Source organism: Cotesia glomerata, linkage group LG2, assembly GCF_020080835.1.
Source record: "Cotesia glomerata isolate CgM1 linkage group LG2, MPM_Cglom_v2.3, whole genome shotgun sequence".
Classification (NCBI taxonomy): Eukaryota; Metazoa; Arthropoda; class Insecta; order Hymenoptera; family Braconidae; genus Cotesia; species Cotesia glomerata.
This window is the reverse complement of record NC_058159.1, coordinates 9,417,238-9,543,828: the sequence shown is the minus strand read 5'-3', so window position 1 is coordinate 9,543,828 and position 126,591 is coordinate 9,417,238. Positions and strand designations below refer to the sequence as shown.

The window sequence follows — 126,591 nt, the reverse complement described above, 5'->3', positions numbered from 1 at the left end:
TCATTGTACTTCGGTTTCATCGTGAAACGCTTTCGCGTTTTCGTGCGCTTCAGTGATATGAACAGCAAGTTCACAAAAAGATGTGATTATCCAATGAATGATGTTTAATAAAACCAGATCATAAAAATCCAAGTAAAACTATGTACTGATTAAATATAAACGTTTCTTTTTTTTTTTGTTATGTGAATCAAAAATCAATATTGATAATTGAAGCGAATAACACACATTTTCACAATAAAACTATTTTTCAACAAAGTTTCAACGATTACAGTAAAAAGTGATATTAATACTCAATAAAATAAAATGAAAAGCACGAGAAAAATAACAGAGGAAAAATAGAATATATTACTGTCTAAAAAGAAAGACGAGTAGTCACGAACGTGAAAAATAGTTGGGGATAAAAAACGAAGTTGTTACACGACACAAAAGAAAGCGAGTATCGTACACTCAACGAAATACCGCACGGGGTTCAGCGGCCGACTGAAAGAACGCAGTTGCCGTTCGTCCGCCATAAGCCATAAGACTCTCGTGTACTCTCGCGGTCATGCCGCCATAGCCTCCATTGCCCCCTCGTGGGTTCCACTCGCACACTCAGAAGCTCCCACCAACCGCCCATCCAGACAAAGCCATTGCGCGCGCAATCCCGCATTTTTTTTCTTCTTGACAACGCTCCACAACTAAACCTACTCTGTAACTTATACACTTACAAACAACTAAATATAAATATATTAATATAACTTCACTTTTTACTTCATATTTTGCTTTGTCGTACATAAATACTTCATGATCGCTTCTTTTCAACGAAAGCGTAATCCTTTTTCCACTTCACTTAGCTTCGTTACATTAAAATTTATTCTTGGATTTTACACTGCCTTTTATTTTATTTGCATCTCCTTTCCCTTTTCTTTTTATTATATGTTATGATATGATGAAATGCACTTTTATATATATCCACGACAGACTCTTTTATTTCCAATCGCGAAGACTACACTCTAATTTCAGTCATTCAAAGTTTTACTTTTATTTAATACTATTCGAGAGAATAAATAAACAAATCGTAAACTAAATATTCAACATTGCATAAAAGAAAATATCGTAAAAACTTACACACATCAATTTTGTTTGTTTTTTTGCAACATAATTTTAAATAAAATAATAACCATCACATTACTTGAGATAATAATGTTGTAGTCAATTACTTAATTATCCAAAGTTTTTCACTTCAAACTATTTAATTGGACATAATATGTCTCAATATTTTTTACTATTACAAAAAATCAACAATAAAACCTTGATTTTACTTAAAAATAAAATAATGCCAAGAAAATATTTTATAATAATTACTCATATAGTTTTTTTTTCTAATTCTACTTGTAAAATTTTCAAAATTTTTTAACTTATTTGTTTAAAAAACCCTTAATTGTCAGATGTCTGTTAAATGAAGTATCATCGTTGAATTATTTCGAGCTCAAAAATGTAATTTATGTGTTATTTTGAGCTCAAAGACCCGACTAGAAATTGTAGTGAGGAATGCCGAAGAATTAGTGAGGGGCAAGTTTGGCTTGCCTAACTTAGGCAAGCCTAATTTGCGCCTTATTAAATCCACGTTAGGCAAAACGAAGATTGGCATGCCAAATTTGCATGTAATTTGAGACATCTATGGCAAGCCGAACTTCAGCGAACCTTTGGAATGCCTGACTAGCTGGAAGTAACGATAACCAAAGATTTGCCGAAGTTTGGCTTGCCATAAATGTCCCTAATTACCTTTAAGTTTGGTAAACCGAACTTTCGTAAGCCTTTGGATTTTATAATTTCCTGCAAGTTAGGTATTCCAAACATTCGCCAAACTTCGTCTTACCATAGATGGCCCCAATTACTTTTAAGTTTGGCAAACCGAACTTCCGTAGACCTTTGGATTTTATAATTTCCTGCAAGTTAGGCATTCCAAACGTTTGATGAACTTCGGCTTTTCTTGCCAAAGTACTCTAAAACGGAGTGGGAGAAGATATTTGGCTTCAAGTCTTTCCAAGGTTAAGCCTTTTAGTTCTATACATATAAAAGTGTGTATTTATGAGAGTATTTGTGTATTGTACATATAAACATGGTGTCTCACGTACCCAACTAGAAATTTCAGTGAGGCATATGCCGAAGAACCAATTCGGGGCAAGTTTGGCTTGCCTAACTTAAGCTTGCCTAGGTTGTACCTCATAAAAACCAAGGTAGACAGAACGAAATGTTTGGCTTGCCATATTTGGACGTAACTAGGAAAGTTTCATGGATTCCTTAATTCTGATATATCATGGGAACGCCGAACTGGTTTCAAGTAACGATAACCTGAGTTTTGCTAGTTTGGAGCGAACTTGGCTTTCCGAACTTAGGCTAGCCCAATTCGAATCTTATTTGTTTTAAATTAGGCAAGCCGAACATTGGTTGTGCTTATAAGTATCTTGAAGTAAGAGGTCGCTCATCATCGGCGTAGCGTCGCGGTATGGTATAGGGCCCTCGTGCGTCGGGTACCGTGTTCGAGTCTCGCGTTCGACATGTACGATTTTTAATAATTAATAATTACTAATTATAATTACTATTAAGTCGAGTGTGAAGTAAAGTTAAATGTTATGTGTGATTAGTGTATCTAACTCCTCCATCATCTCCTTCCCCCTTGACTTATCAAATCTACCAATCAAAAAAACCTCTTCACATTAAAAAACGCTCCAAAAAACACAAAAAAATTACCGAAAAACAAAGTTAAATAATAAAAGATATTATTAAATAAAAGCAACAAAGATTTTTTTTTTTTATTCACGAAATATTTGAAAAATTTAGTCCTAAATTTAATATTTATACTTAAAATAGTAAAAGAAGATAAAAAAATAAACATTTGTTATTATTAATTGTCGCTTGATAATAAAAAAGCTAAAAATCAAGAAAGAATTAGATTTGGATTCTTCGTTGCGAATTTGGTTTCCAAACTGCAACCTAATCAGGAAGCCAAGTTAGGCTGAGCCTCGCAACTGCGTTACATCCCAAACTTCGGCCTAGTTTGGATGCCTCACTTACTGCAAGTTTAGAATTCGGCATGCCTTACTTGCGCCAAATCACTGCCTCACTGAAATTTCTAGTCGGGCGATTTAGCTATTCTATGCTTTTGAGTTCTTCGAGCTCAAGGAATGTCAAAGTTTGGTCCCGATCGGTCGAGTCATTCAGAAGTTATGAGAGGTTTACACACATATACACACAGCCGCACGAACACCACCGTAAAAATAGTCAGAAAAGATTTCTAGAACTTCAAAACGTCGAGACCTGCGGGAAACTCGATTTCCGCAAAACAGGGTAAAACCAATAACTTCCCAAATTAAAGAAAATTTTCAATTTTTCTTAGTGGGAAGTTAAAAAGGCAATCAATATTTTTAATTAAAGTTTTTCATGCCTACTGGTCAAGTGACTAGTGAACCTTATTCAAGCCAAGCGATGGACATTCCATCTGCACTATTGGTCGAGAAACATTCTCTTTTTGCATTAGTTCTATGGGGTCCATCGAAATTGAATACTAGTAAAGCTGGAAGTTTTGTGGTATCTGTTCGAGTTGTAAAGATGTTAAACAAATGAAAGAATATGAAAGAAACTACATGAGAGCAAAGATTAATATTTATTTTTTATAATATATTTATTAATATTTCAAGAATACAAAGAAAAAATGAAAAAATTCAAATTTCAAAAAGTTAGCTGCAGCTCATGAAGTGAGGGGTTTCAAAAAATTGGCACGCTACCACACCCACAATTTCAACCCTCCTATAAATCTATGAAAAAAAAAAGATTATTAATTTAGAGTAATGCCGCTACCGCTGTAACTAAAAAAAAAGTTGAAAAAAAAAATTTTTCATAAAATAGCAACTGCCTGAAAAAACAATTAGTTTTTGTACTACTTTTCTTGAGTTTTCTGATTTTTTAAAAAATAGCAAACATTGAAATTTGGGGATGAGGATAGCTTATGCGATAGAGAAGTTTATGAAGAAGACTTACACCAAATTTCAAGTAATTCGATTCAGTAGAATTTGAGAAATCGTGGGTATCGTTTTAAGAATCTCAAGAAAAACGCGTTTAAAGTTTCGCGTAAAGTTTCTCGCCGAGCCGGTTTGAATGCCGCGTCAGCAAAACAGCCATATCTCCGAACATGATTTGAATTTTCTAAAATTTTCCTGAAGATGTATTCTTAAAGGATTGAGGTTTGAAAATATGAAAAGAAAAAAATCAATTTTTCCAAATTTCTAGACCAGAATACCCCCTTAAAACTTCTAATTTTTACTATTTTAAGTTTACTTAACTTTGACTAAACTTGCTCTTTGATAATTCGATTGATTTTACTATAATCTTTCATATAAAAGTTATGACGTTTTATCAACGCAATATGTGTATACTCTTGCTATATTTTGTTAAAGATGAAAGAAAAACCGACAATGTATGTCGATTCTTGACCCCGAATAACATTTAAAAAGTAAATTTATCGAAAAATTCTTAAGGAAATATTTTGTAGAGCTTTCAACTCCCTACAAAAATATGAATTGTACTTGCTGGTAAATTGTCTGTATGAGAATATATAAAATGCTAAAGTTTAAAAAAAATTTTTTCCCATTTTATTTAAGTGAAAAATGGAAAATTTTGATTCACCGCCTCTTAATATCAATCTTATAAGAGCTCTAATGTTGACAAGGTCTTTATTTTGGCATTTTCTGACGAGGTTTTATGTTCATTTTAAAAATCAAAATTTGTCGGTATTTTTTTACACCCTCATATTTATATGTAAAGCAGTTACTTTGCAATATAACTCAAGCAAATCCCTAGATATTTATGAAGGTTTTTATATCTTTCTCGCCTCTATCTTCCAAGGATACAAATTTGGTTGTTATTTATAGAAAAACATTAAAATTTTATTCGCTGTTCTTGTTATTTTTTAATGTTTTTTTCAAATTACTATTTATTGCGACTTGAGACTATATACTCAGTTAACTTACCTTTGGTTTATTGAACAAAATTTGAAAGTTTACTAATTACAAATCGTTAAATAATAATGTGTATGTTATTTCGTCATCGTTATTGTAACAGAGCCACACAATATAAAATATAATGTGTCGTTAAAAAAGGTATTATCCTTGAAACTATCGACAAATTTTATTGCCTTCAGCTCGTTTAAAAGATTGTATGTTCAACTTCATAGCTGCAAACGGTAAATAAGATAGCCGATAATTTATCTTATTTAAAAACGGAGCGATAGTCAAAATAATAATAATAGCAATTATATAACACTCGCCAATGCAACATAATATTTCTGGTATGACAATTCTGCACTTGAATATGCGTGTATAAATATAAGCTCCGAAAATTAAATCAATAAATAAATATGACAAGTTTTGTAAATGGCTATATCAGGTTCTTTTATGTGCTTGATATAATTTACTCCTTAACAGCCGAGACCAGTGATTGCAGTTTCAATCGGCTTAGCGAAACGAATGGAAATTTTGGAAAAACGTTTTTAGAAATAATAGATAATTTAATAAACTATTTCACCACAAAGCGTTTTTTTCAAAAATTTCATTCGTTTCGTAAAACCAATCGAAACTGCAATTGCTTTGCTGTTGGGAGTGCGACAGAAATAGTTCCGTTGAACTCCGTGAGAGCAAAGCGAGAAAAAGATGGTCTCGCCTGTTAAAATAAAACCTGAAGGAGGTTCCCTTGTGCAATGAATTTAAGAAGTCGAATTTTTTTTGCATAAATTGCATAAGTAAACCATGAATCATGAAAGTTTTTTTTTTAGGATGTCTGTCAATAATGCAATTCTCAATATTATCAAATGATTCTGGGTTACTCGATGCATTTAAGCTTACAGATTAAAACACCTTCTTTTTATGAACTTTCCGATAGGTCAATCAGCCAAAATCCTGGAGGAATTGAGCGTCCTTCTTCTTGAATCGGATTCGGATGTGTCTTCAAAACAGAAAAAGGTTTGTTCTAATCAAGATTTTCACTTGAAATTTTACATACTCTCAAAATATAGTAATTAATAAGTGATAACAAAACTCAAAGTTTTATGATCGTTAAAAAAATTATCAAAAAACAGAATTCTTCTATCGTAAAGCACTCTCTAATGCTTCGCATTGAAAGTCGTACAACATTTAATAAACAGACCGTCACACCAGTAAACCTCTATTAAACCGCCATAGATATCTTCTTTTTTAAATTTATTTTTTTGGCACATATATATTTGCTAAAACGTTAGCTAAAACATCTTGACTACAAATGAACTCTAGTTCATTTAAATTTTTAACTATAGCTTTATACTTATGACAATTTGATTATGATAACTTTTATTAAAAAATAAATTAGTTTATTTATTAAGGAAGTACGAGCACCAAGACAACTTTTGATAAAAGGCTTGATTTTTTTTTAATATGAAGTTTAAATATGTCTTAACAAATTCTGAAAATTTGAAGGAGATTGCCCGATTATTTAAATAAATAATTAACTTTAAAGTTGAGCAATTTAACATTGGTCTTATGGGGTAACCTCCAAACATTGATACATTTCTGTATTTTTCTCGTAAAACTGTCGGTGAATATTTTTAAAAAACTTATGGATGAAAGTAAATATATTAGTGATAAATTTAATTCAAAAAAATTAACACTTGCCCGACTAATTAAAGTGTATTAATTAAAAGAAAAATAAATCCCGCCATTAGCCAATGTTAAATGTATATCTATATATTGAGAAAAATCATATGGTTACTGCTTTCCCCTTACCGCGCTAGAGTGGATACCTATCCCCACCCCGCCTAGCGCTCGTACTTCCTTAAGTAGCGACAAAGAGAGCCACGCAGCACGCGCCTGACTCTGACAATCACCCAAGCTAAGCAGCATTTACTGCAGTTAGTACTTGGATGGGTGACCGCTTAGTCAGCTGGCTAGCTCGTAAAAATCTCTGTGCGCTAGGTGAGAAGACTAACATTTTGGTAATCGATAAAAAAGAGTTTTTTCTCGATTACCGTGAGCTTAGCCCTGCTCCAATTGTATTGGCATGGGTTTTTTCTGTAGTTTTTCCATGCCATTGTCCTAAAAGCCTGGGAAGAGATAAAGAAACAGAGAAAATGCGGTACAGAAAGCACAATCCGGTCCACAGCCGCAACAAAAAAGGCAGTAACTAAGCAAAATGAAAAGGCTTAAGGTGTTAAAGGGCTTGAATCGCCTGTACACTAGAAACTCATGATACCACAAATTTATTTATTAAAAAAATATTCTATATGTGTATGATTAATACAGGAATATAACGGGTAAAGTTATTTAGGGTGCATGAATTAATTAAAAAATGAATTTTAATCAAAAACGAACATAGAACAGATGAAAGATTTTTTAAAAAAATAATTGGAAACTAAACATGACAAAAATGGAAAAATTAGTGTGATTGTAAATGTATATTTTTTATTTTCTAGATTAAATTAAATTAAAAATGTGTTGAAATCATTTAAACAAAAAACTTTGTTTTATTGATAATCATAACTTATCTCTCATAAGATAGAAAAAATTTGAAAAGTACTATTTTAGAAAGTACTACTGGATGGCTTTGAATTAAAGAAATATTTCTTCACTGCTATATCAATAAAAAAAAAGAAAACGATGAGATATTAATAAGCATATCAAAAACATAATTGTTAATAAGTTAGAGTGACGTATCTTGACGTTATAATTATTACCAGGTTATTTACAATAAGGTATTGATAAATTCTGAAGACTTATGCCGGCTTACAGAACAATCGAGAACTTACACAGTACATTTTACCTATTTCATACCAAATGTGTACGATTTTCAAGTATTTAACTATTATATTTTTTTTAATCAAAACCAATGATACTTTAGCTCAAGGTAAGTAAATATTATTTTTGTTCATTCATATTAATTAAATTTTTTCTCAATTCGATAAATTTTTGTTTAACAAGAAGCTGATGATGAAACTCCTGATATAATAGCTACTTTCCGAGGACCTTTCGAGGATTCATTGCAATATTCGAAGGATGGTGCAGGAATATGCTCAGCTACTATATCCTGTGATTTACTACAAAGTCCAATAAAAATGTTTAAATTAGCTTACAAAGAATTTAAGGCTATTTACAAGAACCAATGCTCACATCTAAATTCAACGCAACCAGGTATTATTGATAATTAGTTACTTTTGTTTGTTGGATTTATTATAATTCAATATGCTTAACTAACTAACTAAACGGAGTAATAATTATAATAGAAAATGAAACCTAATAATAAATTAACAAAAAATTATCAAGTTTTTCTTCAAACAGAAAGATTACAAGAAATCGAACAGCACAAAGACAGCATTACCATATTGTCTGAGAACTATACAAACATCGAAAAACCACCAGAATCAGATGGAGCAAACGAATTGGATAACAACAACGTCCGGAGAGTATTGGTTATACATTTAAATTAATAATTAAATAATTCAATTTAACGTATTTTTTTAAAAATCACATTATTTTTTAGAATGATATTTGTTACAGGCCAGTTTCTCGAAACGACCTTGCCTCCACCGATCCCCCAACAACAATTGAAATAACGTCAACTATCGAAGAAATAACATCAACAATAGAAACAACGGTAGAAACAACGATAGAAACCACCATAGAAACAACTTTAGAAATAACAACATCGACATCGACAACTACAACTACAACAACTACAACTACGACAACTACAACTACAATAACAACTACAACTACAACTATAACTACAACTATAACTACAACTACAGTTACTACTACAACACCTGCAACAACTATTACATGGGATGTACCTCATATTGAAGAAAAAACACCGCCTCCACCACCGCCACCACCACCACAACCCCCAATGTTGGGACCATTAGGAGGGCCATTTAACTTTATATTCAAACCTTTTTTTAACATAAATTATTCTAGACCTAATATATTCAGCCCTGAAACAAATATTAATTATGCTAACGACATAAATAATACTAAAGTAATTAAAATTGATCAAAAATATAAGGTTGAAAACAAAGAGAAAAAAAAGGAATCTAAAAAGAAGAAAACTAAAAAACCTAAAAAAACTAAAAAACCTAAAAAAACTAAAAAACCTAAAAAAACTAAAAAAATAACCCCCGCCCCACCAGCTCGAACGCAACCACCCCAGCACCATCATCATAAACCTCATCATCATCATCATCATCGAGGTCCTTTCAGACTTTTAAAGTTTTTACTCAGAAAAAAAATGTTTTTACTTAGAAAAAAGAAGAGATTTTTCAGAAGACTTTTCTGGTGGGGCAGACGACGTTTTTTCCGCAGGAAAAATAATTTCTATAACCTATATGTATTTCAAAAAAGAAGATAATGATTTATGGAAATAAGCAGTAGTTGATTGTAAAATACAATGTTTTTTTTATTGTTTATAAAATATATATTTATTCTTAATAAATTCAAAATAATAATGTGCTAAATTAAATCATACAATTGAAAAAAAAAATTTTCATTTTTGTTTTTATTTCCAAACTTATTTTTCTACTAAATATTATTTATTTTTGGTCATTGTAAAAAAAAAGTTGAAAATATTATTTTAGGCTGGATTAATTTATATTTTGACTCATACAATTTGAGATAAGAAAAAAATTATGCGTGCTTTATTTTAGACAAAAAATTCTGATTTAATTTTCCTTTTTTTATTAATTTTCTGTTTATGTGATGTAATAATGTAAAATAATATCTTGTATTTATTTTTTAAATTAATTAATTGCCTAATTATCAAAACTGTTAGTTAAATTGTTAAATGTTACTCCAATAGTTGGTTAATTATTTATCTATTATATTCATTTATGTAACAAATAGTGCGGTTGTTGGTTCAATTTTATGATCTTATTTATGTTCACAATTTATGACCTCTTGGAAATGTTTAACTAAAATGTCTACGTAACTATGAAAACCTTTGAAGGGCATTTAACTTATGTCTTTCCTCTATTAGCTTTCACAAGGGTTTGTTAGTTATCGAGTAACACGTGCGCAAGCTTATTCACGTACTTTTTTGTAGTTCTAAGAATGAGTATTGACAAAGTTAGTTGTTTATTTTATTGCTTGTTTTAAAAGAACTATACCTATACTTAAATTTATGTGTTACAACGATTTTTGAGCTCAAAAGCTGTAAGATGGACAGCGGTGTTCTCGGCCTTATCTTACCTTACGTCTCCCCAGTGCTCTGTAAGCACGTCTGGGGGTATTGTAGGAGTATTTAGTACACGGAGAAAAAAATTTTGCTATAGGAACTCTGTAGTAGTTAGTTAGTTGTAAAAAGTTCCAGTAGGTTAACGTATTCTTATAGTAACAATACCGTTTGGCTCCTGCAACTCTACATCGTTGAGCTCTGAGAGCTAAAAACGTTATTTACCTCTCACAACTCTACAGGATCGTTCTGAGACTATAACAAATTTTTGGAAGTCTGCTTAATAATTTTTTTTTACGATTTAGCATTGATAATTTAATAAATACATTCAGCAGAATGAATTTATATTGCCAACAATAATTGTATATGACAAATAAGAATAGTATTATAATAGAAATAAAATAATAATAGAGCTTATATTACAAATAAAAATTATTTGTAAAATAAAAATATGATCGTCACAAAATTATCTTATTTTCTTAATTAAATCAATAAATATTGGACATAAAATCATTACCGTATATGCACGAGAAAAGATAAATAAACGAAAACAAATTTTATTTTTTGTTAACAGCCGAGACCAGTGATTGCAGTTTCAATCGGCTTAGCGAAACGAATGGAAATTTTGAAAAAACTTTTTTAGAGATAATAGATAATTTAATAAACTATTTCACCACAAAGCGTTTTTTTCAAAAATTTCATTCGTTTCGTGAAACCAATCGAAACTGCAATTGCTTTGCTGTTGGGAGTGCGACAGAAATAGTTCCGTTGAACTCCGTGAGAGCAAAGCGAGAAAAAGATGGTCTCGCCTTTTAAATTGGGTCTTTTAATGTATTCCGATAACTTATCACTTATCACAATATATTCAACTAATAAATTAAATTAATAGTCACTGCAAATGAACCTTGAAAAATCATAAATACGAAACTGTTCTCACGAAATTCAATTTGACAAAAAAAAACCTATTTCCTTAAATAAATAAATTGGGAACTTAATTGTCCTCATATATTTTTAATAATATAGATTAGTAACAAAATAATTATGTTTGGAATTTTAGAAGGTTATGAAATCTGTCAGCGCGCTCCACTACTGCGCAACGTAGTGCGCTTTCAACTATACCATTTGGCTCTGAGAACAATCCCGTAGAGCTCTGAGAGCTCAACAACATTGAGTTATAAGAACTAAATAACATTGTGTTACTGTAACTCTACAACGAATAGTAAACTGTGTATAGTTGTGGTAACTCTACAGTTATGTTACCAGAACGAAATTTTTTTTTCCGTGTAGCATAACATTAAAAATTTTATATTTGCCATTAATTTGTGGTGTTTATCACAAATTTGAGTTATATATATACATTAGAAATAAACTTTATTTGTTGCTGTAAGATGGACAGCGGTGTTCTCTGCCTTATCTTACCTTACTTCTCCCCAGTGCTCTGTAAGGCCTAGGCCTAAGGGCCAGTTTTTCAACCCCGGATTTAAGTATTTTATCATTGTGAATATATCTATATATCTATATTATATATAGATATATTCACAATGAAAAAATACTTAAACCCAGGGTTGAAAAACTGGCCCTAAATAACAAAATTCATTATTTATAATTTATTATTAATATAATTTAATAATTCGAATTATAGTTCATTGCCGCGTAAAGTGTCAACAGCGACAGCTATAATTTCGTCGGACATAACAGGATATAGATTTGGTCAGATTTCTAATTTTCTAGTTTATTCTATATCCTAATTACTTAGTAACATTTGTGGATATTTTTAAAACTTTTTTTTGTTATTTCTTTAATTGTGATATCATATCACGGTTTAGCTGAATCGCGACTGGCGCCGCTTCGCGAGCACTGACGATACCCCTTTGATAGCGCTAAATTTATCATTAGATCTATTTATATTTATAAGAAAATTTTGGGAAAACCCCACAACCTAAGTCTAGAGTTTTAGCCATTAGTAAAAAAGGTTATTGTTAAAATGTATTTTTACTCTCTGAAAATTTATCACAATAGACTAGGAATAATAAGATAGTAAAGAGGATTAAGCCATAAATATATAAATTTACTACCTAATTGCTCTCGACCTAAGTAATTATAGAAATTAGAAAATATATTTTAATTTCTTAAGAAATATAAAATGTTGTATAAAAAAATGCGAGAAAATAGTCTGAGCCGACTAGTGACCCTCATTTATGACGAGTCTAGCTCAACCACTCAGTCCGGTAAATTCCCAGAGATGATGAAACTTCGGACAACTCTGCTAGCGAGCCCAGGTAGTTCAACAACGGTCGGAAAGGACGAGTACCTGAGTAGGAGTACAGCTAGGACCCAGTAGGAAGGAGAGGGACCAATCAACGTTGCCAAAAGGCCAGTACAGCGGAATACTCGGATGGTAGGGAGAGTCGCCCCCGCCACTTCTAGTGCTAGGAGTCGGACTTAGACATATTTGAGAAATATCAGAATATTATTCGAGCTCAGACCTATCACCTCGTTTCTAATTTTGTGTAAAGTCTTTTGAATACATATTTCAATTTAGTTAACTTAATTCCGTTCAAAAATTTATTTAATTTATATTCACATATTATCATCTTCCTCATCCTATAAATTCCCGTTGATAAAGTTGAGTATTTCAATATTCCCGGGCGAATCAAAGACCACGTCGGTAACTTTAAATTTAAATCAAGATTTCCATCGTTGTCCACCAGGAGAAGGACATAACATAATACTTATTTTGTTAAGAACATTAATTCTAAATGATGTTGACAGCATTTGTACTTATTTAGATGAATGTTCAGTTCTAGTAGATAGTTGTCGCAAAATTTGGAGAAAAGGCTAATTTCCACGAGGTAAATCTAAATATTTCCTCTTTTATTTATTTAATGTAAAACGTCAATAAACAAACATCTGATTAATTAACCAAAAGTGATTAAAATATAAATATTATATTTGTGTTAATTTTATATTTGTAAGGTTAATCGTTGATAATTGTTAAAAAAAAAAAATTTTTATTTTAACAAAAAATTATAGATTACCTATTAATTTCATTATTTTATTTTTTCTTAAATAATGATATCAACTACAATTGCTAATATTCTATGACACTGAAGTTGACAGTCATTAGAAATTTTTTTATAATTTTATAGCAATTAAATTATTATAAAAAAAAATGTAATTGAAAAATTCCATATGTGAAAATTAATAAAAATTACAAGTGAAAATTTTTAGAAGAATTTTTTTATTGTAATTGATTTGTTAAAAAAATTTTTAAAACTAACAGCTGACGGCTAACTTCAGTATTATTAAATTTTGTGATTTAAAAAAATTCATAAATATTTTATCTAAGTATGATCATTTTTGTCATTTTATACTTGAGTTAATTATATTTCGTTAAATTTTATGATACTGATTTTAGTGGACATCTGACAATTCTTTGAATTTTTAAAACCAATCAATTATTATTATTAAAAAAAAAAGTTTTTTTTTAATTTTTACTTATAATATTTTAAAATTTCTACTTAACTATCACCTATTTATTTCTATTAATATACTTAACTTTTTTTATTTTCAATAAAAAACATCGGTTTCTAAAATTTTTACTAATTAACTGTATTCATTTTTTGTTTCAGGCAAAATATGAGCAATATCCATCGTAATAAACAGAGCTTGAATTAATGATATAAAAAATTTCAATGAGTTAATTATTTATAAAATTACACATTTTATTACTAGTACATAAATAATGAATTACGGAATTGATTGGGAAGCTGAGCAACGTCAAACGTTGCTCGGAACCCGTGCAACTCTTGATAGAGCAGCTCAATCAGTGGCACGTTCTCAAACAGTTGCTGCTGAAACAGAGCAAATTGGTCAAGAAGTAATTGCTGAACTAGGTGTACAAAGAGAGACGTTAATACGTACAAGAAGGAGATTATCTGAAACAGATCAGGAATTAGCTGCTTCAAGAAAAATAATGCGATTAATTGGTCGAAGAGTTTTAACTAATAAAATTGTATTAATTTTGATAATAATATCAGAGGCTGCTATACTTGGCCTAACTATTTATCTAAAATTTTTTAGTAAAAAATAATATAACTCTTTATTCATTAAGGCGCATTTATCTGTAAAATACGAAATAATTTTGAAATTGTTGTACGAAAATTTATAACAATTATAAATGATTAATATATTTTATAATAATACTGTTAAGAGATTAATCAAATAAACATTATAAAAATCGTTTATTACATAATTGGTGAATTTTATTATTTACAAAACAATTATAATTTTTATTCATTAGTATAAAATGCTAATATCCTTTTGAAAACTTCTCGATTATAACCTTCTAATACAGGTCTTCCTTTAACATACATAGCCGTATCAAAAAGATTTATTTCTGGCATAGACCACCAGAAATTTTTTGGACCTTCAGTACCATTTATATTTAAAGTGTTTAATTGAAACACCGAAAAATGAAATGCTTGACTGTTTGATTGTATGCATTGAATCGTTATTGGTTCCGGTAATTCTTTAACATCGGCTCCATATTTTTGATAAGCACAAGAAGCCGCTGTTGTAAACGATTTTACAAGAGATCTCGCTATAAGTTGATTTTTTTTTACTGGTAATTCTGTTATGTTCTTTACATTCTCTTCATCGTGATACACAAATATCGTATGAGGATTGATCCATGGAGACGATTCAGTCACAGCTAAATAAAGAAAATATTTTTAGTTTTTATTGTGTAATTATAAAAGTAAGAGATAAAACGAAATTTTGTACTCACGATATAAATGAACTGGCTCATAAAAATGTTCTTCAGGGAAATAAATAATAGGACTAAGCGGATAAATTTCTGGTATAGTTTTATCTTTAAGGTCTTCCGTAATTTCTATAGGAGTCAAACCCTTTGTGGCTGTTACCATGAAGTCAACTGTCATATTGAACATTAATAAATCTCCGTCTTTTTCTGAAATTAACAATAATTGAGATAATATACTATGTACATATTTGAAAAAATAATAATTAAATAATTTTAAGTTACCAAGTGGTACTTGAACTTCTCCATTATGTACTAATTGTCGTTTCCCAACAATTGAAGGCCCACATAATAATTCACAGAGGTGAATCATACTTTGTGCTAGGTTTCGTCTATAAAAAATAAACGCATTATTTATTTTTTTTTTTTTTTTTTTTTTTTCAATATTAATTATCAATCCGAGAAAACTAAATTAATCTCATTTTCAAAAATATTATAAAGATGTTTATTATAAAATTAATATCAATTAATAAAATTGATATCAATTGATTATTAATTAATAAGATTACTAGTACTTTTATTGTTAGATTAACAGTAAATATTTTTTAAAAAAATTTCAGATCGTAAATTTTTTTATCAAAATAATGGAACATCAATATTTTAAATTTAAATTAATACAAGTAAATAATTAAATATATAAAAATAATCTATTTACGATTTTCTAATATCAGTAAGTCCATAATCTCTTGGAAAATTCCAAGCTGGTCTCGCAGGATCTTTTTTTACAGGTAACTTTTCCTGATGTGCATCAAAAATATTTGACGTTTGAATAATTCTTTTGACAATATTGTCCACTTCTTTCGAATTATCTTTTATAAGACCTTCAATTTGATCAGGTAATCCTTCTTTTACGAGTAATGTTTTAGTTAGTACTTGAGCTTGATCTGTACCCATTACTAGGAGATCATTAGTGTTTAGTTTAAAACATGGTCTTTCTTTCCAATCTGGATGATTCTCGTCTTTTATTTCTCGATATCCGGTAATTGAGTGCTCGAAAAATGGTTTTGCGCTAAAAAATGAATCAAATTATTATTAATTATAATAATAAAATAATCACTAGAATTAATAATTATTCAATAATAAATATTCAATACTGTATGCGAGGTTTTGGTGGATTTAGAAGTTCTTCTGGATCAATAACCGATATATTCAACTCCTTAAGTTTATGATCAGCTCCTGTTTCACCTAATGTTTGCCGTGAATGAAAAAACCAATTGTATTTAAACATCCTTCCTAAATGTTGCCTAAGTAATACTTGCGTGATTTTCATTTTTAATTAATCTGAAAAATAAATAAATAAATAGTTGTGGTAAACTTAAATCATAAATTAGAGGTTATAAACAACAAGTACTTAATAGCCAATACAATTTTTCAAAAATAACATAAATTTGTTATTTATATTAACTTTTAGCAGCAATTGTTTATAGTTGATAATAAATATTAATTTTTATTAAAAAACTCCAAAAGAAACTTGTTTTTATTGGAGTAAAAAAAAAACCACTAAAGCGCCATCAAAATCTTTATACATGTAAAGCATTTCATTGTGTGCAAGTTTTTATATATATAAATATACCTACATATAATATATATAAGTTATATCAATAATGAACATTCGCCTTTACTCTGTCGGTTTTTTTTTTAATAACGATATTATTTATATAATTAAATAAAAAATGTTAACAAACTTTAACTAACGTGACAGTAGGTAACAAAATTATATTTTTCATCAATAAAAGAAACGAAACATTTTTTTAATAACCGGTTCAATTAATAATTAAATTATGAGGTTGTTTTTAAAACATCAATTTATCCAGAAATATTTGTTGTGTCAACAAATAAGTCGAAATTTAAAAACATGGAAAAAACCAGATGGGTTTCCTACTGAAATTGTTGTTTATAATCCAATAAACAAACAAAAAGTTCCGTTAATACTAAAAAATAATAAAATCGCTACATGGTACATGTGTGGACCGACAGTTTATGATACTGCACACATCGGTCATGCTTGGTAAAACATTTTTAATATTATTATTAAAATAATTGGAGAAATTATAATATCTATTGTTTCAGTTGTTACATGAGATTCGATATTATAAGACGAGTACTGGAAAATTTTTTTGATATTAAAGTTATTGCAGTCATGGGTATTACTGACATCGATGATAAAATAATAAACCGATCAAAAGGATCATCGCAATTTTTAGATTGGAAAGAACTAGCTAAATTTTATGAGCAAGAATTTTATCAACAAATGTTATTATTAAATATAAAACCACCGTATTTATATTGTAGAGTATCGGATTATATTTCACAAATTATTCAATTTGTTGATAAAATTATGTCTATAGATTTAGCTTACATCGCTAAAGATGGTATGATAATTTTTATATATTCAATTATTAATCATATACACAATTAAATTAAATTAAAATTTTTTTTTAATTTAAGGATCAGTGTATTTTGACTTACAAAAATATGATAATCATGGAAAATTCGGACGTCAATTCGAACACGAATCACACCCGATTAAAAAATCAAGCCTTGATTTTGCTCTATGGAAATCAGTAAAACCTGGTGAGCCTTCTTGGGAAAGTCCTTGGGGACCAGGTAGGCCAGGTTGGCATATTGAATGCAGTACGATGGGCAGGTTTAATTAATTACCGATGATTTTTTTTTTTTTTTTTTTTTAAATAATTATTCTACCACTATAAAATTATTAGTAATATTTTTTTCTTTCTATCAGCACAACTTTGGGAAGTAATATTGATATCCACAGTGGTGGCCACGATTTAATATTTCCTCACCATGAGAATGAAGAAACACAGTCTTGTTGTCATCATGGAACAGACCAGTGGGTCAATTATTGGCTACACAGTGGTCTTCTACAGTTTAAAAATGAAAAAATGTCAAAAAGTTTAAAGAATACAAAAAGCATCAACGAGTTACTTGAAGAATATACGGCGAATCAGTTTAGATTATTATGTCTGATAACCCACTATCGATCGGGTAATTGTTGTTAATTTGTAGTTTATGATTTTCTCTATTCATTACAATCTTATCTTTAATTTTTAAAAATAATTTTAGCGATAGAATTCTCTGATCTTACCATGCAGAAGGCAGTCGCTCTGTTAAAAAAATTTGAATTCTTCCTTAATGATTGTCGGAATTATACAGCTGGGAAAATAACTAGTAAAAAAAATATTGATGAGTCTCTCGTTTATAGTGTAAGTATATTATTTTTTAATGTTATTTTTATGACGATAGAAATCATTAAATTTTTTTCTTGTTTTAGACATTAAATACAGCTAGGAAAAATGCTCAGGAATATTTAGCCAATGATTTTTCTACTTCGCCGGTTATCGCTGAATTGTCAGATTTAGTTGATCTTGTAAATAAAATGTTGAATCCTATTCAGGTAAGTTAAAAATTTATTGACAATAATTATGTTTTACCAAATTCTATTCATAGAAAAAATTTTTGATGTCATTTATGTATTGAAATATAGAAAATTTTTAATTTTTTAAATTCAACAGATAGTTGAAAATAATATAAAAATCAAAAACTCTCCATGTATTGCCGCAGTATCTGTATATGTCGTTGAGGCTTTATCAAACTTAGGGATTTCTGCATCAGTTGAAAATGATGCTGATCATAATAAAATTAGTGATATAGTTGAGACATTAGTTAAATTTAGGACTGATGTACGAAATAAATCGCTCAACCAGAGCCCCAAAGATATAGAGTTATTAAATGTATGCGATGAAGTGAGAAAAGACATTGCTGCTCATGGTGTCAAAATAAAGGTAATTTCTTTTTTTTTAAAAGAAAATTCTACTTAAATACTAATTACTATACTTGATTTTAAATGTTTCAGGATTTTAAACAAACTTCTACTTGGACTTTTGTGAAAGATCAATGTAACAAAATGTAATATACAAAACTTTTTCATTAAGAAATCGAAATACATAATAAATTTTTTACAATAATATCTATCAATTGTTATTATCGTCATTTGTAAGCTTTGCTTTTTTATTTTTGCCATCGGACCCTTCGGTGATCTTTCGTTTTTTCAGACCTTTCATTTTTCTAGTTTGTATTTTGTCGATGTGTTGAACTCCCAAATGAATCCTTCCAAACTTGGTACCGAAATTATCAGAACTAATGTTTTTCTTGGCTTTGATTTTAAATTCTTTAGGCTTTTTGCACGATTGTTTAAACAAGTCATCAGACGGTAATTTTGATCTTCTAACTACTAAATCCATACTGGGTCCTATTTCCACCAATTCTATTCTGGGAACTCTTGTGCTGGATTTTTTCAATAAAACTCTAAAATTAAAAAAAAAAAAAAAAACAACAAATTAATTATATTTTAATAACTATTTACAAAAATTAATTAATAATAATACTCAAACTTACTTATAATTTCTTAGATGAATTTTACCATCTACAGCCGTGAAACTGAGGACTTGCTCTAATCCTTGGAGCCTAATATTATCAACGACTTCACGTTGAAACATATCAATAAAAAGATTTTTAATTTTACTATATAAATCGTTATTTTCAAATAAATCTCCGTTAAAGACGAGCATCGGTTTAAGTCCAGAAGATATTTTATCCGTTTTAAATTCATTTAAACCTTTGTAATTTTCAACTCCAAACTCTACCATGTCCAGAAGACTGTGTTCAAATGTTCTTCCCATTATAAGATTGTGGGGACGTTTTTTGTTATTCGATACAAACATAAACAAAGCTGCATTATATTTTTTACAAAACTTTTCAATTGGCGTTATATTTTCAAAAGGAAGTATATCATTCTTCTTCTGCATGATTAATCCACCAGGTGATTTTAATTTGTACTAAAAAAATAATTTTGATGTCATTATAATTTGTCAAAGTAAATTTTAAAATAATTTACTTACCAAGTCTTTCATAGCATCGAAAGCGTACTTCGAAGCAGTCTGGCCTTTAAGGAATATAGCTTCTTTAGCATCTTCAATTAATTTCGGTTCTTTTTTCAAAATAGCTCTTTTACTCTTGACAGACTTGGGTTTCCTAAATATTGACAAATAAATATAAATAAATGAAAAGTAAAAATAATAAAAACAATTTTTTTCAGTAATTAATTAAATATAAATACTTACACTACTCTCGGTGTTATTGACATTTTTGTAATTTTTCAATTGAATCTTAATTATTATTTATTAGTTGCAAATAAACTAAAACACGTGGTCTAACCTTAAACTATTTACTTGCACAACTTTATTACTGCTCATTATAGCACAGGAGTAACAGGGGTTTGACACTACTAACTATAGCAAAAAATGTGGCAACATTGGAAACTTAAATAATTATTTTTGCTATAATCTATTCCTTTTTATTAATTAATTTTTCCTTCATTCATTCACTCGTGAATATATAAAATAAATCAAAATTAATAGATAGTAAAAAAAATTAAATTATTTGGTCGTGATAAATGTTTTTAAATATATTCTAAAATATTATTTAGTACAGAATAAGCTTGTAAAAAAACGAGGCTTGTTTATCTCTCTCACTCTAACACATTCGAAAATGTTCGCGGCAAAAGAGTGAGAAAGATGGATTTGTTTCGACCAATAAAATGGCATTGTATATCGATCTACGCCTGCGTATGACCACCAATTTCGTAATATGCATGTGTATATACACATTTAAATAAGTTGTATGAACGCATATGTGTGAGTGTATTGCATTTGCCCACAAACAAGTAAAAGTAACTCAGGGTTATGGCGTCGGATAAATTCTGTGTCACATCAATTGGATAAAAATTTGTTTATAAACCAAGTTCTTTTATATATTTTTGATGTCTGTTATTAATGTTAAAATTGTTATAAGATTCTTATGATATAGGTAAGATATAAGTCGTAATATAATTGGTATTTATTGAATTTATTTGCTATTTGCTATCTATTGGTGCAAGAATGTAAGCGCGTCATGGCGGCAAATTTTTCTTACGAATTAACGTAACTTGTATTACATGACCCTATGGATATTAAATGCAAATAATAAATAATTTTCACTCGTCAGTAATTATTTTTATTAATATTTTTTGTCAAGTTATTTTGATGAATAAATATAATGTGTCGTCGAGTTACAATTAATTTTTGTGGTTACAGTTTTTTTGGTACAGTCAAGACTGTAATTTTAATATTATTAAACATTTTTGTTTTTATTATAAATTTTATTGTTATACAATTTATATGTTATATAACTGTACTTTAATTTGAATATTTATTTTTTTCTAGTTGATTTGCAATGCATAAACGACGCAGAACATCGTCCGTAGCTAGTAGAGGTACTGAGGATGATCCGGAGGAGGTGATACCCGAGCCAACTAAGCGAAGAAAAAAATTAGATCCTGTAAGTTATTATTTTTATGATAAATTTATTTTAATAGCATAAGTTGAATAATTAATAATGAAATTATTTATTATTGAACAGAGTGACTTGTGCCAACAATTGTATGATATTATAAGAAATCAAAAGAAAGAAGATGGGACTCTTTTATGTGATGCTTTTATCAGAGTACCAAAAAGACGACAAGAGCCAAGATACTATGAAGTTGTTACAAATCCCATAGATTTGTTGAAAGTCCAACAAAAATTAAAAACCGATGAATATCGCGATATGGAAGATTTAGCTGCTGATGTTCATCTGATGATCACTAATGCTAAAGCTTTTTATAGTCGTACTTCACCAGAGTTCAGAGATGCTACAGATTTATGGGAGTTGTGTGTAAATACGAAGAATCGTATAATGGACGAGTACGAAGAGACAGAACCTAAAGGTAAAATAATATTAAAAGTGGGTAGATTATCAAGAAAAACAAATGTAAAACAACCAGATGACGCGGAAGATACTTCTGAAAGTTCAACAAATCCTGATGAAGAATCAATGCAACCTTATGAAGATCTTTTTACAACTGTAATGACAGCAACAGATCCTACTGATAATAATAGAGTATTGCACACAGTGTTTCAATTAAAACCATCTAAAAAACTCTATCCAGAGTATTATGACGTCATTGAAAATCCCATTGATTTAAAAACAATTGCCAGAAGAATTCAAGAAGGTACTTACAGTTATTTAAGTGAAATGGAACGTGATTTAATGCTTATGTGTCGCAATGCATGTCAATTTAATGAACCAGGTTCTCAAATCTATAAAGATGCTAAAATCTTGAAAAAAATAATAACAGCAGCTGCTAAAAAACAAGACAGTGGTTCGAGTAGTGTGTTTTCAAATAAATTAGCAACACCCTCAACTCGTAGCAGCAAACGAGGTAATCGTAGCTTTGCTCAATCATTAATTGCGCAAACAGCAACATTACTCGATGAAGACGAAGAAAGTGACGATGAAGATGATGAAACCGCTGAAATTGAAGAAGCTGACAATGCACAATGGCAACTGTTTCAAACAATTAGAACTGCTCCAACCAATCAAGGAGTTAGAATGAGTGAATTTTTTTGGAAATTACCGTCCAGACGAATGTACCCTGATTATTACAAAATGATTAAAAATCCAATTTCCCTGTTACAAATAAGATCTAAAATAAAAAAAGGAGAATATGGTACGGTCAGTGAGGTTGCCGGTGATATGAATATTATGTTTGAAAATGCTAAAAAATACAACGTTCATACCTCACGTTTATACAAGGTAATTACATAATTATTAAACATGATTTTGTTTTGATTTTCTCGTTGATGATTTAATATTTTTTTCTTTGCTGTTTAGTGTGCTGTGAAACTACAAAAAATAATGCAAGAGAAAGTTCAGGAGCTTTTAGAATTTGATCAAGATTCAGATTCAGATTGTGGATCAGAGTCAAATTCTCAAACAAAATTAATAAAACGTGCCTCAAATGTTTTGACTCGGGGAAAATACAAAGATAATATACCATTAAAAAAGCGTTTATATGCATTAGTTAAGTGTGTCATAGAATACGTGGTAAGTAAATCCAATTATAAATATTGTATTCATTTATTTAATATTAATTATTTTTTTTTATTTTGTATTGTTATAGTGTGAAGATGGTCGGCAGCCAATGTTGATGTTTATGGAAAAACCATCGAAGAAAATATACCCCGATTATTATCAAGTGATAAGTGAGCCAATCGATATGCTTGCAATTGAGGCAAACATTAAAGCTGAAAAGTATCAAAATGAAAATGAATTGATACAAGATTTTAAATTAATGTTTAATAATTGCCGGCAGTACAATGAAGAAGGATCGTTAATTTATGAAGACGCAAATACATTAGAAAAAGTTTTAATGGACAAAGTTAGAGAGTTGGGACCTTTACCGGATTCAAAATCTTCTGGACCTATTAAATCAACAACATCAACACCCACACGTAATGTAGGAAGACCAAAGAAAGTAGTACCACTTCATTTACAAAAATTACGTACGATGTATGACACTATTAAAGATTACCACGATTCAAAAGGCCGACAATTGTCATTAATATTCATGAAACTACCGAATAAAAATGAATACCCAGATTATTATGAAGTTATTAAACAGCCCATTAACATGGAAAAAATAGCATCAACATTGAAAACAAACGGTTACGAAAGTTTAGAAGAGTTAGTGTCAGATTTTATATTGATGTTTGATAATGCCTGCAAGTACAATGAACCAGATTCACAAATATATAAAGATGCCTTAATTCTACAACGACTGGTATTACAAACTAAGCTCCAACTGAGTGAAGATGATGAAAATGTTCCAGATGTGCCTGCAGCAATACAAGAAATTTTAGCAACTATTTTTACTGCTCTGTATAACCATCAGGATGAAGAAGGTCGATGTTATTCTGATTCAATGTCAGAATTACCAGAGCATGATATTATTGACGGCAAAAAAATTCGAGGGCTTTCTTTAGATTTAATAAAACGTCGATTAGATCGTGGTGTTTACAAACGTTTGGATAGATTTCAAGAAGACGTATTTACGTGCTTGGAAAGAGCAAGAAAATTATCACGAAGTGATTCTCAACCGTTTGAGGATAGTGTTGAACTTCAGGCATTTTTTCTTCGTACTCGTGATGAAGTAACACGTAATGGTGATCTATTACATTCACCGGCATTAAATTACACTTTAATGGATCTATCAACTCAAGTTGCTGAACTAAAACGCTTAAAACATCAACAAGAATCAAATTTATCTCCCGAAGAAGAAAGCTGCGATGGAAATGAAACCAAAGAGTCTGGATCAAGTCCTGTAGCTAGTGGTAATGGTAGTGAAAATGGTGGGGCTATGAGTTTTAATCAAGAAATTTATCGTAATGGAGATTTTGCCTATATTGAACCAGTTGAACGTGGTATGGAGCCCAGTGTTGTGCTTATTGAAAAACTTTGGACTAATTCAGAAGGCATACAAATGCTCTATGGTAACTTATTTTACAGACCTAGTGAAACTTATCACGTAGCGTCGCGTAAATTTATTGATAAAGAGTTATTCAAAAGTGACGCTCATATTGCTGTGCCTTTATCTAAAGTCGCTGGCAGATGTTGTGTGTTGAGCGTTAAAGATTTTTTTAGAATGCAACCAGAAGGTTTTCTTGAAAAGGATGTTTATGTTTGTGAATCAAGATATTCTACGCGTGCACGAGCATTTAAAAAGATAAAATTATGGAATTTTGATCCAGATCATTTAAAACTAGTCTCACGAGAAAAAACATTAGAACCTAAACGCAATATATCCGTTTATAAAGAACGATTAGAAAAACATAAAGAAGAAATAGCTGAATTAGAAGAAGGGGAAAAACTTACAGAAAAAGAAAAGCCAAATGTTATATTATTTAATGCCGATGATTCAGATAATACTTATTATGAACAATATAATACGTGTACAGGTATAGTTAAAACTGGAGACTTTGTTTACGTTGCGACTGACGGTGGAAGACAACAAATAGCCCAAGTTGATTCAATATGGTCAACAAAAGACGGTAAATGTTATTTTAGAGGTCCATGGCTACTTACACCTTCTGAAATTCCTCATGCGCCAACTAAATTATTTTATAAACAAGAACTTTTTCTTTCTGTAACCGATGCAACTCATCCATTTGTTGCCATTATGGGAAGATGTGCTGTTTTAGAATACGGAGAATACGTTTGTTGTAAGTTTATTCAAGTAGTAATGGTAATAATTTAATTTTTGTTGTATATTAATATTTAATTTTTATAATTTCATTATTTATAGGCCGACCAACAGAAATACCAGAAGATGATGTTTTCATATGTGAATCTATTTATGACGAAACTAAAAATTTCATTAAGAAATTACCACAAGATGGATTAAAAAAATATACACATACGTCAGTTGTAACACAAGATGAAATTTACTTCTTCCGAAGGCCTATTAATCCTGCTAAAGTAAGTAAAATATTTTATTAATATCAATAGAATTTACTTTAACATCGTTGCTATTCTAAATTGGCATTTACTAAATAATGTACTATCATTTATTTGTTTAATTATTTTTTATTTTTATTAGTGCAGATAGCTAATAGTCCACTGACTTTACTCTTACCCGTTGTAGAAACTAATTAAATAGTGGAATTTTATTGTTCTATTTAATGTAAAAAATCCGTAGATTACAAAAATCATAATAAAAAAGCTCAACTTCCCCGCTTTTTTTAAATAAATAGTAAAATTATACTAGGGTCGCTGAGACACCGTGTATTTTCATCAAATAACATATATATTACTGTAAAGCTCTATTAAAATTGGTATTGTATTAAAGGGCGAAAAATTCTGAATTAGAAACCACAAAAATAAATCCTTTGCAGTTTATTATATTCGTAAAAAAAATTAATGAAAAAAAAAAAAAAAATTATTTGTTTACGTTTAATCACGCGGTCGGTAACAAAGCAACAGTAACTGAGGTTGGTGGCGCGCGCGAGCCCGGGCACAGTGGTTTTCATTCACTGCAATTTGAAATGTTGTCAATATTCTTTGACATAGAAATTTAATGAATTAATAATAAGAAAAAATTACATACAAGTATTATAATATTTTTAAAATAATATAAAATTGAAAAAAAAAAATTTCTACTTACGGTTTTATTGTCTTCTTATTAAAAATTATCTTAGTATTTAATAACTAGCTAAATCTTTCATAGTTCAATGGAACTTAAAATTAATTATTGGAAAAAGCGAATAAAAATACCAATTAAAAATAAAAAAATTTACTAAACTAAAATTTAAATTTTTACAGATGTTATTTTCAAACTCTAAATTTATTAATTATTTAATTATCTGTGCTATTAAATAGCATCAACTATGAATGTTGTAAACATTAATTTGTTGATTTATAATTAAAAGTAAATGATAATTAATCAATAAATTTAAAGTTTGAAAATAACACCTGTAAAAATTTAAATTTCAGGTCAGTGCATTTTTTTATTTTTAATTGGTATTTTTATTCGCTTTTTCCAATAATTTTAATTATCCCTTCGTCACTCGCGTCTTTTTAGTTTCTCGCTCGCACTATAGTGAGTCTCTATAGGTTGAATAGTTGTTAGGCGGCGATCTGCTCATGACGCGAGTGACGAAGGGTTAAATTTCATTGAACTATGAAAGATTTAGCTAGTTATTAAATACTAAGATAATTTTTAATAAGAAGACAATAAAACCGTAAGTAGAAATTTTTTTTTTTTCAATTTTATATTATTTTAAAAATATTATAATACTTGTATGTAATTTTTTCTTATTATTAATTCATTAAATTTCTATGTCAAAGAATATTGACAACATTTCAAATTGCAGTGAATGAAAACCACTGTGCCCGGGCTCGCGCGCGCCACCAACCTCAGTTACTGTTGCTTTGTTACCGACCGCGTGATTAAACGTAAACAAATAATTTTTTTTTTTTTTTTCATTAATTTTTTTCACGAATATAATAAACTGCAAAGGATTTATTTTTGTGGTTTCTAATTCAGAATTTTTCGCCCTTTAATACAATACCAATTTTAATAGGGCTTTACAGTAATATATATAAATTATTTGATGAAAATACACGGTGTCTCAGCGACCCTAGTATAATTTTACTATTTATTTAAAAAACGCGGGGGAGTTGAGCTTTTTTATTATGATTTTTGTAATCTACGGATTTTTTACATTAAATAGAACAATAAAATTCCACTATTTAATTAGTTTCTACAACGGGTAAGAGTAAAGTCAGTGGACTATAACAGATTATTGCAATAATGCTTGGCATGTGTGTGTTGTAGGTTTCAAGCGATGTGGCACAGACACATTTGTCAATCAAGTCTGTCACGTCCAGTACAGCTCATTTTGAAATGGTAATTGTACATCTGTACTATGCTCTTGCAATATTAATCAACATTAATGAAAAAATATTATTTTTTAAAAAATCAGTTTGCATGTTTCTATTATTTCATCATGCACAAGCTAATACAGCCATCGAATAATAAATTTTATTGCTTTAAATTAATGCTAGTAGATATAAGTTATAAAAAATTTTTTTTGATATATAATCAATATAATTAACAAAAATTATTTAACTGTGTTAGCTTGTGCTTTTGCATGTTTCTTTATGCCGGCATATTTATATTTCTGTTTTATTTTATTTTTTTTATTTAAAAAGAAAAAAAATCCCTCTATCAAACATGTGAAACAAATTCATCGGTAATTACCGACGTATCAAAACAATGAGCACCTGTTGGGTTTATCTTTGATGGGTACTTTATCTTGAATAAACGAAAAAGTTATGATTAAATAACTCATAGATATGAGATATCAAAATTTAGTTTTAAAACAAAAGTTAGTTTAGACTAACTAGTATTTAAGTAGATGTGATTATTGAATTGGCTTAAAAAAAAATAAATAAAAATAAAGGTAAAAACGTACGTAACATTAAAAAATAAATCGTGTAGGATGCGTCACCACTGTTACCGAAACTGGAACCTGAAGTACTAGGCATCGGAGTAGGTGAAGACAGCATGGACGCAAGTGGACCACTGTCCGTGGGATCCACTGAAGCTCAACCGGTGCTCGCCAATGCTCAAACGCCTGTATCAACTAAAAAGGTAGGCCCCACGTGTTAACGATGCTCATTTTTTTATTATATTTTTCTTTCATTTTTTTATTTATTTCCATGTTATTTTAATTTTAATTAATTTTTTAAATTACTATCTCCTGCATTGAGTTGAGTTTTTTATTTTATTTGCAGAAATATGCCAGCATATTTATCATTTTTGACTTCGTTCCGATATAATATGTATATAATCATTTGTTAATTTTAATCACATTTGTTATTCAATTAATCCTCATTATACAAAATTGAACAATCGAATTATTCATCATTAATAATAATAGAACAAAAATTAATATTTATAACAATAATGATAATATTAATGTTAATATAATTTTCTTTTTTCTTATCATTCGCAAAGTGATATGAGTTTGTAATTTGTGTTTTCTTCTGTTTAGAAAACAACGGGTAAGAAATTAGTAACGGGGTATATTTTATATTCGAGTAAAATGCGAACGCAGATTACTCAAAACAATCCTGATTCGACCTTTGGAGAGATTAGCAGAATTGTTGGTAACGAGGTATTTATTTATTTATATTTATTTTTTTGTTCTTTATTTTATTTATTTAATTTGTTCCTCCAGTTATTTTATTTAATTCCCTATTTATTTTATATTATTTAATACTCTAAAGTCGTATAAAAAAGTCGACATTAAAATAATCTAGCTACAAGAGAGTGAGTATTTGAAATAAAAAATATATTTCATTTACAGTGGAGAAAATTACCAGCAGGTGAAAAACAAGTATGGGAGGAAAGAGCTTCGAAGTTGAATGAAGGTGCTGAAGGTCGAGCTTTGGCATTATCTATTGGTGCACCGGTTGACCAAGTTTTTGAATGTTGCTGGGATAATTGTGATTGGCAATTTGAAGATATGACAGATTGCATAGATCACTGTATTGCTGAGCAAAATGGACATGTGCAATCTTCGTTTATTAACGCTCCCGCTGGTAATTATTATTTTCAATTAAATATTGTAGATATTTTTATTTATTAGTCTATAATAAATTTTCTTTTTATATATAACTAGATGTGGAGTTTCAATGTCAATGGAGAGGATGTGGTCGAACAAAAAAAAATGTGCCTCCTTTTCCAAGTGTACAGAGATTAGCGAGGCATGTTAAAGAAGTGCATATACTCAAAGGAAATGGCCGAATTATACCACCTAGTGAAAGAAGCAAGTAAGTAAACAAATCTATATTTATTTATGTGTATTAATAAAAAATGAAATGAAAATTCATTGAAATTTTTTAGAAACTATATGGCATCCAAAGGACCAACGATATTACCTCCAATGGACAATGGTAAGTTGAATAGATTAACAAATTTATTTTTTTTTTAATAATTGATTAAGAAATATTGAAAAATATTAATCTACTAGAAATTTTAGCTACTGCTACACAAACTACAACAGCTGCACCAGTATCTAAACAGCCAGACCCTATTTTCATCGCTGTTCCACCACGGCCAAGTAGAGTTTTACATTCGGATGCGTACTTAAGGTAATAAAAGAATATAAAACAAGGAAAATTATATAATTTTTTTTTTATTCATAAATTAATTCTATAAATATTTTGCAGATATATTGAAGGATTGAATGTAGAGAATCGTTACATATCTAATTGGGACAAGCAGATGAATGCGACTCCTGAGAACACGCAAATTCCGGATGTTACAAAATTGCCTGCTGAATGGCTTGGTAACGGAGTTGGTAATCATGGAAATGTCGTAAATGCCTTGTGGACACTCAGAAATATGATGATGCGGGACGTGTTAGCCATCAATAAAACTTTATAGCTTATAAAACGTTAAAACATCTATATTCGTTTATATATTTTATGCTCTCCTTGATTTAAAAAAAAAAAAAAAAAATTAATAAATTAACAATTCATGGCGGCCTCACTTATATTCTAGATTACGACAAAAGACTGACAATTTAAATTACAACGTCTCGGGTAAAGTACTTTTTGTCTTATCGATGATGATTCCTTTTTTAAATACCTCGCGTTTATTTCATAAAAATATCATGTTAATTAAGTCTTTGTTGATAATTTTGTCGAAGAATTTTTTATTCATTTATTTTCTTTTTCTACTATGAAAAAATTGTCTACTCAAAAATTTGTTATCAATATTATCGATTTGTTGTATTGACAAATCAAATTAAAAAAATTTTGTACAAATAATTGGTAAATTACTAACACCAAGTTTTCGTTTGTAAACAAAGTAAATATTTATTATAAAATTAATTTAACTAATAAATAATTAGGTAATTTTTTATTTAATCAAAATTTATTTTGATAGTCAAGATAAAATATAACAAAAACAAAAAAAAAATTAATACGCTTCTATTCAATGTTTTAAAAAGTACATACAAATAGTTTATCTAAATGACATTGATGGAGCTTAGATATTAATTGTAAAATATTTGAGAGAAGAAAATAACAAAGAAAATAAAATTAAATAATACCAGTATCATGTTATGTAACAATTAAGAACAAAAAATTTGGTATTATTTTTCAGATTAAAAAGAAAAAAATTAATTTATGCTGTTCAATTTTTTTTTACAACTTAGAGAACAATTTGCATAACATAGATAAATTTAAGAATAAATTTCTGATTTTAATTTAGAATACTTCTAAATCAGAAATCACTAACTCGTCCACCATGCTGCCAGTCTCCCCACTTGATGGGCTCTTTCTCGCTGTCTGAAATGAATTCACCGCTCTTTGGATCAATATCAACCAAATAGTCCTCGAGAATTTTTCATATCTACATCAAAGCAAAGCGGAAAAATCACTTGAAATTATTATCTAAAACTATAAAGATAATTTAATGACTAAATTTACTTGGACATTGAGCTTTCAATTTTCTATCACACTCCTTGATCCATAGAGATGCTTCTGGAGCATTTTTTTCATTCATTACATTTATTGATCGAGTTGTGACGTCTATAGGAAAATAATTTTTTCAATGATTAATCTACTTTTAACTTTTAATATATTTTACCTTTTGAAATTTTAAAATTCCTCATTAGTAAGAAAACTATTGATTTTTTAGTAAACATTGTCCATAAAAATATCCCGGTTGTGAAAAATTAAACGGTTGAAAAAAAATTACCAACTATTCATTTATTTTATTAATAAATTACAGATTATAAACTTTTTATATTATGGAATATGATTCTAAATAATTATTGAGAAAAAAAAATGAGTAAGATATCCTTAAAAATCAGAAACTCTGCCTTTTCGTTCCCAATCACCATACCGAGTCGGCTCTGGACCTCGAGGACCGCCAATTTCTCCAGTTTCTGGGTTTGTATTATTCGGATGTGGTTTTAAAGGCTCCTTCTCTTGATAAGGATGCTTTCCTTCTTCAAATTCTTCCAGTTTTTCTGTAAATTATTAATATTTATTAATAAATATTTATTTCATTATAAATTAAAATTATCCTCTTTCTAACCTATTGGAGTTGTTTCGCGTAATTTTTTTCTAAATTCTTCGAGTCGTGAACTTTTTTTTTCGTCGTCATTTTTTGTTGCCAATAATCTCATGGGTCCTGAAATAAAAAAGAAATTATTTTTATTAGTTTTATGGCTATGACAGGACAATAATAATAATAATAATAATAATTGTATATTGCTGTTATTGTTATTATTATAAAATATTTCAATAGGTTAAGTTGCCAATTCGATTAAACAATTACCATTATGAAATTTTTTTATTGCTGGATGTATTTTTATAAATCTTGTGATACTCAACATGTTGATAAGTACTTAAAGGATCCAAATCTTGAAATTTTATAATGTTTTCTTGTTAAAAACTATTCATATTTTAGTATGTACACAATATAATAATGCTTGGGAAACAATTTGACAGTGAACACTAAGTATTAAAGCAAGGAATGACAGAAATCATTATTGTATATAAATCACGAATACAATTATAAAATGGATTTTTAAGCTGTGATAAAGATATAAATACAATCAAAATTTATTTGTACATCAGGTAAATCATTGTTATTATATATTTTTAATTTATTATATAATTCATATTTTAATTTTTAGATAAAATTATGCACTTAACCTTTAATGCTTCTCGAAAAATTTTATAATTTTTGTTTATTTATTTATATTGCTGTTATTGTCAAATTATTTAATAAGATTTCAGATTATTTTAAAATTGTTACTGTTATCATAAATGTCAATCGTTATAATTTATTTTAGTTTGAAAAAAGTACATAAGTTAATTTTTAAAAAATGAAAATTGTACTATGTAAATAATTAATAACTTTTATAATAATGTTGGAATATTGTATAAGTGTCTTCTCTGTTGTTGAGGTTTTGACATGAACTGTCAACCGCTCTGGTTAATGTTGGAGTACCACAACTGAATACTCCAATTTTATTAACCTGTAACACCAAAGCCAATTAATTGACAATACCATAAATCATGAAAGTCGTGTTGCTAGTGAATAACAATCATTTATAATACATACATCTTTGTGTATTTTTTGAATAGCCAAAAAAAATTGAACAAAATTCGGACGTCCAAAATGAGTAACTGCTGTCAGTCCAGTGAATAAAGATTTATTAGAAACTTTCTGAAAGTGCCGTTCGCAAATATACTGAAATGAATAATTTATTTAGTCAAAAGTGATAAAATAAGCAAGGAAAAATTAATTTTATTATAATATGTCGATAGTCTTACCAGTAATATTGTTCTGAGATCAAACTTCTGATAAAATTGTGTGACGAAAAGATGTGCTGAAATAAAATTATTAACATCATCTTTCTCTACATCGCGTAAAATGTCAATCATCCATTCGAATTGTTTTTGACTCCGAGTAACCCAAATGAAATAGACCTACCAATGAATTTTACTGTTTTAAATATGTAATTAGATTATGTTTTTTTATTTTTTTTTTTTTTTTTTTTTTATTATATTATAATCTAAAAAAATTTGAATGATTTTACAAACAGTCAAACCTTTTTGCATCCCAAGTTAAGCTTTTGATTTGATTTAAAAACAATATCTTTCAGGATTGATGCAAACGGAGTAACTCCAATGCCACCTGCGACCATTATGGAGATGTCATATTTATCCCAATTCTGGTGCGATTCTCCATAAGGTCCATCTACATGTATCTAATCAAAATAACAAGTGAGTATAATATATTCTAATTGAAATAAAATACTGACATACCTTTGGTAAAGTTTTAAATTCCTTGTTATTTGGATCTAATTTATTTCTAATATTGTGGGTCCATGGGCCCACTGATCTAATGTGAACTGATAAAGTTGATTCATGGGGTGCTGATGAAAGCGTAAATGGATGATATTCATTAGCACTTAATGCTGGACAGGAAATTCGTACCCACTGTCCAGATTTATATTGAAAATGTTGAGGCTTTTGAAATATCAAGCATGTAACGTTTGACGGTAATAAAGTGACTTTCAATAGTGGTATTTCCACAGTTTTGCGAGTTGCACTGAATATTTTATCTATAGTAAAAATAAAAACTGGACACAGGAAAAAATAATGAAAGAAAGGCTCTTGAATTAATCGGCCACTGCCGTGTAAGAACATGAGAATATAAAATAATGGATACAATGTATGCCCAAGAGCAAAATATTTATATAATTTTTGCCTTATCATGGGATTGGAACATAAAAATATTATGCCAGTAATAATGGTTAATACTATCGATGTTACGCCGGTCATCGTTGACCACACCCAATAGTGAAATTTAGGTATTTCATGAGTTCTATAAAAATATTTGTCTTAAAAAATTTTTAATTTACTTATCCGTAGTTTTAATAAATTATTATTGAAAAATACTAACGCATGGAAATTATTCCTAAATAAACAGGTCAAATCATCTGAGGTTTGGGTTGCAATATGATAAAAATTGAATCCATGACCCACAATGTGAATAGCTGATAAAAACAAATAAAAAATTATTAATAATGATCTAAAATTTTTGAAAATTAATCAATACTTAACTAAAAATATAATTTTACCTGTAAAAAATAAAGCCCAACAAGCAATGTATTTATGCATTTCAAAAGCAAAATCAAACGGAATATAAAATTGTAAAGCGGTATCTCGAAGAATTGTAATTGTATTTTGACACATAGTTAATAACATAGACGAATACGTAAACATCATCGCTGAAGCTGCACCTCTTGTTATTGATACACCATGTCCTGTTATTCTTCTTAATCCTCGATGTTCTCTCAATGTCGAATAATCTAATAATAATCGAATAATTTTTATTAAAAGTTTACATACTTAAAGTTTAAATTTCAGATGAAATACTTGAAAATAAATTACTTACAATAAACTCGTTCAGAAAAAATACCTAGCAGAATCATTGTATATAAAAATACCCAAAATATTTGCAGTTGTTTATTAGCTACAAATTTTGTAATTGGATTCCAATATTGATCCCACTCAGTGTAGACTACTTTAGGTTGAATTATTTTTTCATTATTGTCAATATTATTTGCTGCGTCGTTATTTAAACTGCAATAAGTCTTTCCTTCAACTCGTGATTTAAGATCATTTGGATCCGCATACAAGCTTTCCATAGTTTGTTTTACTTCTCCAATAAATGTTGATCTTATAGTTGATTTTCCGGCATGTAATTTTTTACTAGTACCATTAGAGTTGACATTGAATTCTAACTCTGCGTAACTAAATTTATCGTTAAATTCACCAAGAATGTTTTTAAAATCTTCTAAATCAATAGTTTCTTTATTTGCTATTTGAGCTCGATCCATCATTGAATGAACTATTGATTCTAACTCGTCATCTGAAATATCAGCATTGACTGTCTCCATGAATGATCTCAACATATTTGCAAAATCTTCTCTTTTTAATTGCCCAGTCCTATTTATATCATACATATCAAACATTAATTTTAATTTTTCCTCTGCTGTTCCTTTGAGAAATAAAACCAGCATATCAATAAATTCACGAAATGATATAAAGCCATTTTTATCCATATCTACTAAATTAAAAATCTAGAATATATAATGATAGATTGTTATTCGATTAATATATTAGTTGCTGCAAAAAAAAATTATTTCAATAATCTAAACCTTTTTGACAAATTCCGAATCTGGTTGCATATTCAAAGCCTCTGCAAATTCGATTATTGTTAACTCTGTATAAATAACTTCTTTCGCAACTTTAGAATCTATTTGAAGAAGTTCATCTTCGGAATGTGCTATATTGAACGCTTGAGAAAAAACAACCCGAAAAAATTGTTCAACTTTTTTTTGCCGTCCACTTTTAGTTATCGCTTGCTTCAAAACTGCTTTTGCTGTAATACGCGATACTATTTCTCGTTCAATATTCAGTTCCATAAGAAAATTGTCTAATGATTTAACAAAGAAACTTCTTAAAAATATCGAATCAAATTTAAGGACCAAGTCGTAATTGTGATCGACGCGTATCAAAACATACTGACTGTGATGCCCCACAAACATCTGTGATATTTAACATTAAGATTATTTTTATTTGTTTATAAATTATTTTTATTAGAAGTAATTAAATACCATAATTTTTTTAACATGTAGGTCCACAACTCGCGACATATGACCCAATTGATTTTTAACTTGGATCTGACGTGTACTTTTGTGCAGTGTAATAATCACTGGACGACATTGTACAGAAGGACCAATCCATTCAGATGCTAAACAAATCATTTCAACGATCAAATTTTTATAAAATCTTATTGTATCAAATTAACTTTACCTGTATACATATTTCCGGCGACTCCGATGTCTGAACATGACTTTGTAAGATCAACATGTTTATTTAAAAATTTCCTCTGTGTTTCATGTAATTTCCAGTAAAGAAAACCCCAAAAACCTAATTATATAAACTTCATAGTTTTATTTCATAAGAAAAAATTTTTACTTTAATTATAAATTATAATATAAATACTAACATCCAAATATAGAAATTATAACTCCAAAGGTTAAAACAAACGATATTTCGCTGTTACTAAAATAATCATACGTTCCGGGATCAGAACAATCATCCACTTTACTAGATGTGACTGGGTCTGCGTGAAAGCAAGGTATTGAATTTCCAGAAAAATCACTACATTCTCCTTTTTTAACAATTTTTTCGCGAGTGCAATTTGTATTTATATCATTTTCTGTATCATGAGAAATAATTATTATAACTATCAGAATATAATTTAAATATATTGAAGCATTACCTGAAACTGGAACTTTGAATACATTGGCCGGCAAATCTTTTTCTCCTACGTCACTAACACTGAGTAAAATTTGATAAAAATTCAAATTTTTAATCCTTATAATATCTTCTGTTGTAAATAACCTAGAAAAAAATTTTTTATTATTCATTAGAAACATAATAAATAAAAAAAAATAATATATTGTACCCATTATTTTCATTTTCAAACCAAAATCGATCTCCATTTCTTATTCTTTCAAATTGATCTGCGATAATGGTTCTAAATAACTCACCGGGGCCATCTTCTGTTTCTAAAATTCCACCTACCCAAATGTCAACATCATCGAAAGATTCGTATAATTCTAAGAACTTGTTCTTTATCTAACAAAAAAAAATCTAATCAATCAATAATTAGATTTTTTTAGAATTGAAATATACTATTTATATAGCTAAGGATTAAAGATTATATTTTACCTCAAGAGAAACTTTTTTAAAATGATCAACGCTAGTAACTTTTTGTAAATTATATGCTTTCCTAGCCGTATTATAATCAGGCAATCCATGATCGCGAGCGCGTTGGATATTCAATGCCATCAAATCACGTCTTGAAAATTCTAATGGCCCAAAAACATTTCCCCTGAGATCTTCAACAATTTTATGATCTTCTTCTTCGGCCAGTTGTACAGCCATGCCCATAAGCAACCTCTCTACATCAATCGTTCCTTCTAATCTAGTAAATTTATCAAAAAGGCCATTCTAAAATCAATATACATTTTCATAATTAAAATATTATTAATACAATTGTAGTATGATAAATTGATAGCTTGTTATTTATATACTTCAGACATCCAGAAATTGTTACAAGTACGAATAGCACGGCCTCCTAATTTTAATTGACATCCAAGCTCTCCGTAATTTCGCAAGTAAACTCCTGCTGGTACTAGAGTATGTCCAAAACGGAAAGCAGCAGATTGAAAAAACTGATCTATTTGAGGATCAACAGTTGGATCATAATCTACAAATACAATGATTGTATTTTCTGTCAAAATTATACATTTATCAACATACTCATATAAAATTATGAATACTTTTGTATTTCGGGAGCTCCATACCCAACCATTGGGGTAACCATTCATAAAACACTATTTGTTGTTGTGAAGCAATCACCCATTTACGTGCTTCATTATAAATTTTTTCTCCTGACCAGCTGGGATTTTGTTTCTTCAACTCTTTTGCCACCACATTGTGCCATCGAAACCAAACTATTCCAAATGTTAGTAAAAATGGATTCTCATTTCCTCGAGGATTTCCTAGTTCTTTAAAAATTAATTGTGTTAATAATCATTTAATCAAAAAATAAATAAAAAATATACATTACTTACTAAAAAATCTTTCAACTTCTTCTGTATAATGACGATTAGTATATAAGCTATGGCGAGCTGGAGGAGGAGGATTAGCCATTGGTAATCGAATAGTGTTATATTCTGGAAATTTTCCTCCATGAGAAAAAGCCAACAGACCATTTTGATCTACTTTTCCATTGGAATACATTCTCAGATAGTTAGACCAGGCTTTTGTTGTTCCGTAAATTAAGCCGCCGTCCAAAAAAGGAGTAATTTCATTGAGCTAAAAGTTGAATTTTGTATTATTATAAATTGCCATTTCAAAATTAAAATTTCAGTAAATAAAGATTTTTATGTTAAATTGCAATTACTTGTTGCCGTGGATTATTGGGTGAGTGGCCAGTTCGTTCATCATATCTCGTTCTCAGAACTGGCATTTGTGTATGCCCTGTTTTTTTTCTATAACGATGTCCTTCAGGAATTTGTATGTTAATATATTCTGGCGGGCATGCTGGTCTTTGAGCATCTAAAATTTCTTCAACGACATGTTGTCCTATCAGTTATAAAATAATTATTAATCTCAAAATGACTACTATTGCTTTAACGTATTATTCTTATTGCTTTAACGTATTATATTATTGTTAGAGTAATACCAAAGAAAACCATTAGTGCGTTTTTTCCAGTACGTGATTTAGTTCCAATGTCTCCTTTCAGTAAACTTTCACTTAATACTAAAGGTTGAGGGCGTTTGGATCCTGAAAGTTTATAAACTCCATCGTCATAAGCTGCCGGCCACCTACGCAACAAAGGGGTGTCGATAGCTCCTAGCTCTGGTTTTCCGATATTATTATACCATCCGTCATATCCTGGATACTCGACGGATTTATTTTGAAATTTATTTGAATTTTCAGTCCCGAGAAGTTGTCGAATATATTTTCTTCTATCGATATCTTTTCGATAAGTTATTTTTGGTATTGGACTTTCCGTCGTTAGTTTCTTTATTGTAATAAAATAAAATATAATTTAGTTTATTTTTGAGTATTAATTACTTTTATTTTTAAAAATTAAAATTTTTTTCATTAAGTTAACTTCAATATCAAAGTAACAAGTTAAATATTTTTCTTTTACAATTGTATCATCTAAAACATGTTAATAATATAAAATAAAAAAATTATTTACCGGAACAATGTTTCCTGTTGTAAATTGAGCGTTAACGAAATTACTTGTTATAAATAACAATATTAACAGCAACATTTCTAATAATAAACTTTCAAAACCATTAATTATTATCTTTTAATTTTAGGACCATGTATCAACAATAAGCAGCTTGAAACTGACTATTTGGAGCAGCAAGGAAACTGTTATTGGCCATGATATTACAACCTTCCTGCCAACATGCGATAAGTATTCACAGAAAACGGTCAAAAAAGATATCGCATAAACGTGACTAATCTTAAAAGTTAAAATATATATTATTTTATGTATTATTATTATTTTTCTATCAGTTATTTGATCTTTAGTTAATTTAATTTAGTTATTTACATGATGTATGACCCTAGAAAAAAAGTATTGTGGTTTTCAATAGTAAGTCGTTTAGTGTTAATATTATTACAATTAATATTTAATTTGTTGTGCCCTGATCATAATGCAGATGCATTTACTAGTCCGATAAATCCAAATGATAGTGTAACAATATATGATAAATTAATAACGATACTATTTGGTGGCTTAACTAGATGGGATGCGCAATATTTTATACATATCGCTAGATATGGTTACACGTACGAAAATACACTTGCATTTTTTCCATTATATCCAATTTCAGTTAGATATGTAGCTAGATTATTGAAGAAAATTTTATTTGTATTTAATGATAATAGTGTTATACTGATAGCTGCAGTGATTATTAATTTATTTTGTTTCATTAAGTCGTCAATTATTTTCTATGATCTCAGTAAAAAAGTACTTGGTAATACAATAATAGCTTACAAAGCGTCAATATTGTACTGCATTAATCCAGCGAGTATTTTTTTTACATCAACATACTCAGAATCAATGTTTGCATATTTGACATTTTACAGTATGATTGCCGCTATTAATAACAATAGATTTGTATGTTTACCTATTGGTCTTTCTGGTATTGTTAGATCTAATGGTATAGTTAATATTGGATATCCACTGTATTATTGGATACAAGATTTATTTCATACAAGTTTACCAAAAGTTATTTCAGAATATCGTAAGCCGTCAATGCAATCTGGATTGCTTATTGAATTATTGAATTTTTTTTCAAGCTTACTTTGGATATTTAATACAATATTATTGTCATTAGTGCCATTTGTGTTACTACAAATTTACAATTATATTGTTTTTTGCACTGAACGAGTTAATGCAACACAAGTAGTACCTGCTCATGTTATTAATTATGGTATGATAAATAATTTGATAATGCCAGGTAAAAATAAGTCACCATGGTGTACAAAAATGATACCAATAGCTTACACGTATGTACAAGAAAAATATTGGAGTGTCGGTTTGTTTAAGTACTATGAAATCAAACAAATACCTAATTTTTGTTTAGCGATACCTATTTTATACATCATGTTACGATGCATTATTGAATATTTTCGTGAAAATAAGCAACAATTGTATAAATTAAAATTTTTGGATAGTAATAATTATGAAAGTATTACGCGTAAAAAACGTTATCCGCTACAAATGTTTCCATTTATTATTCATGGACTATTTTTAACAATATTCTGCATTTTGTTTGTTCATATTCAAGTTAGTACTAGATTATTGGGTTCAGCTAGTCCACTATTGTACTGGTTTTGTGCAAATTTAATGTCACATAGGATTAGGAATAGTGATAAAGATTTTTATGAAAATTCCACTAATGCATTTTCACGTTGGAAAATATTTTTTATGTCACAAAAAAGATATTCAAAACGTGATAAATTGATATTAATTTACTTTTTAGGATACACAACGATAGGAACTTTTATGTATTCAAATTTTTTACCATGGACTTGAAAAAAATCTTTATATATTTGTAATAAATGAATTATTATAAATTACGAACTTTCTTATTTATTTTATTTATAGTTATGTTAATATCGATATAATTTAAATTCTGGATAAAATTATTTTCTTCTCACCATCAGAACTCTACCAAGATATTTTTAACATTTTGACGGCTATTTTATTACTTTAATTATTTTCCTTGAGACATCAAATATAGTTATAATTATAGACGAAATAATATCTTTTAGTGCAATACAAAATAAAAAAAATTTTCTGCATAAGAAGAATTTCTACTTTATTGCATGTAAAACTTTTAAAATTTTCCAGTAATAATAAATTTAAATTTTGCCACTGTAAAAACCTTTTTTCCTTTTTTTAAATTAGAAATTTAAAGATGGCTCTATCTCCACTGGAATTTCCGCATTTGGGCCGGAAATGCCCAAACAAAGCTCCTGTTAAAAATTCTATGAAAATCAAATAAATTGTCTCAACTCAAAATATTTCAGGAAATGCCCAAACACAGCTTCTGTTAAAAGCGGAACTCCAATTTTAGAAGGTTCTTCACGGAAATTGAATTTAGGAACACACTAATATATATATATATATATATATATATATATATATATATATATATATATATTACAAGCATGGAATGTTCCTTAATCCTAAAACAACTGGTACTACAAACTAAGCTCCAACCGAGTGAAGATGATGAAAGTATTCCGGATATGCCTGCAGCGATACAAGAAATTTTAGCAGCTATTTTTAGTGCTCTGTACAATCATCAGGATGAAGAAGAGCAATGTTATTATGATTCAATGACATAATTACCAGAGTATGATGTTATTGACGGAAAATTAGTTAAAGGATTCTCTTTAGATTTAATTAAAAAAACGTCGATTAGGTCGTGGTTTTTATAAACGTTAGGATAGACTTCAAGAAGGCGTATGCCCGTGCTTAGAAAGAGCAAGAAAATTATCACGAAGTGATTCTCAACCGTTTGAGGATAGTATTAAACTTTAGGCATTTTTCCTTTGTACTCGTGATGAAGTAAGAAAAATCATCAAAAATAAAATTTATCTCTCGAATAAAGCTGCGATGGAAATGAAACCAAAGAATCTGGGTCAACTAGCTAGTGGTAATGGCAGTGAAAATGGTGAGGGTATGGGTTTTAATCAAGAAATTTATCGTAATATAGATTTTGCTTATATTGAAACAGTTTAATGGGGTATAGAGTTCAGTGTTGTGTTTTTAAAAGAACTCTAGACTAATTTAGAAGGCATACAAACGCTACATTGTAACTTATTTTACTGGCCTAACGATAAACTTATCATGTAAATTTATTGATAAAGTTATTAAAAAGTGACTCTAATTTTGCTGTAATATTATCTATTGTTGCTGGCAGATTTTGTACATTGAGTGTTGAAGAATTTTTTATAATTTAATCAAGTTTTCTATTGTAAAATATTCATATTCGTATATTTTTGAATTCAAAAATTTAACGCATGGATAATTAATAACAAAACAAATAACTATTTTTTTTTTATGTATTATAATAGATTCGATAAGAAATTTTCTAGAATAAATTAATTACCATAAAATATAAACTATCATTTAAAAATATACAAATTAGCCATTCCACCCATTATTTTATTGTACAGTAACATGTTTTTTTTTATGTTTTAATATTTCTACGGGTGTAAGATGAAAAGTTTTTTCACACACAGAACATTCGTAAGTTTTACAGTTGGATTTTTTAACCACAGGTGTTCTTGTATCAGTAATTTTTTCACTTTTGTTTGATTGTTTACATATTTTTTGATGTTGTAATTTTTCAATGCTAGAAAAAATAATTTCAATCTCACAATGAGGACACTTCCAAGGCATGTCTAGCATCTCGACAGCTAATTTATCACTCCATTCATTTTCCATCAGACAATTATAGGTAATATTATTTGTAAGTTTAACTCCGCCTTTAGATGGATTCAAAACACAGGGGAAATCATCTTGGAATGGATTAGGCTCAACTATTTTATCATTTTCACCTCTACCAACATAAAGCGTCTTTAAATCGGCAGCTAATAATCTTTTAACCGTGTAAGGCACAGTCGTGTGCATAAATTCAATTATTTCACGTGATAATTCTATTTCTATTTGACGCGTATCTTCTTCTGTATCTTCATCGTCATTCTTCTTCACAGTTATAGACGATTTTTCCAATCGTTTTGTCAAGAGATAATCCCACTTTTGTCTGATTTTCGTGGCTCTTATTAGTAAATTTTGTCCACTGTCTGGTATTGGAAATTCAAATAGTAGCCAACAATCACAAATAATTAAGGAAAATATAGAATTCGTATCAATTTCTTGAGCGAAAAGTAGTAAAGTTTGAGCGGCTGGCATCCTCAAGGTATTCACAAGGTAAGGTTTTGTTGTTTCTAAAAGTGATACGTAAGTAAGTAATTGGTGTTTTGGACTTAACGGTGTCTTAGATTTGAAACCAGGTATATTAACAATATCTGGCTCTTCTAATTGCAATAATTGTGGATGATTTCCAAAAAAACTCATCGGATGAAGTGCTACGAATGGTTTAGCTTTCGTGTGAAATAATTGTTCATTCATAGATTTACAGTAATTGAATTCATCACCAACAGCGAATTGCGGATACAACCCACTGCATAAAATTATTTTCAACATTGTCAAATCTTTATAACTGCAAGCTGAACTAGCGTTGAGTAAATTTTGTACTTGTGAGTAATCATTTTTCATACGAAATTCAACATCTTTAATATCAATTCCATCGTCGTCCTCATTATTATCCTCCAATTGTAAATTAAATTGATCAACTTTAAGTTGTTTGCGTTTTCTGGGCGCCGTTTCTTTATAAGTCTTTTTTAATGACTTCAAAATCTTTATTTCTCTATGTCGCATCGTTCTTTCTGTACTCGACATCGACGAAATTATTTCCGGAAATTTTTTAAGTAAATTACAGTCATTTAACAAATCTTTAAACTGAGAGCGTAATTTAATCATTTCATAAAATCTTTGCTCCTCGAGTCCTCGTCTTTTGCACCACTTACGACTATTATTTCCACCACCTCTAGACTCATGACTACTTTCCTGTTTTATTTCCAACCATTCACGAAATGCGTTGAGCAGCGTAATTGGATCACCATGATCAGATTCGATCTTCTTTCTTGATGCTTCACATTCAGTGTCTTTGTAAGCACGATTAGTAAACGGATTTTGGGTACTCAAAGCTGCAGCAAGTGATAATACAGGTTCGACTTGATCAAAAATAGACCCCATTATCAACATTTTTCCCATGGTAATGTCAACAGGAAGTTTGGACAGTGTTTTACCAACACATGTAAGTTTTTCTTTCTCCATAAGAGCGCCGTGTTCTTTTAACGACAAAATTGAATTTTCAATACTTTGTGACGGTGGTGGTTCAATGAACGGAAATTTCCTTGCATCTGGCAAACCCATTGCTATCATCTGTAATAATAAAGAATCAAGCGGAACTCTTTGAATTTCAGGTACTGAGTACTTTTCTAACGCCGTGTACTCTTCTTCAGAATAAACTCTATAACAAACTCCTGGGCCAGTTCTACCAGCACGACCTTTCCGTTGCTCAGCGCTTGCTTTGCTTATCCAAAACTCTTTGAGCCGCTGCATTTTACAGGTAGGATCGTAACTCATTTCTTTTACCTTTCCACTGTCAGCGACAAATCTAATACCATCAATTGTTATCGACGTCTCAGCAATGTTTGTAGAAATTATACATTTACGTACACCGTCTGGAGGATAATCAAATACCTTATCTTGTTCGGCGAGCGATAGACTACTGTGCAGAGGTAAAATGATCCAATTATTTTTCTTTTGACTGTATTCTTTAGCAGCCTCGACTACCGTTGTTATTTCACTCATACCACTGAGAAAAATTAATAAATCACCTTTTTCTGTACCTGAAAAATATTATTTCATTATTAATTTACTGTTCTATTACGTACTTAAGGGGTTAGATGGGTTTCCTCCGGAAAAAATGGCCTATTTTCAACATTTTTTTTTTTAATATAAAAAATGAAATATTCTATTCAAACTTTTTACTGTCTTAAAGATACATGTTTAATGAGAGATTACTGAAATTTTAAAAAAAAAATATTAAAAATTCTGCCATTGTGATGTCATTTCCAGCGAACCCTCGGAAAAAAAATGCGTCCGCGTGAACAGCAGAACTTTTAGCAGGATTATTTAAGGGGGGTAGCCACTGTGAAATTTCAAAAAAAATAATTTTTTTTTTTTTTTTATTAAATCAAAGTTTATATATTCAAAAATATGTATCTAGAGTTTTGTATAAAAATTCATAATATTTTCCGAGTTATAGTCATTTTTGTAACAGCACGTCATATGACTTTACACGCGCGGCACTCCGACGAAAACGCGTTTTTCTCGAAACTACTTTTTTTAAACTGATGAGAACTGTAATTTGCATAAATATCAACCGATTTGCAACTTTTTTTTTCCCCGTATTCGTCTACTCAGTAGCTATCGTTACATATAGGGGATTTTGGAAATTTTTATTTTTAAGATTTTTTAGGGCTGTTTAAATCCAAAAAAATGAGGAAAAAAAACGAAAAAATTTTTAATATGTCGCCGTTTTTTTTTAAATCCAAATTTTCAAAATCTCTTACGTGCAACGATAACCACATGCATGCAGATTACAATGCTGTTTCGTTTTTTTGTTTTAGATAATCCGTTTTTGAGTTAGAGATCGCACCGTGGAGGCGGAAATTTTTTTGGTGCTCCACAAAAATGCTAATAACTTTATAACAACATGATGTTTTTTAATAAAAATTTAGGAGAATAATCTTTAATGTATACTTTATAAAACAAAAAAAAAAAACCCGATCCCCAAATTCCTTTATTATTCCAGTCAAAAAAATTCCCGAAAATCACCTATTTTTTCGATCGTCAAAGTGGCTATCCCCCTTAAAGTGAAAAAAAAATATGTGCTTTAGTTAAGAATTGAAAATAAGTGTTGAACGAAGGAAAAAAAAATGAAAATTGGATTTTTGGTATAGGTTGTTACAAAAAAATAAAAAATTTGGCTAAAATTTCGCGGCATTTTTTTTTTTAATAGTTGTAATTGAAAAAAAAAAATCCTTCGTTCAAGACCTTGTAAATTATATCTCGAAGACTTATCTAAAATTTCATCAAGATCGGTTGAGTAGTTCTCGAAAAATCTTGATCACCATCTTTGAAAACATAGTTTTGAGAAAAACGCGTTTAAAGTTTTGAGTGATAATACAACAGCGCTTTGAGCGCGAAACTTTTTAAAACTGTATCTTCGAAGCTATTATTAAATAAATTATTTATTAACTATTATTAATAAAACATCAAAAAATCGATTTTTTGAAACCGTGAAACCCATTTAACCCCTTAAATAAAATATCGACGATAAAAACTTACTTGGATATTTTTGATCAATCATCTGCATGATTTGCACGTAAGGACTAGGATTGAATCGTTCACGTTTAGATTTAACATCCTCAATACCAATGGGCCGGTACAATAATTGAATGGAATAAAGTCTGCCTGGTACTTGAATAACTTTAACATCTTCATTAGCAAAATAATTACTAAATAATTGTATATTAATAGTCGCAGACATCAGAACTAATTTCAAGTCCGGGCGTTGATGTATTAGACATTTCATAATTCCTAACAAAAAATCTCCATGCAAATGCCGCTCATGAACTTCATCAAGAACCACTACGTCGTACTGCGTAAGACCAGTTTCTTCGGAAACCTGCCTCAATAATAATCCTTCAGTGATAAATAAAATTTTAGTATGCTGGTTTTTTTGTTTTTCGAAACGTATCTGATACCCGACTTCATTGGAATTCTCAGTCAATGCTTCGAAGGCAACACGTTTTGCGAGTGATATACATGCAATTCGTCGAGGTTCCGTACATGCAATGTTATTAAAACCCGCTGAATATAAATATTGTGGTACTTGAGTTGATTTACCACATCCTGTGTCACCAGCAATTATTACAACTTTTTCTTCCTTGACAGCGGTTACTATTTCATCTCTATAGTTGGCTACTGGTAAGTTTTTTTGAGTCTCTCGTAACTTTTTTAACTTATTAAATTTTTCTTTTTGTTTAAAATTCAGATACAGTAAAATAATATCTTTAAACTTAAGTAATCGATTATTATTCAGCTCTTTGATTTGAGGCACTCGTACAAATAGTTCTCCGAATTTAATATTTATTCTGATATTAATGCAGTGATTTTTATGATAGTGTGCAGGTACACCAAACGAATTTAATTCTATTTTTGGTGGATCGCTGCTATTTTTATTTCCTAGTTTTGTTTCAATTGCTTCGTATTTTTTAACGAAACTCCAAAAATCTTCAGTATCTTGTACCAACTTATTATGAGCAGTAAATACTTTATTTAATTCATATTTATAATTACAAAATGAAAAACTATCATTATCTTCATTACTTGACTGTAATTTTATATAGTCTTCCTCATTTTTTAATTTTTCAGATTTATTGCTGTCATAATCATTTTTGTGACGTTTACTTTCTGAATGGCTAGACAGCTGATCACTAGAGTAACGTTTTTTTGAATCCCGAGATTTATTATGATCACGATATTTTGAACTACTCATTTTTAATTGTTTATTTTTTTTTTGCTGGTAAGTGCTTCAAATAAACCTAAAAATGAAATGTTAGATTGATTTTTAAATTCGCTTATAACCTCACACAACCTCACTGTTGATTTATATTTACAAATACAGAATGTAAACATTTATCATGTAAAGAAGAAATTGTTTTTATTGACTGTGCTAACTCGTTTGCAATATTTTGAAAATATCAATTACTTTTATTGTCTATTTTTACAAGTATTGTTATTTAAATTTTGAAAATAACAATAGTGAAAATCATATTTTTTTATTATAATAAAATAAGCAGGTATTTGAAAACTTTTTAATTTTTTTTCATTGATTAAATTATAATTAAAAGAATATTTTTTAAATATTGCACTGGTAGTCTTTTGAATTTTCGAGATGTGGAATTTTTATTTTAGTTTTTTTTTTGTAATAATTTTATCAATAAAAAAAATTCTAACAATTGTGAGATGTCAGCTAATTTTTTTTTTTATTTTGGATATTTCTTTCTATACCAAAAATAAAGATTAAAAAAAAATCATATACATAGTTTGAATTGTAATTAAAATAAATGATCTAATTTTTACTGAAATCAATAGACATCAAAATCTTTTCATAACAATATAACTTATAAAGTAAATGAAATTGATTTAATTTAATTTAATTTAAATTTAATTCTTTTGAAATATATTAATACTTTTTTTTACTTTTTTTTTTATTTTCTTTTTTCACCTATAACTAAATTTAATTGATGTAAATCTAATGTATAAAGCCGATTGGCGTTTGAATAAATAAATGAATAAATAAATAAATTTAGTTATTATAAAAATTTATTTTAAAATTAAAAAAATTCTGATTTATTACATTGTATTATTAAATAATCGATATGTGTAAATGTAAAGTCGATATCAGTCTTGCGATTTTCTTTCAACCTTAGAATAGTCGATTGTTTTTTTCGAATGTTATAACTTAGATTTAAACCAATCTATGTGACAACGTTTTGTGTGTATGTAAGTGTTGTGGAAAACAAATCATAATTATAATTAAATTTGATGGTTATGCCAAGCTGAGTTCAGTAGACTTTGTGTATTTGTTTTATACTTAAATTTGTATTTAAATAATATTTGTAGTTCATAATATTTAAATTTTATACACCTATAAATTGAAAATAATGGCGTCGTCTACAGGATATTGGTGTGTCATTGAAAGCGATCCGGGTGTTTTTACAGAACTAATCCGAGAATTTGGTAATTAGAAATTTTAACTAGATAGTAAATTAATAATTTTTTTCATCTATTATACTATTTAATTATTAATTGGTTTATTGGTACTATATCAAAAATACAGTTAGAATAATTCAAATATAACCTAAAAAATGTATCTACTATTTTTAAATTTTCCTTTGTCACGGTTCAATATAAAAATATTAATTTGTGTATTTTTAGGAGCAAAAGGAACTCAAGTCGAAGAACTATGGAGTTTGGATGAAGATCAATTCGAGCCGCTCAAGTAATATTTTTACTGAAAATATTTTTTTATCAGTAATGATTGAAAAAATCATAAAATGCTTAACTAATGATAAATAATTTATTTTTTTCATAATCTAGACCTGTTCATGGCTTGATATTTTTATTCAAATGGGTTCAAGGTGAAGAACCAGCAGGACCTATTGTCAAAGATAACAGATTAGATAAAATATTTTTTGCTAAACAGGTAAATCAATAGATAAAATATTATGAACAATCGAATTATATATCTAATAATTTTTTATTTTTTACAAGGTGATAGGCAATGTTTGTGCTACGCAAGCTATTCTAAGTATATTATTAAACTGCAAACATCCTGATGTATCAATTGGACAGAATTTAGAAGAATTCAAAAACTTCTGTCAAAGTTTTGATCCTACAATTCGAGGACTTACTTTGAGCAATTCTGATGTAATCAGAGATGCTCATAATATGTTTGCAAGGTATCATAATGTCATATTTTTATTTTTCATAGTATCTTTAATATATTAGCTGTTTTAAGTAAATTAAAAAAAAAAAGTAGAGCAAAATGTTTATCGAATCGCTCAATTTTATTACAAAAATAAATGTAAATATTTCAACTTTAATCTAAACTTTGCATGTACCAGTAACATTGTAAATTATGAGATTTTGTTTCTTATTCATAAAAAATTTATCTGCTAAATTTCTATATTTATTTAAATTCCAGGCAAACATTTTTCGAATACGACCAAAAGCAAGAGAATAATGACTACGATGTTTTTCATTATGTGAGCTATGTTCCTATTGACGGAAGATTATATGAATTAGATGGTCTCAAAGAAGGTCCTATAGATTTAGGTCCTTGTCCTACCGGAGATGAATGGGTTCAAGCTGCTAAACCTATCATTCAAAAAAGAATCAATAAGTAAGTTAACATTTTTTAATAGTTCAAAAGCAATCACCAATCCAACATATTTATATTAATAATTTAAAATATATTTTAATTTTCAGATACAATGAAGGAGAAATTCGCTTTAATTTGATGGCGATTGTTTCTGATCGAAAAATGCTTTATGAGAGACAAAAAATGAACACTTGTGATCCAGCAGAAGTTGCACGACTAGAATCGCTGATTGAAGATGAAGTCAACAAGTCTAAAAGATATAAGATTGAAAATGCGCGACGTAAACATAATTATCTTCCTTTAATTGTCGAATTGTTAAAAGTACTTGCAAAAGAAGGTAAACTTGTACCTCTTTATCAGAAAGCTAAAGAACGAGCAATTGAAAAACGATCAAAGAAGAGTAATGTTTGATTTCATAAGTGACTCAAAATTTAACAAGCATTTAATTATTATGTAATAAACAAATTAAATTATCCAAGCTCCAATTTTATAGTATCAATCTTTTATTTAAAATATATTATCAATAAATTTTTCTTATTTACATTAAAATAAAGCTGTAAAAATCAATCTGATGAGAGTTCTGAGTCATTTCCATTACAATAATCATCGATAATTTCTAATTTTCCATCTTTATAAGCTAATCGTGGCAAGTGATAGTCGTATTTAGCTTCTGTTATTTCAGGAATTTTGTTTTCATACATCCACTCAATACATTCTGTAACAAAAAAAAAAGATAATTCATAATTATTTATGATGATAATGACATAAAATTAATTTATTTGATTTAATTATTATTAATCTGAAAGTTTACCTAGTAAATTTTTTTCTTTATCTTTGATCGGTACTCTACTAAGTAATATAGTAAATATTTTTCTTAGACATTCCGATGTTACATAATTATCAAAATGTTCGGCAGCAACTGACCAATCAATCTGATCTCTACTAGAAATACCTTTGACATATAAATACTCAATCAACATAATCTTTAAATCACTAGAAAAAATAGGCTTGGAATTGAATAGTTGCAAATGAAGCTGATGAAACCAAAATTTCTTTAACTTGAGTTTGGGAAGCTTTAGTCTTTTTTCCATTTCGACCCATATACAATGTGGAATTCTGGCGTATCTTAGCTCCTCAACGTCTTCAGTTAAAGATAAATCCATAAACTCTTTTATAAACTTATCGGCTCTTAATATGTCCCATTCATTATATTTCTTTCTTTCCCCAGTAAATGTATTTTGTCCATTTTTTAGTGTATTGTAACGCTCTAATATTATTGACTCCGGTCGTTTCAACAATTTTGACAGTTTATTTAATTTTTTTTCAACATCTGGTTCATCTTCATCATTCATATAATTCATAATCATTCTATCTTCTTTAATCAAAAACTGATGGATATTTGGCTTCCTATAACAAATAAAAATAATGATGTTGATAATTTCATACTAGTATTAGATATTCAAAAGTTAAACTTACTGTTTTATTTTTTTTCTTTCTGCGTATAAATATCTAAAACGTCTGTAGACTTTATTCAAGAGTCTATTTGGTAGATCTCTAGCCAAAAATTGCAAGAGTTTAGTTCTATCTTTCATGTAACCGATTAATGATTTAATAGGATTATATTTTTGTAACAGTAGTGTTACACAACTTGGATCTAACTTATGAACCTAATAAAAATGAAAATTTTATTAGTGCTGAAAAACAAAATTTAAATTAGTGATTTAATTATTTTTTACCTCACAAAAACGATCCCAATTTCTTTGCAGAATTTTATTTTCTTCTGCTGTAAATTGTCCTGTTTGCAGTTCTGCATATTTACGAAATTCAGCCTTAAGTTTTGGAGTAATTGGATCCGCCGTATTTCTTTCAAGTTGATGTTGTTTTGGAACCTTGTGTTCAAGTTTTACTTTTAAAAACATTAGTTTCTGAAAATAAAAAAAAAAGGTATTAATATAAAAAATCATAAAAAATGAAATCTTTGACATAAAGACCAATTTATTCAACATACTTTCATTAATTTTTTTTTGCTTCCATCAATCTCATCCGGGTTCGTAGATTCTGAATCGTTTGATTTTTCACTCATTCGGCAAAATGATGGATCAGAAGAATCAGAGTCATGATTATCATTAGCGTCAGATATTTCAAACTCAGATTCTATTAATTTATTGTCATTACTCGATGTTGGGACATTTGAACTCTTTGAGTTATTATGCACTTTTAGTTTACTAGGTGATTTTTCAGTACAGCATTTCTCTGTCGACGAACTTACTAAATTTCCATCAATGTCCGATTGATACGTATCGTTAAGATATTCTTTCATTCTTTCACTTATTTTAATTTTTTTTCCTACAAAGCTCGTATCTTGCAATCTACATTCCGTCGTTTCTTCAGCAGGCTGGTCGACTTCCATATTTTCTTGAATTTCATTACAAGGTTGTTTCCCAAACTCAACACTTAGTTCTTTTTCACAAGGACTAGATTCATGTAAAAGTCCCCGTGAAATAGGGCTGAATACTTCTTCCTTCTCGAATTCCAAATTTGTTTTTGTTAAACTATTTAAATTAGTTATATTTTCCTCATTATTCTCTCTATTCTTGTCATTCGATTTCCCATCTAATGACTCTGTTTTTGTATTAACTACGTCATTAGTTATTAATTTTTCAGATAAATGATCATCTATATTCATTATTGACAAATTAGTCAATTGATTATAACTTCTTTGATTTTCCTCATCACTGAAAAATTTTGTGGTAACACTTTCATTCACCTCTGCTATCATGTCATTTGAATTCAAACTTTGATTATCTTTGAAAGAGCTTTGATCATTTTCATTAAATGAACCGTCAAAATTCATCGCCCAAACATAATTTTCAGGATTTTTTTCAGATATCCCTCCGTTCTCTTGATTATTAGAATCTTGAGGTTTTAAGCTGTTTATGCGTCGTAATCTAATAACTGGAAGTTTCTTATCTTTATTTATACTATTTACATTATTTACACAGTCTCCTTTGCCATCTTGACTATTTTCTTTATTAGTAGATTTTTTTAAAAGCCTGGAACTTCTTCTTCCTTCAATATTGCTGTATGATTTTTTAGTACGTTTTACCTTAGGTTTATTCACTTTCTTTCGTAAATTATCATCTAAACTATCTCCCGTATCTTCATTATAGTTGATTGATCCATTACTTCTCAACCGTTTTCTTCTAGTCCTATACCTAGTTTCTTTAGTGCATTTGTCTTCATTTTCAACTACTGAATTGCTACTTTGTGCACTATGAGATTTATTTTGTATTTTAAAAAATTTCTTTCGCTCAGCATTTTTCTTGATCACTTTTTTAATATGTCTACTTTTAACTTCAATACCCAAATCACTTTCATCCGACATATCACTCAAAGAACCACCCGAAGTTGAACGATCAATCAATGGATCTACTGTTATCATATAATCTTGATTTTTTCTACTACGAGAATTAGTTTCCGGCGGTCTCAGTAAATCAGCTAACTTATCGTTAATTGATTGATCAATATCATTGAAATTTAATAGATCACTTGTTTCATAATTGAATTTTGCTTCTTCCATACTATTATTTGGTATCACTTCACACATGCGTTCATATTCACTGTCAGAACGAATTGATCTTTGCTGGAAATTATGAGAAGGATTAAGAAATTTTTCATTGCACAATTTGTCATATTCGTCATCAGAATTAAGTCCTTCTAGACTTAAAGGTGTTAAATCACCGATTGAATTCTTATTTAATCTTTTTACAGGAGTAATGAAGACATGATCACTCTTTTCAGAACCACCGTGATTACTTTTTTCTGGTGTAATTGGTATTGCAAAAAGATTTTCACTTGATACTTCATCAATAAATTTATTTAAATCTTTTTCTGTGTCTAAACAATCAGTATTATCAAGAACAGTTATAGAATTATTATCCATGAAGTTAAGTAGCGCTGGCAGAATATCTTCGTTTTGTAAATCATCAGACTTGTTAATAAAAGATTCTTGTTCTGAATTATAAGCATTGTCAACAGCTGCTGGTATTGAAACACTATTCTCACTTTGAACATTATCGATGAAATCGTTTATAACAATTTCTTCTTCAATAATAATTTCTTGATCTGAACTGCCAACATCATTACCAGGTGTCATTTCATGATTTTCTTCTGGGGTCATTGATGTTGAAACCTTATGTTCATACTGTAAATCACAAAAAATAGGCCTTTCTTCTATAGTAAATTCTTCTTCAATAATAAATTCTTGATCTGAATTATCAAAATCTTCAACAGCAGTTTCTTCTACATTGTTCTCCTGAGCTATTGGTATTGAAATTGTGCTATCAACAGCAGTTTCACAAGTTTTTTCTAAAATTATTGATGCAGGAACCACCATTTCATCGTTTGTAGTACTCATGGGTTTACTATTATTTATAACTAATTGTTGATTATTAACATTCTCTTGATCTGAATTATCATCATTGTCACCAGTAGTCTCATAATTTTCTTCTATAGTCATTGATTTAGAGACCATATTATTCTTCTTTCTATCACAAATGGGATCATTATCGATGGTAAATTCTTCTTCAATAACAGTTTCTTGATCTGAATTATCGAAATTAGTTTCTTCTACATTTTTCTCGTGAACCGTTGACATTGAAATTGTGCTATCAATAGCAGTTTTAAAGTTTTTCTCTAGAATCATTGATGCAGTCACTACATTTTCATCTTTTAAATCACTTATGGGTTTATTATTATTTGTAACCAATTGTTTTTCAGTAACAGTCTCCTGGTCTGAATTATCAACATTTTTCTCTACAGTCATTGGTATAGAGGCCATATTATTCTTCTTTAAATCACAAATGGGTTCATTATTATTTATAGTCAATTTTTTTTCAATATCAGTTTGTAGATCTGAATTATCAACATTGTTAATATTGCTGTCGCCGGCAGTTTTATAATTTTCTTCTACAGTCATTGGTATAGGGATTATATTATTCGTCTTTTTATCACAAATAGGATTATTATCGATGGTAAATTCTTCTTCGATGACAGTCTCACCATCCGAGTTATCAAAATCTTCAACAGCAGTTTCTTCTAAATTTGTCTTTTGAGTCAGTGGAATTGAAAATGTGTTATCAACAGTAGTTTTATCATTTTCCTCTAAATCCATTTGTGCAAGGACCATACTTTCTTCCTTTAAATCATTCATGGGTTTATTATTATTTATAATCAATTTTTTTTTAATATCAGTCTTTTGTTCTGAACGATTAATATTTTTACCAGCAGTTTCATAATTTTCCTTTACAGCCATTGGTATAGATACTATATTGTTCCCCTTTGAATCACAATTGGGCTTATTATCAATTATAAATTTTTCTTTAATATTAGTCTTGTGATCTAAAGTATGAGCAGTATCATTGTCTCTGAGCAGTATGTTTGTCTCTTTTAAATTACAAATGGGTTTATTATTATTTATAGTAAATTTTTCTTTGATAACAGTTTCTTTATCCAAACTACCAGGACTATCAACAACCATTGGTTCATTATTCTCCTCTGAATTAATCGATGTTAGAATCATATTTTCATTTCTTACATCACACACGGGCTGATCATCAATAAAAAATTCTTCTTCAATAATAAATTCTTGATCTGAGTTGTTAAAATTCTCCACAGTAGTTGTTTCGTTAATTTTCTCTTGAACTGGCGTTGAAATTTTATTCTTATCTCGTGTTTGTTCAATATACCTTTGAATATCTTCAATATTTTCAGAATGATTGCTAGTATTTAAAATTGATTCATCACAAGTTTCATGAATCATTGATGTTGATAAAATGTTTCCATTTTGCATTTTATTACAATCTTTATCAATATCAATTTCTTTTTCGACATTATTACTAGACTTTTTTAAACTTATACTATCATTTAAATTATAAAGACTATCATCAACAATCCTTTGATTATCTTTTTCTAGAATCATTTGTTCAGAAAAAATATTTTCATTTTCAACGTTACTAATCAACTTACCTACGGTTTTTATTTCTTTACTTTCATTGTCAAAATTACTTGCAACAACTGTATGATGATTAACATCAGCACCTTGTTTCAGAGATTCATTGGTTGTCAAGTTTCGTTTGTTAATATTTCTACTCCTACGTTTTTTAGAATAACCAAGCCTCCTTGGATTTGTCTTACCGTTGACATTTTTAAAATTTTTTGTAGCTGATATTTTTGTCGGCGACGATTTAAAGCATGACGATACGTTAAAGTCAACTGGCTTCAACTCTGTACACGTTAATCTCTCATTATTAACATCCTGTGCTGGTAAATTTCCAACATTATCCAACGTCTTTAAGTTATTATAACAATTGACATTAAATAATTCACTTGAATCACTATTTATTTCAAGCTCTTCTCTGATTAAATTAGTCAAAGTATCAGAAAGATTAAACTCTTGAGTCAAGTTATAATAAGTTGACTTGTTTTTCAATATTTTTTCTGCATTCATTCTGAACAATTTTATCAACAACAACTGTTCACTTTAAATTTACAAAATATTTAACAGTTTTAAAAAATTTTTTTCAACGTAAATAATTATTACTTTGAAATTGACATTGATAATAATAATTTATTAATAAATGTGGGTATGTAATAAATTTTTAAAAAATATTACACATAAAATTCTAAAACTTAAGTAATAGACAATAAACACACGTGCTTTCCTCTTACTTATAAACAAATCTAGTTGGTTATGTCAAAGTTGCGCAAGCGCGTAAACTTGAAAACTGGCGGTAATTTTATTTTATTTAAATTTAGATTTTTGGTAGATATTTTTTAAAATATTGTTATTCATAAATCTTTAACACTTAAAAAAAATTATTATTTATAATTTTACGGTTTAATTTAATTTAAAAAATATCTTTGATTTTCAGATTTTAAATTCAACGTATTTATTGTCTTTTTTCAATATTTTGAAAAATTCTGGCAAGACTTGGAAGGTATAGAAATTTTCGAGAAATCCAAGAGAATTTTAAAAAATTGTAACGTTTCTGGAATATTACAGAACGTTTTTTAATGATTATGAAATTAACAGATACAAATGACCATTTTTATGACTTTTTTTTTTGTTTCAAATAATAACTACTATATATTAAATTTTTTAAAAATTCCCAGGAGAAATTAAAAAAAAAAAAAACCGTGAATGCAATTCTTAAAATAATTTTTTAATACTAATTTATTTTTTATATGAAATCAAAAAGTGGACAAGTGTCAGCTAATTTCAGTATCATATTTTTTAATATTAATTTATATTAAACTAGCTGTTACCCACCCGCTCCGCTGGGTACTTTATAGAATTGTATTTTTTGAGATCTAGACTTGAAATTCAATTGGAGTATTGTTCTGACTTGCACAGATTCAAAATTCTATCGGATTGGCCTGTACCTTTTATCCATGTCATAATTCTAGCGAATATCCATTGTAACTTTCAATGTGCAATTACTATAACATTCCCGTGGCTTTCTCCAAAAAAGAATAATCATTTTTGGATTTACGATTTTAATTTTTGATTTTACGAAATCTCTTAAAATGAATAGCCAAATTTCTTTTCCACATCTCAAGTGTTTAGAAAATGTTTTCATTTTAATCTGTTACATTCCCGCGATCCCGTAATAAGAACAATTCATTGGTTATGTGATCAGCAAAAATAAAATGTATGCAAAATACTTAGTCCGTTGACTATATAGCTACATGTAAAGTTAAATTTTAGAAACCTTACAATGACTTTTTCGCCGCTGCCAAAGAGACGATTGTGGTAAAAAAATATAATTATTAAAAAAGGAAAATATTTTAATCCGTTGACCTTGGAGGCCATCCCTGTAATTACCTGTTTCTCTTAAGATTCTATCAAATTTTATATCTCTAGGAAATATATTTGAAGAATATGAATTTTTTGACAACTATCACTGCCGCACTCTTATGTGAGAGAGAAATTTCGTAAGATCCTATTCGAGATGATTTTTACATTAAAAATAAAATATTCCAATAAAACTTCGATTCCATAGAAACTATTGTTTTGAAAAGAAAGATTTTCATTGTTAACGCCTCCACAGTCCCTTTGGGGTTGGAATTTGATAAAATTCATTCTTAGCTGAACTTGGCATGATACATGAAGACTCCCACCAAATTTGAAGTCTGTCGAAGTTACAGTTTGGAAATTAAAATTTTAGATTTTAACACCCACCCCCGCAATTCCTATCGGAAGTAAACTTCATTGAAATCCATTTTGAGATGATCTCTACAGGAGAAATAAAATATTTCTACCAAATTTAGAGTTTTCAGAAGCTATATTTTGGAAATGAACATTTTTTATTGTCAACACCCACTCCCGCGATCCTTATTGGAGGTGATTCGTTGTAAAATCCGTTCTTAGATCATTTCTATATCACATATAGAAGACTCCCATCAAATTTGAAGTCTATAGGAGCTATAGCTTTGAAATTAAAAATTTTAATTGTAAATACCCACCCCCGCAAACCCCTGTGGGGTGAGCTATCGCAAAATTCGTTCCTATATTATTTCTACATCTCTTACAGAAAATTCCTACCCAGTTTGGAGTCTATTAGAGCTATAGTTTGAAAACGGGAATTTTTTATTGTTAACGCCTCCGCAATCCTCTTTGGGGTAGGATATCGTAAAATTCGTTCATAAATTATTTTTACATCACGTACAGAAATTTCCTATAAAATTTGGAATCTGTAGGAGCTATAGCTTGAAAATTACAAATTTTCATTGTTAATACCCACCCCCGCAACCCTCTGTGGGGTGGGATATCATAAAATTCGTTCATAAATTATTTTTACATTACTTATAAAAAATTCCTCCCAAATTTGGAGTCTATAGGAGCTATAGCTTGAAAATTAAAAATTTTCATTGTTAATGACCACCCCCGCAACCCTCTGTGGGGTGTAATATCGTAAAGTTCGTTCATAGATTATTTCTAGATCTCTTACAGAAGATTCTTACTAAATTTGGAGTCGATAGGAGCTATAGTTTAAAAATGGAAATTTTTGATTGTTAACGCCCCCGCAACCCCCTTTGTGGGTGGAATTTCGTTAAATCCGTTCTTAGCTGACTTCTACTCGGTAAAAAGAATATTCCTACAAAATTTCAAGTTTCTAGGTCTTCTGGTTCCAGAGATATCGTGATGAGTGACTATATACGTGGAAATCTCATTTATATATAGATTAATATTAATATTAATTTCTTAACATGACCTAATAATAATAATGGTCAAATGTTCTGATACTGAAATTAGCTGACATCTAACAATTCTTCAAATTTTTATAAGAAATCAATTATTATATTAAAAATATTTGTAAAAATTTGTATCTAGATGTCTAATTAAACAATTCTATAATTTTATTCCTAAATAAAAATACTTTAAAACATCTTTGAAATTTACTTGCGCTTAGGTATTTAATTTTCTTTATTTCTCCGTGATTTGAGCTCTAAAGCGCTGTAAGTTGAAACAGATAAATTGAAAAAGAACCTTTTATCAGTAAAAATAGGTATATACAGTCCATCTAGCGGCTACAATTTTATGGCACTCGCGCTGTAACTGACTGTTTTATTTACATTGATAAAAAAAAAAAACATTGTGCTGGCACTTGGCACGTGGCTCAATCAAGACAGTAGCCATTAAGAAAAATAGAGTAAATAAATGTTGTGATGCATGAATATTATCAAAGAAAATAACCTAAAGTAAAATTTTAATGTTTTGTTAAAAATTAAAAATACAGTTGAAATTTTTTCATCACAAAATAGAAATTATATTTAATATTTTATTTTTAATTACAGGCTAAGAATTTCATTTTGAATTACACTCCGTCAAAAAATGGTTAAGGTGACATTCTTACACCCTGATCTAGGAATTGGTGGTGCTGAAAGGTTAATTGTTGATGCCGCACTGGCATTGAAGGGATTCGGCCACGACGTCAACATTGTCACAACACATCATGATCCGAAACGCAGTTTTGCAGAAACAAACAATGGAACTTTGCCGGTGACAGTGGTTGGTAATTGGATACCACGTCATATTTTTGGAAAATTTTATGCAGTGTTTGCTTATATACGGATGATTTACGCGGCACTGGCCATTTATTTTATGTCAGATCGTCCTGACATTATAGTTTGTGATCTTGTATCTGCTTGTATTCCATTTCTACGTATGGCCTCCGACTATGTCATATTTTATTGTCATCACCCAGATCAATTACTAACTCAACCTGGAGGTTGGCTTAAATCACTTTATCGCATTCCATTAAATTACTTAGAAGAAAAAACAACTGGTCAAGCAAATAAGATTTTTGTTAACAGTAACTACACTTTAAAAGTATTTAAACAAACATTTAAAAGTTTGGATATAACTCCAGAGATTCTGTATCCGTCAATTCACACCGATTTTTTTGACGCTGCTACACCTCAGCCACTGAAGAATATTTTCACTGATAAATTGAGCAATTTACCGGCTGATCGTTTTATAATATTATCGATCAATCGTTATGAGCGTAAGAAAAATATATTGTTAGCCATAGACGCACTTGCTACCTGCATTGAAAAATTAAAAGGTACTGAAAACTTTAGTAATAATATTTATTTAATAATTGCTGGTGGTTATGATGAACGCGTCAATGAAAATGTTACTTATTATCAAGAACTTTATGATTATGCAACTAAATTGAATATTATTGATCGAGTGATATTTTTGAAATCACCTAAGGATAGCGAAAAAATTTCGTTGTTAAATAATTGTGATGTGTTAATTTACACACCGGAAAATGAACATTTTGGAATTGTACCTTTAGAAGCTATGTATTTACGTAAACCAGTTATTGCACATAACTCTGGTGGTCCAATGGAAACTATCGTCAATGGTGTGACTGGCTATTTGGTTGATGGACCGAATATTGTTGAGGGATTTGCCAATAAAATAGCTGATTTAATCAAAGATAGTGAAATGAGAAAAAGATTTGGTAATGCTGGTAGACAGAGAGTTATCGAATCATTTAGTTTTACAGCATTTGGAGTACAATTGGATCAAGTTGTTAATGATTTAACAAAGAGAAATTAATAATGAAATTTATGAACAATATACGATATTATTCTTTACCAATGACCACTGTTTTAATAATTATAAAGTTGCTTGGTGACCTAAATATTTTTATAGAAAATTTCGATTTGATTTTGAATAATTCGTACATCAAATATTGATAACTTCATCACTCAACGGATAGAATTTTTTTTTTTTTAACGACACTCTTTAAGAGAATAAACTCAGAACATTAGATATTGTATTTTATCATTGTAACATTTTTCATGTTTTCTATAAATTTTTGATAAATGAAGCTAAAGATTGTATTAGTAAGGCTGTTATTAAGTTTTTAAATTTGTTTAATTAATTTTTTTTTATTTTTAAATAACTTGGCTGAAATGCTTAAGCAAATATTTAATCATTTTATAGATTAAAATTTTTTATTGAACATGGATCAAGTAGTATATGAAAATATTAATTAAACTAATTATAATATAATAATATTATTAAATGCTAAAAATCTTTATTTTTCTAAATAAATAAAAAAGCTAATTGTTGGTTTATATTACAGGAAAAATTTTAAGTACTTTTACTATTGGATATGATAACTGAGCTGAGTATAAATATTGTCGATTTAATATAAAAAGCACTTTTTAATAAATATATTATAAAATTTTTGTTAAATATGTCGACACTTCTTCAATTGATCCCGCCTAAAAATTCTTCAGATGTCTACGACGTGGCGGTGCATTCGTATCTAGTAGATACTCGTATAAAAAATTATAAAATTAAATTCTATTCTATATTTTGAAATATTCCTATTCCACATGCTAGTATGATATATTATCAATAATATTTAGTGTTCTCTTCAGTCAAATAATACGCGTGGCTCACATTTTTTGGGTATGGAGATGATAGCCGGTAAGGTAAAAGACCCAATACCGGAACGATTTGACAATTATTATTTTATATTTTATCTCGTACTCAACCAAATTAAACAAAATTTTCTTTATTAGAAACCTCAATCTTTTTTTTACATAATAAAATATGAATGAAACTTTAAATTATATTGGAAAGATTGAAAAAAAATGTTAGTGATGTCAATAGTCTTAGATTTCTGACTTATCAAGGTCTCTTAATGGTTTTGCCAAGAAATCACTCGATGATCTTAAGCTCATAGAAACCTAACAGAAATACTTTTCACTAAAATTTTTTTTTTATGTATTAATACAAACTAGAATTAAAATTTGCGCGCGCAAGCGCGCGCCTTAGCTATAGACTTTGCATATATTTTCATGCATATGATATATTCGACCAATCACATCACGAATAGTTTGGTTTCACATACATTTCATCTCAATTTTATTATGGGAAAATACTAAGAATTCGATGCAATTAATTAATAATACAAAAAAGACCCTATTGTTATTTAAAATTTACTGTTCGTCTATTGGTACACCCGAAATGAGCTAATACCCAGTATCGGAACAGTCAGCCATATTGATATTATTTATTGACATTTAAATATATATTTACGATATACTGTGTTGATTGTTTACATCAAGCACAACAACAAAAGTTTTTGTGAAATAACATTTAATACAGAAAGTAATTTTATTATAAAAATTGCTTCAAATATTCGTAAATTTTAACTTGAAGAACAAAAGCAAATTTCTGTTTTTAAATTTTCTTTTTTACATAAGTGTCGTCAAGTATAACCTCGAATCGTTTATTTTTTTTTTTATTTTTAGTAAAAATTTATTTGATTTTTTAATATTAAATAATTATTGTTAGTTTCACTATGCATACATGTCATTTGAGTTCTGAATTAACTGCTTAATTTTTTATAGGTAGTAGTAGGATGCCGAAAGTTAAGTCGAAGATAACATTTTATAAATTAGTTTTATAAATTCAGAAAAATTCACATAAAGTATTATGATTTGTTAATTAATTATTTAATTAATTCAGGTTACGAAAAGCGGACTCTTTAGATTAAAAAAATTAGTTTTATTTATCGTTCTGGTATTGGGTCAACCATATTCCGGTATTGGGACTAGGCATATTTAAGGTGTTCCGATACTGGGTCTTTTAGACTTTTTCAAAAAACATGTTTTTTTTAATATTAAATTCGACAAAATTGATAAATTTAATTATTTTCGTATAACTACATGTTTATTCTATATGATTGAATTAATTATTATTACTAATGAACCATTTCTTTCTTATTTATACTTCCCGTGGAGTGTATACTATTTTTTTGCTCGACGAAGGCAGGAAGCGGCACTTTCGTTTAGCGCAGTGGGCCGAAAGTTGACGCTTTCTGCCCGTCGAGCAAAAAAATTATTTTCATTTTAAATGCTCACAGGGTTGTAAAAATTAAATCTTCCATGATAACTTTGTATTCTGTACTTGCAAAAGGATTCAGTGATACTTGAAGGTCAAAACATCCAATATAGATATTGAATATTTATTTTATTGAGTAAGTATAATTTTTTTTTTTCTGTTAAACATGATCTATTCATTGATAAGTAATTCAAGGCAAAAAATACCATTATTAATTTTGAACCTTTATATTATCGTATTTGATCATATTCGGTTTATAAAGCTAAATAAAATTTATCAGTTGACAGTTAATAGTGTAGTCGCATAGTTTTTAAACAAGGTCGATTGATTCTGATTCTTATTGAGATTAATTGATTTTGTTATTTTGACATTTTCATTGATAATTACCATCTAATTCTTAAAAAAAAAAAAAAAAAAAAAAAAAAAATCTTTTATTAATAATATCAATAACGAAAGGTGTTATCTTGAAGGAAAATTTTTATTTATAAACCATTTACTGCTTATAATTAATTTTTTTAATGACCGTATTTCTTTTTTGATTTTTGTTACAAAATTAATGATCAATATAATTAAAAAATAAGAAAACATTTTTTTTGGCCTATTCATATTATGAGATGGATTTTTTTTTTTCAGTTAAATTTAGAATGATTAGAAAATTCTTGTCAAATCTGAATTTGTATCCTATCAAGGTTTAATAGGATTTTCAACAATAGTTGAAACTAATTTTCGAATTAGTTTTCAACAGCCTAGAATGAAATTTTATGGATTAAGAATTTAATATACAAGTACTTATTCATGAATATAGACAAGACGGTAATTTATTTCAGTTCATTTTCATTATCATGTTGATTGATAATTGAGAACAACTATAATTTGTCTTGAGTTTTATTTTTGACTAGTGTCGCGTTGTATTACAGGTCTATCAAGCTAGTATGGGCTCGTCCATCATGCATTGATTTATTATACAAGTAACAAAATTTATTTGTGGTGCTAAATTTGTTGCTTTTTTGTTGTCAATTAGTTGCTGCATTTAGAATATTGTTGCTTGTTTATAGATTCTTAGAAATCAATAATAATATCCGTCCAAGATGGGTCTTGCCGCTGCTAGCTTGATGACGCTTTGTATTACCGTATTTGATGCAGAAGAAGTTGATAATAATTTATTCAAAGTTGCGTGAAAATCAATTGCAATTGCAAAATTTGCAAACTCTATAAGTTTAATCTTATAAGTCAATTAAGAGTAATTTCTTTCAATTTCAGATAAATAATTGTAACTCATCATGTTGAACTTTGATGGGATCAATCATGAGATCATCGAAAAACTTATATCATCTGGAGTGGATATCAACAGTCCAGGCACATATAATGGAAATGACAGTTATACAATTTTGCACGCAGCTATCGACAATAATTGTGAAATAAAGTCGATAAAATTAATTCTTGGCAAAAATCCAAATGTCAATGCATTGATGCAAAATTATGGTCCTATTGATGATGATAAAGATGAGGATGATAGTGATGATGACGATGATGAGGGTGATGATGATGATGATGATGATGATGAAATGGATGGTAAAAGTTCAAAAGTTAAGAAAATAGGAAATTCATTTCGAAATTATTCACCACTACATATTGCCGTAACTAAAAATCGCTTAAATATCGTTGAACTTCTACTTGCTAATGGTGCTGATGTCAATATTCAAGTAGATAATTGTCACTCTGTTCTTAACACGGCTATCAAGACAGAAAACATTGGATTAATAAAGATCTTACTAGAAGCAGGGGCTGATGTAAATCATATCAGTTTTTTCAAAGTCGAATCTAAAAGGCAGACTTATTATTTAGACAATACACCGATACCAGCAAAACTAAGAGGTTTTGCCCCGCTTCATGTTGCTACAAAGTGTAATAATTTAGAGGTAGTGAAACTTTTAATAAACAAAGGTTCTAATCCTAATGTTGAGGCTAAAAATAATTCATCCGCGCTTTTTATGGCTGTTTTGAGTGAAAATTGTGAAATAGTTGAATATTTATTGGAGCATGGAGCCGATGTAAATCGTAAAGAATTTAGGGGTTTCTACAGAGGGTACCCAGCTTTACATTTTGCGATTCAAAATAATTCTCTTGACATAGTAAAACTTTTAATAAGCTACGGTGCTGAGACTAATGATAATGCTCAAGCAGTACATGAGGCGATTGAACAGAATAATCTTGAACTTGCCAAGTTCTTGATAAAAGTTGGTTTTGATATCAATGTTCCCGACAATGATGATGGAGAGTCAAGAACAGTTCCATTGAATACAGCGCTTGATGGAACAGATTTAGATATGATCGAGTTCTTACTGATTAACGGTGCTGATATGAATTGTCCAGTGACTCCAGATGAAGATATTTTCCATCTCTTTTGGTATTGTGATAAGTATGATCTTCTTAGAGAACATATAGTAAGAGTAAAAGTTCTGAAGAGTCATACCGGTGATCTTGAAAATGTAGACTTAAGTTCTAGTGAAGTAGAACTACCCTACGATAAGAATGATGAAGAAGATTCACGAAAGTTTAATGAATGGTTGGAATCATTCGAAGTAAAATGTGAAGAAGAAATTCTAGTAATGCAAGGAGAAATGATTGGTACAAGTCGTGTTTCATACTATGAGCTTCTGAAGAAAAATATCTATCAACTAGGAATGTATGCAAAAAATCCGAGTATAGCTACAGTATTGTCTGGTGATGAAGTAGAAGAAACTTTCCCAATTTATGGGGCTATAATTAAAAATTGTTTTGAAAAAGGTGTACTAAGGAAAGAATTATTAGAACATGTCGAAAAACACTTTTCTGATATTTTGTCTAAACTACCCCATTCTGTTGTAATCGAAATATTTTCCTATTTGAAGAATGACGATTTAAAGCATTTCATAAAATATTTGAACATAAATTAATAGAAAGTTTCAAAGTTCCAAAATCAATTAAATCTTTTTTAATTTTTTTATACAAATGCACGTTTTGAATAAATTTATTTTTTTGAAATATTTTACCATAAACTACACATTTATCAAAGAATAAATAAATATTTATATTTTAATACTGGATTTATTAAATAAATTTACTGTATTGTATGAAAGAAAACATAAATTTTATTAGTAACATCTCCTTTGTCCACTCATCATTATTTCTTTTAATGTTTTGTGTTCAATAATGTTTGGCTTATATTGATTGAAAAAATATTTATGAACTTGTGATCTAAAATAACGTCATTGAATACTTTAGAAAATGATTACCTTGGTATAAAAAAAACTTCGAATAAAATAAGTTTACCGACATGATATATATATATATATATATATATATATATATATATATGTATATTATTATTATGAAAAAAAAAATAACAAAAATATAAATACACCTTTATAACTTTCTATTGATTGTTTTGTCACTAGAAAATTGCAAACCACGTTTTATTGCACGACTCATGGTGCGAAGCACTTTACGATCGAAAATTTTTTTTCGCCTCATTTCGACAACTATTTGTATTATTATACTCTTGGTAGTTCATGAAATAAAGATATTTTGCATACTATTGTCAAGATAATTTAATGGAAATTAATTCCATACTTTTAAAAAATTTATCAAGTGGAACAGAAACGGAAAAAAAACGTTAAAATAGTTTAAAAAATTTCCTATCCGTGATCCGTGATGTATGAAACCCTGAAAAAATTGTAACTTGCGAAAAAATCCATTGATTGAGTCAAATTTTTTTTGAAAAATTCGTTGAAAGAATTGTAGGTCACCGAATGGCTAGGTAACTTAGAGTCGTTAATAAAATTAAAAGAAAAGCCAAAGGACTGTATATCTGTATATATTGAGTACTACAGTTATTCCATTAAAGGAGCGTGCGCATTATCATATTCAGCTGTTTGATACTTTTTTCACATTCGCTTTATTTTATTATTATTTCATAACTAAATGAGCATTATGAGTCGTGCACTTTTGGATTTTCCAAATTTTATTTTAATCACTTATTACTAATAACTGTGATATCACAGTAATTTTTTTCATATTGACCAATTTTAATTAATCTTTAATTTTTAGACTTTGATTTTTTTTAAACGAAAAAATAAATATCTTTTTTGACGTCCATGGTGAGGTCGTGTACTTAGATCTCCAAGAAACGGAATTTAAATATCTGGAGTTTTATTGGCTAAAAAAATACGTGCTGCTTGGATTTGTTTAGACGCGAAATGTAAACATTGGAAGGTCTGTCATACGTCATAATACTTAACATCAGTGACGACACAACAAACACATGACACCGGGTATAATCACGACAGGTTATTGTTTTAAAAAATAAAGGTAATTATCTTTCTATTTGAATATATTGAGTTAATTAAATTGAGTAATTCCTTTTATTCTCCATGTTTTAAAAGATTTTACTTAAATATTTCGTTACAACTTTATGTTCAACGCATATATGAAAGGTTTCAGTAACATTTTACAAGACGTCGGTTATTTTTGGTTTTATTTCTGACTAACGATTCCTTTGATTGTTTTGTCTGTATTAACTCATTTTTTTGAGCACAAAAATAAGTTGAAAATAATTTATTAAAAACTATAAAAATCGATTACAATTGGAGATTTTATAAGTCAATTAAAAGTTTGTAATTTATTTAAATTTCAGATAAATAATTGTAACTCAACATGTTGAACTTTGATGGTATCAATCATGAGATCATTGAAAAACTTATATCATCTGGTGTGGATATCAACAGTCCAGGCACTTATAATAAAAATAACAGTTACACAATTCTGCATGCAGCCATCGACAATAATTGTGAAATAAAATCGATAAAATTAATTCTTGGCAAAAATCCAAATGTCAATGCACTGATGCAAAAGTATGGTCCTATTGATGATGATAAAGATGGGGATGATAGTGATGATGATGATGATGATAATGATAATGATAATGAAATGGATGGTAAATGGATAGGAAATTCATTTCGAAATTATTCACCACTCCATATTGCCGTAACTAAAAATCGCTTAGATATCGTCGAACTTCTATTTGCTAATGATGCTGATGTCAATATTCAAGTAGATAATTGTCACTCTGTTCTTAACACGGCTATCAAGACAGAAAACATTGGATTAATAAAGCTCTTACTAGAAGCAGGGGCTGATGTAAATCATATCAGTTTTTTCAAAGTTGAACCTAAAAAGCAGACTTACTATTTAGACAATACACCGATACCAGTAAAACTAAGAGGTTTTGCCCCTCTTCATGTTGCTACAAAGCGTAATAATCTAGAGGCAGTGAAACTTTTGATAAACGAAGGGGCCGATCCTAATATTGAGGCTAAAAATAATCCATTTGCTCTTCTTATGGCTGTTTGTGATAGAAATTATGAAATAGTTGAATTTTTATTGGAACATGGGGCTGATGTAAATCGTAAAAATTCTTTTGGTTACTACATAGGATATCCACCTTTAAATTTTGCAATTCAACGAAATCGACTTGACATAGTAAAACTTTTGATAAGCTACGGTGCTGAGACTAAAGATAATGGTGAAGCAATATACATTGCAATTGAAAAGAAAAATTTTAAAATTGCCAAGTTCTTGATGAAACTTGGATTTGATGTTAATGTTCCCGATAGATATGGAAACTCAGGGCCAGTTCCGTTGAATTTAGCTCTTGAAGGATTTTATTTTGAAATCATCGAGTTGCTGCTTATTAATGGTGCCGATTTAAATCCTCCACTGACTCCAGATGAAAGTATTGCTCATATATTTTATTACGGTGAGCTAAATAAAATTCTTAAGGAACATATAATCAAAGTACGAGTTCTCAAGAGACATACCGGTAAACTTGAAATTGTTGATTTAAGTGCAAGTGAAGTTGAAATTCCCCACGATGAGTGGGAAGAAGAAGAAATTCAAAAAGCTGAAGTATGGTTGGAATCATACGAATTACAGTGTGAAGAAGAAATTCAAAAAATGCAAAGAGAAATGATTGGTACAAGTCGTCTTTCGTACTATGAGTTCCTAAAGAAAAATATATATCAACTAGAAACGTATGTAAAAAATGCGAGTATAGCTACAGTATTATCCGGCGATGGAATAAAAAAAGCTTTTCCAATTTATAGTGCTATACTTAAAAATTGTTTTGAAAAAGGTGTTCTAAGGAAAGAATTATTAGAACAAGTCGAAAAACACCTTTCTGATATTTTATCTAAACTACCTCATTCTGTTGTAATCGAAATATTTTCTTATTTGAAGAATGATGATCTAAAGCGATTCATAAAATATTTAAAAATGAATTGATAAGTTACAGACATTACAAAATCACTTAAATTTTTTTATTTATTAATTTACATGTACATTTAAAAAAATTTTATATTTTGAGATAATTTATTATAAATTATACATTTGTTACAGTAATAAAATAAATTTAGTTAAAGTTAATAAAATAAATATTCTTATTTTGAAACAGAACATATTAAATAAATCAATTTTATTTTATAAAAGAATGTTAAAATTTCATTTGGAGTATTTTTTTTGCCTCAAATATAAAATAAAACATCTGTAATTTTGAGAGGAAATACATTACTAGATTCACCACGTCACAAGAGAAAAATTATAATGAGTGTTCCTAGATACACGATATTCACTATAGTGAACGAATATGCTAATGATAAAAACTTTTTTTAATAGTAGTTATACTACATTTATAATTTTGTATTAAATTATTAAATGTACTCAGTCAAATTATAATCGAGCAAATTATTACACTTAAATCTTATTATTTGATTAATTAATTTATTTATTTGTTTCACTATATATTAAAGCAAAAGCTGAATGGTAAAAATGCATAACAGTTTTATAATCACATTACTATGATATTTATTTATTTAAATTTGATTTAATAAATTTAAAAGAACAAAAATCACTAAATAAATTGCATTCCATTGTTTAGAATTTTAATGTTCAAACCAAGAAGATATTTACTATTTTTGAGATCATTTGAGTTAAATTTATATAATTTGATATAGATTTTAATAAATAACAATTAATGTATTTATTTGTTTATGTATGCATGCTCAATGTCAATTATTAATTTCACGATTTAAAAAATACTCGAACGCTTTATTTATATTATTGTTAAATAAATAAATAAATAAATTTTTTTAATTAAATAATCAAATACTTGAGGGCTTAGAATAAGTTCGACTAGTATTTATAAATTAAAGTAAAAGTGATGATTTTATTTTACTAATGGTTTCTTTATAAAGAAGTACAGATGAAACAGAATACAGGTATTCAAAAAAACAATTATTGACGAGTTGAATAATTATCAGCCGCTTTTATTTTTTGATTTTATTTAGTGATGGTTTAAATTTTTTTATCCATCCATTAATTTTAATCAAATTTTACTCATTATTAATAGCCAATTTATTTTGATGTTCCAAAAAAAAAAATTTTACTTGTTTCACCACGTTGTCTCTTCTCCTATATTATAAAATAGATGAAAGTCTTGAAGTTAGTCAAAGGTCGAAACTCGCAAAAAACGGGCCACGATTCATTATTGGTTAAAATTTAGGCGCGCGCGTAACGCGCTATTCGAATTTCTAGTAAAATTCAAATTTACAAACTCTCGAAATGAAAAATTGACAATCGATATCTGACAGTCGATGTTTGTTTCTAAAACTGAATGAGTTTTCGTTTTTTTTTCTTATTTCTCTCGCTCTTCTTGCGCTAGTTTAATTCAATGCGGCGAGAGTGCAGCACTTGTCGGTCAAAGTTGCGAATAAAACTGAGTAGATGTCACGAAGTATAGATACAAGGAGTCCGAACGGTATAGGATTTTTCACATTATTTATGTACACAAATAATAGACCCAGATCATAGTTCTCTTTTTTGCCACTGGCTGCGCGAGTATTTCGGAGGTACCGATACTATTATTATTATTACACGTAAATACGGGCTGGCTAACCTGGCTCGTCAATGTAAAAAAATAAATTAAATTAAATATAAAATATTAATTTATTTTATTTGAATTATTTTTATAAAAAAATGGGAAAGTGTTGTGCCGTTGATGGTTGTCTTAGTGGCCGAAAGGCAAGTGAGCATTTAGGAAAAGTGGCTTTATTCAAAGCACCAAAAGTGAGTAACCTCAAAATAATATTAAAAATTTTATGTCAATAAATAATTGATTATTACATTAGTGTAGTTTTTAAATAATAATATTTAAAAAATGTTATATTTTTATTTTTTTTTGTGTAGTATACAAGTAATTATTTTAGTTTAATATTTTTTTCTAAAAGGATATTGAAATGCTCAGCAAATGGAGCTCTGCTCTTGGCAAAGAATTAAAAAATACCAATTTTATTTGCGAATTACATTTTAATCCAAACGATGTTATTAAAAGTAATCAAGAGGTTCTAAAAGATGGGAGTATATATTTTATGAATACGAAAAGTTCATTTGAAGAAGAATGCAATACCAAAATCCAATGTGATTACCAATGAAAATAATTACAGCTTATTATCAGATGATGTTCGTTCAAATACCTCTGGTATAATTAACGATGATATAACTGTCGACTGTAGTCTAAATTCTATTGAGTCTATTGAGTCAATAATCGTAAATGAAATTGTAAACGAAGTAATTGAGCCTGACAATAAAAATTCTACAAGCACAAATTTTTCTATTGGTACAAATATTTTGATTAATAGTGATAATTTGGTGATCATAAATGAGCCCGAAAAGTTTCGTTTCATTCCATAGAAAAAATTTTAGAAGTTCAGCCACTACGTAAAAATTGGAGTTGGACTGTCATTAAAGATTCATATATTTCATTATCATAAATAAATTTAAAATTGGAATTAGTTTGTCACGTAAAAATTCATAAAGATCTAAAAGTTACGGTAAGAAGCTTAACTGCGAACAATTATTTGAATGGTATCAAAAAGTTATTCTTACGTTACAGATCGTGAATGCCAAAACGAATATCCTTATTGATATGGATGTAAATATTTCGTCAATTGATTGTGTTTGGCAGTTATTAAGTTCTTTAGAAAACACCTTTTTCTGTAGTGGAACTGGATACGATGACAAAAAGTAACCATAAATTTAGATACATTAATTTATAATAACTACTGCTATTATTACTTAGTAATTAAAATCTCAAATACCGTGTTTAACATGTAATTGAATCTTAATATTTTATTTGTATAGATGTTCAGTCACTTGTACAGGTATATTATTGCCGGAGGAAAGATATAAAAGAAAAGTTGTGGAGTACAGATGCATTACTTGTCGAAAATTGAGACGTTTGATCCAAAAACGTAAGACGGAAACAACAAATAATGAAGCTCGATGGATGAGTTTTAAGCATCGCTATATTTTACAACACAGAAAGCTCAATCGAGTTGTTCACACGGTAAAGTTTTGTTTTTATCTAATTCCAAATTAACATCTTGCAATTAAAAAATATTAATTGCTAATAATTCACATGCAATAAGGCTTTTCAAACACTGTGAATTTGAAAATGCGTAATGAATTTATGAATGTGCTTGAAGTTTAAAACTTTATATACAACAGTTGTTGAAAAATTAGACATTTTTTTATATTCTTGTGAAGTCTCTGCAACTTCAAAATAGTTATGAATTGAAAATAATCCTTTTCAGTCACGTATACTCAAAAAGATATCACTGTTCTTGTAAGTCCCAAATATAATTCAAACATAAATCGGAGTAGACACTTCGTTCAATGTATGGCTTTCGAACCTCGCAAACGTTTTTAAATTACAAAAATTAATTTCCGGGTCACTCTATCAACTTATAATTTACTTTGTTTATTTCTGGTAAATGTTTAAATTCTCTTATAAAAAAATTGTACTCTTGCCGGACTTTGGAACGATAAAGTATACCACTTTCCGTTAAATTGTCACTTTAATTTTTTGTGGAATGTATTAGAAATCTACAGAGGCTGTAACTTTAATTTTATGTAGTTGAAATAATCGAAAATAATTTTTCTGTACTTAATATTTAGTACTTTTGGAGTCTTATATACTGTATAAAAAATAAGTATAGTTAATAACGAAATATGATTAATTTTGTTGAACATCAACGTTTGATGCTGGTATAATCATTTCAAATTGTTTGCATGTATTTTCTCAAAATTTTTGAATATTTCTTTTTTAGAATAAAAATTTAAAGCAACAATTATTAGATTTAAAAAATCAATGCGCTGAAATAAAAGAGGAAGTTTTATCTGAAAAAATTGCTGATTTACCTGCTTTACAGCAAGAAACTGTTAAAAATTGTTTATTGGCTGCAAAAGCTAAGAGTGCTAAACAACGCCGGTATTCCGTTGAGTGGGTGTATGAATGCCTGTTAATGAGCATTAAAAGTAGTGCTCTGTATGAACACATTAGAAAAAAAAATATCCTCCCTTTACCATGTAAGGATACTTTGATGAGATATATACAAAAACTCGATAGCGCTTTTGGGTTTCCCAAGGCGATTTTTGACACACTAAAACTCAAAGGTTCACGTATGGAAGTCTATCAAAAAAGGGGTACTTTAGTACACAATTTTTACTGCTGAGTAGTTAACTAACAATTTCCAGTACACTTTTACTAATACTAATTCATAAGAAATAACAAAAACATTATTGATATTTGATGAGTAAATGTTGCTATAAAAATTAACTCGCTTCTGTAATTAATGTGCTATAAGGATGAAAGATTAACTCGCTATTAATTAATTTTTTGTTGACAGCTTTATTTTATAACTTATACTCTTTTACTATTAGTTTCAACTTTATTAGAAGTGGGTACGCTTTTTATCTGTTTTAATTTTTTCAAGTTAATTAAACATAACAACATATTTTGTAGGTATATTGTCAGTCGACGAAATAGCACTTAGCGAAGGCATTGCATTAAACCGTAAAACATTACAACTGGAAGGTTTTGTAGACCTTGGGGAATACACGCCTGACCATTTAAGATACACTAGAGCTGACCATGCGTTGGTTTTTATGTTTCAACCCTTTCAGGGCAAGTGGGTGCAAGTTGTTGGCCAATTTTTAAGTAAAGATTCAGTGACTAGTGAAATTCTTCAGAAACTACTTTTAGAATGTACAATTCTGCTTGAGAAAGCTGGTTTTATGTGGACGGAATTGTATCAGATGCAGCACAATGGAATCGCGGTGTATGGAAATTGCTCGGCATACAAGATGGCAACTATAGTTGTGAGCACCCATATAATTTTTCAAGACGTCTATGGTTTTCAGATTTCCCTCATTTATTGAAAAATTTTAGAAATAAAATTATGGAGCAGTCTGCCTTCTGGGTAATATTTAAAAATTGTTGGTTTTAAAAAATTATAATGTCGATAAACTAAAGTAAATTTTATACTGTTTCTCATAGACTCCGGATGGAATTGTTAAAAAAAACATTGGAATGCTCTGTTACAATATGAAAATTATTTAAAAGCTAATTTAAAAATGGCTTATAAATTGACTCCTCACCATCTTAAACCCGAAGGCTATCAAAAGATGAATGTTCCGTTAGCTATAGAGGTATGTACGTGAATAACTAATATATAATTTACAATAAAATACTACATAAACATACATAACTCAATATTTTTAACCCTTCGTCTTTATTTATTACGTATTTATTTTAATTTTGTTCTGAAATATCAAAAACTCTGTACTTTATACACTAATTATAAATGTATATTTGATGATGGTTCTGAGGGAGCCTAGGCTCCAGAATCCAATAAAATTTATTATCTATCTATCTATCTTCGTCACTCGCGTATTTTTTAGTTTCTCGCTCGCACTATAGTGAGTCTCTATAGGTTGAGTAGTTGTTAGGCGGCGATCTGCTCATGACGCGAGTGATGAAGAGTTAATTAATTACTTACAGCTATTCTCTGAGTCTATCTCAAATGCAATGAAGTTATTGAAAGATGAACCTGATTGTATTGAATTACATGACTGTGATAGTACCATAATTTTCATTGAGAAAGTGAACAAATTAATTAAAGCTATGTTGTCTAGAACTCCGATTGATGCTTTAAGACCTGCTGATGATAATGTTTCGAAAAAAGTACGTTAAGTATTGTTAACACTATTTCATTATTGGGATATTAATTTCAGAATTTGCTATTCATAACTTACAATAACTTATTATTTTTTGATAGGCTATTATTGAGTTTGATACTTTTATAAGAAATTGGGAGACTACAGCTAAAGAAAAAATAGAACAACTTAAGCAAAGGAAAAAAAATGGTGACTCTGTCGATCTGGAGAAAATGAAAAGCTTTTATTTATCAATTACAGCTAGTACCCTGACTGGACTAAAAATTTCTTTGGGGTCTACCTTGGAATTGATAGATTTTTTACATTCCAAGTGCAATTATGATTATCTGATGACGTCGAGATTAACACAAGACATGCTCGAAGTGAGTTTTTATGATTTTTTCATTTGCGTTTCACTAATAAGTTTAAAAGTAACTTTTAAAAAATTTTGTCTTTTTCATTATGATTCCAACTTATTCTCATTATTTAATAACGTAATTATATGATTTTAGAAATTTTTTGGGATCGCTAGAAGTGCGTGTGGATCCAATGATCATCCTGACCCTATTTTGTTCTCACAAGTATTCCGGTTGCTCTGCTCTTATTCATTGGCAACACCTCCAAAAGGATCTAATGTGACTGCAGGAGAATTACTAGGTTCATTAATGCAGACTAGAGAATCGTTTGAAGCAAGTAATGTTAACAAAGAAAACTGGAGTAAAAAAATTGATGCTATCATTGAAAATGCATCTGGAAATCCCAGTAGTGCAGAAGCAAATACCGACGATGATCGTACAGGTTCTAATAATGCAAGTGACAATAATAATAATGATAATAATAATAATAACAATAATGATGATGATAATAATGATGTTGACGGCGATAAAAATAAAGTTATTAATAATGATAACGACTATGATAATTATGACAACACTAGAAGAGATCATGAGGGTGATGATAATAACAATAAAGTGCCTTTGAACTCGGTGGACTCAAGATATGAACACGATTACGATATTGCTCAAACTAGCAACTATGTGATTTCATATATTGCGGGATATGTAGCCCGTAAAATAGGTCGGTTTTCCAAATGCTTTGACTGCACAGAGTCTATGCAGTCAAGAGTAGTGACGGCTCGTGATAAATTTATAGAACTTATGGATAAAGGCGCATTGATTTATCCTAGTGAACAATTATTTAATTTAATTAAAAGCTTAGAAGAAGTTGTGTTAATGGTGGTTGGGACAAAAACAGTAAATGTTGACACAATGTTTGAAATATTAGATGATGTTTCTAAAAGAAATATCTCTATTTTTGTTGGCTGTGATGAGCATAAGAAAGAATTAACAAAAAAAATAATTAATAATTTTTTAATAATGCGGGGGCATTTTCTAGTCAAGTGTTTCAATAAAAGTGCTACGGAGAGAAAAGTTAAATCTAAAAAATCTCGAAAGATTTCTAAATTACATTAACTCGCGCTTATTATTAATAAAAAAAATTATTCACTCTTATATAAATAACAATTCAGTATTTTAGATCACAAAGAAATATTCTAAATATACGTTTAACTTAAATAATTTAATTTTTAAATATTAAACTCGTTTTGTTTGTAACTTATACCATTTTAATAAAAAATATGTTTGATAATAACTTGTTAATTAATTTTTTTCATAAAGTATATTTTTCGTAATATTGAAATTAATAGGCATTTGGAAATTTTTTAAAATATTTTAACTAGTAAATTTTTTAAGTCACTGTGTAGTTACTTACTTTATTTATTTAAAAACTTTTTTTTCAGCATTCATCTACTATTTTTCATTGAATAAAATGGTATGATCTCTACTAATTTTTAAATTATTATCCATTAATACCACATGTTTTTAGCTTTGCAAATTGTCTTTTATTTAATTCCACGTTTCTCAAAATATTTTTTTCCAGAGCTGTCAATAGCAGCAAAACTTCCCGCGTAAGGATTTAAACGAGTACTTCTTGAAAAATGGCGCGCTCTACCGGCGAAAATTTTGTCCCCTAAATTGAGACCATTCGTTCAACATTACGTTCGGACTCCTTGTATCTATACTTCGTGGTAGATGTATTGACATAAACACAAAAGTGTGACAAAGACAGATAAAAAGTTACTTTGTAGAGGAAAATGTAATCTACATGTATAGTCTGTTAAATATATCTGTACACTGTTGAGAGCCGGGTTTTCTCTCTTACGCACGAAAAAATAATTTTTAATAAACTTTTTTTTTTATATTAAATAGACGGCCATTGTTAATCATTGCAATCGATTAGCATACTTAACGTAAATAAATGTATGCATGTTAAAAATAGTAACATGTTTAAGTTACATTGAAGAGTATCATTGTGATAGTTAATTTGTGTGATGAAATAATGTATTCTTATAAATGCTTACTGATTATTTTATTTTATCCGGTATCAAGACATTCAGAGCACAACTTTTTTCTAAAACCATTAGGTAATTATTTACTACTATCATTCAACACTATTATTTGTTATCTAATAGATAACAGAATGTGTCATTCATTTGATTTTTATTCTGAGTATTGATTTTAATTTTTTTCTTATTTTTGTTATAAAAATTTTTATTTTTTATTGTTTTCTAATACCATTCTATCACAATTGTTTTTTTTTTCTTTTTTTAATTTTTTATCAAATTAATTAATTAGTATATCATTTAATTAAGATTTAACAAATTGAAAAAAAAAAATTGTAATTTGAAAAGTAGAGAAAGTTGTAATAATGTTTTATTTATAACTATAAATTGTTATTGTAGATGTGACACTGGAATGACAAAGTGGATATGAAATCAGTGGCGTATATTACTGAAAAAATAAATTCTACACTCATGGCGAAAGGAAAATTTCGAGGTTCCAATGGAAATAAAGTAACTTGATTTATTATAAAACTATTTTTATTTATTTACATATTTTGTTAATTTTTATCTTTTTTTTTTTTTTTTTTTGTTGGGATAGGCTCTGTCATACTTAAATGGAACATACAAAGGAGCTGAAGTTTTTACAACAGAATTCGATATTAATGAAACACCTCCTAGTGCGAGAACTTTACTTACTAAAGGATATATTCAGGATGAAATTAATTCTTTTTCAGGTATGACTAAATCGGTAAAATTTACATATTTTAATTTCAACTATAGTATTGATGTGTTTATTTAAGCAACTATTGCTTAATGATAATATAGTCGATAGTTTTTTTCAATATTTTAATATTGTAATCAGCAATAGTACTTTTACTGATGATTTTTTATATCAAAAGTGTTTGAACAGCTGATAGGCAAAAACGATTGATAAGTATTAAATAACCATATGAAGTGATAAAAACTCAGTTAATTGCATTAAATTATTATTATTGTATAATATGATAGTATATATTATGTATATGGCTAAAAATATACTCAACTTTTGCTAGTTACATAGTTTGTAAAATATGCACGGTATAAAAATAGTTATCGATTCTTAGATTAAGTGCATACCTATATTTTATATTTTATAAATATTAAATAAAACAATATCGTCAATCTATATGATTGAGTGTACTCATTGTTTTATAGCTTATTAATTTTAATTGAAATGTTATTTAAATTGTTGAATCGATATTTATTTTTATTATTGACAAAGTTATACTCTTTAAATTACTGAATGACATTGAAATTAATTCCAATTTAAAATAATATAGTTTCTTTAAGACTAGAGAAAAAAAAATTTGAATACTGTCATCAAGTTTATGAATTTATGGTTTTTTTTTTTTTCTAATAGATATATTTATTGTACAGGAACTACTGTTTCTACCCGGGGAAGATATATGACTGAACAAGAGAAGACAAGATGTCCTAATGAACGTCCACTTTATCTTTATATTCAAGGCCACTCGAAAAATAATATTGATCGTATGATCTATTTATTTGTTATTATAATTTCATTGTTATTTACATGAATATCTATATAATATTCACATATTTACAGTGGCAATTCAAAAAATTAATGAAATTATTAAAACGGAGTATCAAAGTTCGTTAAATAGGCCAAGTAGATTTACAAATGCTCCACCGCCTCTTATGAGCTTACATACGGGAGTACCTTCAGTAGAAAAAATTTGTATCGGCATCGAAAATGCCCCACAAAGTTTTGACTTATGTGGTCGTATTATTGGCACCGGAGGAGCCAATTTATTGTACATTAGAGGAGAAACTGGAGCAAATGTTACGTTACGAGGTCGAGGATCTCAATTTGTGGATCCTTCTCTGGGAACAGAATCACCTGAACCACTGCATTTGTACATAGAGTAAGACTAATTATAATCATAATACTTTAATTAAACTTTTAAGATAATTAAAAAAAAAATTCTTTGTATTTTTCAGGCATCCAAAATCTGAAGCGCTACAAAATGCAAAACAGTTAGCAATTAATTTGATACAAACAATGCAATCAGAGTTTCAGTCGTTCATACAGCAGCAACTACCGCCAATCCAACCGCAACAAGTTTTAGAAAATCGACCAATCCAACAAATTCAACAAAGTAATTGTATTGTTATATTTTTGTTTACTGTAGTAAGTTTTTAATTATTTTTTGTTTCCAATAGCTCACTTTCAAACCATGAATATTGGTGCATTAACTCAATCAAACGTTGTTACAATTCAACACCAAGATATTATACAACATGCTCAAAGTAGTGTAGTTACATTACCTGCTACTATATTAACGGCAACAATGACAGGTGGACCAGCTCCGGGAGCTAATGTCCCTCCACCACCAGGAGTTCATATTCCAGCACATTCTGGACCTCTAGTACCTTCTTCGCAATCTCAAGTAATTTTTATTTTTATTTTGTTTTTTATTTATTTATTTATTAACAGGATATATAATATATACATACAGACATAGTACATAATTAAATTACATAATACATAAGCATGTACCTATAGAGGTGAGTTACACCTGTACGAAGACCTGGCAAACAATTTATTCATTTAAATTATCTTTATCCACATCACTCAAATTTTAGGTATATATAAAACATTATATCATATAAAAGAAATCAAAGACTCGATTATTAATAAACTATAAGATAAAGAAAAAAAAAAGAACAAGCTACGAAAAAGAATTAGTTGCAAGCCAATTTCTCAGTTTTATTATTATTATTCGGTATTCTTTTTAGTGTATCAGGTAATGCATTGAAGTATTTTATTGTCACATCCGAGGAGTTTTTAAATGCTAACTGAATACTTCTATTCTTAGTTTTCTTTTCATAGTTCTCATAAGCATATTTATAATTATTGTAATGATAGCACAATGACGAGTATAAATTTATCTTTTATTTCTAGAACACGGTTACCATCTGAAAATATGTCAATCAGCTTAGATTGAATTCTAGCTCGGATATCAGTAGTGGTTTTGTAACTTCCCCTTCAAGCAATAATTCCATAATTCACAATACTCTCAAAAAGACTGTGGTGTATTATCTTTATTGATTGTTTGCTCATTGTTTTTTTTAATTTATGGAAAATATATAAAAAGTATCTAGTTTTCCTTATAACATTTACTATATGCATATCCCATTTTACATGATAGTCCAACATTAACCCTAAATATTTATAACTATTGACTCTTTTAATATTCTCATTATATATAAACAACTCAAAATCTTCAGGTTCACTGTTGTTAGTTTTTAATAAAATTTAACTATTAAATTTCAATTTATTTGTTCTAAGACTAACTAAAATTATTTTTAATTTAATACGTAATTTTTTGGTAGGAAATGCAAGCACTAATATCTTCTGCGCCGTCTGTTGGTCAAGTACAATTGATTGGACCTCCGCCGACAGTAAGTGAAGTTCAATATCAAATACATCCCAGTCAGCCAGTCCATATTCAGGGGATACAGATGCCATCGGTATCACATTCTTCCACGCCATCAATCGCACAAATGTACGTTATGAGTCATCCACCACCGCAGAGTCCAAGTCAACACGGATTCATAGCCAGTAATAGTGGACCAGTCAGTGGAGCAGTTTCTTATGTTTATACGCAACCAAATATCCAACGACCTGCGACACCTATCGAAACTGTTAACTTACAACAACCACCACCAACTCATCAACCTCCACCACCATTATTACATCTTCATTTTCCGCCGCCGAATTTTTCAGCAAATCAGCCACCTCCACCAATACCTCAGACATATCAAATACAATACCAACAAGCAGGACCTCAGTCGCAAACGCAGTTTATTCTACAGTCTGAGGAATCCAATCAGTTACAACAAAATTCTGAACATGCTCAACATATTTTACCACCTCAATTCGAAGGTCAACCACCTCCTCATCACCAGTATCCGCTCCACGTACCTCCACCGTCAACACAAACTTTTATCGTGCCAAATTCTCATTCGCCGAGTCATCAACCACATCCTTCTCATCATCATCATCCCCATTCCCATCCTCATCCTCATCCTCATCATCATCACCATCATCATCATCATCATCGTCAACAAGGCTCTTTTATAATGGGAGTCGAGGGACAATACGAAGGAGCAATTGATCAAGGACCCCCTCAACCAGTACCCCCACCACCTCAGATGGTACCACCACCGACAGTAAATCAATTACCAAACCCAATAAATATTTTAACGACTATGCCGCCACCGAATCAACAACCGCCACAGCAAAACGCTCCATGGCTCTATCAAGCACAACAACCGCCACCTCATCAAGGGCAAATACAAGTAAAAAGTTTTTATTGCTAGTAATTACTTCTGTGGAAATAATTGAGAAGCTATATAATTCAGAAGGGTACTTTTTCGGTTTTTAATTCTTTTGATCAATAAATATAATTGCTTGTTTTTTAACATAACATTTAAAATATATTTTTAGTTTCGAAATCATTAATATAAGAAATTTGAAAGAATATTTTTTTATATCAAGTGAATAATATAAAAAAATATTTATTTTCTTATTTATATTTAGAAATCATTGTGAGACTTGTGGTAGTAAAAGGAATTATGTTAATAAAAATTTCATGACCTCATGAAAATATTATCTTTTGAATTTAAACTCCTCAACGGCTAAGTATGAATATATATGTAAATGTATATATAATTTTGTAGGTTCAAGCACCGCCGCCTCAAGGGTTTCATCATGCACCACCTTCACAAGTTCAATCGCACATTCAGTATCATACTCACCAATTGCAATGTCAAAATGGACATATACCCACGCAAGTGCACTATACTATTCAACCACCTCCGCAACCCTTTGAAATGCATAAACCGGACTCACCAGAGCATCATAAAGGTCATGGGGTGAAGAGGAGATTTACTGACGTTGAGGGACTTCAGGTATATTATTTTGTATTAAATGAAATTGATAATTTATCTTTAAAAACGATTTAATTTACAAAGTAATTTAATTTAGGAAGCAGTTCCTTACCAGTGTGGTCCACCACCGGTTCAACGTCACGGAAATGGGTGAGTTAAATTCTAAATAATTTAATAATCTTATGTTTGCATTCATAAAATGTTAATTCAATTTATGAATGAATGAATGAGTTTTATTATATAGGAAAGGTTACGGTATTAGAAAAAAATGAAATACGATGGTATGAAAATTTTTACAATTATTATTTAATAATTTATTTTATATTTAATATGAAAATAAAAATAAAATTTTCATCTTTAGAAATACAGTGCACAGAAGATATAGTGCAGATAAATCCAGAAGCAGGCTATTGCAAATTTAAGTTTTATTTACAGATACATATATTATTAATAAATTTTATTTATTATTAATATTTTTTTCCTTGGATATTGGATTAACTAATATTTTTTTTTAATTACAAGCTTATTCAATTTATACTTACATAACGTTTATTATTTATTGCAGAGTGACACATGTTTGATAAGTGGTAAAATTCAATTATTTTATATGCGTTAAATTATTTGTAAAATACTTTATCATATTTTTAATAATATTCTATTGACTTTTACCCTGCAAATAATATTGAAAATTATAATTTAAACTTATCAAGTTAACATTGCTAAGTGATTACTTTTATGATTATGATTACTTTTAGAGTTGGGTAAGGGTCAATTCGTTATAAATACTCTCAAAAAAAAATAAATGAACTTAATTTATCAAGTCTACGACTAAATGCAAACCATAAAAAAAATAAATACCAATAATAAATAATTACTCGAAAATAGCGGCCGATATATTTAAGAATATTAGCTTAAAAAAACTTATTATAAATATATAAAATTTATCGATAGAAATTTTCAATATTAATTAACAATAAGACTTATATCAATAGGCTTAGTCGTCAAAATACAAAACTAATTGAATAAATTGAATGCATAATTTATATCAGTTTAACTAATAAAATTTTGCGGTAACCGTTATAGATAAACACATTGGACCTATTGAAATAAAACTTATTATTTCAGAAATATCCAAGGATCTAATCAACAGACTAATTTGAATTAGTCTGTTGTACATCGTTTGATTAATTATTTTGAAATTGTTTAAGCAGACAGCAGCAATCGATGCACGTTCAATCGATAGGAGGTATTGCCCATCACCATGAAGATGGAAATCAGCTTCTAATCCATCCAGGTCTGTAGCTAAGAGTATTCGAATCGGAAAATGCCAAATAACTCGTCATTTTAGTCACTAGTTTTACAAATAGCACCGTTGGTCGACTCCCTAAACATTCAATTATAATTATATTTTATTAACAATATGTATACCAAAGCTGCTATTTTTCGACGAGTATTTCGTGTTGTTTCCTTGAACTCTTAGGCTGTAGTTGTAATATAAAATTAAATTTTTGTTTCTCAAATTATGTGTGCAATTATAGCTTGTTTGATAATCACCAATGATGGGAGTCCTTGAAAATGTATTATTTTGTACATTTTATTTTTTTCAGATCCTTTTTTCACTCACCGGAAATAAATAATCGTTTATTTTTCAAATGATTATTTTCTTTATGTGCATTAATAATGAATTATGAATAATTTTTTTTTTTTTTTTTAGAATTTACGATTCCAGAAGCCTCAATGAGATGGTATCCAGAAATCATTCTTTTGTGCTTTAATTTTATTACTTAATTTTTTTCAGTCCTATTGTTCTTTGCTCTCTATGAAAAGAAGAGTTGCAGATATTTTTAAATGTAGCTTTATTTATTTTATTTTTATTATTAATATTGTAAAATTAATATCGACCCTAAATAAAAATTTGATATGGCGTTAATAACTTAAATATTGTGTACACAGGTGATAAACAGCATTTGGATCAACCAGGATCAAATTTAGGTAATTATTTTAATAGGAGTTGAATGTCCTTCTTTAAAATTAATAATTTTAATTCGTATGAATAATTTTCCAAGCGTCTCAAAAAAAAATGTCGACTTTTTGGTAGATTTTACTCAACAAGAAGTCAAAAATTAATAATTATCAACTTAAATTTAACAAAACATTAACAAAAAAAAAATTTGTGCCGCTTGGGTTATACTTTATTATTTAAAAATATATTTTAATAATCAATTAAAATTAAATTCAGAGAATGATCAAACTTATGCTGGTGATTGTGGCTCAGGACAGCCAATTCCACTGCCCGCAGCGCCGTGGCAGTCTCACCATGTTCGTGTCCCTTGGTCTAGACCTCCACCACCACCGCCACCACCACCATCGGCTCCTCGTGAGGGAGAACAGCATATGTTGTACCCTGTACCACCATTGCCAACAAATATGCCACCACCTCAAATTAGGCCGAGAGGTAAGACGATAATGAATGAGAACTTAGTTATGCGAACAAGACGGTAATAATAGTAATACCGTGCTATTTCTGGAGGCCAAAATCAACAACAGCAACAACAAGATGTCGATCGAACTAGATCTCCCGTCCAAGGAGCAACTCTGGAGCATCACATGAATGTCGAGCATAATCAGTTGCCTCCTTACTCGACTAAGCCACCATACAATTCATTACCATTAACGCAGTCTGTCTGCAATGCACCACCACCACCACCATTACCGCCACCACCACCACCCTCATCTCATCATCATCAGCGACCTCAATACCAACTAGCCTCACAAGGGCATCAACCCCCGGCGGCTTGTCCTCCATGGATGAATTAGTTGAATCCTCATATTCGCTGACTAGACAAAGATCTAATTTATTCCAGTAATCTTTGCTTAACTAACCTGATCATCTTTATAAAATACTTGTCTCGGTAAATTTCATTAATTGTCTTAGAGAATTAACAAGCCTTAATGTTACATTGTTTACATTCAAATTCAATGTAGCTCAGGTAATAAAAAGGAAAAATTCAATTGTAAATTTCATTTTTATCAACGAAATGCATCGACTAAAGCGCGTCCAAATACATTGATCATTTCAATATGTAATATATATTATAATCAATTTAAATTTATTGTGTACAGTTAAAATAAAGTTGTTTCTATTTATAAAAAAAAAAATCATTTTATTAAACGAAAATCGATGCAGAAAACTTATCAATAAATTCAATTCATTTGACAATATAATATGAGTTTACTTTTTTTTATTACATTAATATGTTTTCTGTATTAATTTCCTCGAATTATTATGCCCCTCATAATTTATAGAAGGCTTCATGTTTTGATTATGAATTGAATACTTACATACGGTGCTTGAAATTACTTTTCAACAACTCGAAATCAATCATGTTGTAATTAATTATTGAATAATTAATTGCGGTAGTTTAAGGTAGTTTTATTTCTATTTTTTCAAATTCACGCTCATAAGAAAATAAAAATGCAATTAAAAATAAAGTCATCAAATCGGATGATTAGTAAGAGTGTTGAAACATTAGCGATCGGATGTCGATAGTTGAAGTAATTCGTGTCAATTAGATGAACAAACATACCCGGATTTAAATGTCGACATCGATATCAGTTTAAGCACGCTTATCCCGAAATACAATCAATGCGGTTGTAATTAACGCGACGATCCGATCTTGAATCCCATTCATATTGGCGTATAATAGGATTTGAGGGATTGTTCACGAATATAGCTGAGAATTGCTTACCTCCATGGGTCCAATCGCTTGACCGGATTTCCAGTGCATGAATTGTTTCTGCGTTGTTACCAACCAACTGACTGTGTTGGTCAAGCTACTGTCCTCTGTCATCAGAGTACGTCTTTGATATAAATTATATCTCATAGCTGCAGCTATTTCAATGCTAATTAACGCATAGCTTACGGGATTTCATTTATTGAAATCTATTCGCAGTAATTATTACACTAGTATTATTTCTGACATTAATTTTTAATTTAGATTTAATTAATTGATTATTTTATTTAAAAATAATTTGGTTCATTTTTAAATATGATTTAAAGTGTTTTGATGATGTTCATTAGAGTATCTTGAGATTTGATATTGATTAATTTATAATTCAGTCACGCTATGTGATATTTCACGGCAAGTTACACCTTTATTCATACAAATGTAATATGTATCGACATGTGATTGATTGTAATAAATCTGCAGATTTAAAGTAGATCGCAAAAAACTTTTTAAGCTTAACTTTAAGTAAAATTAAAAATAGTAATTATTACTATTAACAAAAACAAATTTAAACATTTGAAATATAGTAGGGTAACAAAGCTGAAGGGCTTAGAATACTTATTTAAATAATTAAACTATACTTAATATATTTGATATTTTAAATCAATAATCATGTTAATTTTTAAATAATGTTGTAATTACTAATCTTAAATATTGAAGATGTTTAAATTTTAGTGTCAGCAATTTAATTATTTTAAGTAGACCGAAATTATCTGATTTTGGACAAATAATTAAGTCTAATTGTTACCGTTTTTTTAAATGTTTAATTTTATATTTATTTATGGTAAAAGTTAAAATTTTTCGTTAATACTTTAAAAGAAGAAAATGTACTTGAATAATTTCAATAATAATTAATATAATAACTTGATGACTAAATTGGATACTTTTCATTTTGTTTTTTAACTTTGACAGCAGCAAGAATGTTTTTTGCAGATCAATTCTATTTTTTAAAAAAATATTTAAATCAATACTCATTACTCACTATAATTATCGAATAAAATGCAATAAAATAATAAAGTTACAAAGAATTCAAGAGGAATTATTGAAAAAATGTATGTATGAATTGCTTGGTATAAAAACACTTACTAATTTAATAAAAAATTTTTTAGGAAGAATTCAATAATGTACTGTTTCCGCTGCAATACCTCTTCGATTTCCGATTTTTAATATTTTTTTTCAAAGATGAGTTATTTTTAAAAATCCAATATTTTATTTCATAAAATAATTTTTTTTTATTAATATTATGGTTGACATATTTTGATCTTTCCATTAGAAACATCATATTTAGGTCACAATGTTATAAATGTATATGGTATATTGGATATATAATAATTTTTATTATTATTACCACAACTTAGATTGTATCATATGTATTCCAATCTTTTTGAATTTCATTGACATTTAGACCGACGTAAATGAACATCCTTTGTTAAAATAAAAATCCCAATGGACGTAACGTGAGTATCTACTAAATTTTACCTTACTCTAGTAAAGTGTATGATATTCCTGGATTTTTGATCAGCTATAATATCACTGAAGGCCATTTTGTTGGTCTTTTAAACTATAAAAAAAAATTTTATAGTAAATTATTATCGAAATATAATATTTAATATACTTTTACTATACATGAGAAATACATATTTTAATTATTCATTAAATTAAAAAAAAATTTTTTCTAAAGTGTACCAATATATGGCAAAATAAATTAAATTTGTACTCTTTTTTTGCTTCAGAGGTTCGTAATATTTCATTATGCAATACTAGTACTAATGATTGTTAATGAATAACCCACTAAAAAAGAAATAAGAATAATGGTATGATCACATTCGCTCAATCATCAGATTATCACTGCAAGTCACTGTACCGTTAAAACGCATTACTCTCTCTGGTTAGTTCGAACCTTGCCAATCATTTTAGACTGATTTCAAACTAGCAAACATCATTAAAATTTCTCTAGCTCGTTTTCATTCGGCGTAAAACCTTCGAGTTGAGTTTAATTGGTGGAGCTAAGAGGCTGGCTATTCCTAAGTTCTAATGAGATCGATTGTGTACATGTTGGTAAACTATGAGTTATGAGTAAATAAATTCTAGTGCTATAATAAATCAATTATTATTCAAGTTTTTTAGATGTCTATGAATTATCTAACTTTTAATTTTTAAAATCGCTTAAAATAATCCATAACGAAGGATACATCGCATCATAAATGCCAAAGGGCGTATTACAGTTGTTAGATAGGGTTTTGTGCTGAAAGGGCGTACGGTCGAGTCTAGTTATGAGACCTATTTGTTTTCTTTTTTTTTTTTTGACCAGACTCGCGTTAATATGAGAGAGACACTAATAGGACTCATAACGAGAATCGACTGGATAAAAAATTTGTTTTTTTACAAAACGTTGACTGAAAATTGTACAAGTAAAGCTAAATCAAAATAATACTGAGGGTATAAAAATTAACTGTAGAGGAAAGATGCTAATTGGATTAATGCAAAATTAGACACTACAAAAAATTACTACAAAAACGCTAATTTGGAAAAACCCGCTAATGTCTAAGGAGAGATGATGAAAACTTGAAATTTCATAAATTTTTTAATAGGTAGCTTAACCCTTCAGTACCCACGTTCTTTTTAGTGTCTCACTTGCACTGCAGCGACATCCTATAAGTTGAATGTTGTTGCGTGAGAAAAATTCTTATAGCGAGGGTACTGAAGAGTTAACCATCGGTTATTCTAGAAATCGGCGGACTTTTTCGAGTTACTCTCGATAATTTTTTAGCGTGAGTAATTTTTTCAGGATTGAAAACAATGTATTTTAATTGAGAAATCTTTAAATTGAGAAATTTCCAAATCGATAGACTTCTTAATTGAAAGATGTCTAAATTGAGAGATTTCTTAAATTTCTTGTCTATAATGAAAGATGTTTCTGCAGAAACACGTAATTGTTTCCTACAGTTATTGTTTCCTACAGTCGCACATCTCCGTAGTTTCACGAATCGAATAATTTTTTTGTCGTTTATTACCGACTAGCTGTTACTCGCCCGCTCCGCTGGGCGCTTTATAGAATTGCATATTTAGATCTAGACTTGAAATTTAATTAGAGTATTATTTTGACTTGCACAGATTCCAAATTCTGTCGAATTGGCATGCACCTTTTATCCGTGTAATTATTCTAGCTAATATTCATTGTAACTTTCAATGTGCAATCATTATAACATTCCCGTGTCTTTCTTACAAAAATAAATAATAATTGATATGAAAAAAAAAAATTTGTAATGAGCATTGAAAGTTTCAGTTAAAGAAATTGCAAGTCTCATAAGTGAAGAAATCTGCCTAGTATATAAACATAACCAATAGAACTAAAAAATTTATTTTGAACAAATGACAATCGAATAGCATAAATTTAGTTTCAATAAAAATTCATTACTTATAAGTCAAAAAAATATGTGTTCCGGATAAGTAATCACCAACATATCATATATTAAAACCTTCTCCGAAACACGCTGCGGTATCAGGCGTTTTCATCCTCGGACAAAATATCCCCGACAAAATATCCCCGGACAAAATATCCTCGAGACAAAATATCCTCGTGACAAAATATCCTCGTGCCAAAATATCCCCAATAAAATATCCCCGGACAAAATATCCCAATAAAAAATATCTCCGACACGATTATTCGCGTTTGTGTTAGTTTATTATCGAATAAATACACACAAAAATCATGTTAAAAGAGCGCAACACGATTACCCGCGTTTGTGTTAGTTTATTATCGAATTAATACACACAAAAATCATTATTATATGTTGTTTCAAAATTTAAATCAAGGGGATTATATACGTGACTGAATATCTTAAGGGGATTATATTTGGATTATATACTGGATCCTTAACCAACTGAATATTGAATGACAATATCCCCAACATTAAATCATATGTTAGTTCCCGATAATTCGTATTTTATTAGGGATATTTTGTCGGGGATATTGTGTCACGGGGATATTTTGTCGCGAGGATATTTTGTCACGAGGATATTTTGTCTCGAGGATATTTTGTCCGGGGATATTCTGTCGAGGATATTTTGTCGGGGATATTTTGTCCGAGGATGAAAACGCATGGAACCACACGCTGCATCTTATGGTATAAGTATTATTCCGATCGGTTCATTAGTTTTCGCAGTATAACTGGACAAAAAAACTGGCTCTCCATTTGTTAGTATAGATGTCTGAAAGTTAGGTTTTTAAATATTTTTTCATTTATGTTTATAATTAAATTTCCATAAAAATAAGGATGGTACATGAACCTTTCTTTAATTTTAATCTTTTTTCCACTACACATTTGAATTTTTATAGTTTTTAATGTTAAAATAATTATAAGCGACATGATAGCCGAGCGGACTAAGTCATTATCCCGTTAGTTCGTTCGTGCATCATGTCGTGAGGCGAGGGTTCGAGCCCCGACGGTTGCTCGAATAGTTCCAACACCAACCGTCGGAGATCGCTCCGGTAGCCGACTGTATTGGCATGGGTTTTCTCTGTGGTTTCCCCATCGCCACTATTCTAACAACCGATAGAAAGGGGTGAGGAATAGGGTAAATACAGTACAGAAAGCACAAGTCGGTCCACAGCCGCATTGAGAATAGAATTATGTGCGAAATGATATGTTGATTATAAAAAGCGGAGAACATGTTGATAATAAAAGAGTTGAAAGATTGTGTTGATAATATAGAGCGGAGCATATGTTGATAATAAAGAGTTGAAAAAGACTATATGCGGAGAAGCTGAGACAATTAGCCTTGTAAAAACCAGAAAACGGTATACAAGTAAAACTCATAATAATAATGTTAAAATAATTTTTAACTTCCCGCTAAGAAAATTGAAAATTTTAAAAAATCGGGAAGTTATTGGTTTTACCCCGTTTTGCGAAAATTGAGTTTTCATCAGATCTCGACGTTTTAAGGTCACAGGAAGCTTCCCTGACTATTCCCACGATGGTGTTCGTGCGGCTGTGTGTGTGTGTGTGTGTGTGTGTGTGTAAACCTCTTATAACTTTTGAACGGCTCAGCCGATCGGATCTAAATAGGTGGCGATCTAAAGAGTATCATTGCCATTAAATTTCGTGTAAATTTGAATCGATTCGATTCGCTAGATTTTGAGAAATCTCAAAAATAAAATTTTCACAAAAACGTTTTTTTGGAATAACTTCTAAATGGCTTCACCGATCAATTCCAAAAACTATTCAGCTCTTAAGTTTTAAAAACCACGTCGATTGCCATCAGTCCCGTCAAAATCGGTTGATTCGTTCGAGAGTTATCGAAAACGAAAAATTTCGAAAGAAGTGTTTTTTTCACATAACTTCGACATTTCTTTTTGGATCATTTTTGACGAAATAAAATAATTTTTAGAGTCCAAAAAATCACGTCGATCACCTCCAAGAACGTGAAAACCAGTTCATTGGTTCGTGAGTTATCGTTGTCGAAAAAATTCGGAAAAAGTGAATTTTTCAAATTTCTCTAAGATTTTCGGTTCGATCAGATTGTGTTCAGAATTATATCATAGATTCTGAAAATATGCATGGATTACTCCCAACCACGTGAAAATCGATTCATTCATTCATTCAGAAATTATTGCAGTTTAAAAATTTAAAAAATACTGTTTTATTAAACTTCTATCAGACTTTTGAGCTCGAAGAGCTCAAAAGCTTAGAACAGCTTACTCTAGGAGCTTAGAGAGCTCAAAATAACATATAAATTATATTTTTGAGCTCTAAGAGCTCAAAAACGTCATAAGTGCAATTTTAAGAGCTTATTTATGGAATTAGCGGGAAGTTGCAGGGATGGCCTTTAGGGTCAACCGTTTTCCAGATTTTTTTAATAGTATAATTGATATTTTAAAGTGTAATTTTTTACAACTAAAGTATTTAAGGAGCTTAGATTTTTTCTTTTTATTTTTTAAAAGAATTAAATTTATTTTCATTTCTTTACTCTTATATTATAAAGTAATTTAAGGTATTTCTTGAGTTTTAACTGAATATAGGAATTTTTAACTTTTCGCTATGAAAATCAATAATTTTCAAAAAATTGGGAAGTTATTGGTTTTACCCCGGTTTTCGAAAATCGAGTTCTCATCACCATATATCCGCGTTTTAAGGTCGTAAAAAGCTATTCTGAATATTTTTGCGAGGGTGTCCTTTTGAATGTGTGTGTGTTTGTAAACTCCTTATAACTCTTGAACGGCTCGACCGATCGAAACGGCGTTGGCGGTGCTTGAAAGAGTTTCATTACCATAAAATTTTCTGTAAGTTTGAATCAATTCGGTTTAGTAGATTTTGAGAAATCTTAAAAAACCCAATTTGAAAAAAAAAAAATGATTTCTTGGAATTACTTTTAAACGAGTGTATCGATCGATTCTAAAAATTAATTAGCTCTTAACTTCAAAAAACTTTGGTTCCTGATATTGACTGTCGCGAATCAAATCGAAATTAGTTCATCCGTTTAAGAGAAATCGTTGTCGAAAAATTCGGAAAAAAATGATTTTTTTTTTTTTTATAGAACTTTGAAATTTCTTTTTGGATCACTAAGTAAGAGATAATCTTTTTGTGCTTGAAACACTGCGTCGATTGCCGTACACTGCATCAGAATCGGTAGAATCGTTCAACAGATATTAAACATTAAAAAATTCCAAAAAATTTTTTTTTTACATAAAAATAATGCGTTGAATTGTTTGATAGGTAACAAATAATTTTTTGTGTGCTTGAAAAACTGCGTCGAATGCTGCAAGTCTCATAAAAAACAATTGATTCGATCGGAAGATATCACAATTTAGAATCTTCAAAAAAGTATGTATTGACAATTAAGCACTAAATTTTCGAGCTCGATAAACTCGAAGAATTATCCAAGTTTTGTTTTTGGGCTTAAAGAGCTCTAAATTTTGGAATAAACAGGTTACCGAGCGTTTTGAACTTGTACATAGTGGGAAGTTTCAGGGGTAAAGTTCCAATGTGTATAGTCTCCTTAGTTCCAGGGATGGCTTTAGGGTCAACTGTTTTCTAGATTTTTTTTTAATTGTTTTGATTTTTTTAAATTTTTGAGTTACTGTAGTTTAAAATTATCAATTTATAAGTATACCATTCAGTGAAATTTTTTATGAGAAGTGTTCAAATCTAGACTTTTCTTTTCCACCTACATCATTATCAACCGTTACGAATCATTGACGATGATAGTGCGCCCTTTTGGCTTACGAAATTTTTTTATTTTCAGTTTCAAGCGACTTGTCTATGTACCCAAATTTTCATACTTGTAAAAATTTAAATCCAACACGGAAAAAATAAAACAGGAATAATTACAGTATAAAATGTAAAATCTGTTCCGTCGTAATCAAAACTAGAAAAATTACAATTTGAAATAACATTTTTCGAAATTCAATTTTTTAATTTAGTTTTCAGAGCTATCAATGTAAATATTACACTATACAATGTAATTCTTATAAAATCTGTAATAATTACAATCTGAAACTGTAATTTTTCCAGTTTTCATCACGAAGCGCCACGTCGCATTATATACTGAAAAGATCGTTTGTCGTAAGATGAACAGTGAGGCTCCAACAGAACTGGCCAAATTTTTTTCGAAAAAGTAGAAGGATTCATGGTCAAATCCCAGTTAAAACGATTAAAAATTTTTTTTTTTCACCTTATTTATAAAGTCCTTATTTTTTTATTTTACAGAATTATAAATTTAATATTTGATTTGATTTGACAATCTGCAGTATTATTTGATATGGAATGAATTTGACAATTTTTAATAATTTTATGTAAAACAAAGATGACAATAATTTGTTCAATTGATTTTGTAGTTGGCATATGTCATTTGTGACTTTGTTACTTTGTTAAATCATTAATAAAACATTTTAACCTCAATTACGGTAATAAAAAAAAAAAATAAAATAATAGCTTGGTAATGTGACACGAACTATCTTGTGAGTGAATTATTTTTTGATTATACAACATTATGTCGCAAATCTGTCCATCTTCGTCGCATCAATTAGCTGCCGCCGCATTAGCATTTCATCGGGCAAGACGAAAATTTTCAAATCTATCAGAAGTTTGTTCGCGGAGTAAAATTTCACAAAAGTCATTATCAACAAAAGTATAATTATAATTATTTAAAAAATTTATGCGTATACATTTAACGATAAATTTATATTATGGAAGATAATATATTTAAATTATATTATTCATCTTTATATTGTATGCACAGAATAATGAAGGAAGTTGTAAAGGTATGATAACGCCAACGACGACAGGAATGACAGCAACGAGAACTACGTTAGATAAGACGGGGAATGCTTCCTCGAAGCTGAGAGTATCTCGTGACTGCTGTTGCTTGCGAAATTGTAAATCTGCCGGTGACGAGTATTTATTCGATGAAGACAAATCGAATCAACATCTCGGCGCCGTTGACGCTGTTGGAGATTCAATTGTGGTTGGTGTTTTTAAGATGAAAAATGTCACTAACAATGTGGATGCAGTCAAGGAAACAGACAAAAATGAGATTGATGAATTCAAAGATTCACTTGATTATCAGTTTTCTTATAATGCTGTTGATTATAAGTAAATATATATTATATCTAATAATAATTGACTACTACCGAGTAGCAATTTTAGTAATAGTATTAATAATAGTTTGAGTGATTTTAATAATTAATTCTAATCCAATGCATTTAACTTTCAATTGCTAGAATTTAAAGTTTATATACTGAGAAAAAATTTTTTTTTGCCCTCCGGGCGGAAAGCGGCAACTTTCGTCCCGCTGCGCTAAACTAAGTTGCCGCTTTCCGCCTTCGTCGGACAAAAAATTAGTATACACTCCTCGGGAAGTAAATAAGAAAGCCTCAGATCACATGTTTGTTGACCTCGGCTTCGCCTCGGCCAACAATTACATGTGATCTGAGACATTTCTTACTTTACTTCCCTAGGTGTGTAATATACTATTTTTGAAAAAATGGGCATTATTGTGGTAAGAAATTGATTTGTTAAAAATTTTAAAAAATTATATTTCTTATTTGAAGAAATAAAAATTTTTCTCACTGTAACTTTCTTATTGAAAAAAAGTATTCTAGATTTGAGAAAAAAATAATTTTAGATAGACAACTTGTGAATTTCATCCAAAATTGTTTTTTACCAAATCTAGAAAACTTTTTTTCTATAATAAAGTTGCAGTGAGAAAAATTTTCAATTGTTCAGCTAATAATTGAGGATGATTTTACTTGTATCACTGTAGAGTGTTTTAAAAGGGAGGGTGGGGAATTATTGTCTCTCCACTTTTTTCTCCGCAATATAATCATCAACCCCGTCATTATAACTCTCAACCACTTTTTTTTTTTCGTCCCACCCCCCTGCATGTCGGGATTTTTTCTTTCATGCCCGACACACATGTGCTGCAACTGTGGCCGACTTACGCGTTATAATCAGTACCTGCATTTGCATTACGGTCTTAAATAGTATGGAGGTACTTCTATAATGACATTTTACCTCCATAACCATAAGGGAAAACCACAGAAAACCCGACCGGTACAGAGGCTGGCAATTAAACGCACATATTTTTAGTTTATAATCATTGAAAAATATTGGTGCGCGCCGGAATCGAACCCTGGTCCCACTCGTTCGAAATGCAGGTACCGAGCCGATTAGGCTATTGCCAACCTTGTTCAGCTAAGAAATAAAATTGATTAAAATTTTTAACAAATTAATTTCTTATTACACTATTGTTCATTTTTTTTAAAATAATTTTTTTCTCTTAGTATATTTTGAAATATTATTGAAAACTTAATAAGGTTTTATTTTTCAGATTAAATTTTTACGAAATAAATTAAAACTAATTCTATTTGTCAAAAAAATATCTTTATATGCCTCGTAAGACTTTATAGAAGGTTTTTTAAAGAAACATGAGATTCATTAAATTTAGATATTAAAATCAATAGAGTTTTGAAATATTGTATCAGATTCATATTGAACATTTTTTTATATTTTTAATAGTCATTCATGAGATCAGATTATAAAGATAGAATCGAAATATATTTATTGTTAAAAAATATAATTGTTTTATATTGAAGTAAGATATTTTAAATAAATAAATTCGTTAAATTTATTTGATACTACATTTGACTCACGTGCGGCAATCAGACTTTTGTGAATTTATAAAAAGTTTGAATAAATTTCCCAATTTTCAAGTAGAAGTATTTTATTTAATATTATAAATTATAAAATAATTTTAATGATTATTAAAATTTTCGGGGAAAAAATATTATTTGTAGCTGGAATTATTATTGGGTTGCGCAAAAAGCTTTTAATTTTAAACTCTACATTATTTTTTCAATCAGAAAAATTTATACGCACTATTACTGTTATAAAAAAATACGACTATGAATAATTGAGTGCACTTAAAATAATAAAATATTTACAAAAATATGTTTCATGCCTTTTAAATCCACTGAAGTCAACAGCTATTACTCTAGATATAATGAATGTTAGCGAAATTGTAACTATTGATATATTTATGTAAAAAAAATATTTTCATTGATGAGAGTTTTTTTTATAGAGTGCTTTTTTAAAGAGTGCTTTTTTCGAAATCAAATAAAAAATGTATTATCCTTGAATTATTAATTTATTAACATAAATTACTAGAAGCGTTTGTAATTTTTTATAAAAATTTTATTGTAAATTTTGTAGTAATCAAAGAGAAGCAGAAGTTTCAAGTGTAGTAAAACGCGGTAAAGTTTATCATGAAATAAAACGTAATCACTGTGAACAATCAAATCGCAATAGAAAATCAGTCGATCGCACTAGCGAGCCAATCGATCTTCTTTACAAAAGTACGTATATAAATTGAAGAGTGAGTGTGAAAACGTTTCTATTCATTCGAAATAATTAAATGTCATCGATTAATTTCAGGTGACACTCGAAATGATGATGGAGTGGTCGACTTTTCACGTAAACTACACGAGTGGGAACGTCGAACTCGCGACGGCCCGCTAATGAAGATACAACGATTTTCTCCATCAAAACTTTTCAAGTTAGAACAAGAATCTCAACAACAAGAACAACAATTCATTAATTACCACGAAGATTCACATACTCGTCAAAAAAAATGTCATCTTCATCATCGCCGTAATTACTGTCAGCGCCATCAACGTCACTATAATTCAATAAGCTCTGAATATCAAGAGATAAATTTTCAGAAAAAAAGGCGATGCGAGCATCAAAGAAAGATGAGTAAATTAAATGACTACAAAAGCGAAGAGCCGCAAGTTTTCTGTAAACGATGTAATGCGATTCGACCAATAAATTTGAAAATGATCCATACTTCGGTTAAAGATACAGACGAGACTGGAGACGACTATGAGGGCCAAGAGTCAGTCAAAGGTAAGGGTTTGATCAAACACAAAGACTCGATGGACATTCTCGTGGAGAAATTCAAGAACCGGAAAATCCTTGGGGAGTCAAAGTCCAAGGGCAAGAAAGTAATACCTAGTTGGATGAAGATCGATGAGAGTTTGTCATGCGAGAAAATCCCAGATCAGCTTACGTCAGACGACGCAACAAAAGAACTTTGTTGTACAGATCACCGAGCCAGTAAGACCTGTTGGACTCACACAAAAAATTCTCTAAGTAGACCCAACAAGTTACAGTTGTGCGATCGATTTAAACCCAAGAGTTTTCGATCGCAACTTAAATTAATCAATCATATATTCACATAAAATTTATCCGTTATAGATTTTTATAACTCACTCATCAAAATTGAAAATTAGGATGTAAATTTTTTGTAACTCTGTCTTGTTTTGCAAATATATATTTTCTTTTGTAAGTCCGTTTTTAAAAGGATAAAATGTTGTTCAATTTCGTCTTTATAAAAGAATTTCTTTGAAATATTTTTACATAACAGAATTTCTTTTAATATTTTCAATGCTGAAGTCTGCTTGACAAGTCGCTCCAACTACCATCGAGTGCGTATGTCTTAAGCTTCTCTATTTATAAAGGTTGTGCGGAATTCGATGTCTTCGGAAATTTCTCTGTTGAAGATAATAAAAATAAAAATTATCAACTATTTCTATTTTAAAAAGTGTTTAAATTAAACAGAATAATTAATGACACTGAAATTCCATTACCTGAATAATTATTGCTGGTTGATTGATGCATTCAGATTCAGAATTAATTTTATCAAGATACTTATGCATCACATTAAATGAAACTCTGGCTTGAATACTTCTCTCAGGCTGGGAATATTCATTTTTTATTACAACGCTTTCATTTCTTTCATCTACTGTCAATAATAATTAAAATCTTACTTTAATCTCCTTGTGGAATATGAAAAAAATTCCCATTTATTTCTAATAATAAATCTTTCATCTTTTTATTTTAATACCGTAACCTTTATGCAATTTCTCCTTTTATCATTTTCAGTGGGAAAAAATCTTTGGTATGTTGACTGAAAACTTGAATAATATTTTAGTATTATATTTCGTGTTCTTTGATCATCATTGCACACTTTAACAAAATATCATGAAAATATTTATATTTGTATTTTTTTACCTAAATGGAATTAATAATATCTTGTATTTTCTTTGACAAAACAGCTGATTCTTTAACATCAGTTTTCATTTCATGCGTTAACATTTTTTCCTTGGGTATTTTATTATTTATCGATGCTTTGCGATATTTTCTAAAGGCTTTCTGGATCAGTTAAGTAAATAAGTTAAGCATATTATTTTTTTATGAAAATTAATTTAGCAGATATTTAATAATTTTAAGAATTTTTATAATAAATAAATTACTGTAGGCGCGCAGTAGCCCTATCGGATCCGACCCTTGCTTACCAAAGCATTGGACCGGGTTCGAGTCTGGCGTACACCAATAAATATTTTCAATATTTAAGTCTGATTATTATTCTGCTCAGTCCAAAAAATAAAACGAGTTCCAATCTCAAAAGTTTACCCCCTACTGTAGTCGCTCATGACCTTAGTAGTTTATGCGACTTTAAACAAATTAAAAAAAAAAAAAAAAAAAAAATTACTGTATAAAAAAAAATAAGAAAAAAATTTTGACATTTAGAAAATTTAATAAATTAAAAATGCAATTTTTAAAAACTAATTTTTTCGGAACAAATTTTTTTGTTAAATAAAATAAAAAAATGGTTAAGTGACAGCTAACTTTAATATCATTATTTTTTTGAATGTGTTTTTAAACTTTAAAATTTAATATCTATTTAATCATTTGAAACAAGTATTTAGTTGAAAAAAAATTCCGCACTCTCAGTTTTAATATAGAACTGACAAATTGTTTAAAAACAAAATATATAATGTAAAATCCTTTTTATTTTATCCTCTTGATTTTTTTTTTATTTTTATTTTCATTGGAATCTGAACGGTAACTTTTTTTTAATTTAAATGGTTAAAAATATCACTGATTCTTTGTACAGATTTGTATAAAAATATTTAACAATCAAATTAAAAAAATTAAATTTAACTAAGGTAAAAGCCCCAATTATTGACGGGGGTCTAAATATTGACACCCTAAATTATCTTTAAATATATTAAATTATCTGTAATAAGAATAACGATTAAATAAATTTTTATTAAATTTTAATTAATTAAAAAATTGAAAAAAAATCACTTTCAGTTCAAAATATTAAATATTAATCATTAAAAAAAAATAAAGTTACCACCAGTTCATCAAATCAGCTTACGAGCGTCTATTTTCTTAACAACTTTGGTTAGAAAAGCATTTTTTTTAACTGCCGAGTTTAAATTAATTTTTTCATGTAATTATATGACCTATTTTTTTTTTAATTAACAGTACATGAAATATTTATAAAATTGAATAATCGAAATTAATTGTATGCTTTATAATATTTAAATAATGGGAGTCAATAACTAGTTCATAATTTTTATGGTGAATCCCATATTGACAGCCAGTCAACAGCGCTGTGACGCCTTTTTTTTTAAGTATAAAATACGTTACGCGATTATATACAAGGCTTTTAACTGTCAAATAACTCGGCGTGTTTTGGTGTTAAATAAGTTTTTGAATAAATTATTATATTTTTAATAATAATTAATCATTCATAGAAATTATTATTAAATAACTTTAATAATATTGATTACTTTATATCAAGTTTTGATAAATAAAAATATAATCATACTGAAGTTAGCCGTCAGCTGTCAATTTAAAAAATTTTTTTAACAAATCAATTAATATAAAAAAAAGCTTCTAAAAATTTTCACTTGTAATTTTTATCAATTTTTACATGTGGAACGTTTTAATTAATTTTTTTCAATAATAATTTAATTGCTATAAAATTCTAAAATAATTTTTAATGTCTGTCAACTTCAGTGTTATAAAATATAACCAAATGATTCGACGCATGCGCAGTAGGGGCGTCAATAATTGGGGTTACGGTACGTCAATATTTAGATCAATCAGTTTTTTAACCCGTCAATAATTGGTGTATCCAGATTATCTATTTAATTATTTTAAATTAATTAGTAAGTATCACTGATTATCATTTTAAAAAACGAAATTGATTAGTTAAAACATTACTTAAGACATTACCACAAACAAAATTCAACGATATTTATATTTGATTGCTTAAAAAAAATCAAATCATAACTTTGTCTCTTATAGCGTCAATAATTGGGGCTTTTACCTTAACCAAATAATTAATAAGAGTAACTATTTATTTATAAAAATTCCCGATAAATCAACGTTGTATAAATACAATAATTACATTCACGCAGCGTGAATTTATAACGTTTTGCATAAATTAAAAATTTAAATCACGCGCTCTAATTTTGATACTGTAATATATCATAGGGGGTGTAGTATCGCCTTAAAGTCTAGTGATTTAATTTTTGGTTAAGAAAATAACTAACCGCATATTGGTGGGGATAAGATTATTATTATGCCTAATTTTGATTACAGTTTGTTAAAGACTCATTGGCCGCGTTTAAGTTTACTAAGTTCTTGGCAGATCTTAGCATATCTTGTAGCAACAACTTAAAGCAACTATATTGTTTTTTTTTTTTAAATCTATAATAAAACAATGCAAGGTATATTTATTTAAGCGTGTCTAAATATTAATTTTTTGGTAGATAAAGTCAGCCCTACTCAGAACTTAGTAAACCTGAACACAGCCATTTTATTCAAATATAAGTAAACACATAACGCATCATTTCCTAACGCCTTGTAAAGTGTACGGACGTGAGCTTATAATAATCACTACCAGTATTGCTTCTGCATACATTTATATATTTATTATCATCGTTGGTCATCGGCCACGTGAAATTATCATTTGTTTGTGCACGTGATTGCTATTTTATAAAACCTAACCATCAAATAACAGTATCGGTACAAGTAAATAAAAAAAAAGTTCTAAAAACTAAATTATATAAAATAAAATATAAAATTAATTAAAAACAAACTATTATTGAAAAATTTAAGTATAAAAATACTGATAGTTGAATTTTTTTTACACAAAAAAAATGGATTCCAACGACGACTTTTTAACAGACTGCGAGCTGGACGAGTATGAAAGTGGAGAGGATATAGATTTAGAGGACATGCAAGAGGATAAATACTGTTATGAAGTTCTCAGCTCCAAGGAACTAGTAACTGACATGTTGAAAAAAATAACCTCTATAAACACTATCCTGCAGGTCCCAAACACGGTTACGAGAATTTTGCTGCATCACTTTAAATGGGATGAAGACAAACTACTGGAAAAATTCTACACGGGAAACAGAGCTGTCCTCTTCAAAGAGGCTCGCATAGTTGATCCTACGTCAATCGATAACAGTAACAAAAAATTATCTGTGGGTTCCATAAAGGACTGTGACATCTGCATGAATCCACTCTCTAAAGACTCGATGACCGGGTTGGAGTGCGAACACCAGTTTTGTGGCGACTGCTGGAACCAATATCTCTCCATGAAGGTGATGAATGAAGGTGAGTGCCTCACTATTGCATGTCCGGCTCACAAGTGCGACATTTTAGTAGACGACACCACAACGATGACGATGATTAAGGATCCCAAAGTAAAGGCCAAGTACCAGCACTTAATAACACAAAGTTTTGTTGAATACAACAGATTGTTGAAATGGTGTTCAACTCCAGACTGCAACCGGGCGATAAAAGTCCAGTATGTTGATTGTAAACCCGTGACATGTCACTGCGGACAGACATTTTGTTTCAAGTGCAACGAGAAGTGGCATGCGCCTATTTTATGTGAGTATTTAAGAAAATGGTTGAAGAAATTAGAGGATGACTCGGCAACTTCGGCCTGGGTAGAGTTGAACACCAAGAAGTGTCCGAACTGCTTTGCGATGATTGAGAAAAATGGTGGGTGTAATCACATGACCTGCAAGAAGTGCAAACACGAATTCTGTTGGATCTGCATCGAGAAATGGAAGCAACACAACGACTTTTACAAATGCAATAGGTACCAGGAGGTCATGGAAGCTCAAGGGATTGATTCAACTAAGTTACAGTTAAAAAGGTACTTGTTTCACTTTGAAAGGTACATGAATCATATGAACTCCCTTCAACTGGAGAATAATTTGTATGAAACTGTCGAGAAGAAGGCTCGGGAGTTCCAGGTGATGAGAATGTCCTGGGCAGAGTGCCAGTTCCTGAAGAACGCGGTTAGTGTGCTATGTCAGTGCAGGCAAACACTGATGTACACGTATGCATTCGCGTACTTCCTGGAGAAGAGCAACCAAACGACCATTTTTGAAGACAATCAACAGGACTTAGAAAAAGCTACGGAAACTTTGTCGCATTATTTGGAGGAGGATATTGAAAATGAAGAGCTGAATGAAATCAAGCGAAAGGTCCAAGATAAGACTTCCTATTGCGAACAACGTAGAAAGGCATTGGTGGATCATGTTAGCGAGGGCTACGACAAAGAGTGGTGGATTCATCTTAATATTGTGTAAATTACATATTTACGTATATTTATAAAAACAGTTTTATGTTTTAAGTGTTGAAATAATAAATTCATAATTAAATAAAATTTTTTGAGTCTAATTTATATTTTAATGGAATATCATTCTGATATTATAATTTATTACTATTTGTTTCTAATAATAATGAGAGTCTATATGGTAACAATTCTGGCAAAATTCTAAATTTTTTTAATTATAATTCAAAATTGTTTTATTTACTTATTTTTTAATCAATCAATCTAGAGGTTTTAAAATTGGATTTAACTAAAAGTTTCAAGAAATACTATCAAAATAAATCTTCCAGCAATAGTTATGATCTATAAGAATAAATATCATCGGTGAATGAAAAAAGATTTATGTCGTAAATGTTCTCATTTTTTTTTTAAGTAGCTTCATTAAAAAAAAAAAAAAAAAAAAAGATTTTAGAACTCTAAACTGTAACACGGTCAAGAAAAAAAAGTTTTGACAAGGTATAATTATAAATTATTTATTATATTTTGTCTGCATTTAATATATTTTTATAGTTATGTATTATATTTTCACAGTATACTTTTGAAAAATATAACAATTGCTATGGACTGGAAGCACAGAGATCTTAATTCAGGAACTGATAATGTGCGTCTGCTAAAATTTACAATTTTTAGTCTTCTTTTTCGAGTATGTAACTCTACTTTTATTCCGTATCCTTACTAATTACCCTTGAAGTTTGTACAAAGCGGATTATCCCAAATTTTCCATAATTCAATGACTTCTGTTAACTTTTAGGGCCAGTTTTTAAATCCGAGATAAAATTTTATCCAGGATAAAATTATTATTGCCAGTATAATATATATATTGGCATAGAATAAAATTTTATCTCGGATTGAAAAACTAGCCCTTAATCACTCAGATCTTGATATGTTTTCGGTATTGATATCTATAGAAATTTAATTAATATATTAACTTGTTCTCGTAATACATGAAAGTCACCAGTACTCTCTCATTGGCTCCAAACATATTTCTTCGGAAGCACATAAGACTCTGTGACATACAAGTCTTAAGTTACAGTATAGTATTCCGTGACTCACAAGCTCTGGTGATTTCTTCTGACATTCACTATATTCATAGATTTTGATTTCTTATTTTCAATTATTTTATTTTTGTATAAAGAAAGTGAAAATCCTATAAAACTTAGGTCACGTTTTGAACAAACTTCCAGGGTAAAAGTAAATCTCATTTACAGGATTATCTTAAATCTAAAGTTTATGTTCTTTTTATTACTATCCTACTAATTTTATTTACTATTTGTAACTGTGTACCTAAATTGTAACTTATCTGGTTTGTCTCGATAAAAAATGCAAGCAACGTACTCTTTAAAAATGAAATAGTGAATATTCACTATTTATTATCGGTAATTCTTGCTTCGACTGGTTTCAGACATTAAAACTCGAGGCTTTGATACAAAAAAAAAAAAAAAAAAATGCGATGTAATGCAAGAGATGAAACATTATTTGATATTTTGTGTAATGCCTGCTTTGGTTTTTTTTTTCTTAAATTAAATCTAACCAATTTCGCTTGGCTGATCAAATGATTGGTTCTATCTCTTGTTATAAAATAATTATTACATCTTATAAAATAAATATTAAATATATAACATTACTTGAATAGTGGTAGCTGCTTTTTGAGCTTGATCCGATTCAATACTAGCATTATCAATAATTTTTTTCATAGTAATTCCGCACTCATCATCTGGATTAACATACAATGAATATTAATACTACTTGATACAGATAATAACATATCTAATAACAACATTGAAATACACAGCAAATAAAATTAAAAGGTATTTTAATTTTACATGATTTATGATTGGTGTCCAAATAATCACGAAACGCTTGTTGTAATTTCGGTGCTACTCTAGCAATTTGTTTCAAGTCCAATCCCATAGAGTCAAGAGTATTAATAATAAATTCACTGCTCTCCACAATATTATTTACAACATTAATTGCCACTAATTATAAAACCCATAAATATTATAAATTATAACGCGATAACATAGAATATTAATTAAAAAAGTAATTTTAATAAACAAAAAATACCTTTCGTATTGTCTCGTGTAATTAAAAGTACGTCAACATAATCAGCGATAAAATGATAAATATTTGTTGGCTGACTGCGCAAAACCTGAGTATGGTATAAAATGATTATACATTATTAATTGAATATTATTATACTTGTAAAATCAATACATTATACATACCTTGTGAGAAATATCTTTGCACAATTCTCGTAATCCGTCAGGCACTCTATACATAAATTTTGAATTATAATTTTGTAATATGCTATCCATTTGAGTTTTTCTTTTAGTTATTGATTAATAATTCAAAAAATGCTATTGCAGAGCATATAAAAAACTAAATAATGTTCTTGTCAAAAATATAAATGCATTTGTTTTACAGCATGAATATAGATAAGTACGAAGCTTTTCACTTTGTAAATCTATCCAATAACCTTAAAATATCATTATCGCGAATATTCTCATTTAATTATTAAATTGAAAAACAAAAAAAATTAATTAATAATTGATAACATCGATTTCAGATTGATCAGAATTGACTTAACAAAATTTTTGGTAAATATTTACAAGATGGGTCAACCCCATTTTGGGCCATAACTAGGTGAAAAATTAACATTTTCAAATTTTTTTTTTGATTCTGCTTGTTTTTACGGCGTATTTATGATAAAAAATTAGGAAAACGGTTGACCCTGAAGGCCATCCCCGTAACTTCCCGCTAATTCCATACCTAGGTGTTTAAAATAGCACTTATGACGTTTTTGACCTCTTCGAGCTCAAAAATCTTATCAAAGTTCGATGAAACATGATTTTTTTAATTTTCAAACTGCTATAACTTTTGAATAAATCAACCGATTTGCACGCGGTTGGCGGCGATCGATGTAGTTTTTTGAGCTCTATGAATATTTTTGAACAAAAAAATTGATCTGATAAAACATTTCGGAGTTATTACAAAAAAACACTTTTTTCGATTTTTTTCGGCAACGATATCTCACGAACGCATCAACCGATTCTGACGCTTTTGGTGGCGATCGATGCAGGTTTTCAAAGTTAAGAGCTGATTAGTTTTTGAGGTCGATCGGTTCAGCCAATTCGGCGATATTTAAAAAAAATAGAAAAAAAAAAAACAATTTTTTTTTCACTTTTTTTGCAATTTCTCGAAATCTACTGGTCCGAATCGGTTCCAACTTACAGAAAATCTAAGTTTGGCAAAGACCTTTGGAATGACACTAACTGTGAGCAAAACGGTTAAGCCGTTCAGAAGTTATGAGGTTTACACACACACACACACACACACACACACACACACACACAGTATCTTCACCGCTTCAAGCATGATGATTCACCGGAGTGCCCGTCCTGCCCAGGAATCAATGAAGACGCGGAGCACGTTTTCTTTGAGTGCCCACGATTTTACCCACAGCGAGATGAGCTGGAGATGATCCTAAAGAAGAAAATCCAACCAGAGACAATAGTAGAAGCAATGTTGTCATCAAGAGCCTCCTGGAACGCCATCAGCACATTTGCAACAGAAGTCCTTATAGACTTGCGTTCCATCGAAAGAAGAAGAACAAATGACAACAACTAGAAAAAAGGTAAAATAACACCTTAGCTATCAGAAGAAAGAGCAGTAGCTAGATCCTCCCCTCACGAAGTAATGCCTAACGGCGGTTTCCATGAGGGATTAGGGGAAAGAGGAAAAGGGGTTTAGGGTTTAGTGGGTAGGGGCGCTAGCGTCGAGTTTTAGTATGACACTGCATCGAGTCGCCATATATCCAGGCCAAACAACTATGCCTAGAATCTGTAAAAAGGATTCCCTCCCCTTAAAAAAAAAAAAAACACACACACACACACACAGACGTACGGACATCGTCGTAAAAATAGTCAGGAAAGCTTCTTAGGGCTTTAAAACGTCGAGATCTGTTGAAACCTCGATTTTTGCAAAACGGGGTAAAACCAATAACTTCCCGATTTTTCTTACCAATATCTTCGATTTTCTTAGCGGGAAGTTGAAAATATCGTGAAAAGAAAAATAAAGATTTCGATTGCTTTTTTGCCTTTAAAAGTTGAAAAAAATTTTGGCTCTCGTTCTTGGATAAAATTTATATTTTATCTTTTTTTGATATATATTTTTTTTTTTGAAAAGTACATAAAAAAACGAATGATTTAAAAAAAAAAATTGATCAATTTGATCAAAAAAAAAAAAAAAAAATTAACATGGGCTAGCATGGATAGACTTCACTTGTAAATAATTACCAAATTTTTTTATGAATCAAAAACCGATTGGTAATTTAAAAACTATGTTATTATTCAGTAATTTGGTGAATATTCAAAGTTATTTTTCCAAAATTGTATATAAAACTTGAGAGATTACAGATTTATAACCATCTTTGGCTAATGTTATAAAGTTTTTCATGTTAATATTGATAAATATAATGATGATTTAAATTTCTCATATGTTATTATTTTTTTTTTTATAATTACTATAAATTGAAATCGTATATCAGAGAAAACGTAGCGTATAGCTTCTCTAAACGGCTGCTTTCTTTCGAAATTCAGAAACTGAAGGATTTTTAAGCTCATTTTTTTTTCTTTTTATTTTAGTATTTTTGCATTCACTGATTGTAATAGTGTAAAATTTTATCCAATGAAATTTCTCGCAATAAAAATTATATTTTTTTTTAATTTTAGTTATTGTTTTCGTAAGCCATTCTGATCTCTCAATTATTTACAAAATGACCATTGTACATGCGTGTATGCTTGTACAGTGTGTATTAAATCTTTGATTAAAAAATGTGATTGAACTTCAATCTCTGTTACTAAAAAATACAGATAACTTTTTCGATTATAAATTATAAAAAAACAGCTTTAAAATTCTATAAATTTGTCTGAAAAATTATTTTGCTTAAAAGTTTCAAAATTCAATTTCTTTATTAAAATGATTTTTAGTTGATAAAAATTTCTTCTTTCATCGATAATGGAGCATGTAAATTTTGAATTAATTGATCAACTATTCTTTTAATTTACAAGGTGTTCAAATAATCGATTGGGTTAACAATATCAAAATAATGAAGAACTTTCAATTATATCTTTCATCAATAAATAAATCACCGAATAAACAAACAGACTCTTAAATGTATTTACCGGTTCCTACGGAATATTTTATTGACATAGTTTTAATCAGTGGTACGTCAGCTCTTGTATCCTGGATTGCGTTTTTTTTTTTACTTTTTTTCGGTAAAATGTTTGTCTAGCTGGAGGCTAGATGCTCGAGAAACGAGTTGGGTACCAGTTTCAGGATACCTTGTCTTCCCAATCGAATTTAACTCACTCTCTTTGTCTTCCTTTCTATACTATGCTTCGCAAGGTCGTTCACTAATTGTGGTGCATCACTTGGGTAAAGATTATTCCTCTTGTGAGTACGAGTATTATATATAGTGCATGTAAGAAATAAATATGTCAATTGTTGATGTTAAATCGTTGTCACTGTGGATTTTCCTGACTTTTTCATTATATTCTTTCACTCGTAAGTTACCAATACTGTGTAAATTTTGTTTTTTTTTTTATTTCATTTCCGTCCTGTTACGTTGTTGTCTTTCAAGTATTACTTAATGAGTTTGTTTTTTTATAGTCGAAGGATTTTTGGATAAAATATTAACAAAATGTATTGTAAATGTTTAAGTATTGCAGAAGAATTTATTTTTAGATTAATAAAATAGATTGTTAAATTTTTTTGGCACGATCTACATGTAAAGAGTTCGTGACATTGTTAATTACATTCAATTATCCTCGAACTTTATGATCTTAATATCAAGGCAGAAACTTTCCAAATATTTTTAGACTCTTTTTATATTGAATAATAACAATTTAATAAAACAGTGACAAAAATATATTAAAAAATTTTACATAATGCAAGTTCACAATATTCTGTCTAATATTGATAAATTCTAAACAAAAGTCCATGCATATACATCATCATTAATAAATTTTCTCTCATTGTATTAAAAAAAGTTTTTGTATAAAATTTATAAACTAAAAAAATTTTGACTAAAAGTTTTGACGCACTGCTGAAAAAAATTTATCCTGTAAAAAATAATTTACTTGATGTATCATAAATTTTGACTTAACCGTGGAATAATAATAATAATTGTCACTGAAAGTTTATTAATTAATCCCCCACTAGCGTTGATTAATTTAAGCAGCTAAGACCATTTTAACGGTAGTGTTTAAATAGTTTGAATATGAAACATGACAAACTTTTAATCCTTTAGAGTAGAGTGTCTAAAATATAGAAAATCATTAATTATTTTCAATACATAAGAAAATTTAATTAAACAGGATTTCACAGAGTATGTAAAAGTTAATAATTATTGAGTAGATTGTTCTCATTAAACGTAAGTCATAAAACTTACCAATTTTTTATTTCCCTTTAATTATTCATTTAAGCTCTTTGCAAGTTTATTATTTGTTAACATAATCTTAATTTAATTAAACAAAAACATGAAATACGGATATTAGACAAATAAAATAAAAATTTAATCATCTTTATCACAATTGTCATCTGAACTATCACTAGTGACCAAAATTCAGTAGATATAATTCGATCATATATCATACAAAGTACTATATCCGTTCATTAACATTGTCAAATATATGATAAATTAGTATCATAAATTTTTTAAGTATTCGTTAGAGTATCAGCTATGAAAAAATGCGATAATTTTAATGTAAAACTTTTAAGACAATATTCTGACCTACGATTGATTTGAATCACTCAACAGATCTCAAATTCGCTCAAACTGAATTTAAAATAATTTTTCGAACGTGAAATTTTCTTTTTCTCTTTTAATTTTAACTCTTTTATGAGTTTGAATTTTGTACCTTATAAAATTTTTTTTAAGCTTCAATCTATCGGAATTTATAATAAGGGTAAAAAATTCATTTATTCAATTTAAGTCAAGCACGTGTTAATTTAATTTTTACTGAATTGAATGCAAAGTTATTAAAGTAATTATTCAAGTTTCTTACCTCTTAAAATCTATAATTTATTTCATTTCAATGATTAATTCTAATAAAAAATCCATCAGTTAACATTTTTAAAAAATTAATTTCTTGAATGATGAATTAATTAAATTTTTTAAATATTAATAAAAATAAACGCATCTGTTGAATATTTTAAATTATTAGTTTTTTTGGTAAATGCATCAATCATATAATAAATAGAAAAAAATTATAAATTGTATTTTTACAATACATATTAATAATTAAATAAAAAACGAATTATCAGAATAATGCATTTTTTGCACTTCTCATTATGAGCCAAAATTTTGTACAATTAAAATCAACACCAAGTAATTGTAAATTGACTATAAATTTAATTTAAATTTACTACGGTAGTTCGAACAAAATTAATAAGTCTAATTGAATAGAAAAAAAAATTATTTGATTAACTGAGTATGATTTTAAATGATTATAACAACAGCTTTATAGTATTAAAAGGTCGCTTGTTGATATTTAATTATCTTTTTTTCTTACCTTACGAATAACACTTATTTTATTAATCAATCTTTTACAGAATGCAATGAAACCGGAAAGAAAAAACGTCAAGTTAGTTTATCATTTGGAAACACCTTAAGTCAATTAGGAGGCTCTCAAACAGCTTCACTTCAATTTGGAGCATTTAACATTAATCAACAGCCGATCAATAAAAGACCTCCTGTGTACAGTGACTTGACAGCAAATAATAACAATAAAAATCCTGCGGCACAACAAATACCTTTCGAACGCGAAGAAGTTTCACATATTGACTTCAGCAATAATAACTTCAACCAAAGGCCAGTAAACAAGAAACCACCGGATAATCAATATGGCTCTGTAGGAGACGTTGAACAACCTTCATCTCAAGAAATATTTAACAACCGTAATAAAATGAATTTAACTTATAGTCAAAATAAGAATGAAAATTCTCAACTGCAATTATCTTCATCATCATCATCGTCATCATTATCGAATCCATACAACAAAAATAAGAATGACCAATTTGTACAACGACCGGTGTCCTATCAACCCGCCTTCCAGGAGCAGAATCGAAAAGAAACACCATCACAGCCATCAGGAAACGGGGGTTATTATGATAATAACGGCGAAGTGGGAAACTGGGCATCAAATCGACCCCAGTCGCAAAATAATTTTAATGAAAATGGTAATAGTGATAGTGGACAAAAGTTCGAAACATCAACGCCTAGTACAATTGAATTTCACTCAAATATTAACATAATTTTGCCAACATTTTCTTTGACCAATAGAAATACTGATAATGAAAACAACCAACATCCTAACACAAATTTGAATACTCAAAATAATCATCCTAGTAACAATAATTATAATGACAAGATTCCAAATAAAAATTATAGTCAAGAAAGTAGCGGTAATGGTAACTATAAACCACCATTATCAAGTCAAAGTAATAACAGTAATAATAATTCGGGGTATAAAAAACCCCAAGAAAATACAAATAGCTATGGAAATTTTCAAAGTAGTGGTAGTAAACCTTCACAATCGAATAAAAATAATGAAAAACAATCAAGTATTAGTCCAAGTAATTTTCATAACAGCGGAAGTGGAAGACCTCAAAATGATCGGAACAATGCAATGCCAAATGTGGAATATCCTGATGTAAATATATTATCCACTACCCGGATGTATGAAAGAGAAGAAGGCGAAGAAGAAGAAGAAGAGGAACTAAAGTTTTCAACTAAAAATAATCGGTATGAATGAATAATATTTAAGGGAATGGTTATTTTTATATCATGGCTTAATTAAAATTACTCATACTGATAAATTTACTAACTTGATTGAATACAAATTATCATACACAGTAAAAATTTTTGCGTCATTGCATCAAAAAATTTTGTGATAAAAATTTTTATGTTAAATATTTAACACTTTTTTGTGTTGATTTAACAGAATAAATGTTAACTTTACACATAAAAATGTTAAATATTTAACACAAAAATTTTTAACACTAAGTTTTTTGACGCAATGACGCAAAATTTTTTACTGTGTATAACAAAAAAATTATTTTGAAGAAAACAAGTTTTCTTAATTAAAAACTTTATTTTTTTAAATATTTTTTTTTTTGAAAACAATAAAGTGCTTCGTTGGAGGGTAACATTTTTCAAATAAATAATTTCTGTGTTTTATCAAAGAATTATTATTTTTTTGACCAAGAAAGCTAAATAAATCTTTTAAAACAATTGTGAAATCATGAAGAAAATATTTTCCTTGAATCGAATAATTATTTTCAGTGTAAAGCTTCTCTTAAATTAATCAATTAAGATTATAGTCAATAGTAAATATAAAGTAAATGTTATATCCATTGAAATGGTTGTTTACTCTTAAACAGAACAGCTGCTAATCCATCTCGAAGTGGTTGTAGACTACCCAAACAGCCACAAGGTGGTAATTATGAACTTGGAGGTTGCGAGTCCTCCTGCGACAAAGTTCCAGGTGACTGGGTACCCAGAAACAGTATTCTCACGTACACATGCGAAGAGGGCTACGTCAGAAACGGTAGTGCAGTGTCCGTTTGCCTCAACGACTCCTGGTACATGCCCCTCTCGTGCTTGAGTAAGTATGTACTTGGCAAACGAAGATGTCATTGAAATATCTTCCCCCTAGCTAAGCTCTGTGCTGGTAATTTGACCGAATGGATCATATATACGGGTCATTTTACTGCTATATTGTATGTTGCTTTGTGTTACAGAATCCTGCCTTGCTCTCAAGAGTTCGAGTGTAGATATAACGTGTAAAATTCGGGGTATTGCAGTGTCTTGCGATCAGCCAGCCGAGCCTGGTACTACAGCGATGCTCAAGTGCAAACCATCTTATAAGATTCCATTGACTGATGATCCTGTATATAGGGAGATTACTTGTCTTGAAAATGGCAGCTGGGATCGCTCTGTATTTAGATGCTTACCAAGTTTGTTTGTTTTTTTTTCTTTATTATTTTACTTATTATTCATATGGTTGCATGAACTAGTAAACGTACAAGTGAAAAAATCTCTGATATGTTCTGACATGTCAACATATAATTTTTGATGTCCTATTTTGTCTTGAGAATTAGTGATTTTTATTTTAATCTTATATAACTTTTTTTAGTCAATTTATAACTTTATTACTTTAATTAATTTCTGGAAAAAATAAATCAAAAGTAAAAAAAAATAAATATATCCAATACATAAAATAGTATTAAATGATAGATTTTATAGAGAATTTTTGTTTTAAAATCCTTCATTAAAAAGTTGATGTGACGTTTTCATTGTTGGCGCTTTTCGTTGCTATGGTGATCACTTTGGCAAAGGTTACCATGGCAACGGTTAAATATTAATGAGTAAAATTTGTAAAAATATTGATTAATTAAATTGTCGATAATAAACATTTTGGCAAAAGCGCGAAAATCGCGTTCAATTTTCTAGTTTATTAAAAAAATTTCGATATGTAATAGATATGAAATATTTCTTAAATTGTGTTTTGACTTTTTTTTTTTATCTTAAGGCTTTTTGACAGCTTCTTGAAATAAAAAATTTTTTTATACCTTTTAACTATGATTAGTGTACATTGATAGAAATGTCAACTTAACAGCCGAGACCAGTGATTGCAGTTTCAATCGGTTTAGCGAAACGAATGGAAATTTTGAAAAAACGTTTTTAGAGATAATAGATAATTTAATAAACTATTTCACCACAAAGCGTTTTTTTCAAAAATTTCATTCGTTTCGTGAAACCAATCGAAACTGCAATTGCTCTGCTGTTGGGAGTGCGACAGAGATAGTTCCGTTGAACTCCGTGAGAGCAAAGCGAGAAAAAGATGTTCTCGCCTGTTAATTCAAGAGAAAAAAAATTGGCATCAAAAAAATCATTTTGAAGAATTTAATTACCCTGATTGAGAAATCTAATTTAAAATGATTCAAAACAATTTGAAATGATTCAAAATGGTTTGAGTTGACTAATATATAGATGTACACTTTGCATGGATTGAATCATTTCAAATTAGATTTCTTAATCAGGGTATACTTTGAATCTAGAATAAACTTTCTTGAATTAAATGAAATTAACTTAAACTAAGAAAAATTCGAGGTAATTCAATTTTTTAGAATGATCTTAGTTCAAGATTTTTTTTTCTAATAAATCAACTTAATTTGTTTATCATTGTATGTATGCTGAATAATGGAATAATGACGTTTTGGATAATATAAGAAGATATGAATTATTATAACTTAGGTTCACAAAATACAAAATAATTATGTATGCTAGGTGGTATCGGAGATGTTTATGACTTATGACAAAGACATTTCGGCAGGAATGATAAAAAGCTTTCAAAATTCCCAGCAAACAATATGACATTATTAAGATTTGGTGACCATATTAAACCGCTTTTAAAGACGTCATAAGACGTCTGTCTTATTGTTTTTACTGGGTTTTAGCTGTCTGATGAATTGACAATTGTTTTTTCATGATAATATTGAGATTTAATATTGCATTCGAACTTAAAGCAATCTGAACGAAAATTTCAAGAACAATAGAGCATTGGTATGCTTCAACTGAAAACAGCAATCATTCGACGGATATTATCATCAAATAGAAAAAATTACTAGATTTTAAACAGTTTTTATCGGTTTTCTTGTGAATTTGCTCATCGACCCTCAATTTTGACTTTGGATTCGTGTTTAGCGAAAAAAAAAAAAAATATAAGAATCATATATTCTTACCCCCAGCATTCATAACTTTTTTTTTATCATGTGGACCTGTGTTATAATTATATACAAATATTTTTTGTCAATAATGAAACAACTGAACACCGCCATTTTATTATATAAATTTTTTTTTGGGTCGACAGGCAGAAAACGTCAACTTTTGGCCCGGTGCGCTAAACAAAGTTGCCGCTTCCTGCCTTTGTCGAGCAAAAAAATAGTATACACTCCACGGGAAGTAAATAAGATAGCCTCGGCTTCGCCTCGGCCAACAATTATATGTGATCTGAGACATATCGTACTTTATTTCCCTAGGTGTGTAATATACTAATCCTACATTTTTAGTTAATTTTCAAAAATAAAAATATTTTTCCAAATCATTGTAAATTCAATATAAGATTATCAAGTTAATGTAACTTCATTATTTTGACTCGTAAAGTATCAATTAATAATATAATGATTCAATATGTTTGTGATAATGATTAATTATTAACAAAATAATTATAAACTACCAGAAGTAAAATTATTAATTACAATCTTGTGATGATGAATTATGATTGAATAATGATTGAAATTCGATATTTTTATCATGAAATTATATTTTTTTTGTATCAGAATGTGGGACGACTATTTCTCACGGTAGTACACTCATCGTAAGTGGATTTACAGCTAAATTGGGAGTATTTCCTTGGCATACTGGAATTTATGAAAAAAAGTCGACGAAAACTTATGAACAAATTTGCGCAGGCACACTTATAAGCAGCAATCTTATAGTTTCCGGTAAATATTGATGTATGAGGGTGTTTTTTTCTTTCTTATACTATCTATTAATTTAAAATTGATTAATATTTTATATTTTTAACTAATTCAAAACTTTTTATTATGCAGCGGCGCATTGTTTCTATGACGAAAGCTTAAATGAAGTGAAAAATTTCTCAAGATTCTCGGTAGCTGCAGGGAAGCACTACAGAAATTGGAATATTCAGGAGGACTACGCTCAAATGTCCAAGGTTGAGTGGATCCGTCTCGGGAGTCGGTACATGGGAGCAAGAGGTAATTTTGCTCATGACATTGCTCTACTCAAGCTACTAAGTCCACTCGAATTGACTAGTCTCGTACGTCCGGTTTGTATTGACTGGGATAACGTTAAAGAAAAAGAACATTTACAGCCTGGAAAATATGGAAAAGTAAATAATGATTTATGTTATTTCAGTTTGAATTACTCTTAAATATATGTAGCCTGAAATGTTGAACGTAAATATTTTGTGACTTATATACACACAGGCTGTTGGATGGGGAAAAACGGCAAATGGTGCGCCAAGTGAAGAGCTTCAAGAAATAAATATACCTTTTATATCATTCGATCAATGTTTGTCGGAAGTTCCAACCGACTTTCAAGGATATATTACACCAGATAAATTTTGCGCTGGTTATATGAACGGTTAGTTTATTTTTATATGTACAAATATTACGTCACCGGAAAAAGTTGTGGGAACGGTGTCATAATTTTATAAAAACGTTTCTCACATTGATAAAATAGGCTTCCTTTTATTTTTTTACTAGTATAAAATCGCTCGATCATTGAATTTTTGTTTGTAGAGAAAATTTCTTAGTTAAAAATTTTTTTCTTTTGAATTAAGTTAATTTTTATTGATTGTACCAATATCGGATTTTTTTTCAACTTGAAGTATCATTTTTTGTTATTCTAAATTACAATACTTTGTGCAAAGTTTATTTATGATGTGAATTTTGTTTCTAATTAGTTACCGTAAATAGAATTTTGTTACTTGATTAGGTTCCGGGCAATCATGAATAATGTCGGTCATTGCTGGATTGTGTCAATACTAACTTTACAGATATTAGAATTCTCAACTTGAGCCGTTTTTCGATTAATTATTAAAATAATAAAATATTTTTAATTTACTAAGACAAAATTTATTTTCTAAACATGAAAAATTATACGTTTGTAATAATAAGAAAATAGAAGGGTTTATAAATCTATACTAATAAATGGAGAGCCGGTTTTTTTTTTCCGGTTATACTGCGAAAACTACTGAAGCGATCGGAATAATACTTATACCATAGGATACAGCGTGTTTCGGAGAAGGTTTTAGTATATGATATGGTGGTGATTACTTATCCGGAGCCTACACGGAGAAAAAAGTATTGCTATTATAGCGATCCAGTGGATCGTGAACGAAGTATCGTGATTAGCTCAAAACAGTATTGTCATATTCACCATACGAATACAGTTATTCTCGAAACAGTGAATACTGAATACCACGCTCAACTGTATAGTGAATATCTCAAAACGTTTTCTTACTACAGCGAAACGGATCGTGATTATCACTATCCACGACGCGTTCAGCGCCACCACATATAACCAAGTCTGAAACTTACGAGTTTATTTATTTACAATTTTGGTGATGAAATAGCGATAATTGCACCAATTTATAATAACAGCGATATGAAGGTTGGCAATAGCCTAATCGGCTCGGTACCTGCATTTCGAAAGAGTGGGACCAGGGTTCGATTCCGGCGCGCACCAATATTTTTCAATGATTATAAACTAAGAATATGTGCGTTTCATTGCCAGCCTCTGTACCGGTCGGGTTTTCTGTGGTTTTCCCATATAGTTATGGAGGTAAAATGTCATTATAGAAGTACCTCCATACTATTTAAGACCGTAATGCAAATGCAGGTACTGATTATAACGCGTAAGTCGGCCACAGTCGCAACACATGTGTGTCGGGCATGAAAGAAAAAATTCCGACATGCAGGGGGGTGGGGACGAAAAAGTGGTTGAGAGTTATAATGACGGGGTTGAGAGATTATATTGCGGAGAAAAAAGTGGAGAGACAATAATTCCCCACCCTCCCTTGTAAAACACTCTACAGTGATACAAGTAAAACCATCCTCAATTATAACCTCATTAACAGCGATATGGACAATTGGGTTGTTGATAAATTACTCGAGTGGAATCTTGAAAAACTCGTGTCGTTTTTTGAAGGTCTAGTAAAGAAATAAATCTTCCTATGTTAACTGTGTTAATGCTGTGTCCGTGGTTATTGTATATAATTGTACTGCGTTGATAAAGAAAAACAATGAACATTATATATTGTATTAAATAAATAACATTTGCGTTTTCATAAAAGGTTTTTTTAGCATAAATAATTTGATTCCATACTACTTTACGCAAAAATATGTTATTTTTTTTATAAAGTACATGGAGTAATAAAGAAGTAAATATTCCATTAAAAAATATTTTTCTTATGATAAAAATAATTGCGTATTTTTAATGAATATATCAATAATACAAATTTCTAGGCTAATATTTTTAAAAATCAAAAAAAAAAAGTCATATAAAATAAATTCCAACTGCTGTCAGTCATTATTTAAACATTTTTAAACCTAACCTAATTCTTGACTGTCATATAAACTACACGAAAATTTTAAACTAATCAAGCTATACAAGGAATTCGTATTTATGTTTATAACAATAATATACGAAAAAACTAAAAAAAAAAAATAATCTGCAATAACATATAATTAACATTTAATCAGAAACAACTAATAATCATGTATAAACCATAGCAATATAGACATTCGATATCCGAATCCATGTGGATCGTGATAATCACGATCCACTAGATTGGACATATATGCGCATCTAAAGTATAGTCATACGTGGATCGTGATCATCACTATACTGTATCGTGATAATAGCAACACTTTTTTCTCCGTGTATATTTTTTTGACTTAAAAATAATGAATTTTTATTGTAACTAAACTTATTCTATTCGATTGTCATTTGTTTAAAATAAATTTTTTAATTCTATTGATTATATTTACATACTAGGCAGATTTCTTCACTTATGAGACCCGCAATTTCTTTAACTGAAACTTTTAATGCTCATTAAAAATTTTTTTTTTTTTTTTCAAATCAATTATTCATTTTTGTAAGAAAGACACGGGAATGTTATAATTGCACATTGAAAGTTACAATGAATATTAGCTAGAATAATTACACGGATAAAAGGTGCATGCCAATTCGACAGAATTTGGAATCTGTGCAAGTCAAAACAATACTCTAATTAAATTTCAAGTCTAGATCTAAATATGCAATTCTATAAAGCGCCCAGCGGAGCGGGCGAGTAACAGCTAGTAGACGAATAAATTAATAAGTCAAATTTTTATCGTATTTACTTTTATGAAAAGGTAACGTTTTTGGATGTTATAAAATTCAAATATTAACTTGTATATGTTTAAAAAAAATATTATGCTAAAAAAATTGGTTATTTCTGTAATTTTCATCAATTTTTTTCGGTGCTATTAAAAAAATTGTTTAGTCTGAAAAAACGGTGACCTATTTTCCTTCGGTTCTTCTATATAAAAAATGATACCTTGATATTATTTTAATCATATTGTTTGCAGGATCCAGTCTTTGTGAAGGTGATAGCGGTGGAGGTTTATGTTTTGAAAGTGATGGACTTTGGTATCTACGGGGAATCGTGAGTGTCAGTCCTGTCAGGGATTACTCTTGCGATTACAATTCCTACACAGGTTTTACATCATTGAGTCACTTTAGCGATTGGATTCGTGCGGCTTTTCTCCAGTCGTAAATGTGTTTTACAAGTATTGTTTTTTACTAGAGGTAAAAAATAAAGAAAAAAATAAATATCAAACAAATATTCTATACTGAAAATCGGATAGCTCAATAATAAATATTTGAACGTTTACATTTGCTATATAATTAGTAGATTGATTTGAAGTATATGAGTGTACAAATAAATGATTAATTAAAATAAATTAGAGCAAATGATAGTGTATATTTATTTAAATGAACGACAAATTTAGTCAATTAAAAGGTAAAATTGATCGAAATTAGATTGTCTAAATGAGTAAAATAAAATGAATATTTGGAGCTGTCTCTGTTATTTATATCCCGTAATATTTTCACTGTGCGTAAATGCTTTCACTTTTATTATTGCTATTAACGTTATTATTATTTTTTGTTATTTTGTTATACCTATGAAATAAATCGAATCGAAACAAACGGATGCAATTCCTGTGGCTCGCCTGTGGGATTATCTTCGGTACTATCGGTGGACGAACGCTGGCAGCAGGGGCTTTGTTTTACGAGCTTACATTGTCTCTACGGTAAATTGCATAATAAATTGGTTTTACTACCAGGACATCGATCGTTCATCACACGCAGGCAGCTTGTCAAATCCACGTTGCACTACAGTTACAGACAAAATTTTTTTATTTATTTTTTATTCTTTTATTTCATTTTCGAGATTATCTCCAAAATGACGGGAATCGCTCAAAAAAAAAAAAAAAAAAAATCATAAATATCGATTCTATTGCCCAATTTACATCAATCTACATTATGTTGGTCTTTTTGTTTCCCATATTTTTTTCCCAGCTATGAGCATACTTTTTTTGGAGGATTATATATTCGCCCAATATTTCATAAATAAAATCAAAGTTAAAAGATGATTTATTATGAAGTTTATTGTAAATTCATTACAATACAATCAAAATTATTATTGGATAGTTTCGAGTACTTGAAATCCCTTTTCTTTTTTTTTGTAAAATAAAGTTATCAATTTTACAATTTAAATGGCGATATTAAAATCAAAAATTTACGATTACTAAAAAAAAAAAAATTCTTCGCCCTACAATAAATTTTCTATACTCAAAAAAATATTTGCAAACAAGAAATTTATATAAAATAAAATAAATGTTTCTTAAGACAAGAAAATGTTTTCTTACCCCAAAATAAATAACAGGCCTTGTTTACAATTTTTCTGATTTAAATAAATTTTTTTTTCTTTACAGGGTTACAGAAAAGTTTAAAATTGAGATTTTCAAATGTTCATTATTATAATCAAAAAAATCATTTCATGATTTTGAAATCAGAAGATATTTGACAATACTTGGGATTTTTAAGATAAATCAGTTTTTATAATAAAAGAAAATATTATTAAAAATTTGCATAGTCAATTTATTTTCAACTTCTACACCAAGAATTTTTTTACTAAATTTTTTTCAAAATACTTTTTGTTGTAAAAAATAGAAAATTTATCAGATATCAATTAATTTTTTTATTCATACATCTTCTCTATAAGGATCTAATTTTTTAGCAATTTAGAGTGCAAACTTTTTTCTTATCAGAAAAATTTAAATAAATTAGAAAAATGTCAATTACTACGTTTTGAAATGGACAAGTCGTATATTTTTCAGATCACACTAGAAATTTGAATGGCGCACTGAACGTGCGCTTCAATATCAACCAATAACTATAATCAGGGATCATTTTTTTTTGATAATTCAATAAAATTTCGAAATAATCTTAATTCAATTATAAATTTTATGTTATAAGGGATAGGATAGGAATACTTACTTGAAATTTTTCTCCTTGTAAATTGACTGAATTGTTCTATATACATCTTGAATGGCTAGTAGCGGTGGAGTAATAAGTGAAGTACTCAGTGATGCTTTTTTAACAATTAATAATAAAAATTTAGCTTTAAAAAATATGTTATATCTTGGTTATACAAATGATAAAATCTATACAGTAAATTAACGGTAGTCAAGAGATGAAAAGGTGAATAAGTTGCACTAGTGGTCTCCTTTTAAGCGTGTACTCGTCAGTAACTGCAACGCTACTACAGTTGACACGGCCGGGCGAATATTTTTCTTTAGGCGTTTTAATTAGTCCGGTCATTAATTAAATAGTCTCTCTCCTCTAGGCAGCTTCGGCTCGTTGTTCGTTGCTTTGCTACACTTGAGGAATTTTAATTTTGCCAGAGTGTAAATACGCGAGAGCCATTTTATTTCACCATGGGGATTATTTCGCGGGGTTTTGCCGGTCATTCATTTTCATTACGATTTACGATGCCGTGCTACGAAATTTTACGGCTAAAAACTTGATCTTTTATATGTCACATGAGTGTAAGTAGAGGCTTACATTATAATTTTCACTTTTCGTTGTAACATGACTCGAAAGTGAAAAAATATTGAATTTAAAAATAAAAAGAAAAACAAAATACGACGAATGTAACTATGAAAAATGAGGTTTTGGCTAATTAAAGTCAACACAACTCTTTTTTTTTTCTTGATAATTATTTATAGTTTCGCGTTCCACAATACTTCAACACATATAAAAACGAAACTTGGAATTTTTTTTAACAATTACATATTCATTTTTTTAAAGTTTATAAACAATAAAATAATTAACTTTAAAAAAAATTTCAATTTTTCAACAAAAATTTTTATTTTGAAGAGATGATACAAAATTGACATTTTTGATCATTTTTAACTTCCCGCTAAGAAAATTGAAAATTTTCAAATATCGGGAAGTCATTGTTTTCACCCCGTTTTTCGAAAATCGAGTTTTCATCAGATCTCGACGTTTTGAGGTCCTAGGAAGCTTCCCTGACTATTCCCGCGGTGGTGTCTGTATGTATGTGTGTGTGTGTGTGTGTGTGTGTGTGTGTGTGTGTGTGTGTGTGTGTGTGTGTGTGTGTGTGTGTGTGTGTGTGTGTGTGTGTGTGTGTGCGTGCGTGTGTGTGTGTGTGTGTGTGTGTGTTTTTTGTAAAGAGGTACGAAAAAGATCTTCAAAAGACACCGGTCTTGTTAATTCTGCCGGCCATCTTTCGGCAGATATCGATAGTCGGTAGTGTGTAGACTTTTACCCACTAAAAATAACATTCATCTACCACACTACCCTAGATGGTACGGGGAGGACTGGATTGGAACCGCGTTAGCATTACTTCAATCCAGTCGTGCTGCGTCTCACGACGCCTACTCCTGGCTACTGGTCCCTTTCTGCGATTTTGTCTTTCAGGAGGTGCTGTGCATAAACTGCAACAGCTGACCAGTTTTCCTCTTGTTTGATCATATAGGTCACCAGGCTTGAGGGGGAGAGCCTGGTGCCTATGATCTCTTCGGTGCTTCTTCTGTAGTCCTTCCATCGAGCACACTCGAAGAATGTGTGTTCGGCATCGTCGATTTTATCCGGGCAGTATTTGCACGTTGGTGTGCTGTGCAAACCCATCTTGAAAAGATAGGCATTGAACTGCCCATGTCCCGTCAATAGCTGGGTCAGGAAGAAGTCCGTATCCCCGTGCTTCCGAGAGAGCCAGACGTTGATGTTTGGGATCAGGCGCGCCGTCCATCTGCCCGTCTCTCCCGATGTCCATCGGTCCTGCCACTCTTGCTGCGTTTCCGCTTTAATCCTTGTTCTTGCGTCCTTCATGTTATCATCACTGTCTTTAGAGTCATAGAGTTTTGCTCTTTCGAACGCTAATAGGTCGATGGGCGCGGCTCCTGCAATGACCAATACAGCCGCTTCGGAAACTGTGCGGTAGGCGCAGGCAACCCTGAGAGCGCCTCGCCGCTGTACTGCTGCGATCTTTCGCCGGTAGGTCTTCTGCATTAATTCGTCTGCCCATATCTCCGCTCCATAAAGCAGTACCGAGTGGACTGCTTCTAGAAGAACTCTTCTCTTTTTTGTTCTTGGTCCCATGGTGTTGGTCATAATTCGTGCTAGGCTAGACACAGTCTTGCTGGCTTTCTTGCATGCACTGTCGAGGTGTTCACGGAAAGATAGTTTCTCGTCTATCATTACCCCTAGATACCGCAGGGCCCTTGTTGACGTCAGCGTTGTTCCTCCCATGTCCATAGCGAATGGTTTTGGAAACCATTTTTGACGGGTCAAAACGACCATCTCAGTTTTCTGTTTGGCGAGTTTCAGGTGATGCTTATCGAGCCAAGTCTCGACGGTGTCGATGGTTTCCCGAACTAGCAGTTCGGCCTCTTCGACGCTGTCCGCCACTATAGTAGCTGCAACGTCGTCTGCAAAGCCTGTTAGCTCTACTTGCTCTGGCAACGGGATTTCAAGAAGCTCGTCGTAGTCTGCGTTCCATAGATCAGGCCCCATTATTGAGCCTTGCGGCACGCCAGCCGTTATGGCGTATTCTTGTGGGCCTTCAGTAGTTTCCACTATTAGCTTTCTATCGTCAAGGTAGTTGTCGACTAGTGCCAGATTTTCTGGCTCCGCGTCAAACTTGTGCTCCAGAGCGTCTAAAATGTCTCCCCAATTTGCGCTGTTAAATGCGTTTTTGACATCTAGCGTGAGGAGAAGACATACTTTACGAGCTTTGAGGCTACCAGTCCATGCTTCTCTCGCTGTCTTTATGACTTTCTTGATCGCTCCGACTGTCGAACGTCCTTTCCGGAAGCCGTGTTGGTTTGCGGCAAAACCTCCAGCACGGTCTATGTCGTTGCGAAGTCTCCCTTGTATGAGCTTCTCGAGCAGTTTTCCAGCAATGTCCAGCATACAGAGTGGTCTAAACGACGAAGGTGTTATGGGGGTTCCCTTACCTTTGTCTAAGAGAACCAATCTCTGCCGTTTCCAGACCACGGGAAACGTGCCAGTTGCCAAGCATGCGTTGTAGGTGTTCAGGAGTATGTCTGGGTATTCCAGGGCTACAGTTTTGATCACCGATGCCGGGATGCCATCAGGTCCAGGTGCCTTTCCTGTTTTGAGTGACTTGACCGCGTCTTGTAATTCCTTAGTTGTGAAGGGTGTTACTTCGCTGTTCTTAGTGTAGTGTTTCTTCTCCCGCGGTGGGTGTTTGGGGAAAAGCTCCGTTACAATGCTCTCCATCAAGGCAGGAGATTTCGGCGCCTCTGGTGAAGCCTTTCCAAGTCGTTTGGCGACAATTTGGTAGGCTTTACCCCAGAGGTCATTGTCGAGATCGTTGCAGATCTCTTTCCACAGTTTCGCTTTACTTGCTTTAATGGCTCGGTTTAGCGTCTTTTTGGCCTGCTTGTACTCTTTTGAATACAAGTCCTGGCTTGGGGAGCGTTTCGTAGCTCTCGTTGCTCGGCGACGTAGCTGATGGCATATTTTGCGAAGTTCTGCTATGTCCGCTGACCACCAGTACGCCGGCCTGTGGAAGCTCTGGTTTTTCAGCCGCGGCATAGAGGCGTCACATGCGGCAGTAATTTCTTTCATCGTGTTTAGCACTGCCTTTTCCGTCTTGCTGCAGGTATCCGGTGTCGGGTTGTTCTGGAGGATAGACCAGCTTCGTGCGAGTGAAGCTTGCAATGCCTCTGGATCAAGCCTTTTGGCATTCCACTTCCGCTTAGAAACGTCGCGTTGTGAAACCGGAGCAAATGCCAATCCAACGCTGAATGTCACAAACTGGTGATCACTGCCACTGTATTCTTCGGATACTGTCCAGTCTTCAATCATGTTGGCAGTCCTTGGAGTCGCCAATGAGATGCCGAGGATGGATTCTTGGTACCCTGGTCTTCTAAAGGTCGTGGTGCTTCCGGTGTTCAGCACTATGAGGTCGAGTCTAGCCACGACGTCAGCGACCTCGTTTCCTCTGGTGTCGGAGAAAGCAGCGCCCCACTCAGCCGATTTAGCATTGAAGTCTCCGGCTACGATAACTTCGCCGTCGAACTTAGTGACCGCATCTTCTATATTTGCGAATTTCTGTCGGAACACACTAATACCTTCGTTAGGTGAGAGATAGACGCTCATGAAGTAGGTTGTGAGGGTTTGAATCCAGACAAAACCTGCTCCACCTCCACTGTTGTTGACGGTAACGTTCTTTGTGTTCACAATCCAAATTGCTGCCGTGCCCGTTTCGTCTGCGAACCATGTTTTACCTTCGATGTTTAGATATTGCTCGCAGATAAAGCAGACGTCAATTTTATCTTCGAAAACACGCTGGCGCAGCAGGTTTTGCGCCAAGGCGCACCTATTCAGGTTGCCTTGTAGTATGCGTGTCATTTCTGACCTTTCATGGCTTCTGCAAGTGCTTTGCGGAATGCCTTACACGCTCCAGTGCCAGAAATATGGCATAGACTATCCTGGGCATCTTTGTCCGAAGCACAAAGGAAGCATTTTAACTTCTCCGTGCAGTTTACGGCCTTGTGGTTCTCTCCGCCACATTTGTAGCAGCACCTGCTTCTGTCTGGTCCCGCACACTGACGTGTTTGGTGTCCATAACCAAGACATTTAAAACAACGTGTTACTTTTACTACTGGGCGTATACGACAGTTCACCAAACCGATCCGTATACGGGCCTTGTCAAGGGCCTTAATCGCACTGGGCTCGTCTAGTTCGCAGAAGGCTGCCCGATTACCTCGTGGTGTGGGTTTTGTCAAATTTACCCGTTTGACCTCCAGGTTGTCAGTGAATTCACGTTTGAGTGCTTCACGGACTTCGCTCTCGGTAGAGATTTCATCTAAGTCGAGGATCTCGATCGTTGTTGTTGGTGTTAGCGTCTTGACTGTGCCGATGTTTGCAGTGGCTGCCCTT

At 29.7% G+C, this 126,591-nt stretch overlaps 20 protein-coding genes across 30 annotated transcripts; 13 read left to right on the top strand and 7 right to left on the bottom strand.

Moving 5' to 3' along the window:
- Nucleotides 1-7,665: 7,665 nt before the first annotated feature.
- Nucleotides 7,666-9,417, top strand: LOC123258511 (coiled-coil domain-containing protein 80-like). Of its 3 annotated transcripts, none has more exons than XM_044718571.1 (4): nucleotides 7,666-7,908; nucleotides 7,986-8,192; nucleotides 8,340-8,470; nucleotides 8,559-9,417. In XM_044718571.1, exons 3-4 carry the CDS (start codon nucleotides 8,427-8,429, stop codon nucleotides 9,403-9,405), a joined length of 891 nt encoding a protein of 296 aa, XP_044574506.1. In that variant the 5' UTR covers nucleotides 7,666-7,908; nucleotides 7,986-8,192; nucleotides 8,340-8,426; the 3' UTR covers nucleotides 9,406-9,417. The 3 variants fall into 3 exon arrangements, with proteins under 3 accessions (XP_044574506.1, XP_044574508.1, XP_044574507.1); XM_044718573.1 differs by having other exon boundaries at nucleotides 7,983-8,192; XM_044718572.1 differs by lacking the exons at nucleotides 7,666-7,908; nucleotides 7,986-8,192 and having other exon boundaries at nucleotides 8,227-8,470.
- A 3,533-nt stretch (nucleotides 9,418-12,950) lies between these two features.
- Nucleotides 12,951-14,479, top strand: LOC123258515 (vesicle transport through interaction with t-SNAREs homolog 1B). 2 transcript variants are annotated; one of them, XM_044718585.1, is made up of 2 exons: nucleotides 12,951-13,076; nucleotides 13,857-14,479. In XM_044718585.1, the coding sequence occupies exon 2, from the start codon at nucleotides 13,970-13,972 to the stop codon at nucleotides 14,315-14,317; it is 348 nt and encodes a 115-aa protein (XP_044574520.1). In that variant the 5' UTR covers nucleotides 12,951-13,076; nucleotides 13,857-13,969; the 3' UTR covers nucleotides 14,318-14,479. The 2 variants fall into 2 exon arrangements, with proteins under 2 accessions (XP_044574520.1, XP_044574521.1); XM_044718586.1 differs by lacking the exon at nucleotides 12,951-13,076 and adding an exon at nucleotides 13,084-13,152.
- LOC123258508 (39S ribosomal protein L37, mitochondrial) lies at nucleotides 14,452-16,570 on the bottom strand. Of its 2 annotated transcripts, none has more exons than XM_044718563.1 (6): nucleotides 16,412-16,570; nucleotides 16,141-16,327; nucleotides 15,702-16,055; nucleotides 15,272-15,378; nucleotides 15,014-15,196; nucleotides 14,452-14,938 (listed from the first exon to the last, which is right to left on the bottom strand). In XM_044718563.1, the coding sequence occupies exons 2-6, from the start codon at nucleotides 16,314-16,316 to the stop codon at nucleotides 14,517-14,519; spliced, it is 1,242 nt and encodes a 413-aa protein (XP_044574498.1). In that variant the 5' UTR covers nucleotides 16,317-16,327; nucleotides 16,412-16,570; the 3' UTR covers nucleotides 14,452-14,516. The 2 variants fall into 2 exon arrangements, with proteins under 2 accessions (XP_044574498.1, XP_044574499.1); XM_044718564.1 differs by having other exon boundaries at nucleotides 16,398-16,555.
- A 113-nt stretch (nucleotides 16,571-16,683) lies between these two features.
- LOC123258503 (probable cysteine--tRNA ligase, mitochondrial) lies at nucleotides 16,684-19,035 on the top strand. The gene is made up of 8 exons (XM_044718554.1): nucleotides 16,684-17,054; nucleotides 17,117-17,418; nucleotides 17,495-17,693; nucleotides 17,790-18,052; nucleotides 18,131-18,270; nucleotides 18,339-18,461; nucleotides 18,580-18,849; nucleotides 18,921-19,035. Exons 1-8 carry the CDS (start codon nucleotides 16,828-16,830, stop codon nucleotides 18,975-18,977), a joined length of 1,581 nt encoding a protein of 526 aa, XP_044574489.1. The 5' UTR covers nucleotides 16,684-16,827; the 3' UTR covers nucleotides 18,978-19,035.
- LOC123258510 (ribosome production factor 2 homolog) lies at nucleotides 18,975-20,358 on the bottom strand. The gene is made up of 4 exons (XM_044718570.1): nucleotides 20,188-20,358; nucleotides 19,966-20,098; nucleotides 19,463-19,902; nucleotides 18,975-19,372 (listed from the first exon to the last, which is right to left on the bottom strand). Exons 1-4 carry the CDS (start codon nucleotides 20,208-20,210, stop codon nucleotides 19,039-19,041), a joined length of 930 nt encoding a protein of 309 aa, XP_044574505.1. The 5' UTR covers nucleotides 20,211-20,358; the 3' UTR covers nucleotides 18,975-19,038.
- Nucleotides 20,359-20,771: 413 nt separating this feature from the next.
- LOC123258499 (protein polybromo-1) lies at nucleotides 20,772-30,099 on the top strand. Of its 4 annotated transcripts, none has more exons than XM_044718545.1 (14): nucleotides 20,772-20,932; nucleotides 21,328-21,442; nucleotides 21,524-22,738; nucleotides 22,817-23,026; nucleotides 23,106-25,203; nucleotides 25,287-25,459; nucleotides 27,318-27,389; nucleotides 27,984-28,136; nucleotides 28,540-28,662; nucleotides 28,855-29,089; nucleotides 29,170-29,320; nucleotides 29,394-29,443; nucleotides 29,521-29,641; nucleotides 29,720-30,099. In XM_044718545.1, the coding sequence occupies exons 2-14, from the start codon at nucleotides 21,338-21,340 to the stop codon at nucleotides 29,934-29,936; spliced, it is 4,923 nt and encodes a 1,640-aa protein (XP_044574480.1). In that variant the 5' UTR covers nucleotides 20,772-20,932; nucleotides 21,328-21,337; the 3' UTR covers nucleotides 29,937-30,099. The 4 variants fall into 4 exon arrangements, with proteins under 4 accessions (XP_044574480.1, XP_044574482.1, XP_044574481.1 ...); XM_044718546.1 differs by having other exon boundaries at nucleotides 20,773-20,932; nucleotides 22,817-23,029; nucleotides 29,530-29,641; XM_044718544.1 differs by having other exon boundaries at nucleotides 20,773-20,932; nucleotides 22,817-23,029.
- A 1,159-nt stretch (nucleotides 30,100-31,258) lies between these two features.
- Nucleotides 31,259-31,971, bottom strand: LOC123258516 (succinate dehydrogenase assembly factor 4, mitochondrial-like). Its single transcript, XM_044718587.1, has 3 exons — nucleotides 31,842-31,971; nucleotides 31,599-31,694; nucleotides 31,259-31,530 (listed from the first exon to the last, which is right to left on the bottom strand). Exons 1-3 carry the CDS (start codon nucleotides 31,897-31,899, stop codon nucleotides 31,361-31,363), a joined length of 324 nt encoding a protein of 107 aa, XP_044574522.1. The 5' UTR covers nucleotides 31,900-31,971; the 3' UTR covers nucleotides 31,259-31,360.
- Nucleotides 31,972-32,261: 290 nt separating this feature from the next.
- On the bottom strand, nucleotides 32,262-38,997 carry LOC123258500 (dual oxidase-like). Of its 2 annotated transcripts, none has more exons than XM_044718549.1 (21): nucleotides 38,869-38,997; nucleotides 38,346-38,679; nucleotides 38,064-38,245; nucleotides 37,732-37,975; nucleotides 37,438-37,665; nucleotides 37,189-37,364; nucleotides 36,824-37,105; nucleotides 36,558-36,730; nucleotides 36,372-36,493; nucleotides 36,096-36,308; nucleotides 35,900-36,016; nucleotides 35,701-35,837; nucleotides 35,242-35,631; nucleotides 34,476-35,163; nucleotides 34,159-34,389; nucleotides 33,981-34,074; nucleotides 33,341-33,902; nucleotides 33,124-33,282; nucleotides 32,846-33,001; nucleotides 32,634-32,762; nucleotides 32,262-32,547 (listed from the first exon to the last, which is right to left on the bottom strand). In XM_044718549.1, the coding sequence occupies exons 1-21, from the start codon at nucleotides 38,944-38,946 to the stop codon at nucleotides 32,419-32,421; spliced, it is 4,824 nt and encodes a 1,607-aa protein (XP_044574484.1). In that variant the 5' UTR covers nucleotides 38,947-38,997; the 3' UTR covers nucleotides 32,262-32,418. The 2 variants fall into 2 exon arrangements, with proteins under 2 accessions (XP_044574484.1, XP_044574483.1); XM_044718548.1 differs by having other exon boundaries at nucleotides 38,346-38,688; nucleotides 38,872-38,997.
- A 150-nt stretch (nucleotides 38,998-39,147) lies between these two features.
- On the top strand, nucleotides 39,148-40,757 carry LOC123258507 (GPI mannosyltransferase 2). Its single transcript, XM_044718562.1, has one exon. The coding sequence runs from the start codon at nucleotides 39,235-39,237 to the stop codon at nucleotides 40,723-40,725; it is 1,491 nt and encodes a 496-aa protein (XP_044574497.1). The 5' UTR covers nucleotides 39,148-39,234; the 3' UTR covers nucleotides 40,726-40,757.
- Nucleotides 40,758-42,336: 1,579 nt separating this feature from the next.
- On the bottom strand, nucleotides 42,337-47,518 carry LOC123258501 (probable ATP-dependent RNA helicase DHX34). Its single transcript, XM_044718550.1, has 2 exons — nucleotides 46,186-47,518; nucleotides 42,337-44,681 (listed from the first exon to the last, which is right to left on the bottom strand). The coding sequence occupies exons 1-2, from the start codon at nucleotides 47,396-47,398 to the stop codon at nucleotides 42,367-42,369; spliced, it is 3,528 nt and encodes a 1,175-aa protein (XP_044574485.1). The 5' UTR covers nucleotides 47,399-47,518; the 3' UTR covers nucleotides 42,337-42,366.
- Nucleotides 47,519-48,366: 848 nt separating this feature from the next.
- On the top strand, nucleotides 48,367-50,356 carry LOC123258711 (ubiquitin carboxyl-terminal hydrolase isozyme L5). Its single transcript, XM_044718886.1, has 6 exons — nucleotides 48,367-48,645; nucleotides 48,844-48,907; nucleotides 49,006-49,111; nucleotides 49,180-49,367; nucleotides 49,613-49,810; nucleotides 49,897-50,356. Exons 1-6 carry the CDS (start codon nucleotides 48,570-48,572, stop codon nucleotides 50,198-50,200), a joined length of 936 nt encoding a protein of 311 aa, XP_044574821.1. The 5' UTR covers nucleotides 48,367-48,569; the 3' UTR covers nucleotides 50,201-50,356.
- Nucleotides 50,275-56,366, bottom strand: LOC123258710 (uncharacterized protein MAL13P1.304-like). The gene is made up of 6 exons (XM_044718885.1): nucleotides 54,946-56,366; nucleotides 51,798-54,864; nucleotides 51,526-51,714; nucleotides 51,266-51,456; nucleotides 50,601-51,196; nucleotides 50,275-50,504 (listed from the first exon to the last, which is right to left on the bottom strand). The coding sequence occupies exons 1-6, from the start codon at nucleotides 56,295-56,297 to the stop codon at nucleotides 50,353-50,355; spliced, it is 5,547 nt and encodes a 1,848-aa protein (XP_044574820.1). The 5' UTR covers nucleotides 56,298-56,366; the 3' UTR covers nucleotides 50,275-50,352.
- A 2,981-nt stretch (nucleotides 56,367-59,347) lies between these two features.
- Nucleotides 59,348-61,210, top strand: LOC123259282 (alpha-1,3/1,6-mannosyltransferase ALG2). The gene is made up of 2 exons (XM_044719645.1): nucleotides 59,348-59,551; nucleotides 59,648-61,210. Exon 2 carries the CDS (start codon nucleotides 59,685-59,687, stop codon nucleotides 60,918-60,920), a length of 1,236 nt encoding a protein of 411 aa, XP_044575580.1. The 5' UTR covers nucleotides 59,348-59,551; nucleotides 59,648-59,684; the 3' UTR covers nucleotides 60,921-61,210.
- Nucleotides 61,211-63,189: 1,979 nt separating this feature from the next.
- Nucleotides 63,190-69,592, top strand: LOC123275489 (poly [ADP-ribose] polymerase tankyrase-2-like). The gene is made up of 3 exons (XM_044743641.1): nucleotides 63,190-63,360; nucleotides 64,485-66,145; nucleotides 67,914-69,592. Exons 2-3 carry the CDS (start codon nucleotides 64,505-64,507, stop codon nucleotides 69,543-69,545), a joined length of 3,273 nt encoding a protein of 1,090 aa, XP_044599576.1. The 5' UTR covers nucleotides 63,190-63,360; nucleotides 64,485-64,504; the 3' UTR covers nucleotides 69,546-69,592.
- A 2,404-nt stretch (nucleotides 69,593-71,996) lies between these two features.
- LOC123259889 lies at nucleotides 71,997-74,561 on the top strand. Of its 2 annotated transcripts, none has more exons than XM_044720665.1 (4): nucleotides 71,997-72,148; nucleotides 72,211-72,341; nucleotides 72,459-72,663; nucleotides 74,283-74,561. In XM_044720665.1, exons 2-4 carry the CDS (start codon nucleotides 72,244-72,246, stop codon nucleotides 74,535-74,537), a joined length of 558 nt encoding a protein of 185 aa, XP_044576600.1. In that variant the 5' UTR covers nucleotides 71,997-72,148; nucleotides 72,211-72,243; the 3' UTR covers nucleotides 74,538-74,561. The 2 variants fall into 2 exon arrangements, with proteins under 2 accessions (XP_044576600.1, XP_044576601.1); XM_044720666.1 differs by having other exon boundaries at nucleotides 74,122-74,533.
- Nucleotides 74,562-74,662: 101 nt separating this feature from the next.
- Nucleotides 74,663-76,929, top strand: LOC123259885 (integrator complex subunit 7 homolog). 2 transcript variants are annotated; one of them, XM_044720661.1, is made up of 5 exons: nucleotides 74,663-74,807; nucleotides 75,160-75,342; nucleotides 75,437-75,697; nucleotides 75,827-76,186; nucleotides 76,223-76,929. In XM_044720661.1, the coding sequence occupies exons 1-5, from the start codon at nucleotides 74,733-74,735 to the stop codon at nucleotides 76,784-76,786; spliced, it is 1,443 nt and encodes a 480-aa protein (XP_044576596.1). In that variant the 5' UTR covers nucleotides 74,663-74,732; the 3' UTR covers nucleotides 76,787-76,929. The 2 variants fall into 2 exon arrangements, with proteins under 2 accessions (XP_044576596.1, XP_044576595.1); XM_044720660.1 differs by having other exon boundaries at nucleotides 75,827-76,928.
- Nucleotides 76,930-77,408: 479 nt separating this feature from the next.
- Nucleotides 77,409-120,063, top strand: LOC123259883. Its single transcript, XM_044720659.1, has 20 exons — nucleotides 77,409-77,796; nucleotides 78,115-78,225; nucleotides 78,314-78,449; nucleotides 79,132-79,245; nucleotides 79,322-79,640; nucleotides 79,717-79,874; nucleotides 79,939-80,165; nucleotides 81,112-82,080; nucleotides 82,462-82,692; nucleotides 82,769-82,821; nucleotides 83,883-83,965; nucleotides 84,625-84,663; nucleotides 84,911-85,126; nucleotides 111,069-112,260; nucleotides 112,899-113,122; nucleotides 113,259-113,474; nucleotides 115,860-116,024; nucleotides 116,133-116,431; nucleotides 116,529-116,685; nucleotides 119,679-120,063. The coding sequence occupies exons 2-20, from the start codon at nucleotides 78,142-78,144 to the stop codon at nucleotides 119,864-119,866; spliced, it is 5,070 nt and encodes a 1,689-aa protein (XP_044576594.1). The 5' UTR covers nucleotides 77,409-77,796; nucleotides 78,115-78,141; the 3' UTR covers nucleotides 119,867-120,063.
- On the top strand, nucleotides 94,237-98,244 carry LOC123259887. Its single transcript, XM_044720664.1, has 4 exons — nucleotides 94,237-94,589; nucleotides 94,701-95,053; nucleotides 97,172-97,314; nucleotides 97,394-98,244. The coding sequence occupies exons 1-4, from the start codon at nucleotides 94,452-94,454 to the stop codon at nucleotides 98,197-98,199; spliced, it is 1,440 nt and encodes a 479-aa protein (XP_044576599.1). The 5' UTR covers nucleotides 94,237-94,451; the 3' UTR covers nucleotides 98,200-98,244.
- On the top strand, nucleotides 101,643-103,492 carry LOC123259886 (E3 ubiquitin-protein ligase ARIH1-like). The gene has a single exon (XM_044720662.1). The coding sequence runs from the start codon at nucleotides 101,980-101,982 to the stop codon at nucleotides 103,429-103,431; it is 1,452 nt and encodes a 483-aa protein (XP_044576597.1). The 5' UTR covers nucleotides 101,643-101,979; the 3' UTR covers nucleotides 103,432-103,492.
- On the bottom strand, nucleotides 105,016-105,755 carry LOC123259890. The gene is made up of 3 exons (XM_044720667.1): nucleotides 105,680-105,755; nucleotides 105,519-105,603; nucleotides 105,016-105,430 (listed from the first exon to the last, which is right to left on the bottom strand). The coding sequence occupies exons 1-3, from the start codon at nucleotides 105,731-105,733 to the stop codon at nucleotides 105,222-105,224; spliced, it is 348 nt and encodes a 115-aa protein (XP_044576602.1). The 5' UTR covers nucleotides 105,734-105,755; the 3' UTR covers nucleotides 105,016-105,221.
- Nucleotides 120,064-126,591: the final 6,528 nt, after the last annotated feature.

Excerpts from the sequence above, each read along its gene's own strand:
- LOC123259890 (XM_044720667.1), bottom strand. The coding sequence starts at position 105,733 with ATGTATAGAGTGCCTGACGGATTACGAGAATTGTGCAAAGATATTTCT. Across the intron at positions 105,604-105,679 it reads GCAAAGATATTTCTCACAAG|GTTTTGCGCAGTCAGCCAAC; the intron begins GTATGTATAATG and ends TACCATACTCAG. Across the intron at positions 105,431-105,518 it reads TACACGAGACAATACGAAAG|TGGCAATTAATGTTGTAAAT; the intron begins GTATTTTTTGTT and ends TTTTATAATTAG.
- LOC123259282 (XM_044719645.1), top strand. The coding sequence starts at position 59,685 with ATGGTTAAGGTGACATTCTTACACCCTGATCTAGGAATTGGTGGTGCT.
- LOC123258515 (XM_044718585.1), top strand. The coding sequence starts at position 13,970 with ATGAATTACGGAATTGATTGGGAAGCTGAGCAACGTCAAACGTTGCTC.
- LOC123258501 (XM_044718550.1), bottom strand. The coding sequence starts at position 47,398 with ATGAGTAGTTCAAAATATCGTGATCATAATAAATCTCGGGATTCAAAA. Across the intron at positions 44,682-46,185 it reads GATTGATCAAAAATATCCAA|GTACAGAAAAAGGTGATTTA; the intron begins GTAAGTTTTTAT and ends AATATTTTTCAG.
- LOC123258511 (XM_044718571.1), top strand. The coding sequence starts at position 8,427 with ATGGAGCAAACGAATTGGATAACAACAACGTCCGGAGAGTATTG. Across the intron at positions 8,471-8,558 it reads ACAACGTCCGGAGAGTATTG|GCCAGTTTCTCGAAACGACC; the intron begins GTTATACATTTA and ends TATTTGTTACAG.
- LOC123258499 (XM_044718544.1), top strand. The coding sequence starts at position 21,338 with ATGCATAAACGACGCAGAACATCGTCCGTAGCTAGTAGAGGTACTGAG. Across the intron at positions 22,739-22,816 it reads ATACCTCACGTTTATACAAG|TGTGCTGTGAAACTACAAAA; the intron begins GTAATTACATAA and ends TTTGCTGTTTAG. Across the intron at positions 29,642-29,719 it reads CATTCGGATGCGTACTTAAG|ATATATTGAAGGATTGAATG; the intron begins GTAATAAAAGAA and ends AATATTTTGCAG.
- LOC123259886 (XM_044720662.1), top strand. The coding sequence starts at position 101,980 with ATGGATTCCAACGACGACTTTTTAACAGACTGCGAGCTGGACGAGTAT.
- LOC123259887 (XM_044720664.1), top strand. The coding sequence starts at position 94,452 with ATGTCGCAAATCTGTCCATCTTCGTCGCATCAATTAGCTGCCGCCGCA. Across the intron at positions 94,590-94,700 it reads AAAAGTCATTATCAACAAAA|AATAATGAAGGAAGTTGTAA; the intron begins GTATAATTATAA and ends TTGTATGCACAG. Across the intron at positions 97,315-97,393 it reads AATCGATCTTCTTTACAAAA|GTGACACTCGAAATGATGAT; the intron begins GTACGTATATAA and ends GATTAATTTCAG.
- LOC123258500 (XM_044718548.1), bottom strand. The coding sequence starts at position 38,946 with ATGTTGCTGTTAATATTGTTATTTATAACAAGTAATTTCGTTAACGCT. Across the intron at positions 36,309-36,371 it reads ATTCAAAGTTCCAGTTTCAG|AAAATGATATAAATACAAAT; the intron begins GTAATGCTTCAA and ends CTCATGATACAG. Across the intron at positions 33,283-33,340 it reads AATTTAAAACTTTACCAAAG|ATACATGTAGATGGACCTTA; the intron begins GTATGTCAGTAT and ends TATTTTGATTAG.
- LOC123258516 (XM_044718587.1), bottom strand. The coding sequence starts at position 31,899 with ATGTTGAGTATCACAAGATTTATAAAAATACATCCAGCAATAAAAAAA. Across the intron at positions 31,695-31,841 it reads AATAAAAAAATTTCATAATG|GACCCATGAGATTATTGGCA; the intron begins GTAATTGTTTAA and ends TTTTTATTTCAG. Across the intron at positions 31,531-31,598 it reads ACGCGAAACAACTCCAATAG|AAAAACTGGAAGAATTTGAA; the intron begins GTTAGAAAGAGG and ends AATAATTTACAG.
- LOC123258711 (XM_044718886.1), top strand. The coding sequence starts at position 48,570 with ATGGCGTCGTCTACAGGATATTGGTGTGTCATTGAAAGCGATCCGGGT. Across the intron at positions 48,646-48,843 it reads AGAACTAATCCGAGAATTTG|GAGCAAAAGGAACTCAAGTC; the intron begins GTAATTAGAAAT and ends GTGTATTTTTAG. Across the intron at positions 49,112-49,179 it reads AAATATTTTTTGCTAAACAG|GTGATAGGCAATGTTTGTGC; the intron begins GTAAATCAATAG and ends ATTTTTTACAAG.
- LOC123258503 (XM_044718554.1), top strand. The coding sequence starts at position 16,828 with ATGAGGTTGTTTTTAAAACATCAATTTATCCAGAAATATTTGTTGTGT. Across the intron at positions 17,055-17,116 it reads GCACACATCGGTCATGCTTG|TTGTTACATGAGATTCGATA; the intron begins GTAAAACATTTT and ends CTATTGTTTCAG. Across the intron at positions 18,271-18,338 it reads ATGAGTCTCTCGTTTATAGT|ACATTAAATACAGCTAGGAA; the intron begins GTAAGTATATTA and ends TTCTTGTTTTAG.
- LOC123258508 (XM_044718563.1), bottom strand. The coding sequence starts at position 16,316 with ATGAAAATCACGCAAGTATTACTTAGGCAACATTTAGGAAGGATGTTT. Across the intron at positions 16,056-16,140 it reads CCACCAAAACCTCGCATACA|CGCAAAACCATTTTTCGAGC; the intron begins GTATTGAATATT and ends TTCATTTTTTAG. Across the intron at positions 15,379-15,701 it reads CTTACTGATATTAGAAAATC|ACGAAACCTAGCACAAAGTA; the intron begins GTAAATAGATTA and ends TATTTTTTATAG.
- LOC123258507 (XM_044718562.1), top strand. The coding sequence starts at position 39,235 with ATGATGTATGACCCTAGAAAAAAAGTATTGTGGTTTTCAATAGTAAGT.
- LOC123259883 (XM_044720659.1), top strand. The coding sequence starts at position 78,142 with ATGAAATCAGTGGCGTATATTACTGAAAAAATAAATTCTACACTCATG. Across the intron at positions 79,246-79,321 it reads CTCGAAAAATAATATTGATC|TGGCAATTCAAAAAATTAAT; the intron begins GTATGATCTATT and ends ACATATTTACAG. Across the intron at positions 112,261-112,898 it reads TTTTCAACTAAAAATAATCG|AACAGCTGCTAATCCATCTC; the intron begins GTATGAATGAAT and ends ACTCTTAAACAG.
- LOC123259889 (XM_044720665.1), top strand. The coding sequence starts at position 72,244 with ATGGATGTAAATATTTCGTCAATTGATTGTGTTTGGCAGTTATTAAGT. Across the intron at positions 72,342-72,458 it reads ACTGGATACGATGACAAAAA|ATGTTCAGTCACTTGTACAG; the intron begins GTAACCATAAAT and ends TTATTTGTATAG. Across the intron at positions 72,664-74,282 it reads TCAATCGAGTTGTTCACACG|GGCAAGTGGGTGCAAGTTGT; the intron begins GTAAAGTTTTGT and ends CAACCCTTTCAG.
- LOC123275489 (XM_044743641.1), top strand. The coding sequence starts at position 64,505 with ATGTTGAACTTTGATGGGATCAATCATGAGATCATCGAAAAACTTATA. Across the intron at positions 66,146-67,913 it reads TAAAGCATTTCATAAAATAT|CTCAACATGTTGAACTTTGA; the intron begins TTGAACATAAAT and ends AAATAATTGTAA.
- LOC123258710 (XM_044718885.1), bottom strand. The coding sequence starts at position 56,297 with ATGAATGCAGAAAAAATATTGAAAAACAAGTCAACTTATTATAACTTG. Across the intron at positions 51,457-51,525 it reads ATTGGGATCGTTTTTGTGAG|GTTCATAAGTTAGATCCAAG; the intron begins GTAAAAAATAAT and ends CATTTTTATTAG. Across the intron at positions 51,197-51,265 it reads GAAAGAAAAAAAATAAAACA|GAAGCCAAATATCCATCAGT; the intron begins GTAAGTTTAACT and ends TATTTGTTATAG.
- LOC123259885 (XM_044720660.1), top strand. The coding sequence starts at position 74,733 with ATGGCTTATAAATTGACTCCTCACCATCTTAAACCCGAAGGCTATCAA. Across the intron at positions 75,343-75,436 it reads ATGATAATGTTTCGAAAAAA|GCTATTATTGAGTTTGATAC; the intron begins GTACGTTAAGTA and ends ATTTTTTGATAG. Across the intron at positions 75,698-75,826 it reads TAACACAAGACATGCTCGAA|AAATTTTTTGGGATCGCTAG; the intron begins GTGAGTTTTTAT and ends ATATGATTTTAG.
- LOC123258510 (XM_044718570.1), bottom strand. The coding sequence starts at position 20,210 with ATGTCAATAACACCGAGAGTAGT. Across the intron at positions 19,903-19,965 it reads TCGATGCTATGAAAGACTTG|TACAAATTAAAATCACCTGG; the intron begins GTAAGTAAATTA and ends TTATTTTTTTAG. Across the intron at positions 19,373-19,462 it reads ATTCATCTAAGAAATTATAA|AGTTTTATTGAAAAAATCCA; the intron begins GTAAGTTTGAGT and ends TTTTAATTTTAG.